This window comes from Myotis nattereri, assembly GCF_964212035.1.
Source record: "Myotis nattereri genome assembly, chromosome: X".
Taxonomy (NCBI): Eukaryota; Metazoa; Chordata; class Mammalia; order Chiroptera; family Vespertilionidae; genus Myotis; species Myotis nattereri.
In genome coordinates this window covers 26,177,475-26,297,389 of record NC_138078.1, presented here as the reverse complement: position 1 = coordinate 26,297,389, position 119,915 = coordinate 26,177,475, and the positions used below count along the sequence as shown (strand labels likewise).

The 119,915-nt window shown below is 45.9% G+C and overlaps 8 protein-coding genes and 4 pseudogenes across 12 annotated transcripts; 4 read left to right on the top strand and 8 right to left on the bottom strand.

Moving 5' to 3' along the window:
- Positions 1-14,722: 14,722 nt before the first annotated feature.
- On the bottom strand, positions 14,723-15,271 carry LOC308511574 (ferritin heavy chain-like; the record flags this gene model as incomplete). The annotated part of the gene is made up of 1 exon (XM_081081584.1): positions 14,723-15,271. One exon carries the CDS (start codon positions 15,269-15,271, stop codon positions 14,723-14,725), a length of 549 nt encoding a protein of 182 aa, XP_080937710.1.
- Positions 15,272-21,260: 5,989 nt separating this feature from the next.
- Positions 21,261-23,396, top strand: LOC308511573 (tryptophan--tRNA ligase, cytoplasmic-like; annotated as a pseudogene). The gene is made up of 2 exons: positions 21,261-21,296; positions 22,155-23,396. The product of its transcript is annotated as a tryptophan--tRNA ligase, cytoplasmic-like (transcript).
- Positions 23,397-25,536: 2,140 nt separating this feature from the next.
- Positions 25,537-27,138, bottom strand: LOC308511572 (protein FAM47E-like; the record flags this gene model as incomplete). The annotated part of the gene is made up of 2 exons (XM_081081583.1): positions 25,537-26,399; positions 26,487-27,138. The coding sequence occupies 2 exons, from the start codon at positions 27,136-27,138 to the stop codon at positions 25,537-25,539; spliced, it is 1,515 nt and encodes a 504-aa protein (XP_080937709.1).
- Positions 27,139-42,518: 15,380 nt separating this feature from the next.
- On the bottom strand, positions 42,519-43,067 carry LOC308511571 (ferritin heavy chain-like; the record flags this gene model as incomplete). The annotated part of the gene is made up of 1 exon (XM_081081582.1): positions 42,519-43,067. The coding sequence occupies one exon, from the start codon at positions 43,065-43,067 to the stop codon at positions 42,519-42,521; it is 549 nt and encodes a 182-aa protein (XP_080937708.1).
- Positions 43,068-49,052: 5,985 nt separating this feature from the next.
- Positions 49,053-51,189, top strand: LOC308511570 (tryptophan--tRNA ligase, cytoplasmic-like; annotated as a pseudogene). The gene is made up of 2 exons: positions 49,053-49,088; positions 49,948-51,189. The product of its transcript is annotated as a tryptophan--tRNA ligase, cytoplasmic-like (transcript).
- Positions 51,190-53,329: 2,140 nt separating this feature from the next.
- LOC308511569 (protein FAM47E-like) lies at positions 53,330-54,931 on the bottom strand (the record flags this gene model as incomplete). Its single annotated transcript, XM_081081581.1, has 2 exons — positions 53,330-54,144; positions 54,280-54,931. 2 exons carry the CDS (start codon positions 54,929-54,931, stop codon positions 53,330-53,332), a joined length of 1,467 nt encoding a protein of 488 aa, XP_080937707.1.
- A 15,409-nt stretch (positions 54,932-70,340) lies between these two features.
- LOC308511568 (ferritin heavy chain-like) lies at positions 70,341-70,889 on the bottom strand (the record flags this gene model as incomplete). Its single annotated transcript, XM_081081580.1, has 1 exon — positions 70,341-70,889. The coding sequence occupies one exon, from the start codon at positions 70,887-70,889 to the stop codon at positions 70,341-70,343; it is 549 nt and encodes a 182-aa protein (XP_080937706.1).
- A 5,999-nt stretch (positions 70,890-76,888) lies between these two features.
- LOC308511567 (tryptophan--tRNA ligase, cytoplasmic-like) lies at positions 76,889-79,025 on the top strand (annotated as a pseudogene). Its single transcript has 2 exons — positions 76,889-76,924; positions 77,784-79,025. The product of its transcript is annotated as a tryptophan--tRNA ligase, cytoplasmic-like (transcript).
- A 2,140-nt stretch (positions 79,026-81,165) lies between these two features.
- Positions 81,166-82,767, bottom strand: LOC308511565 (protein FAM47E-like; the record flags this gene model as incomplete). The annotated part of the gene is made up of 2 exons (XM_081081579.1): positions 81,166-82,028; positions 82,116-82,767. 2 exons carry the CDS (start codon positions 82,765-82,767, stop codon positions 81,166-81,168), a joined length of 1,515 nt encoding a protein of 504 aa, XP_080937705.1.
- A 15,442-nt stretch (positions 82,768-98,209) lies between these two features.
- Positions 98,210-98,758, bottom strand: LOC308511564 (ferritin heavy chain-like; the record flags this gene model as incomplete). The annotated part of the gene is made up of 1 exon (XM_081081578.1): positions 98,210-98,758. One exon carries the CDS (start codon positions 98,756-98,758, stop codon positions 98,210-98,212), a length of 549 nt encoding a protein of 182 aa, XP_080937704.1.
- Positions 98,759-104,741: 5,983 nt separating this feature from the next.
- Positions 104,742-106,877, top strand: LOC308511563 (tryptophan--tRNA ligase, cytoplasmic-like; annotated as a pseudogene). The gene is made up of 2 exons: positions 104,742-104,777; positions 105,636-106,877. The product of its transcript is annotated as a tryptophan--tRNA ligase, cytoplasmic-like (transcript).
- A 2,141-nt stretch (positions 106,878-109,018) lies between these two features.
- Positions 109,019-110,620, bottom strand: LOC308511562 (protein FAM47E-like; the record flags this gene model as incomplete). The annotated part of the gene is made up of 2 exons (XM_081081577.1): positions 109,019-109,881; positions 109,969-110,620. 2 exons carry the CDS (start codon positions 110,618-110,620, stop codon positions 109,019-109,021), a joined length of 1,515 nt encoding a protein of 504 aa, XP_080937703.1.
- Positions 110,621-119,915: the final 9,295 nt, after the last annotated feature.

Here is a 119,915-nt window from a genome sequence, read left to right as displayed (position 1 = left end):
TTTTTAAGATTTGATTTAAATAACCAGAGCAGTTCCCTGTGATAGTACATGGCTAAATACTGTTAGACCATGTGGTATGGTTAATTAACTGTTCCTCACTACTGAAGCAAGACCCTTCCATGTAAATTATTCAATGCCTGTGCATCTAGAGATCTTCTAGTCTGGCTGACAGTAAAGGTCACTATTGCAGGCCCTGTGTGAGTATCAGTTATCAAGAATCCTTTCCAGTGGTTTCTTTCCTGGCTTCTAATATTCACACACGAGCTGATCAGTAATCCCCTGAATCATTCTTGTGGGGTGCAAGATTCTAGAGTTCCGTCTCTTTCTCTCATTTTGCTCTCTGGTTGTCTGCCTTGAGATCTCTACCCACCTTGTTCTCTGTGGTGTCTTAGCTCCATCTCCTTTACATAGCGTGACCTCTCTGAGCTGTGGCCTAGAAACAGAAGGAATGTGGAGCCATCATAGGAGTCACCTCATTTATTTCCTATCTGTGAGGCATCTGTCCCTGCTTCCTGATGTCCAGTGTCTTTCATAATTTTATCTTATTTTCTTTCATTATTTTTTCACGTGCTCCAGGGCATAAATCTGATACCTGTTACTCTACTTTGGCCAGAAGAGAAAATATGATCAACTTTTTTTGTTTCGTCTCCATCAATTTGTGAGTCTGCCTTTGCAAAGGTCTACCACGGCTTCCGAACTATCATGGGGAGAAAGCCCGCCCGAGGGCCATGAGTGTTCACATCTTCAGGAGATGGACAGCCCTTTGTGAAGTCGGGCTGTCCATCTCCTGGTACCGTCAATTCTTGCTATTCTCCATGATTAGAAATTGTAGATCACACCGACATTATTGAAACAAATGCCTCTTTTAAAATCCATACCAACCTATTTTACTTTTTTCCCTAATTCTCAGGATAACCATCTACTTCAACTTCCAAAAAATAAATAATAAACTTCTTAGCATATAACATTAGGTGTTTTACAATTTCAATGCAGCATGGATTTTTCTTGGTCATAGCCAATGATACACTAATACACAAATTGCAGATTAGATGTAATTCTTCAACCAAGGCAGCAACTTGAATCTTGTCCTCAAATACATTTTTTATTCATTTAGTTATTCAGCACACATTGGTTCAGTTCTCCTTTTGTATGAGGCAGTGTGTCCAATATTCAAACTCTTGCAATTAAAGATACAAACACTATATTTTCCCTATAATCAATTTCCCATCAATTTTTGCCATCTGATTATTTTAAAGATTTTCTTCAGACATCACCTTTGAAGTACATTCTTTCTGAGTAAGTGTTAAGTGAAGCAGGCTGAAATTGCAAATCAATGAAATAGCATTAAATATATTAATACAGCTAAGATGACTTAAGATGGTTGGTATAAATTAAAATATGAAGCTAAGGAATAGAAAATCAGTGACCACGATTCAGTGGGAACTCAATCTATTCTAGAAATCGTTGCTTGTAAATTAGTATTATTATTAATATCATTATTAATATTAATATTATTGTTTCCTGCAGTATGAAGCACAGGGAGAATATCTCCGTTTAGGGATACGAACGAAGTGACATTTTCATAGGAAAAATGACAAGTAGCCTGAAGGTAATGCCCAGTATATTCAAAGCCCTTTAAAAGTTCACTATTAATCCCAGCAACAACACAGCGCAGGTAACTAAGTATTACGCAGCCAGCTCTGGGCAGTGAACCTCCACTGGACAGAGAGGCCCTATAACCTCAGAGGCCAACCCCAGAACGCTGCTACCCAGAGGCTGACCCACAAACTGACTCTTTGCTAAACACAAAATAAGGCAGTCTGGGAAACAAATGCGGCTTGCTTTAAAATAAGGACTGTGGTTTACAACACAGAGGAACAGTGTATCGCAGGGAAACTCAACACTCTCCTGAATACCAGGCAGGTCTAAGGCGAGCCACACTGAAGAATAGAAGAACCGAAGGACCTTCACTACTGCCATTTTTTTTTTCTTTTTTCACCTTTTAACTAAGAAACCAATTTTTTTTCTTTTTTTTTCTTTTTCTTTTCTTCTTTTTTTTTTCTTCTTTTTTCCATCACCTGATTTTACCCTTTTAATTACTACCTTCTTATTTTTAACCAGTATTATTACTGCTACCATTTTACCATTTTTTTTTAAAGTGCCATTTTATTTTCTCTTTATTTTATTTTGGGATTAGTGTTCTCCATTCTATTTTCATCGTTATATTATTGGTTGTTTCTAGTTTGCATTCATCTCCAGGGAGCTGTTGCTGGAATTTGTTGGGATTAATAGCTGTTCTATAGGAGTATTCTCCTCATATAAAAAAGTCTCTTCCCCTCTTCCACTTCATTCTCTCTTTTCACTCTTTCTTTTCTTTCTTCTTTTCTTTTCTTTTCTCGCTTTTATTTTCCCCCCTTCATTTTCCCAATTTCATTTTTGCACTCCTTTTTTTGGTCCCTACTTTTCTTTTCTTTTTTCTCTTTTATCTTTTTCTCTTCCTTCTTCCTTATCCCCTAATTCTCTTAATTCAGGTGGTCACCTTTATTTGGGGTTATGAATGTCGTGAATATATTTGTGTATAGTGCCTGGTACGTGGTGCCTTGTTGTGTTGTATTTTGTGCCTTTAAAACAACGCAGCAGATCCAAGCAACAGCAACCTCCTGAGCACCACACCCTCTGCTGAGGAACAGCAGCTGTACGTGAAACCTCGCCCCACCAGCCAGAAGAGCCACCACAGCTGTGAACAGCACCCACCAGAGGAGCTGCTGCCAACTGAAGAGCAGCTGCTACCGCAACCTCCCGAAGAGCAACCACAGACCAAGGAGTCACTGCCACCAAGGGAGCAACCACTGAACGACTCAACGTCTAGATATGTCAGTGAGATCAAACATGGGCAGACAAAGAAACCCCCAAAGGAGAGAGAAGGAGGACTCTCCAGAAAAGCAGCTAAGTAATACAGAGGCATGCAACATGACAGAAAAAGAATTCAGAATAAGGGTCCTAGAGTGCATAAACCGGATGGAGGAAAAAATCGACAACTTCTGCAAGAAGCTAGAAGAAACAGATGAACAAATCAACAACTTAAGTAAGACCCAAGAAGAAATGAAGAGTGATATAGCTGCAATGACAAACTCCATTGAAAGTATCAACAGTAGACTAGGAGAAGCGGAGGACCGAATTAGTGAATTAGAAGACAAGGAAGCAAAACACACCCAAAATGTACTGCAATTGGAGAAAAAAATTAAAAGACAGGAGGAGAGTCTAAGCGAGCTTTGGGACAACATGAAACGAAACAACATACGAATAATAGGGGTACCAGAACAACAGAAGGATGAACAAGGATTAGAAAACCTATTAGAAGAAATAATATCAGAAAACAACTTCCCTGAGGTGGGGAAGAAAAAAGTCACACAAGCCCAGAGAGTCCCAAACAAGGTGAACCCGAAAAGACCCACACCAAGACACATCATAATTACCATGGCAAACGTTCAGGACAAAGAGAGAATCTTACAGGCTGCAAGAGAGAGACGGAAAGTTACATACAAGGGATCTCCCATTAGATTGTCAAATGATTTCTCAACAGAAACACATCAGGCCAGAAAAGAATGGACAGAAATGTACAAAGTGATGCAAAGCAAAGGACTGAATCCAAGAATACTCTATCCAGCAAGGCTATCATTCAAACTTGAAGGGGAAATAAGAAGCTTCACAGACAAAAAAAAGGCTAAGGGAGTTTATCACCACCAAGCCAGCAATGCAAGGAATGCTAAAGGGACTGGTATAAAAATAAGAAATAAAAAGCTCAGAAAGAAAACAGCCACACAAAAACAGAAATGGCTACAAACAAGTACCTTTCAATAATAACTTTAAACGTAAACGGACTAAATGCTCCAAACAAAAGACATCAAGTGGCTGAATGGATAAAAAAACATGACCCATACATCTGCTGTCTACAAGAAACCCACCTCATTAGAAGGGACTCACACAGACTGAAAGTGAAAGGATGGAAAAATATCTTTCAGGCAAATGGAAAGGAAAAGAAAGCTGGGGTAGCAATACTTATATCGGACAAAATAGACTTCAAAGTGAAGGCCATAACAAGAGATAAGGAAGGCCACTTCATAATACTAAAGGGATCAATACAACAAGAAGATATAACTCTGGTAAACATATATGCACCCAATGCAGGAGCACCCAAATTCATAAAAAAAAACTCCTGGAAGATATCAAAGGAGAGATCGACAACAATACAATCATAGTAGGGGACTTTAATACACCACTGACAACACTGGATAAGCCCTCTAGACAAACAATCAGCAAAGATACAGCAATCCTAAATGACTCACTAGATCAGATGGACTTAATAGACATCTTCAGAACACTTCACCCCAAAGACAGGGAATATACATTCTACTCAAATGCTCATAAGCCATATTCAAAAATAGACCATATATTGGGTCACAAGCAAAGTATCCCCAAATTCAAGAAGATTGAAATTATAAAAAGCGTCTTCGCAGATCACGATGGCATAATATTAGAAATAAACTGCAATAAAAACAACCCAAAATACTCAAACACCTGGAAGCTGAATAGCATGCTATTAAATATTGATTGGGTTACCAATGAAATCAAAGAAGAAATTCAAAACATCCTGGAAACTAATGACAATGAAAACACAACAATCCAAAACCTATGGGACACAATGAAAGCAGTCCTGAGAGGGAAGTTTATAGCTCTACAGGCCTATCTCAAAAAAACAAGAAAAAATGGTAGTAAATCAGCTAACTCTACAACTCAAAGAATTAGAAAGCGAGCAACAAGAAAACCCCAGAGTGAGCAGAAGGAAGGAGATAATAAAGATTAGAGCAGAAATAAATGACATAGAGACCAAAAAAAAAACAATACAGAAAATCAATGAAACCAAGAGCTGGTTCTTTGAAAGGATAAACAAGATTGACAAACCTCTAGCCAGACTCACCAAGAAGCAAAGAGAGAGGACCCAAATAAACAAAATCAGAAACGATAGAGGCGAAATAACAACAGACCCCACAGAAATACAAATGATTGTTAAAAAATACTATGGACAGCTCTACTCCAACAAAGCAGACAACCTGGAGGAAATGGACAAATTCCTAGAAAAATACAACATTCCAAAACTCAATCAGGAAGAATCTAAAAATCTCAACAGGCCAATAACTATGGAAGAAATTGAAGCAGTCATCAAAAAGCTTCCAGCAAACAAAAGCCCAGGACCAGACGGCTTCACAGGGGAGTTTTACCAAACATTCAAGGAAGAACTAAAACCTATCCTCCTCAGACTACTACAAAAAATTCAAGAGGAAGGAACACTTCCAAGCTCATTCTATGAAGCCAGCATCACCCTAATACCAAAACCAGGTAAAGACAACACAATGAAAGAGAATTACAGGCCAATATCCCTCATGAACATAGATGCCAAAATCCTCAACAAAATCTTAGCACATCGGATCCAGCAGTACATCAGAAAGATCATACACCATGACCAAGTAGGATTTATCCCAGGGATGCAAGGATGGTACAATATCCGCAAATCAATAAACGTGATACATCACATAAACAAATTGAAAGAAAAAAAACCCACATGGTCATATCAATTGATGCAGAAAAAGCATTTGACAAAATTCAACACCCATTTTTGATAAAAACTCTCACCAAGGTGGGAGTAGATGGATCATACCTCAACATAATAAAAGCCGTATATGACAGGCCCACAGCCAACATCATACTCAATGGACAAAAACTAACACCATTTCCCCTAAGAACAGGAACAACACAGGGATGCCCCCTCTCACCACTCCTGTTCAACATAGTACTGGAAGTGTTAACCATTGCAATTCGGCAAGAAGAAGAAATAAAAGGCATCCAAATTGGAAAAGAGGAAGTAAAACTGTCCTTATTTGCAGACGACATGATATTATACATACAAAACCCTAGAGACTCCATCCAAAAGCTACTAGACTTAATACATGAATTTGGCAATGTAGCAGGATACAAAATTAACCCCAAGAAATCTGAGGCATTTCTATACACCAATAGTGAACTTTCAGAAAGAGAGATTATAAAAACAATCCCGTTTACCATCGCACCAAAAAAATTAAGCTACCTAGGAATAAACTTAACTAAAGAGGTAAAAGACCTCTACTCAGAAAACTACAGGACGTTGAAAAAAGATATAGAGGAAGACATAAACAGATGGAAGAACATACCGTGTTCATGGATTGGTAGAATCAACATCATTAAAATGTCCATACTACCCAAAGCAATCTATAAATTCAACGCACTTCCCCTTAAAATACCAACGGCATACTTCAGAGATCTAGAACGAACTCTCCAAAAATTCATCTGGAATAAAAAAAGACCCCGAATAGCTGCAGCAATCCTGAAAAAGACCAAAGTAGGTGGGATCTCAATACCAGATATCAAGTTGTATTACAAAGCCACTGTTCTCAAAACTGCCTGGTACTGGCACAAGAATAGGCATATAGATCAATGGAATAGAATAGAGAGCCCCGAAATCGGCCCGAACCAATATGCTCAATTAATATTTGACAAAGGAGGCAAGAACATACAATGGAGCCAAGATAGTCTCTTCAATAAATGGTGTTGGGAAAATTGGACAGATATATGCAAGAAAATGAAACTAGTCCACCAACTTACACCATACACAAAAATAAACTCAAAATGGATAAAGGACTTAAATGTACGACAGGAAACCATAAAAATTCTAGAAGAATCCAAAGGCAACAAAATCTCAGACCTATGCCGAAGCAATTTCTTCACTGATACAGCTCCTAGAGCACTTGAAACTAAAGAGAAAATGAACAAATGGGACTACATCAAAATAAAAAGCTTCTGCACAGCAAAAGAAACCATCAACCAAACAACGAGAAAACCCACTGTGTGGGAAAACATATTTGCCAATGTCATATCTGATAAGGGCTTAATCTCCAAAATTTATAGGGAACTCATCCAACTCAACAAAAGGAAGATAAACAATCCAATCAAAAAATGGGCAAAGGACCTAAATAGACACCTTTCAAAAGAGGACATTCAGAAAGCCAAGAGACATATGAAAACATGCTCAAAGTCACTAATCATCCGAGAGATGCAAATCAAAACAACAATGAGGTACCATCTCACACCTGTCAGACTGGCTATCATCAACAAATCAACAAACGACAAGTGCTGGAGAGGATGTGGAGAAAAAGGAACACTTGTGCACTGCTGGTGGGAATGCAGACTGGTGCAGCCACTATGGAAGACTGTATGGAGTTTCCTTAAAAAACTGAAAATGGAACTCCCATTTGACCCTGTGATCCCACTCCTAGGAATATATCCCAAGAAACCAGAAACACCAACCAGAAAGGATATATGCACCCCTATGTTCATAGCAGCACAATTCACCATAGCTAAGATCTGGAAACAGCCTAAGTGCCCATCAGTAGATGAATGGATTAGAAAACTGTGGTACATCTACACGATGGAATACTATGCTGCTCTAAAAAGAAGGAACTCTTACCATTTGCAACGTCATGGATGGAACTGGAGAGCATTATGCTAAGTGAAATAAGCCAGTCAATGAAGGAAAAATACCACATGATCTCACTCATTCATGGATAATAGAGACCATTATAAACTTTTGAACAATAATAGATACAGAGGCATAGCTGCCTCAAACAGATTGTCAAACTGCAGCGGGAAGGCCGGGGAGGGTTGGGGGGCAGGAGGTAGGGGGGTAAGAGATCAACTAATGGACTTGTATGCATGCATATAAGCATAACCAGTGGACATAAGACATTGGGGGATAGGGGAGGCTAGGGGACTGTCTAGGGCGGGGGGATAAAATGGACACATATGTAATACCCTTTGTAATACTTTAAGCAATAAATTAAAAAAAAAAGTTCACTATTGTCCCTATTTGTCATATGACATATACTTTTTCCAAAGAGGAGTGATAGATGTGCAACAGAAATTACATTTACCCCTTATTGAAATTATCAAGTGAATCCTAGCTGTTTTGGACCATTGGGTAGAAGTGATGGCGAACCTATGACACGCATGTCAGAGGTGACACGCGAACTCATTTTTTTGGTTGATTTTTTTGTTGTTGTTAAATGGCAGTTAATTATATAAAATAAATATCAAAAATATAAATCTTTGTTTTAGTATGGTTGCAAATGTAAAAAAAATTCTATATGTGACATGTCACCAGAGTTAAGTTAGGTTTTTTCAAAAGGCTGACACGCCAAGCTCAGAAGATTCGCCAAGAGCCTCACCCTGGGGACTGAAGTGTCCCAGGTAACATTTTGTTGAAGGTCACCTGCCCAGGTGGTGGGGGCAAGAAGGCTCAATCCCCGGTAGGGGCCTACAAGAGGCAACTGATCAATGATTCTCTCTCATCACTAATGTTTCTATCCCTCTTTCCCTCTCCCTATCTCTCTAAAAACTTGTGCACTTGGGGGTGAGGGTGAGGGGTGGGGCTAGACCCCTCAACCTGACCTGCACCCTCTGTCATGTTCGGGGACCCCGGCCACTCCTGGCCTAGGCACAGGCCTACAGGCTTGGGCGGCCTGGCTCCCGAGGCCCCATTTTGTCAAGAGAACAAAGTCAGCGTATGTTACAGCCCTCACAGAACCTAGTACACTGCATCTGTGCATACAACTGCCTCGTTCATGTGTCTGCTTCGCCCTACTGTATTACTAACATCTTGAGGACATAGCTCTGTCTTATCCTGCTTCATCTTCAGTGCCTGGCCTGCTGCTATGGACCTGAGAGGGTTTGTTGAGTGCGTGAATAATGAATGAGTGAATGAGTGAATGAATGAGCAAGTAAGTGAATGAACAAGCATCTAAGGGGCGGGAACTTCTGCCGCATTGCCATGGCAACGCGGCAGAAGTTCCAGCCTCACACACGGCTCCCTGAAGCCCACCCTGGAAAGTTCCCCCCTGTTCCCAGTGGCCTGGGACCCCTCTCCTGGCTGCATACTGAATTACTAACATCTTGAGGACATAGCTCTGTCTTATACTACTTCAACTTCTGTGCCTGGCCCGGTGCCATGGACCTGAGAGGGTTTGGTGAGTGAGTGAATGAGTGAGTGAATGGGTGAATGAATGAGCAAGTAAGTGAATGAGAAAGCAGCTACCTGTTGGGATAGTTGCACTCTGCTTTGGGCTGCCTGACGCAAACCCCGGGAAGTTCCCGCCCTGCTCCCAGCGGCCCCACTCCCCTCTGCCAGCTGCATAGTTTGCGCAGGGCAAAGGCAGCCCAGGTGTGCGTTTTGGCAGATACATGCATTAGCACCTGGCAGCCTCCGATCCCCATGGGAGGGCCGTTTGTGGGCGTGGCCATTGGCAGAGCAGTGCATGAGCAACTGTCAGCCAGGGATCCCTGCGGGAGGGCCGTTTGTGGGCGTGGCTGCTGGCTGATCTCTGTGGTCCCGCTGCCAGCCCTGGGTCTGTTCTCATAAGGGCCACTTGCTGCCCCGGTCGCAAATAGCAGGCCTGGATGGCAGCAAGGCAGGCAGGATGGCGCTGCCCCGCCCTGCCTGCCATATGCAAATTAGCCACCATCTTGGTTGGCAGTTAATTTGCATATCTCCTTGATTAGCCATGTCGGAGGTACGGTTAATTACCATGTTTGTCTACTATTAGATAGGAGATATATATACATATATATAAAATTAGCCAATGAAACATAATGAATGAGCCTCAGGAGTTCCAAATAATGTTTCTAGAGCTCTCTTCACTCTTAAATACAAGAGGTTACATTACTGTATGAACATCAGCATCTTCCAAGTATTCATCCTACTCTGGCTATGACAGTTAACATTAGTAAATATGGCTATTGAAAAAGAGCCTGCTGTAGTTGTTTACCATCTCCCAAGGCAAACATTTCTGAAGAGTGATTATTGATGTAGAGTACTTACCTTTCTAAATTGTCCCCTTTTTTTGCTTCTTAAATAGACAGCGTGTGAAGATTGTGTCTTACAGGTAGTTGTTACCATGACTTGGATCACTTATAATAAGCACATTTAAGATAATTCTGATACCTTGTAATGTGGCAACATTTTTCAACATCAGAATATTCCACTGACTTCCCCTTTTAGTTTTCATTTTTTTAAAAATCAAAATGACATTGTTTCTGGATCTATTTTTTCATGGATTTATTTTGTTCATTAGATTCCACATATGAGTGAGATCATGTGATACTTACCTTTCCCTGACTGGCTTATTTCATTTAGCATAATATTCTCCAGGTCAATCCATGCTGTTGCAAATACTTCTATCTTGCAAGTGCTTGATCTGTCCTCTAATTGTTTCCTTCTATAGTAGATATTTCATTTTAATTTTATAAATCTATTTTCTTCCCTTAAAATTCTGAGAATAGGAATTTGAATTTTTAGTAAAATTATCTTTTATTTCAATATTTTATCTGAGTTTTCCCCCACAATGACATAGTTTTGTGTGTTTATTGTGATCCTCTATTTTACCCTCCTCATACATCTGGCAAACCTTTTCCATTTATATTTATGAATAAAGGACTTACTTGATTCACCTCGGTAAGTAGCATGGATCTGATCTAGAATTGTGATGTCCATTTCACTACTAGGGTTTTGTTCAAAATGGGAGAGTGGAGTGTGTTAGTTATTCAGTTTCTTTCTCATTTGGGGATACATGGCATAGAGCTTATAGGTAGAATAGGAACACTTTCTGATGCCAAAATAAACACAATATTTCTCACATTAGAACAGTAGTTTGTTTTTTTGCTTGTAGGAAAATGTGTCCTATTGTTTCCCTTCTCTGCAGGTCTGTAATTGTCTTAAATTCATTCACTGTCTTGGAGTGTAGTTAGGGAGATTAAAAGGCTCAGATGCCAAAGATCTTTACTGTCCTATGTTAGGAGGGATGGGGTAGGGTTAGAGCTGAGCAAGTTAAAACAGATCTGCTCTTCACAGAGCAGCTATTTACTCTCACAATTGACCAAGGATCATCTGCAGTGTTGCAATTTCATTTACTCTGTTCTTAGAGTAAGGGGTCTCCATCTTGCTACCCAGATGTTAACAAATGTTAATATCTGCATATTTTAGTAAACCAAAAACTGTAGGTTAAATACAGGAATACTTTCTTTTAATCCATGCCCAATCCCATTCTATTCACCCTTTTACCAGAGGTAAGCACAGCTGTGATTTTAAGGATATATTTTATACATTTAGCATGAACATTCATCCACATTCAAAGGGTCGAAGACCATCCACCTATCTGCACCCTCATATGCATTGTTAATAAGGTGTAGGTTAATTTTCTGTTTTCCCAGGTGCCACGGAATACCTCCTCCTCCACCCAGGTTCACATGAAATAACTTCTCCTCCATGCTGGGACCCACGGAATACCTCCTACTCCATGCAGGATTCTATGGAATCCCTATTCCCACCTCCATAAGGGTCATATAGAATCCCTCCTCCCTCCATCAAGATCCTATGGAATCCCTCCTCCCTCCATCCAGGGTCCTATGGAATCCCTCCTCCCTCAATCCAGGGAACTATGGAATCCCTCCTCCCTCCCTCCCTACATCAGAATCCTATGGAATACCCATCTCTCTTTTCATCCAGGATCCTATGGAAGCCCTCCTCCCTCCATCAGGGTCTCATGGTATCCCTCCTCCCACCATCCAGGATCCTAAGGAATCCGTCCTCCCACCCTGAAACATGGTCCTAGGATATCCCTCCTCTCGGAAACCAGGGTCCTATGGAATCCCTCCTCCCTCTATCCAGGATCCTATGGAATCGCTCCTCTCTTCCTCCAAAAGGATCCTAGGGATCCTTTCTCCCTCCCTCCATCTGGGTCCTTGGAAATCCCTCCTAACTCCTCCATCGAGGGTCCTCTGGAATCCCTCCACCCTCCATCAGGGTCCTATGGAATCCCTCCTTACTCCTCCAGCAGGATCCTAAGGAATTCCTCCTCTCTCCATCCAGGGTCCTATGGAATCCTTCCTCCCTCCATCAGGGACCTGTGGAATCCTTCCTCTCTCCTCCATAAGGATATTATGGAATCCCTCCTCACTCCATCCATCTGGGTCCTATGGAATCCCCCCTCCCTCCATCAGGGTCCCATGGTATTCCTCCTCCCTCCATCCATGGTCCTATGGAATCCCTCCTCCCTCCCTCCTTCAGGGTCCTATGGAATCCCTCCTCCCTCCTCCAACAGGGCCGTATGGAAGCCCATCTTCCTACTCCATCAGGATCCTATGGAATCTCTACACCCTCCTTCCATAAGGATGCTATGGATTCCTTCCTCCCTCCATCAGGATCCTATTGAATCCCTCCTCCCTCCTCCATCAGGGCCCTATGGAATAACTCCTCCCTCCCCCATCAAGATCCTAAGGACTTCCTCCTACTTCCATCAGGGTCCTATGGAATCCCTCCTTCCTCCATCCAGGGTCCTATGGAATTCCTCTTCCTTCCTCAATCACGGTCCTATGGAATCCCTTCTCCCACCTCCATCTGGTTCCAATAGAATCCTCCCTCCTTCCATCAGGGTACTATGGAATTCCTCCTCCCTCGATTAGGGTCCTATGGAATCCCACCTCCCTCCTGTCATCAGGGTCCTATGGAATACCTCCTCCCTTCATCACAGTCCTATGGAATCCCTCCTCCCTCCATCCAGGATCTTATCGAATCCCTCCTCCCTCCTTCCAACTGGATCATACGGAATACTTTCTCCCTTGCTCCATCTGGGTCCTATGGACTCCCTCTCCTTCCTCCATCCAAGGTCCTATGGAATCCCTCCTCCCTCATTCATCAGGATCCTAAGGAATTCCTATTCTCTCTGTCCAGGGTCCTATGGAGTCCCTCCTCCCTCCATCAGGGTCGTATGGATTCCCTCCTCCCCCCATAAGTGTCTTATGCAATCCCTCTTCCCTCCTACATCAGGGCCCTATGGAATCCCTCCTACCTCCTTCCATCAGGATCCTATGGAATCCCTCCTCCTCCCTCCATCAGGATCCTATGGAATTCCTCCTCCTTCCATCAGGGCCCTATGGAATCCCTCCTCCTTCCTCCATCAGGATCCTTTGGAATCCCTCTTCCCTCCTCCATGACGGTCCCATGGAATCCCTCCTCCTTACATCCAGCGTCCTATGGGATCCCACCTCCCTACCTCCTATGGAATATCTCCCTCCCGTCATCGGTGCCCTATGGAATCCCTCCTCCCTCCATCAGGGTCGTACGGAATCCCTCCTCCCAACTCCATCCAGGCTTCCTATGAAATTCCTCCTCCCTCCTCCATCCTGGGTTCTCTGGAATTCCACCCACTCCATCAGGGTCCTATGGAATTCCTCCTTCCTCCTCCAGCAGGATCCTAAGGAATTCCTCCTCTCTCCATCCAAGGTCCTATGGAATCCCTCCTCCCTCCATCAGGGACCTATGGAATCCCTCATCTCTCCTCCAACAGGATCTTATGGAATCCCTCCTCACTCCATCCATTGGGTCCTATAGAACCCCTCCTCCTTCACTCCAGGGTCCTATGGAATTCCTCCTCTCTCCATCTAGGGTCATATGGAATTCCTCCTCTCTCCATCTAGGGTCCTATGGAATTCCTCCTCCTTCCATCCAGGGTCCTGTGGTATCCCTCCTCCCTCCATCAGGGTCCCATGATATTCCTCGTTCCTCCATCCATGGTCCCATGGAATCGCTCCTTCCTCATCTATCAAGAGTCCTATGGAATCCTTCCTCACTCCGTCCAGGATCCTAACAAATCCCTCCTCCCTCCCTCCAACTGTGTCCTATGGAATCCTTTTTCTGTCTCTCCATCTGGGTCCTTTGGACTCCATCCTACCTCCTCCATCCAGGATCCTATGAAATCCCTCCTCCCTGCATCAGGGTCCTATGGAATCCCTCCTCCCTCCATCAGGGTCCTATGGAATCACTCCTCCCTCCTCCATCAGGATCCTATGGAATCCCTCCTCCATCCATCAGGGTCCTGTGGAATCGCTCCTCCTTCCCTCCATCAGGGTCCTATGGAGTCCCTCCTCCCTCTATCCAGGGTCCTATGGAATCCCTCCTCCATCAATCAGGGTCCTGTGGAATCCCTCCTCCTTCCCTCCATCAGGGTCCTATGGAGTCCCTCCTCCCTCCATCCAGGGTCCTATGGAATCCCTCCTCCATCCATCAGGTTTCTATGGAATTCCTCCTTCCTCCTTCATCACGGTCCTATGGAATCCCTTCTTCCACCTCCATCAGGGTCCTATGGAATCCCCCCTCCCCCCTCCATCAGGGTCCTATGGAACCCCTCCTTCATTCAATAGGGTCCTATGGAATCCCTCCTCTCTCCTCCCTCAGGGTCCTATGGAATCCCTCCTCCCTCCATCAGGGTCCTATGGAATCCCTCCTCCCTCCATAAGGGTCCCTTAGAATCACTCCTCCCTCCTCCATCCAGGGTCCCGAGCTGCACCTAATTGAGTCCTTGATGGAGACTCCTGGATACATGTTTTAAAACTGACACGTGAGGGATTTGCTCACAGGAATCAGAGAAAGACCTTTATTTATTTAAGAACCAATGACTTTATTTGAAGAGACAGCGGACCTTGAACATGGAACTGAGGTGCCCGTTTTGCACGGGCAATGTGGCCATGGGCATCCGGGCACGGGGCAGGGAGGCCCCCTCGGCTCTCGGGAAGGCAGTCCCGGTCAGTGCTCCTCTCCGTCGCCCAGGGTGAGCTTGTGGAGCAGGTCCTCCTCCAGGCCGGACTCGGGGGCCTGCATCTGGCGCAGCTGGCTGATGTGGCCGCCCAGCTCCTGGAGGAAGGCCGCCTGTGGGTGCAGGCAGTGGCTCTCCAGGAACTCGCACAGGTGGGCGTCCTCCCGGTGGGTGGCCCGGCGGTGCAGGTGCCGCAGGCCCTGGTCCACTCTCTTCGCCAGGAGCAGGGCCTGCTCCAGGGCCATCAGGCTGCTGTCCCACTGGTGCTGCTGCGGCCGGGGGACGTCCTCCAGCAGGACCCGGCCCCCGCGCTGGCTCTGCAGCCACACCAGCCGCTCCGCCTGCTCCCTCTTCTTGAGGGCCCGCTTCCGGAAGTACTGGGAGCCCTGCTGCCAGGCCCGGTCGGGCCTCTGGAAGTAGCCGGCGATGGAGGTGTACACGGAGGCCGCGTAGAGCTCCAGGCCGATCTGCTGGTTGATGGCGGCCTCGCAGTCTGGATGGTAGCGCTGGCGCTCAGAGGAGGGCGGAGGAGTGGCCATGTCTGCAGGCGCAGGAGCGGGTTGGAGGTTGAGGCTGAGTGGATGAGGCCGGCGGGTCACAGGTGTAGGCGGCTGGGGTCTCCCTAGGTCCTGGGTGAGGGCAGGGCACCAGAGTCAGGCGTCTGCAGCGACAAGACACGTGGAAGGCTGCGGGCCGCTGGTGGTGGCGGTTGGCTCTGAGGGGACCCGAAGCAGTGACCGTTACTCAGGGGTCTGGGGAGGGGCGGGGGGCCCCTCACAGGGGGGCCTGAGGGGGCCCCGAGGAGGCGGGCAGCGCTGACCTTCTCCAGATTCCATGCCCGTCTCATGCTGGGCCCTGGCCTTCATGGCATTTTAAAGTGTGACCCATGAGGAGAAGTGCAACCGCTGCCAGGACATCAACTGAACTTGATTTCTCGGAGCAACTTGTGTGAATGTGGTCCCGATGTGGTTGTGTCCTTAACCGCCGCCCAGCCCTTTTGGGGAATCCTTATTGCCTCAGCATGAATCCCAAAGCTTCATCAGAATGATGTCAGCGTCTGCACCCACAGTACCCACAGCCTGTCCCCGGTCCTCGGCCTTGTGACACAAGCGACCTGCACTTCCTCCTGTTCACCATCAAGGCCCCCCTCTCTGCGGGCAGAGCCCGGCCTCCACAGCCTCACCGACTCTCCGCCTCCCATCTTCCCTCCTGTGAACTGGCCTTCCCGCCCTTTACTCTGTCTCCTCTCCATCTCTCAGCACAGCCCTGAAACACATTCTGCCCGCCCTGTCTGCCCCCAAGGGGGACAGTTCCCATGGTCTCAACGCAGACATCCTAAAGATTCCATCAAAATGCTATTAGAACTGGTAAATGAATTTAGTAAAGTTACAGGATAAAAACTTAGTGTTCAGAAATCCATAGCATGGTTATGTACCAATAGTGAAACATCAGAAAAGAAATTAAGAAAACATCCCATTTACAATTGCATCAAAAATACCTACCAGTAAATTTAACCAAAGAGGTAAAAACGTCTGAACTCTGAAAATAATAAGACAGTGAAGAACGCAATTGAAGAGGAAGCAAATAAATAAAAGCATATACTGTTTCTTATGGATAGGAACAATTAATGTAAAAAATGTCCATAGTACCAAAAGGATTATATAGATTCAACACAATCAATATCAAAATACCAGTGCCATTTACCATAGAACTGGAACAAATAATCCAAAAATTTTGACCCCAAATAGCCACAGCAATCTTGAGAAAGAAGAACAAAGTTGGAGGTATCATGCTACCATTGATAGAACTATTCTACAAGCCCCTAGTAATCAAAACAAAATGGTAATGGCAAAAGATGTCTAGCTCAATGAAACGGAATAACCCAGAAACAAACTTACACCTATACGGGCCATTAATCTATGGCAAAGGGGGGAAGAACATACAATGGAATAAGCACAGTCTAGTCCAGTGATGGCGAACCTTTTGAGCTCGGCATGTCAGCATTTTGAAAAACCCTAACTTAACTCTGGTGCCCTGTCACACATAGAAATTTTTTGATATTTGCAACTATGGTAAAACAAAGATTTATATTTTTGATATTTATTTTATATATTTAAATGCCATTTAACAAAGAAAAATCAACTAAAAAATGAGTTCACGTGTCATAGGTTCACCATCACTCTAGTCAATAAATGGTGCTGGGAAAACTGGACAAATACATGCAAAAATGATACTAGACCATTTTCTTACACTATATATCAGAATAAACTCAAAACTGATTAAAGAGTTAACTATAAGATGCAAACCCAGAAAACTCCTAGAAGAAAGATGGTCAGTAAACTTTTTGACATTGTTCTTAAATATATATATATATATATATATATATATATATATATATATATATATATATATATACTAGAGGCCCGGTGCACGAAATTCGTGGACTGGGGGATGGGGTTCCCTCAGCCAAGCCTGCCCCTCAGTCCAGGAGCCCTCAGTAGATGTCCTACTAATGGCCACAGTCTGGCAGCAGAGGCTCGGTGCAGGCGTCCCGTTTGTGTGTGTGTGTGTGTGTGTGTGTGTGTGTGTGTGTGTGTGTCTGCTGGGGGCCTGCCCCCAGCCACACCTGGGAGGTGCCCCTCTCTGTTGATCTCTCAGGCTCCTGGCCTCCACTGCATGTTGTACTCTCCCTTGAGCTGTGGCCAGGGTGAGGCGCCCTTTCCTGCTGTGGGATTGCCAGAGCAACCTAGGGACAGGCGCACACAGGGCATGGCTGCAGGCCGCCCTTTCCTGCTCTGGGATCACCACAGTGATCCCAAGCGCAGGCACACAGGGAGGCTGGCTGCAGGCCCCCCTTTCCTGCTCCTTGATCGCCGCTGCAATCCCAAGGGCAGGCGCACAGGGGGGCTGGCTAGAGGCCGCTCTTTCCTCCTCAGGAATCGCAGTGGTGACCCAGGTGCTGGCGCACACATGGCTGGCTGCAGGCCACCTGTTGTAACGTACCCCGCGAATCACAGAAGGACGCCTCAAGAAGTCGAATTAAAGAGTCACATTGATTGCAACCCGGGACTATGAGGGGCCATTCCCAAATCTCATAGCCCTAAGATGGTGGCAAAACCAGACTTATATAGGCAAAATCACAAAGGTATTGATTACATCCCAGGGTTTGGAATGTGGCACCTGGCTCCCAAAAAAGCAGATTACAGAAGCAGAATTAAGCATGTTAATTACAGTTTCGGGTCTCGGGGTCACTGAATTGACAGGTATACATTATCTAGAGCCCTTGGGTCTCCCGACCACTGAGTTGTCAGGACAGTTTAGAGTAATTGTGCTTTCCTGGTCTCGGGACCACTGAGTCAGCTGGAACGCACCACCTGTGGCCACTAAAACAATTTAGGGTAATTGTGCTGTCCTGTTTCCCAGCTACAGAAGAATGTGCTCTCTAAGACCAGTATGATAACAATCAATGGAATAGTCATTCAATCGATAAGGCATTCAATCGAATGGGATGACTTATACAATTTAGAAAATCAAAGTAACCTGTCCATTGTTAAACAAAGCAAATAGGTACCATACTTCACACCCTTTCCTGCTCCATGATCTCTGGGGCAATCCCATGGGCAGGGGCACAGGGGGGCTGGCTAGAGGCCCCCCTTTCCTGCTCCATGATCGCAGCTGCAGGCGCACACGGAGGTTGGCTGCAGGCCCCCCTTTCCTCCTGTGGGATCGCAGTGGCGACCCAGGGGCAGGGGCACACGTGGGCTGGCTGCAGGCCCCCCTTTCCTGCTCCGTGATCGCAGCTGCGATTCCACAGGCAGGCGCACAGGGGGGCTGCCTAGAGACAGCCCTTTCCTGCTTCATGATCCCTGCAGCGACCCAGGGGCAGGTGCACAGGGGGGCTGGCTAGAGGCCGCTCTTTCCTGCTCAGGGATCTCAGTGGTGACCCAGGTGCAGGCGCACACAGGGCTGGCTGCAGGCCGCCCTTTCCTGCTCTGTGATCACCATGGCGACCCAGGGGCAGGCGCACATGGGGGCTGGCTAGAGACCACTCTTCCCTGCTCCCTGATCGCTGCAGTGACCCAGGGGCAGGCGCACAAGGGGACTAGCTGCAGGCCCCCCTTTCCTGCTATGGGATCTCCAGTTCCCCATCCCTGGCAGGGGCGGCCAGGGAAGAGGCAGGCACCGGCCTCTTCGGTGCCCCGCTCTGGCTTCTCTGATCACCGGCAGGGGGGCGGGCAAAGATGGCCGGTTCTCCCATTCAGGGCCAGGGGCCGTGCCTCCCGGCTCTTGCCTGCTGCCTGTATTTCCAATCACCGTCCTTTCCCTATGGCCTCCCATCATTGCGCCTCTGTATGCAAATTAACCGCCATCTTTGTTGGCAGTTAACCGCCATCTTTGTTGGCAGTTAATTTGCATATCACCCTGTTTAGCCAATGGGAAGGGTAGCGGATGTATGCTAATTACCATGTTTCTCTTTTATTAGATAGGACTAGAGTCCTGGTGCATGAATTCATGCATGGGTGGGGTCCAGAAGCCTGCCCCGATCAGTCTAATTGGGGCTGGGCCAGCCCAGGGGAGGGAACGTGAGAGGTTGATTGGTCAGCACCACCCCTGATCAGGCCGATTGGCCAGCCACAGTGCATGTCATAGTGACTGGTCATGTTGGTCACTTGGTTTTTTTATCCTATCTAATAATAGACAAACATGGTAATTAACCGTACCTCCAACACACTTCCCATTGGCTAATCAGGGTGATATGCAAATTAACTGCCAACCAAGATGGCGGCCGGGAGCCAGGCAGCTGAAGCGAACAGGAGGCTTACTTGCTTCAGTGATGGAGGAAGCCAAGGTTCCCCGCCTGCCACTGCTGGCCTCTGAGCTGCACTCTAAGAAGCAATGCTGCAATTATAGAAGCTAAATAAACACCATGCTTTCAACCAGCCGGCCAAGCTGGATTTGCAACAGTGTTCCAATTATAGAAGCCAAACAAACCAGATACCTGAGTTCAGCAGCCGAGGTCTCAGAGCTGGAGCCGAGCCTCAGAGCTAAAGCTGGCTCTCAGCTGCAGTGACAGCCATAGAAGGTAAATAAATCCCAGAATAAAAAAAAAAAAAAAAGAAAGAAAAAAAGGAGAGGTTGGGAGCTTTAGTCACCAGACAGCCTGAAAACGGCCCTCAGCCACTCACCCAGACTGGCCAGGCACCCCAGGGGGGACACCCACCCTGTAGGTGGTGTGACTAACTGAAAACAGCCACCATCCCCTCATCCAGGCTGGCCAGGCACCCAAGCAGGACCCCCCCACCCTGATCCGGGACACCCTTCAGGGCAAAAGAAATGGCTCCCACCCATGCACCAGGCCTCTATAGTATATAGTGAAAGGGTAATATGCCTCCCATCAACGGGATTAGTGGAGCCGCCGGGCCTTCCAAACCCAGGATCAGCGGAGCCATAAAGCCTCCCGAACTTGAGAACAGCGGAGCTGTGAGGCCTCCCGAACCTGGGATCAGCGGAGCTGTGAGGCCTCCTAGCACCTGGATCAGCTGAGCAGCGAGACCTCACTGCCCTGGTGACAAGCAGAGCCGCAAGGCCTCCCAGGACTTTGATCAGTGGAGGCACGAGGCCTCCTGGCCCCTGAAGCAGTGTGAGAGGGGGCAACGCCCAAACCCCCAGATCGCCCTGTGGCTCTGTGTGTGACAGGGGGCGGGGCCACAACTCCCTATCCTCTCTGCTCTGTTCATGACAGGGGATGGCGCCCTAACCCCCTGATCGGCCCTGCTCTGTGCCTGATAGCGGGAAGCTCCCCAACCCCCTGATCTGCTCTGTACTGTGTGTGACAGGGGGTGGTGCCCCAACTCCCCTATTGGCCCTGCTCTGTGTGTGAGAGGGGGCAGCGCCCCAACCCCCTTATCGGCCCTGCTCTGTGCATGAGAGGGGGTGAATCCGCAACCTCCCCATTGACCCTGCCTTGATTGTGACAGGGGGTGGCACCTCCACCACCCAATCGGCCCTACCCTGATCGTGACTGAGGGTGGCGCCCCAACTCCCCAATCAGCCCTACTCTGAGCCTGACCAGGGGCTGCACCTAGGGATTGGGCCTGCCCTCTGCCAACCGGGAGCGGGCCTAAGCCAGCAGGTCATTATCTCCGAAGGGGTCCCAGACTGTGAGAGGTCACAAGTGGAGCTGAGGGACACGCCCCCCCGCCAGTGCACAAATTTTTGTGCACCAAGCCTCTAGTCTATACTAATAAAAGAGAAACATGGAAATTGGCATCACTCTGCTATGCCCACCAGCCAATCAGGATGAGTATGCAAATTAACCCAACAAAGATGGCGGTTAATTTGCATAAGCCAGTGGGAGAAAGATCAATATCATATGATCTCAGTCATATGTGAAAAATAACTAAGAACATAAAGTGATGAAAAAATAGACCTAGAGTCAAAGAGACATGGAACACACTAGGGAAAGAAGGAGAGGGTGGAGGGAGGAAGAATTCAACCACTGAACTCATGTGCGTATATGCATAACCCATGGACACAGACAATGGGATGGTGAAGGATTTGGGGGTAAGGTGCTGGGAGAGGTCACTAGGGTAAAAAAAGGGACATGTATAATACTTTCAGCAATAAAAAGAAAAGAAAAAGCCAGCTCTAACCGGTTTGGCTCAGTGGACTGAGCATTGGCCTGTAGATTGAAGGGTCCCATGTTTGATTCTGGTCAAGGGCACATGCCCAGGTTATGGGCTCAATCCCTAGTAGGGGGTGTGCAGGAGGCACATGATCAATAATTCTCATCATTGAAGTTTTCATCTCACTCCATCTCCTTTCCTCTCTGAAATGAATAAAAATATTTTTTTTTTAAAAAAGTCAAAGCTGTCTTTGGAAATTCAGGTCCCTGTGACCCCAGAACTGATCTTTCACAACATTGCCTTAGTGCACAATACCCGCAGGGCACTTGGAGTCTGCCTTTCTTCCCATGAGGACAAATGAAAACTCAGTTCTCATACTGAGACTAAGGATGTGAGATGGGGAGTGAGTGTGGAGGTTAAATGGAGGCCAGCTTGCAGTGTGGGGTGGCTAATGACCAGCTAATGATGCAATGACCGGCTAATAGTTTGAATTTAGAGTGGGTTTCATTGGTCTCTACACCTACCCTCCCCCAAATACACACACTCACAACCTAAACCTGATTGGACTGTCTCATGAGGAATTGGTCAAGAGGCTCAAGTGTTTGTGAGAAACTGGTTGATTTCTAAGAAATTCTTACTGCAAGTAGCTGCAGGGTGGGGTGAACAAGAAGAAAAGAGAAGAAAGGGGCTTAAAAAAGGAAACGGTAAGAGGGGGGAGACTATAAAAGAAGAGCCCAGCTGCACAGAGATCTCAGCTACTCCACGGGCCACCTCTTCAGTGTCCCCCGCAGCCCAGGATGAAATTGATTCTGCAGGGAAGAGGCTGTTATTGCTAAAAATGAGCTACAACGTGGCCACGGGGGAGAGCTACAAGGCCACTGCCTTCCAGAGACCCTTGCACCTGGGTTAGTGGTCCAGGTGCCATGGAAGCTGAAATGGATTTTGTGGACCCCTGAAATGAACAGAAGAACAGTGCAAAAGGCAGTGAGTATGACAAGCTCATTGTCTGTTGGGAAGCAATAACATTGACCAAGAGCTGATAAACAGAATAGAGAGAGCCAGGGGCCAGAGACTGCACCGCTTCCTGCACAGATGAACCTTCTTCTCAAACAGAGACGTGAACCAAGTCCTCGATGCCTATGAAAACAAGAAGCTGTTTCGCTGGTAAATGGGCAGGGGCCCCTCTTCCGAAGCCATGCATGTAGGCCACCACATCCCGTTCATTTTCACAAAGTGGCTGCGGGACATGTTGAATGTGCTCTTGCTCATCCGGATGGCAGATGAGTAGAAGTACCTGTGGAAGTCCTGACCCTGGACCAGGCCTATGGCTACTCCATGGAAAATGCCAAGGACATCATCACCTGTGGCTTTGACATCAACAAGCCCATCTTCTCTGACCTCGACTACATGGGGGTGAGCACAGACTTCTACAAGAATATGGTGAAGATCAGAAGCACGTGACCTTCAACCAAGTGAAAGGCATTTTTTGGCTTTGCAGACAGTGATTGCAAGGGGAAGATCAGCTTTCCTGCCATCCAGGCTGCTCCCTCCTTCAGTAACTCATTCCCACAGAACTTTGGGAGCGAGATGGACGTCCAAGGCCTCAGCCCCTGTGCCATCAACCAGGATCCTTACTTCAGGATGACAAGAGATGTCACACCCAGGATTTTCTATCCTAAACCACCCTGCTGCACTCGACCTTCTTCCCCTCCCTGCAGGGGACTCTGACCCAAAGGAGTGCCAGTGACCCCAACTGGTCCACTTCCTCACAGACACAGCCAAGCAGATCAAGTCCAAGGTCAACAAGTATGTGTTTTATGGACGGAGACACATCATGGAGGAGCACAGGCAGTTTGGGGGAAATGGCCACCTGGACGTGTCCTTCATGTACATGACCTTCTTGCTCGAGGATGAGGACAAGCTGGAGCAGATCAGGAAGGATTACAGCAGTGGAGCCATGCTCACCTGGGAGCTCAAGAAGGAGCTCATGCAGGTCCTGCAGCCCCTCCTGGCAGAGCACCAGTCCAGGTGCAAGTAGGCTATGGAAGAGATATTCAAAGAATTCTTGACACACACCCACACCCCTGCCCAGAGCTGTCCTATGACTTTCAATAATGCCCATTTTATATCTGCACAGAAGGAACCATAATTTATCCAGAGGCTCTGTCACGTGGCTTCCGGTTCCTGGTGTCTGTAACTCTGTGTGTCTGTCAGTACTGTTTCTCCCTGTGTCATCCTTTCCAAAGACACCCTGTGAGCTGCCTGCTCTGCCCCTAGGAGGACCTCCATTGGACAACATCCCACTCTACATACACCCTTAAAGCCTGATGGTTATACAGCCTTTGGTCTAGGTGTTCATTTCAGGAAGTTTAATGGGCACAGGCCTATTTCAGCCCATCCCCCCAAAATCAAACAGAAATGCTAGCTGTGCTTTTGACTGAGAGATCTCCCAGCTTGAAAGCTGCTTTTCACACTGAGTATTAGCCCCAGGTGGCCCCTTTTATTAAGTTGAGTCTGTGGGAGAAACTTTCCAGCTCACTTCCTGAAATCCATACCTCATGTGTTCTCCTGGAACCTCTGCCCTTCCCTGAGCCTCCCCATGCTGCTTCCAGGGACTGGCCCTAAGCAGACACTGTGCCCCCACCCTGTGGCAGCTGAGGGGAATGTGTGTTCTTTGTAGAAACCTTTGTCCTGACACTTGATTGGCTCGGAGGACTGCAAAGAGCAGTGCCTTGCTGGTGTCCTGGGCTGTAGAGAACAAACAGCAGCCCTAGGCACCAAAGAAAACATTCAGTCTTGTGCCCTGTGTAGTCTGGGAAAGCAGAAGAATATCCCAGGAAATCCCTTCATGGAGGTGAAGGGTCGACTCCTTAGCACAATACCCTAAATAAATTAATTTTGGTCCCATGGGTGGTGGGTGTATGGATAGAATATATATGTGACATACAATCCATGTTTCCTGGCCAACCTACCTTTGTGGACATCCCATTGAATTAATTAGCCATTTCAGTGGAAAGAAAGTTAGTCTGTCTTTATCATGTTCAGGCTGCTTTACCTCACATTTAACACCCACATTTTTGGAGTCATGGGAAATCTCTGTATGACAAGTCATCACATGGAGAGATATTACAAGAAACAGGGACTATCATAAATATGATGATATGCCTCAGGGATTTTTGACCCTAAGGATATTAAAAGTCATAGGCAGATTTGAAAAGTGTTCAGAAAGTTCTAACTAAATAGTTAATTTTATAAAAATATTTTACTTTATTCTATTCCATAGATGAGCATGTATTATCTTCTGTTCAGCTAAAGAGTGGAATAATTGATTTAATATATGTATGAATATATTTTCCTTCTAGATCAGGGGGACAGTAAATTTTACTGTAAAAAATCAGATAGGAAATATTTTAGGCTTGCAGGCCATATGATCTCTGTGATAATTCCTAAATTCTCATGTCGTAGTGCAAAGGTAGCCATGGACAATTAAAAAAAAATGCATAAAATTACTTCGGCTACGGGTTACAAGTTGTGCTTAACAAAATAATTGTCGTAATGCATTATAAATTGAGTATTATCGGAGCGATAGTTCTTTCATTATGCACGATTATCTTGGAATTCATCCCAAGTTGTAGCTGGCACAATTTTTAATATACTTTTACTGATTTTCAGAGAGGGAGAGGAAGAGAGAGAAACATCAATGATGACACAGAAACATTAATCGGCTGCTTCCAGCATGTACCCCCCGCCCCAACACACACACTGGGGATCGAGCCAGCAACACGGGCATGTGCCCTGAGCAGGAATCAAACTATGACCTCCTGATACATAGGTCTACACTCAACCACTGAGCCACATAGGCTGGGCAACAAGATCCTTTTTAAGTAATTCATTTATTTATGGTCATTTTTAATGAATAATTGAAATGAAAATATAATACTCCTAACACAACCAAAACCAAGAGGAGTATATATAAATATTTACTTCATAGTTGGTAAAATACATAACACATTGAAGCAGAAGCTAATTCAGAAAGTTTTATTAGAAATAGGTGTTAAAAATTTACAGATATTGTGGAATCAAATTGTCCATACACAGTGAGGCACTCATGGTGAATTCTGACTTATGTTAAAATGAGAGAGACACACTAGCCAAGTGAGCAGTAAATAGAAAATTGTCTAATCCTCTTCGTCCCCTGAATCCTCCTCTTTGGGTTTGGAGAGGAGTTTCATTACTCGGTGTATAGGAGTCTTCACAGACTCATAGTTCCATCCCTTCCTCATAAACATCTTCTCAATCACACCTGGCATCCTGTAGCCCTTGCTTACAATGAAATCTTTGAAGGCAATTGGTCCATAAAGTTCATCAATAATGTCTGGTTCAAGATGCCTTCCATCGGTCAAATGTTCCTTGTCAGGGACGGCTTTAGGGTCGGGAAAGGGCTGGTCATTGACCAGCTTTTTCCAGGATTTGGGGTCCAGGTACCATGCTCCATACCTTATCTTCTCCCGTTTGGGTTTATAAGGGTCTTGTTGTTTGCGGAGTTTCCTTTCCCAGTTACCTTCCTGCAGGGAGAATTTTCTCTGCTGTATGTCATCTAGCTGTTTGCAGGGCCTTATATTCAAAGGAAGCTGGCTTATTTTCTTTATTTTGACTGTATTATGGGTGAGTGGGACCTCTAACTCAACTTGAAACTGTTTCATGAGGTCCTCTTCATCAATGCCTATGTCTCCAAAATTATCATCGATCCATCTGCAGAATTCACGAATTCTTCTTCTTGATTTCTGGAGCCCAGGATCCTTGGGGATATCCATTGTGCATGCTGCATTTGTCTCTTCCTCAGGAAACAAACTGAATAAATATGACTGGAGACTCTCCTTGGCCGTTTCCACGTAGGCTTGGTCTTCAGGTTCCAGGTTGTCCTCCTCGGGAGGTTCCAGGTTGAGCTTCCAGGCAGATTTGGGGTGGACTGCCTGGGGAGGCTCCAGGTTCACTGCCTCGGGAGGTTCTAAGTTCACTGCCTGAGGAGGCTCCAGGTTCACTGCCTGGGGAGGCTCCAGGTTGACCTCCTCAGGATGTTCTTCACACAGGTGTGTGGGGGTCTTCTTTCTTTCCTTGGTGCCCTCACAATACGCCCACGTGTCCTCCATCTTCCTGTCAGGATCTAGCACTTCCAGGACCTTGAGCAGGAGGTCTGGAGGGAGAGCTTCCTCCAGATTCGGGCAGTTAACCAAGGAATGCTGGGTCAGGCTGGCTTCAATGTTCTCTACAAAGGCCTTCCGTGCTCGCTGGGCTGGCGAGAGCTTGGAACACAGGTCCGCTCCCGTGGGCGGCTGCCTGTGAATCTTTTTGGGCGGAGGGCGGGGAATTCTATGAGCAATCATGGGGAGAAAGCCTTCCCGAGGGCCACGAGTGATCACATCTTCAGCAGATGGACAGCCCGTTCTGAAGTCGTCCAGTCCCTCCTTCACAAATACCCACCGCCGGCTGTCCATGGAGGTGGGGCACTTCCCAAGCTTGTTGTTCTGCCTGGAGAGATAGCGGGAAGGCAACCTGTCCCTGTCCTTGAACCAGGGCTTACATTTCATGCCCAGGGGCACGGGCTCCAGCGGTCCTGGCCCTAGCAGCCACTTCTTGCTGGGCTCCGGCTTCTTGTCCAGCTTCGGCCCTGACTGCCACGGCTTGATCAGCCCTGACTCTATGAGCGCCTTCTTCCTCAGGTCCGACTTTAACAGCCACCCCTTGTGGGGCTCAGGTAAGGGCCACTGCTGGCACGCCATGGCGCCCTTGGCCCAGGGCGCCCAGTGGCTTCAGGGGTTTGTTGTCCCAGCGGCCCCGTTGCTAGGAGACCATTGCCTGGTGCTGACTCATGCTTATTCTTTCCCGAGGTGGGTCAGCACGTGCCCCTGCACAGCCTGCATTGTCCGGGGATGGCCGGCAAGGTTGCATTCTTGCTTGTGGTACAGAACTGTTCCCGTGTATGGGCACTCCTCCACAGGTCAGCTCCCCATTCATCTTTTGATGGACTTTTGGACTGATTCCAGTTTGAAGCTGTTTGGAAATCAAGGGGTCACGAATATTTCACGTGTTCACATCTTCATACAAGTACTTTCATTTCTCCTGGATAAATTATAGGTAACAATTGAAAGGAGGGAGCTTCTGAGAACCATGTTTTTTCTATGTACTCACAGCCGTCAGGTTTTGATATCTGCCCAAATATGGGTGAAGTGAGTGAGGCATTGGGTATACAACTTAAGATGGCACCCCAAATCCCCCTCAGAAATCAAGATCAATTATCTTTTAAGGTAACATTTCAACATAATCAGGAAAACAGTGCCATAGTAAAGCCTGAGGACAAAGGATAGGTCAGTGCCCTACTATGGATCCTGTCTTTACTTAAAACCCATGTGTTGTTCACCATCCATTTTCTTTTTACAAATAATATTTGCCCTTTTTAGATACTGTTGTGTTTCTTGGAAAGAGCTTGATTCTTTGGGATCCTTTTTAAGATTTGATTTAAATAACCAGAGCAGTTCCCTGTGATAGTACATGGCTAAATACTGTTAGACCATGTGGTATGGTTAATTAACTGTTCCTCACTACTGAAGCAAGACCCTTCCATGTAAATTATTCAATGCCTGTGCAGCTAGAGATCTTCTAGTCTGGCTGACAGTAAAGGTCACTATTGCAGGCCCTGTGTGAGTATCAGTTATCAAGAATCCTTTCCAGTGGTTTCTTTCCTGGCTTCTAATATTCACACACGAGCTGATCAGTAATCCCCTGAATCATTCTTGTGGGGTGCAAGATTCTAGAGTTCCGTCTCTTTCTCTCATTTTGCTCTCTGGTTGTCTGCCTTGAGATCTCTACCCACCTTGTTCTCTGTGGTGTCTTAGCTCCATCTCCTTTACATAGCGTGACCTCTCTGAGCTGTGGCCTAGAAACAGAAGGAATGTGGAGCCATCATAGGAGTCACCTCATTTATTTCCTATCTGTGAGGCATCTGTCCCTGCTTCCTGATGTCCAGTGTCTTTCATAATTTTATCTTATTTTCTTTCATTATTTTTTCACGTGCTCCAGGGCATAAATCTGATACCTGTTACTCTACTTTGGCCAGAAGAGAAAATATGATCAACTTTTTTTGTTTCGTCTCCATCAATTTGTGAGTCTGCCTTTGCAAAGGTCTACCACGGCTTCCGAACTATCATGGGGAGAAAGCCCGCCCGAGGGCCATGAGTGTTCACATCTTCAGGAGATGGACAGCCCTTTGTGAAGTCGGGCTGTCCATCTCCTGGTACCGTCAATTCTTGCTATTCTCCATGATTAGAAATTGTAGATCACACCGACATTATTGAAACAAATGCCTCTTTTAAAATCCATACCAACCTATTTTACTTTTTTCCCTAATTCTCAGGATAACCATCTACTTCAACTTCCAAAAAATAAATAATAAACTTCTTAGCATATAACATTAGGTGTTTTACAATTTCAATGCAGCATGGATTTTTCTTGGTCATAGCCAATGATACACTAATACACAAATTGCAGATTAGATGTAATTCTTCAACCAAGGCAGCAACTTGAATCTTGTCCTCAAATACATTTTTTATTCATTTAGTTATTCAGCACACATTGGTTCAGTTCTCCTTTTGTATGAGGCAGTGTGTCCAATATTCAAACTCTTGCAATTAAAGATACAAACACTATATTTTCCCTATAATCAATTTCCCATCAATTTTTGCCATCTGATTATTTTAAAGATTTTCTTCAGACATCACCTTTGAAGTACATTCTTTCTGAGTAAGTGTTAAGTGAAGCAGGCTGAAATTGCAAATCAATGAAATAGCATTAAATATATTAATACAGCTAAGATGAATTAAGATGGTTGGTATAAATTAAAATATGAAGCTAAGGAATAGAAAATCAGTGACCACGATTCAGTGGGAACTCAATCTATTCTAGAAATCGTTGCTTGTAAATTAGTATTATTATTAATATCATTATTAATATTAATATTATTGTTTCCTGCAGTATGAAGCACAGGGAGGATATCTCCGTTTAGGGATACGAACGAAGTGACATTTTCATAGGAAAAATGACAAGTAGCCTGAAGGTAATGCCCAGTATATTCAAAGCCCTTTAAAAGTTCACTATTAATCCCAGCAACAACACAGCGCAGGTAACTAAGTATTACGCAGCCAGCTCTGGGCAGTGAACCTCCACTGGACAGAGAGGCCCTATAACCTCAGAGGCCAACCCCAGAACGCTGCTACCCAGAGGCTGACCCACAAACTGACTCTTTGCTAAACACAAAATAAGGCAGTCTGGGAAACAAATGCGGCTTGCTTTAAAATAAGGACTGTGGTTTACAACACAGAGGAACAGTGTATCGCAGGGAAACTCAACACTCTCCTGAATACCAGGCAGGTCTAAGGCAAGCCACACTGAAGAATAGAAGAACCGAAGGACCTTCACTACTGCCATTTTTTTTTTCTTTTTTCACCTTTTAACTAAGAAACCAATTTTTTTTCTTTTTTTTTCTTTTTCTTTTCTTCTTTTTTTTTTCTTCTTTTTTCCATCACCTGATTTTACCCTTTTAATTACTACCTTCTTATTTTTAACCAGTATTATTACTGCTACCATTTTACCATTTTTTTTTAAAGTGCCATTTTATTTTCTCTTTATTTTATTTTGGGATTAGTGTTCTCCATTCTATTTTCATCGTTATATTATTGGTTGTTTCTAGTTTGCATTCATCTCCAGGGAGCTGTTGCTGGAATTTGTTGGGATTAATAGCTGTTCTATAGGAGTATTCTCCTCATATAAAAAAGTCTCTTCCCCTCTTCCACTTCATTCTCTCTTTTCACTCTTTCTTTTCTTTCTTCTTTTCTTTTCTTTTCTCGCTTTTATTTTCCCCCCTTCATTTTCCCAATTTCATTTTTGCACTCCTTTTTTTGGTCCCTACTTTTCTTTTCTTTTTTCTCTTTTATCTTTTTCTCTTCCTTCTTCCTTATCCCCTAATTCTCTTAATTCAGGTGGTCACCTTTATTTGGGGTTATGAATGTCGTGAATATATTTGTGTATAGTGCCTGGTACGTGGTGCCTTGTTGTGTTGTATTTTGTGCCTTTAAAACAACGCAGCAGATCCAAGCAACAGCAACCTCCTGAGCACCACACCCTCTGCTGAGGAACAGCAGCTGTACGTGAAACCTCGCCCCACCAGCCAGAAGAGCCACCACAGCTGTGAACAGCACCCACCAGAGGAGCTGCTGCCAACTGAAGAGCAGCTGCTACCGCAACCTCCCGAAGAGCAACCACAGACCAAGGAGTCACTGCCACCAAGGGAGCAACCACTGAACGACTCAACGTCTAGATATGTCAGTGAGATCAAACATGGGCAGACAAAGAAACCCCCAAAGGAGAGAGAAGGAGGACTCTCCAGAAAAGCAGCTAAGTAATACAGAGGCATGCAACATGACAGAAAAAGAATTCAGAATAAGGGTCCTAGAGTGCATAAACCGGATGGAGGAAAAAATCGACAACTTCTGCAAGAAGCTAGAAGAAACAGATGAAAAAATCAACAACTTAAGTAAGACCCAAGAAGAAATGAAGAGTGATATAGCTGCAATGAAAAACTCCATTGAAAGTATCAACAGTAGACTAGGAGAAGCGGAGGACCGAATTAGTGAATTAGAAGACAAGGAAGCAAAACACACCCAAAATGTACTGCAATTGGAGAAAAAAATTAAAAGACAGGAGGAGAGTCTAAGCGAGCTTTGGGACAACATGAAACGAAACAACATACGAATAATAGGGGTACCAGAACAACAGAAGGATGAACAAGGATTAGAAAACCTATTAGAAGAAATAATATCAGAAAACAACTTCCCTGAGGTGGGGAAGAAAAAAGTCACACAAGCCCAGAGAGTCCCAAACAAGGTGAACCCGAAAAGACCCACACCAAGACACATCATAATTACCATGGCAAACGTTCAGGACAAAGAGAGAATCTTACAGGCTGCAAGAGAGAGACGGAAAGTTACATACAAGGGATCTCCCATTAGATTGTCAAATGATTTCTCAACAGAAACACATCAGGCCAGAAAAGAATGGACAGAAATGTACAAAGTGATGCAAAGCAAAGGACTGAATCCAAGAATACTCTATCCAGCAAGGCTATCATTCAAACTTGAAGGGGAAATAAGAAGCTTCACAGACAAAAAAAAGGCTAAGGGAGTTTATCACCACCAAGCCAGCAATGCAAGGAATGCTAAAGGGACTGGTATAAAAATAAGAAATAAAAAGCTCAGAAAGAAAACAGCCACACAAAAACAGAAATGGCTACAAACAAGTACCTTTCAATAATAACTTTAAACGTAAACGGACTAAATGCTCCAAACAAAAGACATCGAGTGGCTGAATGGATAAAAAAACATGACCCATACATCTGCTGTCTACAAGAAACCCACCTCATTAGAAGGGACTCACACAGACTGAAAGTGAAAGGATGGAAAAATATCTTTCAGGCAAATGGAAAGGAAAAGAAAGCTGGGGTAGCAATACTTATATCGGACAAAATAGACTTCAAAGTGAAGGCCATAACAAGAGATAAGGAAGGCCACTTCATAATACTAAAGGGATCAATACAACAAGAAGATATAACTCTGGTAAACATATATGCACCCAATGCAGGAGCACCCAAATTCATAAAAAAAAACTCCTGGAAGATATCAAAGGAGAGATCGACAACAATACAATCATAGTAGGGGACTTTAATACACCACTGACAACACTGGATAAGCCCTCTAGACAAACAATCAGCAAAGATACAGCAATCCTAAATGACTCACTAGATCAGATGGACTTAATAGACATCTTCAGAACACTTCACCCCAAAGACAGGGAATATACATTCTACTCAAATGCTCATAAGCCATATTCAAAAATAGACCATATATTGGGTCACAAGCAAAGTATCCCCAAATTCAAGAAGATTGAAATTATAAAAAGCGTCTTCGCAGATCACGATGGCATAATATTAGAAATAAACTGCAATAAAAACAACCCAAAATACTCAAACACCTGGAAGCTGAATAGCATGCTATTAAATATTGATTGGGTTACCAATGAAATCAAAGAAGAAATTCAAAACATCCTGGAAACTAATGACAATGAAAACACAACAATCCAAAACCTATGGGACACAATGAAAGCAGTCCTGAGAGGGAAGTTTATAGCTCTACAGGCCTATCTCAAAAAAACAAGAAAAAATGGTAGTAAATCAGCTAACTCTACAACTCAAAGAATTAGAAAGCGAGCAACAAGAAAACCCCAGAGTGAGCAGAAGGAAGGAGATAATAAAGATTAGAGCAGAAATAAATGACATAGAGACCAAAAAAAAAACAATACAGAAAATCAATGAAACCAAGAGCTGGTTCTTTGAAAGGATAAACAAGATTGACAAACCTCTAGCCAGACTCACCAAGAAGCAAAGAGAGAGGACCCAAATAAACAAAATCAGAAACGATAGAGGCGAAATAACAACAGACCCCACAGAAATACAAATGATTGTTAAAAAATACTATGGACAGCTCTACTCCAACAAAGCAGACAACCTGGAGGAAATGGACAAATTCCTAGAAAAATACAACATTCCAAAACTCAATCAGGAAGAATCTAAAAATCTCAACAGGCCAATAACTATGGAAGAAATTGAAGCAGTCATCAAAAAGCTTCCAGCAAACAAAAGCCCAGGACCAGACGGCTTCACAGGGGAGTTTTACCAAACATTCAAGGAAGAACTAAAACCTATCCTCCTCAGACTACTACAAAAAATTCAAGAGGAAGGAACACTTCCAAGCTCATTCTATGAAGCCAGCATCACCCTAATACCAAAACCAGGTAAAGACAACACAATGAAGGAGAATTACAGGCCAATATCCCTCATGAACATAGATGCCAAAATCCTCAACAAAATCTTAGCACATCGGATCCAGCAGTACATCAGAAAGATCATACACCATGACCAAGTAGGATTTATCCCAGGGATGCAAGGATGGTACAATATCCGCAAATCAATAAACGTGATACATCACATAAACAAATTGAAAGAAAAAAAACCCACATGGTCATATCAATTGATGCAGAAAAAGCATTTGACAAAATTCAACACCCATTTTTGATAAAAACTCTCACCAAGGTGGGAGTAGATGGATCATACCTCAACATAATAAAAGCCATATATGACAGGCCCACAGCCAACATCATACTCAATGGACAAAAACTAACACCATTTCCCCTAAGAACAGGAACAACACAGGGATGCCCCCTCTCACCACTCCTGTTCAACATAGTACTGGAAGTGTTAACCATTGCAATTCGGCAAGAAGAAGAAATAAAAGGCATCCAAATTGGAAAAGAGGAAGTAAAACTGTCCTTATTTGCAGACGACATGATATTATACATACAAAACCCTAGAGACTCCATCCAAAAGCTACTAGACTTAATACATGAATTTGGCAATGTAGCAGGATACAAAATTAACCCCAAGAAATCTGAGGCATTTCTATACACCAATAGTGAACTTTCAGAAAGAGAGATTATAAAAACAATCCCGTTTACCATCGCACCAAAAAAATTAAGCTACCTAGGAATAAACTTAACTAAAGAGGTAAAAGACCTCTACTCAGAAAACTACAGGACGTTGAAAAAAGATATAGAGGAAGACATAAACAGATGGAAGAACATACCGTGTTCATGGATTGGTAGAATCAACATCATTAAAATGTCCATACTACCCAAAGCAATCTATAAATTCAACGCACTTCCCCTTAAAATACCAACGGCATACTTCAGAGATCTAGAACGAACTCTCCAAAAATTCATCTGGAATAAAAAAAGACCCCGAATAGCTGCAGCAATCCTGAAAAAGACCAAAGTAGGTGGGATCTCAATACCAGATATCAAGTTGTATTACAAAGCCACTGTTCTCAAAACTGCCTGGTACTGGCACAAGAATAGGCATATAGATCAATGGAATAGAATAGAGAGCCCCGAAATCGGCCCGAACCAATATGCTCAATTAATATTTGACAAAGGAGGCAAGAACATACAATGGAGCCAAGATAGTCTCTTCAATAAATGGTGTTGGGAAAATTGGACAGATATATGCAAGAAAATGAAACTAGTCCACCAACTTACACCATACACAAAAATAAACTCAAAATGGATAAAGGACTTAAATGTACGACAGGAAACCATAAAAATTCTAGAAGAATCCAAAGGCAACAAAATCTCAGACCTATGCCGAAGCAATTTCTTCACTGATACAGCTCCTAGAGCACTTGAAACTAAAGAGAAAATGAACAAATGGGACTACATCAAAATAAAAAGCTTCTGCACAGCAAAAGAAACCATCAACCAAACAACGAGAAAACCCACTGTGTGGGAAAACATATTTGCCAATGTCATATCTGATAAGGGCTTAATCTCCAAAATTTATAGGGAACTCATTCAACTCAACAAAAGGAAGATAAACAATCCAATCAAAAAATGGGCAAAGGACCTAAATAGACACCTTTCAAAAGAGGACATTCAGAAAGCCAAGAGACATATGAAAACATGCTCAAAGTCACTAATCATCCGAGAGATGCAAATCAAAACAACAATGAGGTACCATCTCACACCTGTCAGACTGGCTATCATCAACAAATCAACAAACGACAAGTGCTGGAGAGGATGTGGAGAAAAAGGAACACTTGTGCACTGCTGGTGGGAATGCAGACTGGTGCAGCCACTATGGAAGACTGTATGGAGTTTCCTTAAAAAACTGAAAATGGAACTCCCATTTGACCCTGTGATCCCACTCCTAGGAATATATCCCAAGAAACCAGAAACACCAACCAGAAAGGATATATGCACCCCTATGTTCATAGCAGCACAATTCACCATAGCTAAGATCTGGAAACAGCCTAAGTGCCCATCAGTAGATGAATGGATTAGAAAACTGTGGTACATCTACACGATGGAATACTATGCTGCTCTAAAAAGAAGGAACTCTTACCATTTGCAACGTCATGGATGGAACTGGAGAGCATTATGCTAAGTGAAATAAGCCAGTCAATGAAGGAAAAATACCACATGATCTCACTCATTCATGGATAATAGAGACCATTATAAACTTTTGAACAATAATAGATACAGAGGCATAGCTGCCTCAAACAGATTGTCAAACTGCAGCGGGAAGGCCGGGGAGGGTTGGGGGGCAGGAGGTAGGGGGGTAAGAGATCAACTAATGGACTTGTATGCATGCATATAAGCATAACCAGTGGACATAAGACATTGGGGGATAGGGGAGGCTAGGGGACTGTCTAGGGCGGGGGGATAAAATGGACACATATGTAATACCCTTTGTAATACTTTAAGCAATAAATTAAAAAAAAAAGTTCACTATTGTCCCTATTTGTCATATGACATATACTTTTTCCAAAGAGGAGTGATAGATGTGCAACAGAAATTACATTTACCCCTTATTGAAATTATCAAGTGAATCCTAGCTGTTTTGGACCATTGGGTAGAAGTGATGGCGAACCTATGACACGCATGTCAGAGGTGACACGCGAACTCATTTTTTTGGTTGATTTTTTTGTTGTTGTTAAATGGCAGTTAATTATATAAAATAAATATCAAAAATATAAATCTTTGTTTTAGTATGGTTGCAAATGTAAAAAAAATTCTATATGTGACATGTCACCAGAGTTAAGTTAGGTTTTTTCAAAAGGCTGACACGCCAAGCTCAGAAGATTCGCCAAGAGCCTCAGCCTGGGGACTGAAGTGTCCCAGGTAACATTTTGTTGAAGGTCACCTGCCCAGGTGGTGGGGGCAAGAAGGCTCAATCCCCGGTAGGGGCCTACAAGAGGCAACTGATCAATGATTCTCTCTCATCACTAATGTTTCTATCCCTCTTTCCCTCTCCCTATCTCTCTAAAAACTTGTGCACTTGGGGGTGAGGGTGAGGGGTGGGGCTAGACCCCTCAACCTGACCTGCACCCTCTGTCATGTTCGGGGACCCCGGCCACTCCTGGCCTAGGCACAGGCCTACAGGCTTGGGCGGCCTGGCTCCCGAGGCCCCATTTTGTCAAGAGAACAAAGTCAGCGTATGTTACAGCCCTCACAGAACCTAGTACACTGCATCTGTGCATACAACTGCCTCGTTCATGTGTCTGCTTCGCCCTACTGTATTACTAACATCTTGAGGACATAGCTCTGTCTTATCCTGCTTCATCTTCAGTGCCTGGCCTGCTGCTATGGACCTGAGAGGGTTTGTTGAGTGCGTGAATAATGAATGAGTGAATGAGTGAATGAATGAGCAAGTAAGTGAATGAACAAGCAGCTAAGGGGCGGGAACTTCTGCCGCATTGCCATGGCAACGCGGCAGAAGTTCCAGCCTCACACACGGCTCCCTGAAGCCCACCCTGGAAAGTTCCCCCCTGTTCCCAGTGGCCTGGGACCCCTCTCCTGGCTGCATACTGAATTACTAACATCTTGAGGACATAGCTCTGTCTTATACTACTTCAACTTCTGTGCCTGGCCCGGTGCCATGGACCTGAGAGGGTTTGGTGAGTGAGTGAATGAGTGAGTGAATGGGTGAATGAATGAGCAAGTAAGTGAATGAGAAAGCAGCTACCTGTTGGGATAGTTGCACTCTGCTTTGGGCTGCCTGACGCAAACCCCGGGAAGTTCCCGCCCTGCTCCCAGCGGCCCCACTCCCCTCTGCCAGCTGCATAGTTTGCGCAGGGCAAAGGCAGCCCAGGTGTGCGTTTTGGCAGATACATGCATTAGCACCTGGCAGCCTCCGATCCCCATGGGAGGGCCGTTTGTGGGCGTGGCCATTGGCAGAGCAGTGCATGAGCAACTGTCAGCCAGGGATCCCTGCGGGAGGGCCGTTTGTGGGCGTGGCTGCTGGCTGATCTCTGTGGTCCCGCTGCCAGCCCTGGGTCTGTTCTCATAAGGGCCACCTGCTGCCCCGGTCGCAAATAGCAGGCCTGGATGGCAGCAAGGCAGGCAGGATGGCGCTGCCCCGCCCTGCCTGCCATATGCAAATTAGCCACCATCTTGGTTGGCAGTTAATTTGCATATCTCCTTGATTAGCCATGTCGGAGGTACGGTTAATTACCATGTTTGTCTACTATTAGATAGGAGATATATATACATATATATAAAATTAGCCAATGAAACATAATGAATGAGCCTCAGGAGTTCCAAATAATGTTTCTAGAGCTCTCTTCACTCTTAAATACAAGAGGTTACATTACTGTATGAACATCAGCATCTTCCAAGTATTCATCCTACTCTGGCTATGACAGTTAACATTAGTAAATATGGCTATTGAAAAAGAGCCTGCTGTAGTTGTTTACCATCTCCCAAGGCAAACATTTCTGAAGAGTGATTATTGATGTAGAGTACTTACCTTTCTAAATTGTCCCCTTTTTTTGCTTCTTAAATAGACAGCGTGTGAAGATTGTGTCTTACAGGTAGTTGTTACCATGACTTGGATCACTTATAATAAGCACATTTAAGATAATTCTGATACCTTGTAATGTGGCAACATTTTTCAACATCAGAATATTCCACTGACTTCCCCTTTTAGTTTTCATTTTTTTAAAAATCAAAATGACATTGTTTCTGGATCTATTTTTTCATGGATTTATTTTGTTCATTAGATTCCACATATGAGTGAGATCATGTGATACTTACCTTTCCCTGACTGGCTTATTTCATTTAGCATAATATTCTCCAGGTCAATCCATGCTGTTGCAAATACTTCTATCTTGCAAGTGCTTGATCTGTCCTCTAATTGTTTCCTTCTATAGTAGATATTTCATTTTAATTTTATAAATCTATTTTCTTCCCTTAAAATTCTGAGAATAGGAATTTGAATTTTTAGTAAAATTATCTTTTATTTCAATATTTTATCTGAGTTTTCCCCCACAATGACATAGTTTTGTGTGTTTATTGTGATCCTCTATTTTACCCTCCTCATACATCTGGCAAACCTTTTCCATTTATATTTATGAATAAAGGACTTACTTGATTCACCTCGGTAAGTAGCATGGATCTGATCTAGAATTGTGATGTCCATTTCACTACTAGGGTTTTGTTCAAAATGGGAGAGTGGAGTGTGTTAGTTATTCAGTTTCTTTCTCATTTGGGGATACATGGCATAGAGCTTATAGGTAGAATAGGAACACTTTCTGATGCCAAAATAAACACAATATTTCTCACATTAGAACAGTAGTTTGTTTTTTTGCTTGTAGGAAAATGTGTCCTATTGTTTCCCTTCTCTGCAGGTCTGTAATTGTCTTAAATTCATTCACTGTCTTGGAGTGTAGTTAGGGAGATTAAAAGGCTCAGATGCCAAAGATCTTTACTGTCCTATGTTAGGAGGGATGGGGTAGGGTTAGAGCTGAGCAAGTTAAAACAGATCTGCTCTTCACAGAGCAGCTATTTACTCTCACAATTGACCAAGGATCATCTGCAGTGTTGCAATTTCATTTACTCTGTTCTTAGAGTAAGGGGTCTCCATCTTGCTACCCAGATGTTAACAAATGTTAATATCTGCATATTTTAGTAAACCAAAAACTGTAGGTTAAATACAGGAATACTTTCTTTTAATCCATGCCCAATCCCATTCTATTCACCCTTTTACCAGAGGTAAGCACAGCTGTGATTTTAAGGATATATTTTATACATTTAGCATGAACATTCATCCACATTCAAAGGGTCGAAGACCATCCACCTATCTGCACCCTCATATGCATTGTTAATAAGGTGTAGGTTAATTTTCTGTTTTCCCAGGTGCCACGGAATACCTCCTCCTCCACCCAGGTTCACATGAAATAACTTCTCCTCCATGCTGGGACCCACGGAATACCTCCTACTCCATGCAGGATTCTATGGAATCCCTATTCCCACCTCCATAAGGGTCATATAGAATCCCTCCTCCCTCCATCAAGATCCTATGGAATCCCTCCTCCCTCCATCCAGGGTCCTATGGAATCCCTCCTCCCTCAATCCAGGGAACTATGGAATCCCTCCTCCCTCCCTCCCTACATCAGAATCCTATGGAATACCCATCTCTCTTTTCATCCAGGATCCTATGGAAGCCCTCCTCCCTCCATCAGGGTCTCATGGTATCCCTCCTCCCACCATCCAGGATCCTAAGGAATCCGTCCTCCCACCCTGAAACATGGTCCTAGGATATCCCTCCTCTCGGAAACCAGGGTCCTATGGAATCCCTCCTCCCTCTATCCAGGATCCTATGGAATCGCTCCTCTCTTCCTCCAAAAGGATCCTAGGGATCCTTTCTCCCTCCCTCCATCTGGGTCCTTGGAAATCCCTCCTAACTCCTCCATCGAGGGTCCTCTGGAATCCCTCCACCCTCCATCAGGGTCCTATGGAATCCCTCCTTACTCCTCCAGCAGGATCCTAAGGAATTCCTCCTCTCTCCATCCAGGGTCCTATGGAATCCTTCCTCCCTCCATCAGGGACCTGTGGAATCCTTCCTCTCTCCTCCATAAGGATATTATGGAATCCCTCCTCACTCCATCCATCTGGGTCCTATGGAATCCCCCCTCCCTCCATCAGGGTCCCATGGTATTCCTCCTCCCTCCATCCATGGTCCTATGGAATCCCTCCTCCCTCCCTCCTTCAGGGTCCTATGGAATCCCTCCTCCCTCCTCCAACAGGGCCGTATGGAAGCCCATCTTCCTACTCCATCAGGATCCTATGGAATCTCTACACCCTCCTTCCATAAGGATGCTATGGATTCCTTCCTCCCTCCATCAGGATCCTATTGAATCCCTCCTCCCTCCTCCATCAGGGCCCTATGGAATAACTCCTCCCTCCCCCATCAAGATCCTAAGGACTTCCTCCTACTTCCATCAGGGTCCTATGGAATCCCTCCTTCCTCCATCCAGGGTCCTATGGAATTCCTCTTCCTTCCTCAATCACGGTCCTATGGAATCCCTTCTCCCACCTCCATCTGGTTCCAATAGAATCCTCCCTCCTTCCATCAGGGTACTATGGAATTCCTCCTCCCTCGATTAGGGTCCTATGGAATCCCACCTCCCTCCTGTCATCAGGGTCCTATGGAATACCTCCTCCCTTCATCACAGTCCTATGGAATCCCTCCTCCCTCCATCCAGGATCTTATCGAATCCCTCCTCCCTCCTTCCAACTGGATCATACGGAATACTTTCTCCCTTGCTCCATCTGGGTCCTATGGACTCCCTCTCCTTCCTCCATCCAAGGTCCTATGGAATCCCTCCTCCCTCATTCATCAGGATCCTAAGGAATTCCTATTCTCTCTGTCCAGGGTCCTATGGAGTCCCTCCTCCCTCCATCAGGGTCGTATGGATTCCCTCCTCCCCCCATAAGTGTCTTATGCAATCCCTCTTCCCTCCTACATCAGGGCCCTATGGAATCCCTCCTACCTCCTTCCATCAGGATCCTATGGAATCCCTCCTCCTCCCTCCATCAGGATCCTATGGAATTCCTCCTCCTTCCATCAGGGCCCTATGGAATCCCTCCTCCTTCCTCCATCAGGATCCTTTGGAATCCCTCTTCCCTCCTCCATGACGGTCCCATGGAATCCCTCCTCCTTACATCCAGCGTCCTATGGGATCCCACCTCCCTACCTCCTATGGAATATCTCCCTCCCGTCATCGGTGCCCTATGGAATCCCTCCTCCCTCCATCAGGGTCGTACGGAATCCCTCCTCCCAACTCCATCCAGGCTTCCTATGAAATTCCTCCTCCCTCCTCCATCCTGGGTTCTCTGGAATTCCACCCACTCCATCAGGGTCCTATGGAATTCCTCCTTCCTCCTCCAGCAGGATCCTAAGGAATTCCTCCTCTCTCCATCCAAGGTCCTATGGAATCCCTCCTCCCTCCATCAGGGACCTATGGAATCCCTCATCTCTCCTCCAACAGGATCTTATGGAATCCCTCCTCACTCCATCCATTGGGTCCTATAGAACCCCTCCTCCTTCACTCCAGGGTCCTATGGAATTCCTCCTCTCTCCATCTAGGGTCCTATGGAATTCCTCCTCCTTCCATCCAGGGTCCTGTGGTATCCCTCCTCCCTCCATCAGGGTCCCATGATATTCCTCGTTCCTCCATCCATGGTCCCATGGAATCGCTCCTTCCTCATCTATCAAGAGTCCTATGGAATCCTTCCTCACTCCGTCCAGGATCCTAACAAATCCCTCCTCCCTCCCTCCAACTGTGTCCTATGGAATCCTTTTTCTGTCTCTCCATCTGGGTCCTTTGGACTCCATCCTACCTCCTCCATCCAGGATCCTATGAAATCCCTCCTCCCTGCATCAGGGTCCTATGGAATCCCTCCTCCCTCCATCAGGGTCCTATGGAATCACTCCTCCCTCCTCCATCAGGATCCTATGGAATCCCTCCTCCATCCATCAGGGTCCTGTGGAATCGCTCCTCCTTCCCTCCATCAGGGTCCTATGGAGTCCCTCCTCCCTCTATCCAGGGTCCTATGGAATCCCTCCTCCATCAATCAGGGTCCTGTGGAATCCCTCCTCCTTCCCTCCATCAGGGTCCTATGGAGTCCCTCCTCCCTCCATCCAGGGTCCTATGGAATCCCTCCTCCATCCATCAGGTTTCTATGGAATTCCTCCTTCCTCCTTCATCACGGTCCTATGGAATCCCTTCTTCCACCTCCATCAGGGTCCTATGGAATCCCCCCTCCCCCCTCCATCAGGGTCCTATGGAACCCCTCCTTCATTCAATAGGGTCCTATGGAATCCCTCCTCTCTCCTCCCTCAGGGTCCTATGGAATCCCTCCTCCCTCCATAAGGGTCCCTTAGAATCACTCCTCCCTCCTCCATCCAGGGTCCCGAGCTGCACCTAATTGAGTCCTTGATGGAGACTCCTGGATACATGTTTTAAAACTGACACGTGAGGGATTTGCTCACAGGAATCAGAGAAAGACCTTTATTTATTTAAGAACCAATGACTTTATTTGAAGAGACAGCGGACCTTGAACATGGAACTGAGGTGCCCGTTTTGCACGGGCAATGTGGCCATGGGCATCCGGGCACGGGGCAGGGAGGCCCCCTCGGCTCTCGGGAAGGCAGTCCCGGTCAGTGCTCCTCTCCGTCGCCCAGGGTGAGCTTGTGGAGCAGGTCCTCCTCCAGGCCGGACTCGGGGGCCTGCATCTGGCGCAGCTGGCTGATGTGGCCGCCCAGCTCCTGGAGGAAGGCCGCCTGTGGGTGCAGGCAGTGGCTCTCCAGGAACTCGCACAGGTGGGCGTCCTCCCGGTGGGTGGCCCGGCGGTGCAGGTGCCGCAGGCCCTGGTCCACTCTCTTCGCCAGGAGCAGGGCCTGCTCCAGGGCCATCAGGCTGCTGTCCCACTGGTGCTGCTGCGGCCCGGGGACGTCCTCCAGCAGGACCCGGCCCCCGCGCTGGCTCTGCAGCCACACCAGCCGCTCCGCCTGCTCCCTCTTCTTGAGGGCCCGCTTCCGGAAGTACTGGGAGCCCTGCTGCCAGGCCCGGTCGGGCCTCTGGAAGTAGCCGGCGATGGAGGTGTACACGGAGGCCGCGTAGAGCTCCAGGCCGATCTGCTGGTTGATGGCGGCCTCGCAGTCTGGATGGTAGCGCTGGCGCTCAGAGGAGGGCGGAGGAGTGGCCATGTCTGCAGGCGCAGGAGCGGGTTGGAGGTTGAGGCTGAGTGGATGAGGCCGGCGGGTCACAGGTGTAGGCGGCTGGGGTCTCCCTAGGTCCTGGGTGAGGGCAGGGCACCAGAGTCAGGCGTCTGCAGCGACAAGACACGTGGAAGGCTGCGGGCCGCTGGTGGTGGCGGTTGGCTCTGAGGGGACCCGAAGCAGTGACCGTTACTCAGGGGTCTGGGGAGGGGCGGGGGGCCCCTCACAGGGGGGCCTGAGGGGGCCCCGAGGAGGCGGGCAGCGCTGACCTTCTCCAGATTCCATGCCCGTCTCATGCTGGGCCCTGGCCTTCATGGCATTTTAAAGTGTGACCCATGAGGAGAAGTGCAACCGCTGCCAGGACATCAACTGAACTTGATTTCTCGGAGCAACTTGTGTGAATGTGGTCCCGATGTGGTTGTGTCCTTAACCGCCGCCCAGCCCTTTTGGGGAATCCTTATTGCCTCAGCATGAATCCCAACGCTTCATCAGAATGATGTCAGCGTCTGCACCCACAGTACCCACAGCCTGTCCCCGGTCCTCGGCCTTGTGACACAAGCGACCTGCACTTCCTCCTGTTCACCATCAAGGCCCCCCTCTCTGCGGGCAGAGCCCGGCCTCCACAGCCTCACCGACTCTCCGCCTCCCATCTTCCCTCCTGTGAACTGGCCTTCCCGCCCTTTACTCTGTCTCCTCTCCATCTCTCAGCACAGCCCTGAAACACATTCTGCCCGCCCTGTCTGCCCCCAAGGGGGACAGTTCCCATGGTCTCAACGCAGACATCCTAAAGATTCCATCAAAATGCTATTAGAACTGGTAAATGAATTTAGTAAAGTTACAGGATAAAAACTTAGTGTTCAGAAATCCATAGCATGGTTATGTACCAATAGTGAAACATCAGAAAAGAAATTAAGAAAACATCCCATTTACAATTGCATCAAAAATACCTACCAGTAAATTTAACCAAAGAGGTAAAAACGTCTGAACTCTGAAAATAATAAGACAGTGAAGAACGCAATTGAAGAGGAAGCAAATAAATAAAAGCATATACTGTTTCTTATGGATAGGAACAATTAATGTAAAAAATGTCCATAGTACCAAAAGGATTATATAGATTCAACACAATCAATATCAAAATACCAGTGCCATTTACCATAGAACTGGAACAAATAATCCAAAAATTTTGACCCCAAATAGCCACAGCAATCTTGAGAAAGAAGAACAAAGTTGGAGGTATCATGCTACCATTGATAGAACTATTCTACAAGCCCCTAGTAATCAAAACAAAATGGTAATGGCAAAAGATGTCTAGCTCAATGAAACGGAATAACCCAGAAACAAACTCACACCTATACGGGCCATTAATCTATGGCAAAGGGGGGAAGAACATACAATGGAATAAGCACAGTCTAGTCCAGTGATGGCGAACCTTTTGAGCTCGGCATGTCAGCATTTTGAAAAACCCTAACTTAACTCTGGTGCCCTGTCACACATAGAAATTTTTTGATATTTGCAACTATGGTAAAACAAAGATTTATATTTTTGATATTTATTTTATATATTTAAATGCCATTTAACAAAGAAAAATCAACTAAAAAATGAGTTCACGTGTCATAGGTTCACCATCACTCTAGTCAATAAATGGTGCTGGGAAAACTGGACAAATACATGCAAAAATGATACTAGACCATTTTCTTACACTATATATCAGAATAAACTCAAAACTGATTAAAGAGTTAACTATAAGATGCAAACCCAGAAAACTCCTAGAAGAAAGATGGTCAGTAAACTTTTTGACATTGTTCTTAAATATATATATATATATATATATATATATATATATATATATATATATATATACTAGAGGCCCGGTGCACGAAATTCGTGGACTGGGGGATGGGGTTCCCTCAGCCAAGCCTGCCCCTCAGTCCAGGAGCCCTCAGTAGATGTCCTACTAATGGCCACAGTCTGGCAGCAGAGGCTCGGTGCAGGCGTCCCGTTTGTGTGTGTGTGTGTGTGTGTGTGTGTGTGTGTGTGTGTGTGTGTCTGCTGGGGGCCTGCCCCCAGCCACACCTGGGAGGTGCCCCTCTCTGTTGATCTCTCAGGCTCCTGGCCTCCACTGCATGTTGTACTCTCCCTTGAGCTGTGGCCAGGGTGAGGCGCCCTTTCCTGCTGTGGGATTGCCAGAGCAACCTAGGGACAGGCGCACACAGGGCATGGCTGCAGGCCGCCCTTTCCTGCTCTGGGATCACCACAGTGATCCCAAGCGCAGGCACACAGGGAGGCTGGCTGCAGGCCCCCCTTTCCTGCTCCTTGATCGCCGCTGCAATCCCAAGGGCAGGCGCACAGGGGGGCTGGCTAGAGGCCGCTCTTTCCTCCTCAGGAATCGCAGTGGTGACCCAGGTGCTGGCGCACACATGGCTGGCTGCAGGCCACCTGTTGTAACGTACCCCGCGAATCACAGAAGGACGCCTCAAGAAGTCGAATTAAAGAGTCACATTGATTGCAACCCGGGACTATGAGGGGCCATTCCCAAATCTCATAGCCCTAAGATGGTGGCAAAACCAGACTTATATAGGCAAAATCACAAAGGTATTGATTACATCCCAGGGTTTGGAATGTGGCACCTGGCTCCCAAAAAAGCAGATTACAGAAGCAGAATTAAGCATGTTAATTACAGTTTCGGGTCTCGGGGTCACTGAATTGACAGGTATACATTATCTAGAGCCCTTGGGTCTCCCGACCACTGAGTTGTCAGGACAGTTTAGAGTAATTGTGCTTTCCTGGTCTCGGGACCACTGAGTCAGCTGGAACGCACCACCTGTGGCCACTAAAACAATTTAGGGTAATTGTGCTGTCCTGTTTCCCAGCTACAGAAGAATGTGCTCTCTAAGACCAGTATGATAACAATCAATGGAATAGTCATTCAATCGATAAGGCATTCAATCGAATGGGATGACTTATACAATTTAGAAAATCAAAGTAACCTGTCCATTGTTAAACAAAGCAAATAGGTACCATACTTCACACCCTTTCCTGCTCCATGATCTCTGGGGCAATCCCATGGGCAGGGGCACAGGGGGGCTGGCTAGAGGCCCCCCTTTCCTGCTCCATGATCGCAGCTGCAGGCGCACACGGAGGTTGGCTGCAGGCCCCCCTTTCCTCCTGTGGGATCGCAGTGGCGACCCAGGGGCAGGGGCACACGTGGGCTGGCTGCAGGCCCCCCTTTCCTGCTCCGTGATCGCAGCTGCGATTCCACAGGCAGGCGCACAGGGGGGCTGCCTAGAGACAGCCCTTTCCTGCTTCATGATCCCTGCAGCGACCCAGGGGCAGGTGCACAGGGGGGCTGGCTAGAGGCCGCTCTTTCCTGCTCAGGGATCTCAGTGGTGACCCAGGTGCAGGCGCACACAGGGCTGGCTGCAGGCCGCCCTTTCCTGCTCTGTGATCACCATGGCGACCCAGGGGCAGGCGCACATGGGGGCTGGCTAGAGACCACTCTTCCCTGCTCCCTGATCGCTGCAGTGACCCAGGGGCAGGCGCACAGGGGGACTAGCTGCAGGCCCCCCTTTCCTGCTATGGGATCTCCGGTTCCCCATCCCTGGCAGGGGCGGCCAGGGAAGAGGCAGGCACCGGCCTCTTCGGTGCCCCGCTCTGGCTTCTCTGATCACCGGCAGGGGGGCGGGCAAAGATGGCCGGTTCTCCCATTCAGGGCCAGGGGCCGTGCCTCCCGGCTCTTGCCTGCTCCCTGTATTTCCAATCACCGTCCTTTCCCTATGGCCTCCCATCATTGCGCCTCTGTATGCAAATTAACCGCCATCTTTGTTGGCAGTTAACCGCCATCTTTGTTGGCAGTTAATTTGCATATCACCCTGTTTAGCCAATGGGAAGGGTAGCGGATGTATGCTAATTACCATGTTTCTCTTTTATTAGATAGGACTAGAGTCCTGGTGCATGAATTCATGCATGGGTGGGGTCCAGAAGCCTGCCCCGATCAGTCTAATTGGGGCTGGGCCAGCCCAGGGGAGGGAACGTGAGAGGTTGATTGGTCAGCACCACCCCTGATCAGGCCGATTGGCCAGCCACAGTGCATGTCATAGTGACTGGTCATGTTGGTCACTTGGTTTTTTTATCCTTTCTAATAATAGACAAACATGGTAATTAACCGTACCTCCAACACACTTCCCATTGGCTAATCAGGGTGATATGCAAATTAACTGCCAACCAAGATGGCGGCCGGGAGCCAGGCAGCTGAAGCGAACAGGAGGCTTACTTGCTTCAGTGATGGAGGAAGCCAAGGTTCCCCGCCTGCCACTGCTGGCCTCTGAGCTGCACTCTAAGAAGCAATGCTGCAATTATAGAAGCTAAATAAACACCATGCTTTCAACCAGCCGGCCAAGCTGGATTTGCAACAGTGTTCCAATTATAGAAGCCAAACAAACCAGATACCTGAGTTCAGCAGCCGAGGTCTCAGAGCTGGAGCCGAGCCTCAGAGCTAAAGCTGGCTCTCAGCTGCAGTGACAGCCATAGAAGGTAAATAAATCCCAGAATAAAAAAAAAAAAAAGAAAGAAAAAAAGGAGAGGTTGGGAGCTTTAGTCACCAGACAGCCTGAAAACGGCCCTCAGCCACTCACCCAGACTGGCCAGGCACCCCAGGGGGGACACCCACCCTGTAGGTGGTGTGACTAACTGAAAACAGCCACCATCCCCTCATCCAGGCTGGCCAGGCACCCAAGCAGGACCCCCCCACCCTGATCCGGGACACCCTTCAGGGCAAAAGAAATGGCTCCCACCCATGCACCAGGCCTCTATAGTATATAGTGAAAGGGTAATATGCCTCCCATCAACGGGATTAGTGGAGCCGCCGGGCCTTCCAAACCCAGGATCAGCGGAGCCATAAAGCCTCCCGAACTTGAGAACAGCGGAGCTGTGAGGCCTCCCGAACCTGGGATCAGCGGAGCTGTGAGGCCTCCTAGCACCTGGATCAGCTGAGCAGCGAGACCTCACTGCCCTGGTGACAAGCAGAGCCGCAAGGCCTCCCAGGACTTTGATCAGTGGAGGCACGAGGCCTCCTGGCCCCTGAAGCAGTGTGAGAGGGGGCAACGCCCAAACCCCCAGATCGCCCTGTGGCTCTGTGTGTGACAGGGGGCGGGGCCACAACTCCCTATCCTCTCTGCTCTGTTCATGACAGGGGATGGCGCCCTAACCCCCTGATCGGCCCTGCTCTGTGCCTGATAGCGGGAAGCTCCCCAACCCCCTGATCTGCTCTGTACTGTGTGTGACAGGGGGTGGTGCCCCAACTCCCCTATTGGCCCTGCTCTGTGTGTGAGAGGGGGCAGCGCCCCAACCCCCTTATCGGCCCTGCTCTGTGCATGAGAGGGGGTGAATCCGCAACCTCCCCATTGACCCTGCCTTGATTGTGACAGGGGGTGGCACCTCCACCACCCAATCGGCCCTACCCTGATCGTGACTGAGGGTGGCGCCCCAACTCCCCAATCAGCCCTACTCTGAGCCTGACCAGGGGCTGCACCTAGGGATTGGGCCTGCCCTCTGCCAACCGGGAGCGGGCCTAAGCCAGCAGGTCATTATCTCCGAAGGGGTCCCAGACTGTGAGAGGTCACAAGTGGAGCTGAGGGACACGCCCCCCCGCCAGTGCACAAATTTTTGTGCACCAAGCCTCTAGTCTATACTAATAAAAGAGAAACATGGAAATTGGCATCACTCTGCTATGCCCACCAGCCAATCAGGATGAGTATGCAAATTAACCCAACAAAGATGGCGGTTAATTTGCATAAGCCAGTGGGAGAAAGATCAATATCATATGATCTCAGTCATATGTGAAAAATAACTAAGAACATAAAGTGATGAAAAAATAGACCTAGAGTCAAAGAGACATGGAACACACTAGGGAAAGAAGGAGAGGGTGGAGGGAGGAAGAATTCAACCACTGAACTCATGTGCGTATATGCATAACCCATGGACACAGACAATGGGATGGTGAAGGATTTGGGGGTAAGGTGCTGGGAGAGGTCACTAGGGTAAAAAAAGGGACATGTATAATACTTTCAGCAATAAAAAGAAAAGTAAAAAGCCAGCTCTAACCGGTTTGGCTCAGTGGACTGAGCATTGGCCTGTAGATTGAAGGGTCCCATGTTTGATTCTGGTCAAGGGCACATGCCCAGGTTATGGGCTCAATCCCTAGTAGGGGGTGTGCAGGAGGCACATGATCAATAATTCTCATCATTGAAGTTTTCATCTCACTCCATCTCCTTTCCTCTCTGAAATGAATAAAAATATTTTTTTTTTTAAAAAGTCAAAGCTGTCTTTGGAAATTCAGGTCCCTGTGACCCCAGAACTGATCTTTCACAACATTGCCTTAGTGCACAATACCCGCAGGGCACTTGGAGTCTGCCTTTCTTCCCATGAGGACAAATGAAAACTCAGTTCTCATACTGAGACTAAGGATGTGAGATGGGGAGTGAGTGTGGAGGTTAAATGGAGGCCAGCTTGCAGTGTGGGGTGGCTAATGACCAGCTAATGATGCAATGACCGGCTAATAGTTTGAATTTAGAGTGGGTTTCATTGGTCTCTACACCTACCCTCCCCCAAATACACACACTCACAACCTAAACCTGATTGGACTGTCTCATGAGGAATTGGTCAAGAGGCTCAAGTGTTTGTGAGAAACTGGTTGATTTCTAAGAAATTCTTACTGCAAGTAGCTGCAGGGTGGGGTGAACAAGAAGAAAAGAGAAGAAAGGGGCTTAAAAAAGGAAACGGTAAGAGGGGGGAGACTATAAAAGAAGAGCCCAGCTGCACAGAGATCTCAGCTACTCCACGGGCCACCTCTTCAGTGTCCCCCGCAGCCCAGGATGAAATTGATTCTGCAGGGAAGAGGCTGTTATTGCTAAAAATGAGCTACAACGTGGCCACGGGGGAGAGCTACAAGGCCACTGCCTTCCAGAGACCCTTGCACCTGGGTTAGTGGTCCAGGTGCCATGGAAGCTGAAATGGATTTTGTGGACCCCTGAAATGAACAGAAGAACAGTGCAAAAGGCAGTGAGTATGACAAGCTCATTGTCTGTTGGGAAGCAATAACATTGACCAAGAGCTGATAAACAGAATAGAGAGAGCCAGGGGCCAGAGACTGCACCGCTTCCTGCACAGATGAACCTTCTTCTCAAACAGAGACGTGAACCAAGTCCTCGATGCCTATGAAAACAAGAAGCTGTTTCGCTGGTAAATGGGCAGGGGCCCCTCTTCCGAAGCCATGCATGTAGGCCACCACATCCCGTTCATTTTCACAAAGTGGCTGCGGGACATGTTGAATGTGCTCTTGCTCATCCGGATGGCAGATGAGTAGAAGTACCTGTGGAAGTCCTGACCCTGGACCAGGCCTATGGCTACTCCATGGAAAATGCCAAGGACATCATCACCTGTGGCTTTGACATCAACAAGCCCATCTTCTCTGACCTCGACTACATGGGGGTGAGCACAGACTTCTACAAGAATATGGTGAAGATCAGAAGCACGTGACCTTCAACCAAGTGAAAGGCATTTTTTGGCTTTGCAGACAGTGATTGCAAGGGGAAGATCAGCTTTCCTGCCATCCAGGCTGCTCCCTCCTTCAGTAACTCATTCCCACAGAACTTTGGGAGCAAGATGGACGTCCAAGGCCTCAGCCCCTGTGCCATCAACCAGGATCCTTACTTCAGGATGACAAGAGATGTCACACCCAGGATTTTCTATCCTAAACCACCCTGCTGCACTCGACCTTCTTCCCCTCCCTGCAGGGGACTCTGACCCAAAGGAGTGCCAGTGACCCCAACTGGTCCACTTCCTCACAGACACAGCCAAGCAGATCAAGTCCAAGGTCAACAAGTATGTGTTTTATGGACGGAGACACATCATGGAGGAGCACAGGCAGTTTGGGGGAAATGGCCACCTGGACGTGTCCTTCATGTACATGACCTTCTTGCTCGAGGATGAGGACAAGCTGGAGCAGATCAGGAAGGATTACAGCAGTGGAGCCATGCTCACCTGGGAGCTCAAGAAGGAGCTCATGCAGGTCCTGCAGCCCCTCCTGGCAGAGCACCAGTCCAGGTGCAAGTAGGCTATGGAAGAGATATTCAAAGAATTCTTGACACACACCCCCACCCCTGCCCAGAGCTGTCCTATGACTTTCAATAATGCCCATTTTATATCTGCACAGAAGGAACCATAATTTATCCAGAGGCTCTGTCACGTGGCTTCCGGTTCCTGGTGTCTGTAACTCTGTGTGTCTGTCAGTACTGTTTCTCCCTGTGTCATCCTTTCCAAAGACACCCTGTGAGCTGCCTGCTCTGCCCCTAGGAGGACCTCCATTGGACAACATCCCACTCTACATACACCCTTAAAGCCTGATGGTTATACAGCCTTTGGTCTAGGTGTTCATTTCAGGAAGTTTAATGGGCACAGGCCTATTTCAGCCCATCCCCCCAAAATCAAACAGAAATGCTAGCTGTGCTTTTGACTGAGAGATCTCCCAGCTTGAAAGCTGCTTTTCACACTGAGTATTAGCCCCAGGTGGCCCCTTTTATTAAGTTGAGTCTGTGGGAGAAACTTTCCAGCTCACTTCCTGAAATCCATACCTCATGTGTTCTCCTGGAACCTCTGCCCTTCCCTGAGCCTCCCCATGCTGCTTCCAGGGACTGGTCCTAAGCAGACACTGTGCCCCCACCCTGTGGCAGCTGAGGGGAATGTGTGTTCTTTGTAGAAACCTTTGTCCTGACACTTGATTGGCTCGGAGGACTGCAAAGAGCAGTGCCTTGCTGGTGTCCTGGGCTGTAGAGAACAAACAGCAGCCCTAGGCACCAAAGAAAACATTCAGTCTTGTGCCCTGTGTAGTCTGGGAAAGCAGAAGAATATCCCAGGAAATCCCTTCATGGAGGTGAAGGGTCGACTCCTTAGCACAATACCCTAAATAAATTAATTTTGGTCCCATGGGTGGTGGGTGTAGGGATAGAATATATATGTGACATACAATCCATGTTTCCTGGCCAACCTACCTTTGTGGACATCCCATTGAATTAATTAGCCATTTCAGTGGAAAGAAAGTTAGTCTGTCTTTATCATGTTCAGGCTGCTTTACCTCACATTTAACACCCACATTTTTGGAGTCATGGGAAATCTCTGTATGACAAGTCATCACATGGAGAGATATTACAAGAAACAGGGACTATCATAAATATGATGATATGCCTCAGGGATTTTTGACCCTAAGGATATTAAAAATCATAGGCAGATTTGAAAAGTGTTCAGAAAGTTCTAACTAAATAGTTAATTTTATAAAAATATTTTACTTTATTCTATTCCATAGATGAGCATGTATTATCTTCTGTTCAGCTAAAGAGTGGAATAATTGATTTAATATATGTATGAATATATTTTCCTTCTAGATCAGGGGGACAGTAAATTTTACTGTAAAAAATCAGATAGGAAATATTTTAGGCTTGCAGGCCATATGATCTCTGTGATAATTCCTAAATTCTCATGTCGTAGTGCAAAGGTAGCCATGGACAATTAAAAAAAAATGCATAAAATTACTTCGGCTACGGGTTACAAGTTGTGCTTAACAAAATAATTGTCGTAATGCATTATAAATTGAGTATTATCGGAGCGATAGTTCTTTCATTATGCACGATTATCTTGGAATTCATCCCAAGTTGTAGCTGGCACAATTTTTAATATACTTTTACTGATTTTCAGAGAGGGAGAGGAAGAGAGAGAAACATCAATGATGACACAGAAACATTAATCGGCTGCTTCCAGCATGTACCCCCCGCCCCAACACACACACTGGGGATCGAGCCAGCAACACGGGCATGTGCCCTGAGCAGGAATCAAACTATGACCTCCTGATACATAGGTCTACACTCAACCACTGAGCCACATAGGCTGGGCAACAAGATCCTTTTTAAGTAATTCATTTATTTATGGTCATTTTTAATGAATAATTGAAATGAAAATATAATACTCCTAACACAACCAAAACCAAGAGGAGTATATATAAATATTTACTTCATAGTTGGTAAAATACATAACACATTGAAGCAGAAGCTAATTCAGAAAGTTTTATTAGAAATAGGTGTTAAAAATTTACAGATATTGTGGAATCAAATTGTCCATACACAGTGAGGCACTCATGGTGAATTCTGACTTATGTTAAAATGAGAGAGACACACTAGCCAAGTGAGCAGTAAATAGAAAATTGTCTAATCCTCTTCGTCCCCTGAATCCTCCTCTTTGGGTTTGGAGAGGAGTTTCATTACTCGGTGTATAGGAGTCTTCACAGACTCATAGTTCCATCCCTTCCTCATAAACATCTTCTCAATCACACCTGGCATCCTGTAGCCCTTGCTTACAATGAAATCTTTGAAGGCAATTGGTCCATAAAGTTCATCAATAATGTCTGGTTCAAGATGCCTTCCATCGGTCAAATGTTCCTTGTCAGGGACGGCTTTAGGGTCGGGAAAGGGCTGGTCATTGACCAGCTTTTTCCAGGATTTGGGGTCCAGGTACCATGCTCCATACCTTATCTTCTCCCGTTTGGGTTTATAAGGGTCTTGTTGTTTGCGGAGTTTCCTTTCCCAGTTACCTTCCTGCATGGAGAATTTTCTCTGCTGTATGTCATCTAGCTGTTTGCAGGGCCTTATATTCAAAGGAAGCTGGCTTATTTTCTTTATTTTGACTGTATTATGGGTGAGTGGGACCTCTAACTCAACTTGAAACTGTTTCATGAGGTCCTCTTCATCAATGCCTATGTCTCCAAAATTATCATCGATCCATCTGCAGAATTCACGAATTCTTCTTCTTGATTTCTGGAGCCCAGGATCCTTGGGGATATCCATTGTGCATGCTGCATTTGTCTCTTCCTCAGGAAACAAACTGAATAAATATGACTGGAGACTCTCCTTGGCCGTTTCCACGTAGGCTTGGTCTTCAGGTTCCAGGTTGTCCTCCTCGGGAGGTTCCAGGTTGAGCTTCCAGGCAGATTTGGGGTGGACTGCCTGGGGAGGCTCCAGGTTCACTGCCTCGGGAGGTTTTAAGTTCACTGCCTGAGGAGGCTCCAGGTTCACTGCCTGGGGAGGCTCCAGGTTGACCTCCTCAGGATGTTCTTCACACAGGTGTGTGGGGGTCTTCTTTCTTTCCTTGGTGCCCTCACAATACGCCCACGTGTCCTCCATCTTCCTGTCAGGATCTAGCACTTCCAGGACCTTGAGCAGGAGGTCTGGAGGGAGAGCTTCCTCCAGATTCGGGCAGTTAACCAAGGAATGCTGGGTCAGGCTGGCTTCAATGTTCTCTACAAAGGCCTTCCGTGCTCGCTGGGCTGGCGAGAGCTTGGAACACAGGTCCGCTCCCGTGGGCGGCTGCCTGTGAATCTTTTTGGGCGGAGGGCGGGGAATTCTATGAGCAATCATGGGGAGAAAGCCTTCCCGAGGGCCACGAGTGATCACATCTTCAGCAGATGGACAGCCCGTTCTGAAGTCGTCCAGTCCCTCCTTCACAAATACCCACCGCCGGCTGTCCATGGAGGTGGGGCACTTCCCAAGCTTGTTGTTCTGCCTGGAGAGATAGCGGGAAGGCAACCTGTCCCTGTCCTTGAACCAGGGCTTACATTTCATGCCCAGGGGCACGGGCTCCAGCGGTCCTGGCCCTAGCAGCCACTTCTTGCTGGGCTCCGGCTTCTTGTCCAGCTTCGGCCCTGACTGCCACGGCTTGATCAGCCCTGACTCTATGAGCGCCTTCTTCCTCAGGTCCGACTTTAACAGCCACCCCTTGTGGGGCTCAGGTAAGGGCCACTGCTGGCACGCCATGGCGCCCTTGGCCCAGGGCGCCCAGTGGCTTCAGGGGTTTGTTGTCCCAGCGGCCCCGTTGCTAGGAGACCATTGCCTGGTGCTGACTCATGCTTATTCTTTCCCGAGGTGGGTCAGCACGTGCCCCTGCACAGCCTGCATTGTCCGGGGATGGCCGGCAAGGTTGCATTCTTGCTTGTGGTACAGAACTGTTCCCGTGTATGGGCACTCCTCCACAGGTCAGCTCCCCATTCATCTTTTGATGGACTTTTGGACTGATTCCAGTTTGAAGCTGTTTGGAAATCAAGGGGTCACGAATATTTCACGTGTTCACATCTTCATACAAGTACTTTCATTTCTCCTGGATAAATTATAGGTAACAATTGAAAGGAGGGAGCTTCTGAGAACCATGTTTTTTCTATGTACTCACAGCCGTCAGGTTTTGATATCTGCCCAAATATGGGTGAAGTGAGTGAGGCATTGGGTATACAACTTAAGATGGCACCCCAAATCCCCCTCAGAAATCAAGATCAATTATCTTTTAAGGTAACATTTCAACATAATCAGGAAAACAGTGCCATAGTAAAGCCTGAGGACAAAGGATAGGTCAGTGCCCTACTATGGATCCTGTCTTTACTTAAAACCCATGTGTTGTTCACCATCCATTTTCTTTTTACAAATAATATTTGCCCTTTTTAGATACTGTTGTGTTTCTTGGAAAGAGCTTGATTCTTTGGGATCCTTTTTAAGATTTGATTTAAATAACCAGAGCAGTTCCCTGTGATAGTACATGGCTAAATACTGTTAGACCATGTGGTATGGTTAATTAACTGTTCCTCACTACTGAAGCAAGACCCTTCCATGTAAATTATTCAATGCCTGTGCAGCTAGAGATCTTCTAGTCTGGCTGACAGTAAAGGTCACTATTGCAGGCCCTGTGTGAGTATCAGTTATCAAGAATCCTTTCCAGTGGTTTCTTTCCTGGCTTCTAATATTCACACACGAGCTGATCAGTAATCCCCTGAATCATTCTTGTGGGGTGCAAGATTCTAGAGTTCCGTCTCTTTCTCTCATTTTGCTCTCTGGTTGTCTGCCTTGAGATCTCTACCCACCTTGTTCTCTGTGGTGTCTTAGCTCCATCTCCTTTACATAGCGTGACCTCTCTGAGCTGTGGCCTAGAAACAGAAGGAATGTGGAGCCATCATAGGAGTCACCTCATTTATTTCCTATCTGTGAGGCATCTGTCCCTGCTTCCTGATGTCCAGTGTCTTTCATAATTTTATCTTATTTTCTTTCATTATTTTTTCACGTGCTCCAGGGCATAAATCTGATACCTGTTACTCTACTTTGGCCAGAAGAGAAAATATGATCAACTTTTTTTGTTTCGTCTCCATCAATTTGTGAGTCTGCCTTTGCAAAGGTCTACCACGGCTTCCGAACTATCATGGGGAGAAAGCCCGCCCGAGGGCCATGAGTGTTCACATCTTCAGGAGATGGACAGCCCTTTGTGAAGTCGGGCTGTCCATCTCCTGGTACCGTCAATTCTTGCTATTCTCCATGATTAGAAATTGTAGATCACACCGACATTATTGAAACAAATGCCTCTTTTAAAATCCATACCAACCTATTTTACTTTTTTCCCTAATTCTCAGGATAACCATCTACTTCAACTTCCAAAAAATAAATAATAAACTTCTTAGCATATAACATTAGGTGTTTTACAATTTCAATGCAGCATGGATTTTTCTTGGTCATAGCCAATGATACACTAATACACAAATTGCAGATTAGATGTAATTCTTCAACCAAGGCAGCAACTTGAATCTTGTCCTCAAATACATTTTTTATTCATTTAGTTATTCAGCACACATTGGTTCAGTTCTCCTTTTGTATGAGGCAGTGTGTCCAATATTCAAACTCTTGCAATTAAAGATACAAACACTATATTTTCCCTATAATCAATTTCCCATCAATTTTTGCCATCTGATTATTTTAAAGATTTTCTTCAGACATCACCTTTGAAGTACATTCTTTCTGAGTAAGTGTTAAGTGAAGCAGGCTGAAATTGCAAATCAATGAAATAGCATTAAATATATTAATACAGCTAAGATGACTTAAGATGGTTGGTATAAATTAAAATATGAAGCTAAGGAATAGAAAATCAGTGACCACGATTCAGTGGGAACTCAATCTATTCTAGAAATCGTTGCTTGTAAATTAGTATTATTATTAATATCATTATTAATATTAATATTATTGTTTCCTGCAGTATGAAGCACAGGGAGAATATCTCCGTTTAAGGATACGAACGAAGTGACATTTTCATAGGAAAAATGACAAGTAGCCTGAAGGTAATGCCCAGTATATTCAAAGCCCTTTAAAAGTTCACTATTAATCCCAGCAACAACACAGCGCAGGTAACTAAGTATTACGCAGCCAGCTCTGGGCAGTGAACTTCCACTGGACAGAGAGGCCCTATAACCTCAGAGGCCAACCCCAGAACGCTGCTACCCAGAGGCTGACCCACAAACTGACTCTTTGCTAAACACAAAATAAGGCAGTCTGGGAAACAAATGCGGCTTGCTTTAAAATAAGGACTGTGGTTTACAACACAGAGGAACAGTGTATTGCAGGGAAACTCAACACTCTCCTGAATACCTGGCAGGTCTAAGGCGAGCCACACTGAAGAATAGAAGAACCGAAGGACCTTCACTACTGCCATTTTTTTTTTCTTTTTTCACCTTTTAACTAAGAAACCATTTTTTTTTCTTTTTTTTCTTTTTCTTTTCTTCTTTTTTTTTCTTCTTTTTTCCATCACCTGATTTTACCCTTTTAATTACTACCTTCTTATTTTTAACCAGTATTATTACTGCTACCATTTTACCATTTTTTTTTAAAGTGCCATTTTATTTTCTCTTTATTTTATTTTGGGATTAGTGTTCTCCATTCTATTTTCATCGTTATATTATTGGTTGTTTCTAGTTTGCATTCATCTCCAGGGAGCTGTTGCTGGAATTTGTTGGGATTAATGGCTGTTCTATAGGAGTATTCTCCTCATATAAAAAAGTCTCTTCCCCTCTTCCACTTCATTCTCTCTTTTCACTCTTTTTTTTCTTACTTCTTTTCTTTTCTTTTCTCGCTTTTATTTTCCCCCCTTCATTTTCCCAATTTCATTTTTGCACTCCTTTTTTTGGTCCCTACTTTTCTTTTCTTTTTTCTCTTTTATCTTTTTCTCTTCCTTCTTCCTTATCCCCTAATTCTCTTAATTCAGGTGGTCACCTTTATTTGGGGTTATGAATGTCGTGAATATATTTGTGTATAGTGCCTGGTACGTGGTGCCTTGTTGTGTTGTATTTTGTGCCTTTAAATCAACGCAGCAGATCCAAGCAACAGCAACCTCCTGAGCACCACACCCTCTGCTGAGGAACAGCAGCTGTACGTGAAACCTCGCCCCACCAGCCAGAAGAGCCACCACAGCTGTGAACAGCACCCACCAGAGGAGCTGCTGCCAACTGAAGAGCAGCTGCTACCGCAACCGCCCGAAGAGCAACCACAGACCAAGGAGTCACTGCCACCAAGGGAGCAACCACTGAACGACTCAACGTCTAGATATGTCAGTGAGATCAAACATGGGCAGACAAAGAAACCCCCAAAGGAGAGAGAAGGAGGACTCTCCAGAAAAGCAGCTAAGTAATACAGAGGCATGCAACATGACAGAAAAAGAATTCAGAATAAGGGTCCTAGAGTGCATAAACCGGATGGAGGAAAAAATCGACAACTTCTGCAAGAAGCTAGAAGAAACAGATGAAAAAATCAACAACTTAAGTAAGACCCAAGAAGAAATGAAGAGTGATATAGCTGCAATGAAAAACTCCATTGAAAGTATCAACAGTAGACTAGGAGAAGCGGAGGACCGAATTAGTGAATTAGAAGACAAGGAAGCAAAACACACCCAAAATGTACTGCAATTGGAGAAAAAAATTAAAAGACAGGAGGAGAGTCTAAGCGAGCTTTGGGACAACATGAAACGAAACAACATACGAATAATAGGGGTACCAGAACAACAGAAGGATGAACAAGGATTAGAAAACCTATTAGAAGAAATAATATCAGAAAACAACTTCCCTGAGGTGGGGAAGAAAAAAGTCACACAAGCCCAGAGAGTCCCAAACAAGGTGAACCCGAAAAGACCCACACCAAGACACATCATAATTACCATGGCAAACGTTCAGGACAAAGAGAGAATCTTACAGGCTGCAAGAGAGAGACGGAAAGTTACATACATGGGATCTCCCATTAGATTGTCAAATGATTTCTCAACAGAAACACATCAGGCCAGAAAAGAATGGACAGAAATGTACAAAGTGATGCAAAGCAAAGGACTGAATCCAAGAATACTCTATCCAGCAAGGCTATCATTCAAACTTGAAGGGGAAATAAGAAGCTTCACAGACAAAAAAAAGGCTAAGGGAGTTTATCACCACCAAGCCAGCAATGCAAGGAATGCTAAAGGGACTGGTATAAAAATAAGAAATAAAAAGCTCAGAAAGAAAACAGCCACACAAAAACAGAAATGGCTACAAACAAGTACCTTTCAATAATAACTTTAAACGTAAACGGACTAAATGCTCCAAACAAAAGACATCGAGTGGCTGAATGGATAAAAAAACATGACCCATACATCTGCTGTCTACAAGAAACCCACCTCATTAGAAGGGACTCACACAGACTGAAAGTGAAAGGATGGAAAAATATCTTTCAGGCAAATGGAAAGGAAAAGAAAGCTGGGGTAGCAATACTTATATCGGACAAAATAGACTTCAAAGTGAAGGCCATAACAAGAGATAAGGAAGGCCACTTCATAATACTAAAGGGATCAATACAACAAGAAGATATAACTCTGGTAAACATATATGCACCCAATGCAGGAGCACCCAAATTCATAAAAAAAAACTCCTGGAAGATATCAAAGGAGAGATCGACAACAATACAATCATAGTAGGGGACTTTAATACACCACTGACAACACTGGATAAGCCCTCTAGACAAACAATCAGCAAAGATACAGCAATCCTAAATGACTCACTAGATCAGATGGACTTAATAGACATCTTCAGAACACTTCACCCCAAAGACAGGGAATATACATTCTACTCAAATGCTCATAAGCCATATTCAAAAATAGACCATATATTGGGTCACAAGCAAAGTATCCCCAAATTCAAGAAGATTGAAATTATAAAAAGCGTCTTCGCAGATCACGATGGCATAATATTAGAAATAAACTGCAATAAAAACAACCCAAAATACTCAAACACCTGGAAGCTGAATAGCATGCTATTAAATATTGATTGGGTTACCAATGAAATCAAAGAAGAAATTCAAAACATCCTGGAAACTAATGACAATGAAAACACAACAATCCAAAACCTATGGGACACAATGAAAGCAGTCCTGAGAGGGAAGTTTATAGCTCTACAGGCCTATCTCAAAAAAACAAGAAAAAATGGTAGTAAATCAGCTAACTCTACAACTCAAAGAATTAGAAAGCGAGCAACAAGAAAACCCCAGAGTGAGCAGAAGGAAGGAGATAATAAAGATTAGAGCAGAAATAAATGACATAGAGACCAAAAAAAAAACAATACAGAAAATCAATGAAACCAAGAGCTGGTTCTTTGAAAGGATAAACAAGATTGACAAACCTCTAGCCAGACTCACCAAGAAGCAAAGAGAGAGGACCCAAATAAACAAAATCAGAAACGATAGAGGCGAAATAACAACAGACCCCACAGAAATACAAATGATTGTTAAAAAATACTATGGACAGCTCTACTCCAACAAAGCAGACAACCTGGAGGAAATGGACAAATTCCTAGAAAAATACAACATTCCAAAACTCAATCAGGAAGAATCTAAAAATCTCAACAGGCCAATAACTATGGAAGAAATTGAAGCAGTCATCAAAAAGCTTCCAGCAAACAAAAGCCCAGGACCAGACGGCTTCACAGGGGAGTTTTACCAAACATTCAAGGAAGAACTAAAACCTATCCTCCTCAGACTACTACAAAAAATTCAAGAGGAAGGAACACTTCCAAGCTCATTCTATGAAGCCAGCATCACCCTAATACCAAAACCAGGTAAAGACAACACAATGAAGGAGAATTACAGGCCAATATCCCTCATGAACATAGATGCCAAAATCCTCAACAAAATCTTAGCACATCGGATCCAGCAGTACATCAGAAAGATCATACACCATGACCAAGTAGGATTTATCCCAGGGATGCAAGGATGGTACAATATCCGCAAATCAATAAACGTGATACATCACATAAACAAATTGAAAGAAAAAAAACCCACATGGTCATATCAATTGATGCAGAAAAAGCATTTGACAAAATTCAACACCCATTTTTGATAAAAACTCTCACCAAGGTGGGAGTAGATGGATCATACCTCAACATAATAAAAGCCATATATGACAGGCCCACAGCCAACATCATACTCAATGGACAAAAACTAACACCATTTCCCCTAAGAACAGGAACAACACAGGGATGCCCCCTCTCACCACTCCTGTTCAACATAGTACTGGAAGTGTTAACCATTGCAATTCGGCAAGAAGAAGAAATAAAAGGCATCCAAATTGGAAAAGAGGAAGTAAAACTGTCCTTATTTGCAGACGACATGATATTATACATACAAAACCCTAGAGACTCCATCCAAAAGCTACTAGACTTAATACATGAATTTGGCAATGTAGCAGGATACAAAATTAACCCCAAGAAATCTGAGGCATTTCTATACACCAATAGTGAACTTTCAGAAAGAGAGATTATAAAAACAATCCCGTTTACCATCGCACCAAAAAAATTAAGCTACCTAGGAATAAACTTAACTAAAGAGGTAAAAGACCTCTACTCAGAAAACTACAGGACGTTGAAAAAAGATATAGAGGAAGACATAAACAGATGGAAGAACATACCGTGTTCATGGATTGGTAGAATCAACATCATTAAAATGTCCATACTACCCAAAGCAATCTATAAATTCAACGCACTTCCCCTTAAAATACCAACGGCATACTTCAGAGATCTAGAACGAACTCTCCAAAAATTCATCTGGAATAAAAAAAGACCCCGAATAGCTGCAGCAATCCTGAAAAAGACCAAAGTAGGTGGGATCTCAATACCAGATATCAAGTTGTATTACAAAGCCACTGTTCTCAAAACTGCCTGGTACTGGCACAAGAATAGGCATATAGATCAATGGAATAGAATAGAGAGCCCCGAAATCGGCCCGAACCAATATGCTCAATTAATATTTGACAAAGGAGGCAAGAACATACAATGGAGCCAAGATAGTCTCTTCAATAAATGGTGTTGGGAAAATTGGACAGATATATGCAAGAAAATGAAACTAGTCCACCAACTTACACCATACACAAAAATAAACTCAAAATGGATAAAGGACTTAAATGTACGACAGGAAACCATAAAAATTCTAGAAGAATCCAAAGGCAACAAAATCTCAGACCTATGCCGAAGCAATTTCTTCACTGATACAGCTCCTAGAGCACTTGAAACTAAAGAGAAAATGAACAAATGGGACTACATCAAAATAAAAAGCTTCTGCACAGCAAAAGAAACCATCAACCAAACAACGAGAAAACCCACTGTGTGGGAAAACATATTTGCCAATGTCATATCTGATAAGGGCTTAATCTCCAAAATTTATAGGGAACTCATCCAACTCAACAAAAGGAAGATAAACAATCCAATCAAAAAATGGGCAAAGGACCTAAATAGACACCTTTCAAAAGAGGACATTCAGAAAGCCAAGAGACATATGAAAACATGCTCAAAGTCACTAATCATCCGAGAGATGCAAATCAAAACAACAATGAGGTACCATCTCACACCTGTCAGACTGGCTATCATCAACAAATCAACAAACGACAAGTGCTGGAGAGGATGTGGAGAAAAAGGAACACTTGTGCACTGCTGGTGGGAATGCAGACTGGTGCAGCCACTATGGAAGACTGTATGGAGTTTCCTTAAAAAACTGAAAATGGAACTCCCATTTGACCCTGTGATCCCACTCCTAGGAATATATCCCAAGAAACCAGAAACACCAACCAGAAAGGATATATGCACCCCTATGTTCATAGCAGCACAATTCACCATAGCTAAGATCTGGAAACAGCCTAAGTGCCCATCAGTAGATGAATGGATTAGAAAACTGTGGTACATCTACACGATGGAATACTATGCTGCTCTAAAAAGAAGGAACTCTTACCATTTGCAACGTCATGGATGGAACTGGAGAGCATTATGCTAAGTGAAATAAGCCAGTCAATGAAGGAAAAATACCACATGATCTCACTCATTCATGGATAATAGAGACCATTATAAACTTTTGAACAATAATAGATACAGAGGCATAGCTGCCTCAAACAGATTGTCAAACTGCAGCGGGAAGGCCGGGGAGGGTTGGGGGGCAGGAGGTAGGGGGGTAAGAGATCAACTAATGGACTTGTATGCATGCATATAAGCATAACCAGTGGACATAAGACATTGGGGGATAGGGGAGGCTAGGGGACTGTCTAGGGCGGGGGGATAAAATGGACACATATGTAATACCCTTTGTAATACTTTAAGCAATAAATTAAAAAAAAAAGTTCACTATTGTCCCTATTTGTCATATGACATATACTTTTTCCAAAGAGGAGTGATAGATGTGCAACAGAAATTACATTTACCCCTTATTGAAATTATCAAGTGAATCCTAGCTGTTTTGGACCATTGGGTAGAAGTGATGGCGAACCTATGACACGCATGTCAGAGGTGACACGCGAACTCATTTTTTTGGTTGATTTTTTTGTTGTTGTTAAATGGCAGTTAATTATATAAAATAAATATCAAAAATATAAATCTTTGTTTTAGTATGGTTGCAAATGTAAAAAAAATTCTATATGTGACATGTCACCAGAGTTAAGTTAGGTTTTTTCAAAAGGCTGACACGCCAAGCTCAGAAGATTCGCCAAGAGCCTCACCCTGGGGACTGAAGTGTCCCAGGTAACATTTTGTTGAAGGTCACCTGCCCAGGTGGTGGGGGCAAGAAGGCTCAATCCCCGGTAGGGGCCTACAAGAGGCAACTGATCAATGATTCTCTCTCATCACTAATGTTTCTATCCCTCTTTCCCTCTCCCTATCTCTCTAAAAACTTGTGCACTTGGGGGTGAGGGTGAGGGGTGGGGCTAGACCCCTCAACCTGACCTGCACCCTCTGTCATGTTCGGGGACCCCGGCCACTCCTGGCCTAGGCACAGGCCTACAGGCTTGGGCGGCCTGGCTCCCGAGGCCCCATTTTGTCAAGAGAACAAAGTCAGCGTATGTTACAGCCCTCACAGAACCTAGTACACTGCATCTGTGCATACAACTGCCTCGTTCATGTGTCTGCTTCGCCCTACTGTATTACTAACATCTTGAGGACATAGCTCTGTCTTATCCTGCTTCATCTTCAGTGCCTGGCCTGCTGCTATGGACCTGAGAGGGTTTGTTGAGTGCGTGAATAATGAATGAGTGAATGAGTGAATGAATGAGCAAGTAAGTGAATGAACAAGCAGCTAAGGGGCGGGAACTTCTGCCGCATTGCCATGGCAACGCGGCAGAAGTTCCAGCCTCACACACGGCTCCCTGAAGCCCACCCTGGAAAGTTCCCCCCTGTTCCCAGTGGCCTGGGACCCCTCTCCTGGCTGCATACTGAATTACTAACATCTTGAGGACATAGCTCTGTCTTATACTACTTCAACTTCTGTGCCTGGCCCGGTGCCATGGACCTGAGAGGGTTTGGTGAGTGAGTGAATGAGTGAGTGAATGGGTGAATGAATGAGCAAGTAAGTGAATGAGAAAGCAGCTACCTGTTGGGATAGTTGCACTCTGCTTTGGGCTGCCTGATGCAAACCCCGGGAAGTTCCCGCCCTGCTCCCAGCGGCCCCACTCCCCTCTGCCAGCTGCATAGTTTGCGCAGGGCAAAGGCAGCCCAGGTGTGCGTTTTGGCAGATACATGCATTAGCACCTGGCAGCCTCCGATCCCCATGGGAGGGCCGTTTGTGGGCGTGGCCATTGGCAGAGCAGTGCATGAGCAACTGTCAGCCAGGGATCCCTGCGGGAGGGCCGTTTGTGGGCGTGGCTGCTGGCTGATCTCTGTGGTCCCGCTGCCAGCCCTGGGTCTGTTCTCATAAGGGCCACCTGCTGTCCCGGTCGCAAATAGCAGGCCTGGATGGCAGCAAGGCAGGCAGGATGGCGCTGCCCCGCCCTGCCTGCCATATGCAAATTAGCCACCATCTTGGTTGGCAGTTAATTTGCATATCTCCTTGATTAGCCATGTCGGAGGTACGGTTAATTACCATGTTTGTCTACTATTAGATAGGAGATATATATACATATATATAAAATTAGCCAATGAAACATAATGAATGAGCCTCAGGAGTTCCAAATAATGTTTCTAGAGCTCTCTTCACTCTTAAATACAAGAGGTTACATTACTGTATGAACATCAGCATCTTCCAAGTATTCATCCTACTCTGGCTATGACAGTTAACATTAGTAAATATGGCTATTGAAAAAGAGCCTGCTGTAGTTGTTTACCATCTCCCAAGGCAAACATTTCTGAAGAGTGATTATTGATGTAGAGTACTTACCTTTCTAAATTGTCCCCTTTTTTTGCTTCTTAAATAGACAGCGTGTGAAGATTGTGTCTTACAGGTAGTTGTTACCATGACTTGGATCACTTATAATAAGCACATTTAAGATAATTCTGATACCTTGTAATGTGGCAACATTTTTCAACATCAGAATATTCCACTGACTTCCCCTTTTAGTTTTCATTTTTTTAAAAATCAAAATGACATTGTTTCTGGATCTATTTTTTCATGGATTTATTTTGTTCATTAGATTCCACATATGAGTGAGATCATGTGATACTTACCTTTCCCTGACTGGCTTATTTCATTTAGCATAATATTCTCCAGGTCAATCCATGCTGTTGCAAATACTTCTATCTTGCAAGTGCTTGATCTGTCCTCTAATTGTTTCCTTCTATAGTAGATATTTCATTTTAATTTTATAAATCTATTTTCTTCCCTTAAAATTCTGAGAATAGGAATTTGAATTTTTAGTAAAATTATCTTTTATTTCAATATTTTATCTGAGTTTTCCCCCACAATGACATAGTTTTGTGTGTTTATTGTGATCCTCTATTTTACCCTCCTCATACATCTGGCAAACCTTTTCCATTTATATTTATGAATAAAGGACTTACTTGATTCACCTCGGTAAGTAGCATGGATCTGATCTAGAATTGTGATGTCCATTTCACTACTAGGGTTTTGTTCAAAATGGGAGAGTGGAGTGTGTTAGTTATTCAGTTTCTTTCTCATTTGGGGATACATGGCATAGAGCTTATAGGTAGAATAGGAACACTTTCTGATGCCAAAATAAACACAATATTTCTCACATTAGAACAGTAGTTTGTTTTTTTGCTTGTAGGAAAATGTGTCCTATTGTTTCCCTTCTCTGCAGGTCTGTAATTGTCTTAAATTCATTCACTGTCTTGGAGTGTAGTTAGGGAGATTAAAAGGCTCAGATGCCAAAGATCTTTACTGTCCTATGTTAGGAGGGATGGGGTAGGGTTAGAGCTGAGCAAGTTAAAACAGATCTGCTCTTCACAGAGCAGCTATTTACTCTCACAATTGACCAAGGATCATCTGCAGTGTTGCAATTTCATTTACTCTGTTCTTAGAGTAAGGGGTCTCCATCTTGCTACCCAGATGTTAACAAATGTTAATATCTGCATATTTTAGTAAACCAAAAACTGTAGGTTAAATACAGGAATACTTTCTTTTAATCCATGCCCAATCCCATTCTATTCACCCTTTTACCAGAGGTAAGCACAGCTGTGATTTTAAGGATATATTTTATACATTTAGCATGAACATTCATCCACATTCAAAGGGTCGAAGACCATCCACCTATCTGCACCCTCATATGCATTGTTAATAAGGTGTAGGTTAATTTTCTGTTTTCCCAGGTGCCACGGAATACCTCCTCCTCCACCCAGGTTCACATGAAATAACTTCTCCTCCATGCTGGGACCCACGGAATACCTCCTACTCCATGCAGGATTCTATGGAATCCCTATTCCCACCTCCATAAGGGTCATATAGAATCCCTCCTCCCTCCATCAAGATCCTATGGAATCCCTCCTCCCTCCATCCAGGGTCCTATGGAATCCCTCCTCCCTCAATCCAGGGAACTATGGAATCCCTCCTCCCTCCCTCCCTACATCAGAATCCTATGGAATACCCATCTCTCTTTTCATCCAGGATCCTATGGAAGCCCTCCTCCCTCCATCAGGGTCTCATGGTATCCCTCCTCCCACCATCCAGGATCCTAAGGAATCCGTCCTCCCACCCTGAAACATGGTCCTAGGATATCCCTCCTCTCGGAAACCAGGGTCCTATGGAATCCCTCCTCCCTCTATCCAGGATCCTATGGAATCGCTCCTCTCTTCCTCCAAAAGGATCCTAGGGATCCTTTCTCCCTCCCTCCATCTGGGTCCTTGGAAATCCCTCCTAACTCCTCCATCGAGGGTCCTCTGGAATCCCTCCACCCTCCATCAGGGTCCTATGGAATCCCTCCTTACTGCTCCAGCAGGATCCTAAGGAATCCCTCCTCTCTCCATCCAGGGTCCTATGGAATCCTTCCTCCCTCCATCAGGGACCTGTGGAATCCTTCCTCTCTCCTCCATAAGGATATTATGGAATCCCTCCTCACTCCATCCATCTGGGTCCTATGGAATCCCCCCTCCCTCCATCAGGGTCCCATGGTATTCCTCCTCCCTCCATCCATGGTCCTATGGAATCCCTCCTCCCTCCCTCCTTCAGGGTCCTATGGAATCCCTCCTCCCTCCTCCAACAGGGCCGTATGGAAGCCCATCTTCCTACTCCATCAGGATCCTATGGAATCTCTACACCCTCCTTCCATAAGGATGCTATGGATTCCTTCCTCCCTCCATCAGGATCCTATTGAATCCCTCCTCCCTCCTCCATCAGGGCCCTATGGAATAACTCCTCCCTCCCCCATCAAGATCCTAAGGACTTCCTCCTACTTCCATCAGGGTCCTATGGAATCCCTCCTTCCTCCATCCAGGGTCCTATGGAATTCCTCTTCCTTCCTCAATCACGGTCCTATGGAATCCCTTCTCCCACCTCCATCTGGTTCCAATAGAATCCTCCCTCCTTCCATCAGGGTACTATGGAATTCCTCCTCCCTCGATTAGGGTCCTATGGAATCCCACCTCCCTCCTGTCATCAGGGTCCTATGGAATACCTCCTCCCTTCATCACAGTCCTATGGAATCCCTCCTCCCTCCATCCAGGATCTTATCGAATCCCTCCTCCCTCCTTCCAACTGGATCATACGGAATACTTTCTCCCTTGCTCCATCTGGGTCCTATGGACTCCCTCTCCTTCCTCCATCCAAGGTCCTATGGAATCCCTCCTCCCTCATTCATCAGGATCCTAAGGAATTCCTATTCTCTCTGTCCAGGGTCCTATGGAGTCCCTCCTCCCTCCATCAGGGTCGTATGGATTCCCTCCTCCCCCCATAAGTGTCTTATGCAATCCCTCTTCCCTCCTACATCAGGGCCCTATGGAATCCCTCCTACCTCCTTCCATCAGGATCCTATGGAATCCCTCCTCCTCCCTCCATCAGGATCCTATGGAATTCCTCCTCCTTCCATCAGGGCCCTATGGAATCCCTCCTCCTTCCTCCATCAGGATCCTTTGGAATCCCTCTTCCCTCCTCCATGACGGTCCCATGGAATCCCTCCTCCTTACATCCAGCGTCCTATGGGATCCCACCTCCCTACCTCCTATGGAATATCTCCCTCCCGTCATCGGTGCCCTATGGAATCCCTCCTCCCTCCATCAGGGTCGTACGGAATCCCTCCTCCCAACTCCATCCAGGCTTCCTATGAAATTCCTCCTCCCTCCTCCATCCTGGGTTCTCTGGAATTCCACCCACTCCATCAGGGTCCTATGGAATTCCTCCTTCCTCCTCCAGCAGGATCCTAAGGAATTCCTCCTCTCTCCATCCAAGGTCCTATGGAATCCCTCCTCCCTCCATCAGGGACCTATGGAATCCCTCATCTCTCCTCCAACAGGATCTTATGGAATCCCTCCTCACTCCATCCATTGGGTCCTATAGAACCCCTCCTCCTTCACTCCAGGGTCCTATGGAATTCCTCCTCTCTCCATCTAGGGTCCTATGGAATTCCTCCTCCTTCCATCCAGGGTCCTGTGGTATCCCTCCTCCCTCCATCAGGGTCCCATGATATTCCTCGTTCCTCCATCCATGGTCCCATGGAATCGCTCCTTCCTCATCTATCAAGAGTCCTATGGAATCCTTCCTCACTCCGTCCAGGATCCTAACAAATCCCTCCTCCCTCCCTCCAACTGTGTCCTATGGAATCCTTTTTCTGTCTCTCCATCTGGGTCCTTTGGACTCCATCCTACCTCCTCCATCCAGGATCCTATGAAATCCCTCCTCCCTGCATCAGGGTCCTATGGAATCCCTCCTCCCTCCATCAGGGTCCTATGGAATCACTCCTCCCTCCTCCATCAGGATCCTATGGAATCCCTCCTCCATCCATCAGGGTCCTGTGGAATCGCTCCTCCTTCCCTCCATCAGGGTCCTATGGAGTCCCTCCTCCCTCTATCCAGGGTCCTATGGAATCCCTCCTCCATCAATCAGGGTCCTGTGGAATCCCTCCTCCTTCCCTCCATCAGGGTCCTATGGAGTCCCTCCTCCCTCCATCCAGGGTCCTATGGAATCCCTCCTCCATCCATCAGGTTTCTATGGAATTCCTCCTTCCTCCTTCATCACGGTCCTATGGAATCCCTTCTTCCACCTCCATCAGGGTCCTATGGAATCCCCCCTCCCCCCTCCATCAGGGTCCTATGGAACCCCTCCTTCATTCAATAGGGTCCTATGGAATCCCTCCTCTCTCCTCCCTCAGGGTCCTATGGAATCCCTCCTCCCTCCATCAGGGTCCTATGGAATCCCTCCTCCCTCCATAAGGGTCCCTTAGAATCACTCCTCCCTCCTCCATCCAGGGTCCCGAGCTGCACCTAATTGAGTCCTTGATGGAGACTCCTGGATACATGTTTTAAAACTGACACGTGAGGGATTTGCTCACAGGAATCAGAGAAAGACCTTTATTTATTTAAGAACCAATGACTTTATTTGAAGAGACAGCGGACCTTGAACATGGAACTGAGGTGCCCGTTTGGCACGGGCAATGTGGCCATGGGCATCCGGGCACGGGGCAGGGAGGCCCCCTCGGCTCTCGGGAAGGCAGTCCCGGTCAGTGCTCCTCTCCGTCGCCCAGGGTGAGCTTGTGGAGCAGGTCCTCCTCCAGGCCGGACTCGGGGGCCTGCATCTGGCGCAGCTGGCTGATGTGGCCGCCCAGCTCCTGGAGGAAGGCCGCCTGTGGGTGCAGGCAGTGGCTCTCCAGGAACTCGCACAGGTGGGCGTCCTCCCGGTGGGTGGCCCGGCGGTGCAGGTGCCGCAGGCCCTGGTCCACTCTCTTCGCCAGGAGCAGGGCCTGCTCCAGGGCCATCAGGCTGCTGTCCCACTGGTGCTGCTGCGGCCGGGGGACGTCCTCCAGCAGGACCCGGCCCCCGCGCTGGCTCTGCAGCCACACCAGCCGGTCCGCCTGCTCCCTCTTCTTGAGGGCCCGCTTCCGGAAGTACTGGGAGCCCTGCTGCCAGGCCCGGTCGGGCCTCTGGAAGTAGCCGGCGATGGAGGTGTACACGGAGGCCGCGTAGAGCTCCAGGCCGATCTGCTGGTTGATGGCGGCCTCGCAGTCTGGATGGTAGCGCTGGCGCTCAGAGGAGGGCGGAGGAGTGGCCATGTCTGCAGGCGCAGGAGCGGGTTGGAGGTTGAGGCTGAGTGGATGAGGCCGGCGGGTCACAGGTGTAGGCGGCTGGGGTCTCCCTAGGTCCTGGGTGAGGGCAGGGCACCAGAGTCAGGCGTCTGCAGCGACAAGACACGTGGAAGGCTGCGGGCCGCTGGTGGTGGCGGTTGGCTCTGAGGGGACCCGAAGCAGTGACCGTTACTCAGGGGTCTGGGGAGGGGCGGGGGGCCCCTCACAGGGGGGCCTGAGGGGGCCCCGAGGAGGCGGGCAGCGCTGACCTTCTCCAGATTCCATGCCCGTCTCATGCTGGGCCCTGGCCTTCATGGCATTTTAAAGTGTGACCCATGAGGAGAAGTGCAACCGCTGCCAGGACATCAACTGAACTTGATTTCTCGGAGCAACTTGTGTGAATGTGGTCCCGATGTGGTTGTGTCCTTAACCGCCGCCCAGCCCTTTTGGGGAATCCTTATTGCCTCAGCATGAATCCCAAAGCTTCATCAGAATGATGTCAGCGTCTGCACCCACAGTACCCACAGCCTGTCCCCGGTCCTCGGCCTTGTGACACAAGCGACCTGCACTTCCTCCTGTTCACCATCAAGGCCCCCCTCTCTGCGGGCAGAGCCCGGCCTCCACAGCCTCACCGACTCTCCGCCTCCCATCTTCCCTCCTGTGAACTGGCCTTCCCGCCCTTTACTCTGTCTCCTCTCCATCTCTCAGCACAGCCCTGAAACACATTCTGCCCGCCCTGTCTGCCCCCAAGGGGGACAGTTCCCATGGTCTCAACGCAGACATCCTAAAGATTCCATCAAAATGCTATTAGAACTGGTAAATGAATTTAGTAAAGTTACAGGATAAAAACTTAGTGTTCAGAAATCCATAGCATGGTTATGTACCAATAGTGAAACATCAGAAAAGAAATTAAGAAAACATCCCATTTACAATTGCATCAAAAATACCTACCAGTAAATTTAACCAAAGAGGTAAAAACGTCTGAACTCTGAAAATAATAAGACAGTGAAGAACGCAATTGAAGAGGAAGCAAATAAATAAAAGCATATACTGTTTCTTATGGATAGGAACAATTAATGTAAAAAATGTCCATAGTACCAAAAGGATTATATAGATTCAACACAATCAATATCAAAATACCAGTGCCATTTACCATAGAACTGGAACAAATAATCCAAAAATTTTGACCCCAAATAGCCACAGCAATCTTGAGAAAGAAGAACAAAGTTGGAGGTATCATGCTACCATTGATAGAACTATTCTACAAGCCCCTAGTAATCAAAACAAAATGGTAATGGCAAAAGATGTCTAGCTCAATGAAACGGAATAACCCAGAAACAAACTCACACCTATACGGGCCATTAATCTATGGCAAAGGGGGGAAGAACATACAATGGAATAAGCACAGTCTAGTCCAGTGATGGCGAACCTTTTGAGCTCGGCATGTCAGCATTTTGAAAAACCCTAACTTAACTCTGGTGCCCTGTCACACATAGAAATTTTTTGATATTTGCAACTATGGTAAAACAAAGATTTATATTTTTGATATTTATTTTATATATTTAAATGCCATTTAACAAAGAAAAATCAACTAAAAAATGAGTTCACGTGTCATAGGTTCACCATCACTCTAGTCAATAAATGGTGCTGGGAAAACTGGACAAATACATGCAAAAATGATACTAGACCATTTTCTTACACTATATATCAGAATAAACTCAAAACTGATTAAAGAGTTAACTATAAGATGCAAACCCAGAAAACTCCTAGAAGAAAGATGGTCAGTAAACTTTTTGACATTGTTCTTAAATATATATATATATATATATATATATATATATATATATATATATATATATATATATATATATATACTAGAGGCCCGGTGCACGAAATTCGTGGACTGGGGGATGGGGTTCCCTCAGCCAAGCCTGCCCCTCAGTCCAGGAGCCCTCAGTAGATGTCCTACTAATGGCCACAGTCTGGCAGCAGAGGCTCGGTGCAGGCGTCCCGTTTGTGTGTGTGTGTGTGTGTGTGTGTGTGTGTGTGTGTGTGTGTCTGCTGGGGGCCTGCCCCCAGCCACACCTGGGAGGTGCCCCTCTCTGTTGATCTCTCAGGCTCCTGGCCTCCACTGCATGTTGTACTCTCCCTTGAGCTGTGGCCAGGGTGAGGCGCCCTTTCCTGCTGTGGGATTGCCAGAGCAACCTAGGGACAGGCGCACACAGGGCATGGCTGCAGGCCGCCCTTTCCTGCTCTGGGATCACCACAGTGATCCCAAGCGCAGGCACACAGGGAGGCTGGCTGCAGGCCCCCCTTTCCTGCTCCTTGATCGCCGCTGCAATCCCAAGGGCAGGCGCACAGGGGGGCTGGCTAGAGGCCGCTCTTTCCTCCTCAGGAATCGCAGTGGTGACCCAGGTGCTGGCGCACACATGGCTGGCTGCAGGCCACCTGTTGTAACGTACCCCGCGAATCACAGAAGGACGCCTCAAGAAGTCGAATTAAAGAGTCACATTGATTGCAACCCGGGACTATGAGGGGCCATTCCCAAATCTCATAGCCCTAAGATGGTGGCAAAACCAGACTTATATAGGCAAAATCACAAAGGTATTGATTACATCCCAGGGTTTGGAATGTGGCACCTGGCTCCCAAAAAAGCAGATTACAGAAGCAGAATTAAGCATGTTAATTACAGTTTCGGGTCTCGGGGTCACTGAATTGACAGGTATACATTATCTAGAGCCCTTGGGTCTCCCGACCACTGAGTTGTCAGGACAGTTTAGAGTAATTGTGCTTTCCTGGTCTCGGGACCACTGAGTCAGCTGGAACGCACCACCTGTGGCCACTAAAACAATTTAGGGTAATTGTGCTGTCCTGTTTCCCAGCTACAGAAGAATGTGCTCTCTAAGACCAGTATGATAACAATCAATGGAATAGTCATTCAATCGATAAGGCATTCAATCGAATGGGATGACTTATACAATTTAGAAAATCAAAGTAACCTGTCCATTGTTAAACAAAGCAAATAGGTACCATACTTCACACCCTTTCCTGCTCCATGATCTCTGGGGCAATCCCATGGGCAGGGGCACAGGGGGGCTGGCTAGAGGCCCCCCTTTCCTGCTCCATGATCGCAGCTGCAGGCGCACACGGAGGTTGGCTGCAGGCCCCCCTTTCCTCCTGTGGGATCGCAGTGGCGACCCAGGGGCAGGGGCACACGTGGGCTGGCTGCAGGCCCCCCTTTCCTGCTCCGTGATCGCAGCTGCGATTCCACAGGCAGGCGCACAGGGGGGCTGCCTAGAGACAGCCCTTTCCTGCTTCATGATCCCTGCAGCGACCCAGGGGCAGGTGCACAGGGGGGCTGGCTAGAGGCCGCTCTTTCCTGCTCAGGGATCTCAGTGGTGACCCAGGTGCAGGCGCACACAGGGCTGGCTGCAGGCCGCCCTTTCCTGCTCTGTGATCACCATGGCGACCCAGGGGCAGGCGCACATGGGGGCTGGCTAGAGACCACTCTTCCCTGCTCCCTGATCGCTGCAGTGACCCAGGGGCAGGCGCACAGGGGGACTAGCTGCAGGCCCCCCTTTCCTGCTATGGGATCTCCGGTTCCCCATCCCTGGCAGGGGCGACCAGGGAAGAGGCAGGCACCGGCCTCTTCGGTGCCCCGCTCTGGCTTCTCTGATCACCGGCAGGGGGGCGGGCACAGATGGCCGGTTCTCCCATTCAGGGCCAGGGGCCGTGCCTCCCGGCTCTTGCCTGCTGCCTGTATTTCCAATCACCGTCCTTTCCCTATGGCCTCCCATCATTGCGCCTCTGTATGCAAATTAACCGCCATCTTTGTTGGCAGTTAACCGCCATCTTTGTTGGCAGTTAATTTGCATATCACCCTGTTTAGCCAATGGGAAGGGTAGCGGATGTATGCTAATTACCATGTTTCTCTTTTATTAGATAGGACTAGAGTCCTGGTGCATGAATTCATGCATGGGTGGGGTCCAGAAGCCTGCCCCGATCAGTCTAATTGGGGCTGGGCCAGCCCAGGGGAGGGAACGTGAGAGGTTGATTGGTCAGCACCACCCCTGATCAGGCCGGTTGGCCAGCCACACTGCATGTCATAGTGACTGGTCATGTTGGTCACTTGGTTTTTTTATCCTATCTAATAATAGACAAACATGGTAATTAACCGTACCTCCAACACACTTCCCATTGGCTAATCAGGGTGATATGCAAATTAACTGCCAACCAAGATGGCGGCCGGGAGCCAGGCAGCTGAAGCGAACAGGAGGCTTACTTGCTTCAGTGATGGAGGAAGCCAAGGTTCCCCGCCTGCCACTGCTGGCCTCTGAGCTGCACTCTAAGAAGCAATGCTGCAATTATAGAAGCTAAATAAACACCATGCTTTCAACCAGCCGGCCAAGCTGGATTTGCAACAGTGTTCCAATTATAGAAGCCAAACTAACCAGATACCTGAGTTCAGCAGCCGAGGTCTCAGAGCTGGAGCCGAGCCTCAGAGCTAAAGCTGGCTCTCAGCTGCAGTGACAGCCATAGAAGGTAAATAAATCCCAGAATAAAAAAAAAAAAAAAAGAAAGAAAAAAAGGAGAGGTTGGGAGCTTTAGTCACCAGACAGCCTGAAAACGGCCCTCAGCCACTCACCCAGACTGGCCAGGCACCCCAGGGGGGACACCCACCCTGTAGGTGGTGTGACTAACTGAAAACAGCCACCATCCCCTCATCCAGGCTGGCCAGGCACCCAAGCAGGACCCCCCCACCCTGATCCGGGACACCCTTCAGGGCAAAAGAAATGGCTCCCACCCATGCACCAGGCCTCTATAGTATATAGTGAAAGGGTAATATGCCTCCCATCAACGGGATTAGTGGAGCCGCCGGGCCTTCCAAACCCAGGATCAGCGGAGCCATAAAGCCTCCCGAACTTGAGAACAGCGGAGCTGTGAGGCCTCCCGAACCTGGGATCAGCGGAGCTGTGAGGCCTCCTAGCACCTGGATCAGCTGAGCAGCGAGACCTCACTGCCCTGGTGACAAGCAGAGCCGCAAGGCCTCCCAGGACTTTGATCAGTGGAGGCACGAGGCCTCCTGGCCCCTGAAGCAGTGTGAGAGGGGGCAACGCCCAAACCCCCAGATCGCCCTGTGGCTCTGTGTGTGACAGGGGGCGGGGCCACAACTCCCTATCCTCTCTGCTCTGTTCATGACAGGGGATGGCGCCCTAACCCCCTGATCGGCCCTGCTCTGTGCCTGATAGCGGGAAGCTCCCCAACCCCCTGATCTGCTCTGTACTGTGTGTGACAGGGGGTGGTGCCCCAACTCCCCTATTGGCCCTGCTCTGTGTGTGAGAGGGGGCAGCGCCCCAACCCCCTTATCGGCCCTGCTCTGTGCATGAGAGGGGGTGAATCCGCAACCTCCCCATTGACCCTGCCTTGATTGTGACAGGGGGTGGCACCTCCACCACCCAATCGGCCCTACCCTGATCGTGACTGAGGGTGGCGCCCCAACTCCCCAATCAGCCCTACTCTGAGCCTGACCAGGGGCTGCACCTAGGGATTGGGCCTGCCCTCTGCCAACCGGGAGCGGGCCTAAGCCAGCAGGTCATTATCTCCGAAGGGGTCCCAGACTGTGAGAGGTCACAAGTGGAGCTGAGGGACACGCCCCCCCGCCAGTGCACAAATTTTTGTGCACCAAGCCTCTAGTCTATACTAATAAAAGAGAAACATGGAAATTGGCATCACTCTGCTATGCCCACCAGCCAATCAGGATGAGTATGCAAATTAACCCAACAAAGATGGCGGTTAATTTGCATAAGCCAGTGGGAGAAAGATCAATATCATATGATCTCAGTCATATGTGAAAAATAACTAAGAACATAAAGTGATGAAAAAATAGACCTAGAGTCAAAGAGACATGGAACACACTAGGGAAAGAAGGAGAGGGTGGAGGGAGGAAGAATTCAACCACTGAACTCATGTGCGTATATGCATAACCCATGGACACAGACAATGGGATGGTGAAGGATTTGGGGGTAAGGTGCTGGGAGAGGTCACTAGGGTAAAAAAAGGGACATGTATAATACTTTCAGCAATAAAAAGAAAAGTAAAAAGCCAGCTCTAACCGGTTTGGCTCAGTGGACTGAGCATTGGCCTGTAGATTGAAGGGTCCCATGTTTGATTCTGGTCAAGGGCACATGCCCAGGTTATGGGCTCAATCCCTAGTAGGGGGTGTGCAGGAGGCACATGATCAATAATTCTCATCATTGAAGTTTTCATCTCACTCCATCTCCTTTCCTCTCTGAAATGAATAAAAATATTTTTTTTTTTAAAAAGTCAAAGCTGTCTTTGGAAATTCAGGTCCCTGTGACCCCAGAACTGATCTTTCACAACATTGCCTTAGTGCACAATACCCGCAGGGCACTTGGAGTCTGCCTTTCTTCCCATGAGGACAAATGAAAACTCAGTTCTCATACTGAGACTAAGGATGTGAGATGGGGAGTGAGTGTGGAGGTTAAATGGAGGCCAGCTTGCAGTGTGGGGTGGCTAATGACCAGCTAATGATGCAATGACCGGCTAATAGTTTGAATTTAGAGTGGGTTTCATTGGTCTCTACACCTACCCTCCCCCAAATACACACACTCACAACCTAAACCTGATTGGACTGTCTCATGAGGAATTGGTCAAGAGGCTCAAGTGTTTGTGAGAAACTGGTTGATTTCTAAGAAATTCTTACTGCAAGTAGCTGCAGGGTGGGGTGAACAAGAAGAAAAGAGAAGAAAGGGGCTTAAAAAAGGAAACGGTAAGAGGGGGGAGACTATAAAAGAAGAGCCCAGCTGCACAGAGATCTCAGCTACTCCACGGGCCACCTCTTCAGTGTCCCCCGCAGCCCAGGATGAAATTGATTCTGCAGGGAAGAGGCTGTTATTGCTAAAAATGAGCTACAACGTGGCCACGGGGGAGAGCTACAAGGCCACTGCCTTCCAGAGACCCTTGCACCTGGGTTAGTGGTCCAGGTGCCATGGAAGCTGAAATGGATTTTGTGGACCCCTGAAATGAACAGAAGAACAGTGCAAAAGGCAGTGAGTATGACAAGCTCATTGTCTGTTGGGAAGCAATAACATTGACCAAGAGCTGATAAACAGAATAGAGAGAGCCAGGGGCCAGAGACTGCACCGCTTCCTGCACAGATGAACCTTCTTCTCAAACAGAGACGTGAACCAAGTCCTCGATGCCTATGAAAACAAGAAGCTGTTTCGCTGGTAAATGGGCAGGGGCCCCTCTTCCGAAGCCATGCATGTAGGCCACCACATCCCGTTCATTTTCACAAAGTGGCTGCGGGACATGTTGAATGTGCTCTTGCTCATCCGGATGGCAGATGAGTAGAAGTACCTGTGGAAGTCCTGACCCTGGACCAGGCCTATGGCTACTCCATGGAAAATGCCAAGGACATCATCACCTGTGGCTTTGACATCAACAAGCCCATCTTCTCTGACCTCGACTACATGGGGGTGAGCACAGACTTCTACAAGAATATGGTGAAGATCAGAAGCACGTGACCTTCAACCAAGTGAAAGGCATTTTTTGGCTTTGCAGACAGTGATTGCAAGGGGAAGATCAGCTTTCCTGCCATCCAGGCTGCTCCCTCCTTCAGTAACTCATTCCCACAGAACTTTGGGAGCAAGATGGACGTCCAAGGCCTCAGCCCCTGTGCCATCAACCAGGATCCTTACTTCAGGATGACAAGAGATGTCACACCCAGGATTTTCTATCCTAAACCACCCTGCTGCACTCGACCTTCTTCCCCTCCCTGCAGGGGACTCTGACCCAAAGGAGTGCCAGTGACCCCAACTGGTCCACTTCCTCACAGACACAGCCAAGCAGATCAAGTCCAAGGTCAACAAGTATGTGTTTTATGGACGGAGACACATCATGGAGGAGCACAGGCAGTTTGGGGGAAATGGCCACCTGGACGTGTCCTTCATGTACATGACCTTCTTGCTCGAGGATGAGGACAAGCTGGAGCAGATCAGGAAGGATTACAGCAGTGGAGCCATGCTCACCTGGGAGCTCAAGAAGGAGCTCATGCAGGTCCTGCAGCCCCTCCTGGCAGAGCACCAGTCCAGGTGCAAGTAGGCTATGGAAGAGATATTCAAAGAATTCTTGACACACACCCCCACCCCTGCCCAGAGCTGTCCTATGACTTTCAATAATGCCCATTTTATATCTGCACAGAAGGAACCATAATTTATCCAGAGGCTCTGTCACGTGGCTTCCGGTTCCTGGTGTCTGTAACTCTGTGTGTCTGTCAGTACTGTTTCTCCCTGTGTCATCCTTTCCAAAGACACCCTGTGAGCTGCCTGCTCTGCCCCTAGGAGGACCTCCATTGGACAACATCCCACTCTACATACACCCTTAAAGCCTGATGGTTATACAGCCTTTGGTCTAGGTGTTCATTTCAGGAAGTTTAATGGGCACAGGCCTATTTCAGCCCATCCCCCCAAAATCAAACAGAAATGCTAGCTGTGCTTTTGACTGAGAGATCTCCCAGCTTGAAAGCTGCTTTTCACACTGAGTATTAGCCCCAGGTGGCCCCTTTTATTAAGTTGAGTCTGTGGGAGAAACTTTCCAGCTCACTTCCTGAAATCCATACCTCATGTGTTCTCCTGGAACCTCTGCCCTTCCCTGAGCCTCCCCATGCTGCTTCCAGGGACTGGTCCTAAGCAGACACTGTGCCCCCACCCTGTGGCAGCTGAGGGGAATGTGTGTTCTTTGTAGAAACCTTTGTCCTGACACTTGATTGGCTCGGAGGACTGCAAAGAGCAGTGCCTTGCTGGTGTCCTGGGCTGTAGAGAACAAACAGCAGCCCTAGGCACCAAAGAAAACATTCAGTCTTGTGCCCTGTGTAGTCTGGGAAAGCAGAAGAATATCCCAGGAAATCCCTTCATGGAGGTGAAGGGTCGACTCCTTAGCACAATACCCTAAATAAATTAATTTTGGTCCCATGGGTGGTGGGTGTATGGATAGAATATATATGTGACATACAATCCATGTTTCCTGGCCAACCTACCTTTGTGGACATCCCATTGAATTAATTAGCCATTTCAGTGGAAAGAAAGTTAGTCTGTCTTTATCATGTTCAGGCTGCTTTACCTCACATTTAACACCCACATTTTTGGAGTCATGGGAAATCTCTGTATGACAAGTCATCACATGGAGAGATATTACAAGAAACAGGGACTATCATAAATATGATGATATGCCTCAGGGATTTTTGACCCTAAGGATATTAAAAGTCATAGGCAGATTTGAAAAGTGTTCAGAAAGTTCTAACTAAATAGTTAATTTTATAAAAATATTTTACTTTATTCTATTCCATAGATGAGCATGTATTATCTTCTGTTCAGCTAAAGAGTGGAATAATTGATTTAATATATGTATGAATATATTTTCCTTCTAGATCAGGGGGACAGTAAATTTTACTGTAAAAAATCAGATAGGAAATATTTTAGGCTTGCAGGCCATATGATCTCTGTGATAATTCCTAAATTCTCATGTCGTAGTGCAAAGGTAGCCATGGACAATTAAAAAAAAATGCATAAAATTACTTCGGCTACGGGTTACAAGTTGTGCTTAACAAAATAATTGTCGTAATGCATTATAAATTGAGTATTATCGGAGCGATAGTTCTTTCATTATGCACGATTATCTTGGAATTCATCCCAAGTTGTAGCTGGCACAATTTTTAATATACTTTTACTGATTTTCAGAGAGGGAGAGGAAGAGAGAGAAACATCAATGATGACACAGAAACATTAATCGGCTGCTTCCAGCATGTACCCCCCGCCCCAACACACACACTGGGGATCGAGCCAGCAACACGGGCATGTGCCCTGAGCAGGAATCAAACTATGACCTCCTGATACATAGGTCTACACTCAACCACTGAGCCACATAGGCTGGGCAACAAGATCCTTTTTAAGTAATTCATTTATTTATGGTCATTTTTAATGAATAATTGAAATGAAAATATAATACTCCTAACACAACCAAAACCAAGAGGAGTATATATAAATATTTACTTCATAGTTGGTAAAATACATAACACATTGAAGCAGAAGCTAATTCAGAAAGTTTTATTAGAAATAGGTGTTAAAAATTTACAGATATTGTGGAATCAAATTGTCCATACACAGTGAGGCACTCATGGTGAATTCTGACTTATGTTAAAATGAGAGAGACACACTAGCCAAGTGAGCAGTAAATAGAAAATTGTCTAATCCTCTTCGTCCCCTGAATCCTCCTCTTTGGGTTTGGAGAGGAGTTTCATTACTCGGTGTATAGGAGTCTTCACAGACTCATAGTTCCATCCCTTCCTCATAAACATCTTCTCAATCACACCTGGCATCCTGTAGCCCTTGCTTACAATGAAATCTTTGAAGGCAATTGGTCCATAAAGTTCATCAATAATGTCTGGTTCAAGATGCCTTCCATCGGTCAAATGTTCCTTGTCAGGGACGGCTTTAGGGTCGGGAAAGGGCTGGTCATTGACCAGCTTTTTCCAGGATTTGGGGTCCAGGTACCATGCTCCATACCTTATCTTCTCCCGTTTGGGTTTATAAGGGTCTTGTTGTTTGCGGAGTTTCCTTTCCCAGTTACCTTCCTGCATGGAGAATTTTCTCTGCTGTATGTCATCTAGCTGTTTGCAGGGCCTTATATTCAAAGGAAGCTGGCTTATTTTCTTTATTTTGACTGTATTATGGGTGAGTGGGACCTCTAACTCAACTTGAAACTGTTTCATGAGGTCCTCTTCATCAATGCCTATGTCTCCAAAATTATCATCGATCCATCTGCAGAATTCACGAATTCTTCTTCTTGATTTCTGGAGCCCAGGATCCTTGGGGATATCCATTGTGCATGCTGCATTTGTCTCTTCCTCAGGAAACAAACTGAATAAATATGACTGGAGACTCTCCTTGGCCGTTTCCACGTAGGCTTGGTCTTCAGGTTCCAGGTTGTCCTCCTCGGGAGGTTCCAGGTTGAGCTTCCAGGCAGATTTGGGGTGGACTGCCTGGGGAGGCTCCAGGTTCACTGCCTCGGGAGGTTCTAAGTTCACTGCCTGAGGAGGCTCCAGGTTCACTGCCTGGGGAGGCTCCAGGTTGACCTCCTCAGGATGTTCTTCACACAGGTGTGTGGGGGTCTTCTTTCTTTCCTTGGTGCCCTCACAATACGCCCACGTGTCCTCCATCTTCCTGTCAGGATCTAGCACTTCCAGGACCTTGAGCAGGAGGTCTGGAGGGAGAGCTTCCTCCAGATTCGGGCAGTTAACCAAGGAATGCTGGGTCAGGCTGGCTTCAATGTTCTCTACAAAGGCCTTCCGTGCTCGCTGGGCTGGCGAGAGCTTGGAACACAGGTCCGCTCCCGTGGGCGGCTGCCTGTGAATCTTTTTGGGCGGAGGGCGGGGAATTCTATGAGCAGTCATGGGGAGAAAGCCTTCCCGAGGGCCACGAGTGATCACATCTTCAGCAGATGGACAGCCCGTTCTGAAGTCGTCCAGTCCCTCCTTCACAAATACCCACCGCCGGCTGTCCATGGAGGTGGGGCACTTCCCAAGCTTGTTGTTCTGCCTGGAGAGATAGCGGGAAGGCAACCTGTCCCTGTCCTTGAACCAGGGCTTACATTTCATGCCCAGGGGCACGGGCTCCAGCGGTCCTGGCCCTAGCAGCCACTTCTTGCTGGGCTCCGGCTTCTTGTCCAGCTTCGGCCCTGACTGCCACGGCTTGATCAGCCCTGACTCTATGAGCGCCTTCTTCCTCAGGTCCGACTTTAACAGCCACCCCTTGTGGGGCTCAGGTAAGGGCCACTGCTGGCACGCCATGGCGCCCTTGGCCCAGGGCGCCCAGTGGCTTCAGGGGTTTGTTGTCCCAGCGGCCCCGTTGCTAGGAGACCATTGCCTGGTGCTGACTCATGCTTATTCTTTCCCGAGGTGGGTCAGCACGTGCCCCTGCACAGCCTGCATTGTCCGGGGATGGCCGGCAAGGTTGCATTCTTGCTTGTGGTACAGAACTGTTCCCGTGTATGGGCACTCCTCCACAGGTCAGCTCCCCATTCATCTTTTGATGGACTTTTGGACTGATTCCAGTTTGAAGCTGTTTGGAAATCAAGGGGTCACGAATATTTCACGTGTTCACATCTTCATACAAGTACTTTCATTTCTCCTGGATAAATTATAGGTAACAATTGAAAGGAGGGAGCTTCTGAGAACCATGTTTTTTCTATGTACTCACAGCCGTCAGGTTTTGATATCTGCCCAAATATGGGTGAAGTGAGTGAGGCATTGGGTATACAACTTAAGATGGCACCCCAAATCCCCCTCAGAAATCAAGATCAATTATCTTTTAAGGTAACATTTCAACATAATCAGGAAAACAGTGCCATAGTAAAGCCTGAGGACAAAGGATAGGTCAGTGCCCTACTATGGATCCTGTCTTTACTTAAAACCCATGTGTTGTTCACCATCCATTTTCTTTTTACAAATAATATTTGCCCTTTTTAGATACTGTTGTGTTTCTTGGAAAGAGCTTGATTCTTTGGGATCCTTTTTAAGATTTGATTTAAATAACCAGAGCAGTTCCCTGTGATAGTACATGGCTAAATACTGTTAGACCATGTGGTATGGTTAATTAACTGTTCCTCACTACTGAAGCAAGACCCTTCCATGTAAATTATTCAATGCCTGTGCATCTAGAGATCTTCTAGTCTGGCTGACAGTAAAGGTCACTATTGCAGGCCCTGTGTGAGTATCAGTTATCAAGAATCCTTTCCAGTGGTTTCTTTCCTGGCTTCTAATATTCACACACGAGCTGATCAGTAATCCCCTGAATCATTCTTGTGGGGTGCAAGATTCTAGAGTTCCGTCTCTTTCTCTCATTTTGCTCTCTGGTTGTCTGCCTTGAGATCTCTACCCACCTTGTTCTCTGTGGTGTCTTAGCTCCATCTCCTTTACATAGCGTGACCTCTCTGAGCTGTGGCCTAGAAACAGAAGGAATGTGGAGCCATCATAGGAGTCACCTCATTTATTTCCTATCTGTGAGGCATCTGTCCCTGCTTCCTGATGTCCAGTGTCTTTCATAATTTTATCTTATTTTCTTTCATTATTTTTTCACGTGCTCCAGGGCATAAATCTGATACCTGTTACTCTACTTTGGCCAGAAGAGAAAATATGATCAACTTTTTTTGTTTCGTCTCCATCAATTTGTGAGTCTGCCTTTGCAAAGGTCTACCACGGCTTCCGAACTATCATGGGGAGAAAGCCCGCCCGAGGGCCATGAGTGTTCACATCTTCAGGAGATGGACAGCCCTTTGTGAAGTCGGGCTGTCCATCTCCTGGTACCGTCAATTCTTGCTATTCTCCATGATTAGAAATTGTAGATCACACCGACATTATTGAAACAAATGCCTCTTTTAAAATCCATACCAACCTATTTTACTTTTTTCCCTAATTCTCAGGATAACCATCTACTTCAACTTCCAAAAAATAAATAATAAACTTCTTAGCATATAACATTAGGTGTTTTACAATTTCAATGCAGCATGGATTTTTCTTGGTCATAGCCAATGATACACTAATACACAAATTGCAGATTAGATGTAATTCTTCAACCAAGGCAGCAACTTGAATCTTGTCCTCAAATACATTTTTTATTCATTTAGTTATTCAGCACACATTGGTTCAGTTCTCCTTTTGTATGAGGCAGTGTGTCCAATATTCAAACTCTTGCAATTAAAGATACAAACACTATATTTTCCCTATAATCAATTTCCCATCAATTTTTGCCATCTGATTATTTTAAAGATTTTCTTCAGACATCACCTTTGAAGTACATTCTTTCTGAGTAAGTGTTAAGTGAAGCAGGCTGAAATTGCAAATCAATGAAATAGCATTAAATATATTAATACAGCTAAGATGAATTAAGATGGTTGGTATAAATTAAAATATGAAGCTAAGGAATAGAAAATCAGTGACCACGATTCAGTGGGAACTCAATCTATTCTAGAAATCGTTGCTTGTAAATTAGTATTATTATTAATATCATTATTAATATTAATATTATTGTTTCCTGCAGTATGAAGCACAGGGAGAATATCTCCGTTTAGGGATACGAACGAAGTGACATTTTCATAGGAAAAATGACAAGTAGCCTGAAGGTAATGCCCAGTATATTCAAAGCCCTTTAAAAGTTCACTATTAATCCCAGCAACAACACAGCGCAGGTAACTAAGTATTACGCAGCCAGCTCTGGGCAGTGAACCTCCACTGGACAGAGAGGCCCTATAACCTCAGAGGCCAACCCCAGAACGCTGCTACCCAGAGGCTGACCCACAAACTGACTCTTTGCTAAACACAAAATAAGGCAGTCTGGGAAACAAATGCGGCTTGCTTTAAAATAAGGACTGTGGTTTACAACACAGAGGAACAGTGTATCGCAGGGAAACTCAACACTCTCCTGAATACCAGGCAGGTCTAAGGCAAGCCACACTGAAGAATAGAAGAACCGAAGGACCTTCACTACTGCCATTTTTTTTTTCTTTTTTCACCTTTTAACTAAGAAACCAATTTTTTTTCTTTTTTTTTCTTTTTCTTTTCTTCTTTTTTTTTTCTTCTTTTTTCCATCACCTGATTTTACCCTTTTAATTACTACCTTCTTATTTTTAACCAGTATTATTACTGCTACCATTTTACCATTTTTTTTTTAAAGTGCCATTTTATTTTCTCTTTATTTTATTTTGGGATTAGTGTTCTCCATTCTATTTTCATCGTTATATTATTGGTTGTTTCTAGTTTGCATTCATCTCCAGGGAGCTGTTGCTGGAATTTGTTGGGATTAATAGCTGTTCTATAGGAGTATTCTCCTCATATAAAAAAGTCTCTTCCCCTCTTCCACTTCATTCTCTCTTTTCACTCTTTCTTTTCTTTCTTCTTTTCTTTTCTTTTCTCGCTTTTATTTTCCCCCCTTCATTTTCCCAATTTCATTTTTGCACTCCTTTTTTTGGTCCCTACTTTTCTTTTCTTTTTTCTCTTTTATCTTTTTCTCTTCCTTCTTCCTTATCCCCTAATTCTCTTAATTCAGGTGGTCACCTTTATTTGGGGTTATGAATGTCGTGAATATATTTGTGTATAGTGCCTGGTACGTGGTGCCTTGTTGTGTTGTATTTTGTGCCTTTAAAACAACGCAGCAGATCCAAGCAACAGCAACCTCCTGAGCACCACACCCTCTGCTGAGGAACAGCAGCTGTACGTGAAACCTCGCCCCACCAGCCAGAAGAGCCACCACAGCTGTGAACAGCACCCACCAGAGGAGCTGCTGCCAACTGAAGAGCAGCTGCTACCGCAACCTCCCGAAGAGCAACCACAGACCAAGGAGTCACTGCCACCAAGGGAGCAACCACTGAACGACTCAACGTCTAGATATGTCAGTGAGATCAAACATGGGCAGACAAAGAAACCCCCAAAGGAGAGAGAAGGAGGACTCTCCAGAAAAGCAGCTAAGTAATACAGAGGCATGCAACATGACAGAAAAAGAATTCAGAATAAAGGTCCTAGAGTGCATAAACCGGATGGAGGAAAAAATCGACAACTTCTACAAGAAGCTAGAAGAAACAGATGAAAAAATCAACAACTTAAGTAAGACCCAAGAAGAAATGAAGAGTGATATAGCTGCAATGAAAAACTCCATTGAAAGTATCAACAGTAGACTAGGAGAAGCGGAGGACCGAATTAGTGAATTAGAAGACAAGGAAGCAAAACACACCCAAAATGTACTGCAATTGGAGAAAAAAATTAAAAGACAGGAGGAGAGTCTAAGCGAGCTTTGGGACAACATGAAACGAAACAACATACGAATAATAGGGGTACCAGAACAACAGAAGGATGAACAAGGATTAGAAAACCTATTAGAAGAAATAATATCAGAAAACTTCCCTGAGGTGGGGAAGAAAAAAGTCACACAAGCCCAGAGAGTCCCAAACAAGGTGAACCCGAAAAGACCCACACCAAGACACATCATAATTACCATGGCAAACGTTCAGGACAAAGAGAGAATCTTACAGGCTGCAAGAGAGAGACGGAAAGTTACATACAAGGGATCTCCCATTAGATTGTCAAATGATTTCTCAACAGAAACACATCAGGCCAGAAAAGAATGGACAGAAATGTACAAAGTGATGCAAAGCAAAGGACTGAATCCAAGAATACTCTATCCAGCAAGGCTATCATTCAAACTTGAAGGGGAAATAAGAAGCTTCACAGACAAAAAAAAGGCTAAGGGAGTTTATCACCACCAAGCCAGCAATGCAAGGAATGCTAAAGGGACTGGTATAAAAATAAGAAATAAAAAGCTCAGAAAGAAAACAGCCACACAAAAACAGAAATGGCTACAAACAAGTACCTTTCAATAATAACTTTAAACGTAAACGGACTAAATGCTCCAAACAAAAGACATCGAGTGGCTGAATGGATAAAAAAACATGACCCATACATCTGCTGTCTACAAGAAACCCACCTCATTAGAAGGGACTCACACAGACTGAAAGTGAAAGGATGGAAAAATATCTTTCAGGCAAATGGAAAGGAAAAGAAAGCTGGGGTAGCAATACTTATATCGGACAAAATAGACTTCAAAGTGAAGGCCATAACAAGAGATAAGGAAGGCCACTTCATAATACTAAAGGGATCAATACAACAAGAAGATATAACTCTGGTAAACATATATGCACCCAATGCAGGAGCACCCAAATTCATAAAAAAAAAACTCCTGGAAGATATCAAAGGAGAGATCGACAACAATACAATCATAGTAGGGGACTTTAATACACCACTGACAACACTGGATAAGCCCTCTAGACAAACAATCAGCAAAGATACAGCAATCCTAAATGACTCACTAGATCAGATGGACTTAATAGACATCTTCAGAACACTTCACCCCAAAGACAGGGAATATACATTCTACTCAAATGCTCATAAGCCATATTCAAAAATAGACCATATATTGGGTCACAAGCAACGTATCCCCAAATTCAAGAAGATTGAAATTATAAAAAGCGTCTTCGCAGATCACGATGGCATAATATTAGAAATAAACTGCAATAAAAACAACCCAAAATACTCAAACACCTGGAAGCTGAATAGCATGCTATTAAATATTGATTGGGTTACCAATGAAATCAAAGAAGAAATTCAAAACATCCTGGAAACTAATGACAATGAAAACACAACAATCCAAAACCTATGGGACACAATGAAAGCAGTCCTGAGAGGGAAGTTTATAGCTCTACAGGCCTATCTCAAAAAAACAAGAAAAAATGGTAGTAAATCAGCTAACTCTACAACTCAAAGAATTAGAAAGCGAGCAACAAGAAAACCCCAGAGTGAGCAGAAGGAAGGAGATAATAAAGATTAGAGCAGAAATAAATGACATAGAGACCAAAAAAAAAACAATACAGAAAATCAATGAAACCAAGAGCTGGTTCTTTGAAAGGATAAACAAGATTGACAAACCTCTAGCCAGACTCACCAAGAAGCAAAGAGAGAGGACCCAAATAAACAAAATCAGAAACGATAGAGGCGAAATAACAACAGACCCCACAGAAATACAAATGATTGTTAAAAAATACTATGGACAGCTCTACTCCAACAAAGCAGACAACCTGGAGGAAATGGACAAATTCCTAGAAAAATACAACATTCCAAAACTCAATCAGGAAGAATCTAAAAATCTCAACAGGCCAATAACTATGGAAGAAATTGAAGCAGTCATCAAAAAGCTTCCAGCAAACAAAAGCCCAGGACCAGACGGCTTCACAGGGGAGTTTTATCAAACATTCAAGGAAGAACTAAAACCTATCCTCCTCAGACTACTACAAAAAATTCAAGAGGAAGGAACACTTCCAAGCTCATTCTATGAAGCCAGCATCACCCTAATACCAAAACCAGGTAAAGACAACACAATGAAGGAGAATTACAGGCCAATATCCCTCATGAACATAGATGCCAAAATCCTCAACAAAATCTTAGCACATCGGATCCAGCAGTACATCAGAAAGATCATACACCATGACCAAGTAGGATTTATCCCAGGGATGCAAGGATGGTACAATATCCGCAAATCAATAAACGTGATACATCACATAAACAAATTGAAAGAAAAAAAACCCACATGGTCATATCAATTGATGCAGAAAAAGCATTTGACAAAATTCAACACCCATTTTTGATAAAAACTCTCACCAAGGTGGGAGTAGATGGATCATACCTCAACATAATAAAAGCCATATATGACAGGCCCACAGCCAACATCATACTCAATGGACAAAAACTAACACCATTTCCCCTAAGAACAGGAACAACACAGGGATGCCCCCTCTCACCACTCCTGTTCAACATAGTACTGGAAGTGTTAACCATTGCAATTCGGCAAGAAGAAGAAATAAAAGGCATCCAAATTGGAAAAGAGGAAGTAAAACTGTCCTTATTTGCAGACGACATGATATTATACATACAAAACCCTAGAGACTCCATCCAAAAGCTACTAGACTTAATACATGAATTTGGCAATGTAGCAGGATACAAAATTAACCCCAAGAAATCTGAGGCATTTCTATACACCAATAGTGAACTTTCAGAAAGAGAGATTATAAAAACAATCCCGTTTACCATCGCACCAAAAAAATTAAGCTACCTAGGAATAAACTTAACTAAAGAGGTAAAAGACCTCTACTCAGAAAACTACAGGACGTTGAAAAAAGATATAGAGGAAGACATAAACAGATGGAAGAACATACCGTGTTCATGGATTGGTAGAATCAACATCATTAAAATGTCCATACTACCCAAAGCAATCTATAAATTCAACGCACTTCCCCTTAAAATACCAACGGCATACTTCAGAGATCTAGAACGAACTCTCCAAAAATTCATCTGGAATAAAAAAAGACCCCGAATAGCTGCAGCAATCCTGAAAAAGACCAAAGTAGGTGGGATCTCAATACCAGATATCAAGTTGTATTACAAAGCCACTGTTCTCAAAACTGCCTGGTACTGGCACAAGAATAGGCATATAGATCAATGGAATAGAATAGAGAGCCCCGAAATCGGCCCGAACCAATATGCTCAATTAATATTTGACAAAGGAGGCAAGAACATACAATGGAGCCAAGATAGTCTCTTCAATAAATGGTGTTGGGAAAATTGGACAGATATATGCAAGAAAATGAAACTAGTCCACCAACTTACACCATACACAAAAATAAACTCAAAATGGATAAAGGACTTAAATGTACGACAGGAAACCATAAAAATTCTAGAAGAATCCAAAGGCAACAAAATCTCAGACCTATGCCGAAGCAATTTCTTCACTGATACAGCTCCTAGAGCACTTGAAACTAAAGAGAAAATGAACAAATGGGACTACATCAAAATAAAAAGCTTCTGCACAGCAAAAGAAACCATCAACCAAACAACGAGAAAACCCACTGTGTGGGAAAACATATTTGCCAATGTCATATCTGATAAGGGCTTAATCTCCAAAATTTATAGGGAACTCATCCAACTCAACAAAAGGAAGATAAACAATCCAATCAAAAAATGGGCAAAGGACCTAAATAGACACCTTTCAAAAGAGGACATTCAGAAAGCCAAGAGACATATGAAAACATGCTCAAAGTCACTAATCATCCGAGAGATGCAAATCAAAACAACAATGAGGTACCATCTCACACCTGTCAGACTGGCTATCATCAACAAATCAACAAACGACAAGTGCTGGAGAGGATGTGGAGAAAAAGGAACACTTGTGCACTGCTGGTGGGAATGCAGACTGGTGCAGCCACTATGGAAGACTGTATGGAGTTTCCTTAAAAAACTGAAAATGGAACTCCCATTTGACCCTGTGATCCCACTCCTAGGAATATATCCCAAGAAACCAGAAACACCAACCAGAAAGGATATATGCACCCCTATGTTCATAGCAGCACAATTCACCATAGCTAAGATCTGGAAACAGCCTAAGTGCCCATCAGTAGATGAATGGATTAGAAAACTGTGGTACATCTACACGATGGAATACTATGCTGCTCTAAAAAGAAGGAACTCTTACCATTTGCAACGTCATGGATGGAACTGGAGAGCATTATGCTAAGTGAAATAAGCCAGTCAATGAAGGAAAAATACCACATGATCTCACTCATTCATGGATAATAGAGACCATTATAAACTTTTGAACAATAATAGATACAGAGGCATAGCTGCCTCAAACAGATTGTCAAACTGCAGCGGGAAGGCCGGGGAGGGTTGGGGGGCAGGAGGTAGGGGGGTAAGAGATCAACTAATGGACTTGTATGCATGCATATAAGCATAACCAGTGGACATAAGACATTGGGGGATAGGGGAGGCTAGGGGACTGTCTAGGGCGGGGGGATAAAATGGACACATATGTAATACCCTTTGTAATACTTTAAGCAATAAATTAAAAAAAAAAGTTCACTATTGTCCCTATTTGTCATATGACATATACTTTTTCCAAAGAGGAGTGATAGATGTGCAACAGAAATTACATTTACCCCTTATTGAAATTATCAAGTGAATCCTAGCTGTTTTGGACCATTGGGTAGAAGTGATGGCGAACCTATGACACGCATGTCAGAGGTGACACGCGAACTCATTTTTTTGGTTGATTTTTTTGTTGTTGTTAAATGGCAGTTAATTATATAAAATAAATATCAAAAATATAAATCTTTGTTTTAGTATGGTTGCAAATGTAAAAAAAATTCTATATGTGACATGTCACCAGAGTTAAGTTAGGTTTTTTCAAAAGGCTGACACGCCAAGCTCAGAAGATTCGCCAAGAGCCTCACCCTGGGGACTGAAGTGTCCCAGGTAACATTTTGTTGAAGGTCACCTGCCCAGGTGGTGGGGGCAAGAAGGCTCAATCCCCGGTAGGGGCCTACAAGAGGCAACTGATCAATGATTCTCTCTCATCACTAATGTTTCTATCCCTCTTTCCCTCTCCCTATCTCTCTAAAAACTTGTGCACTTGGGGGTGAGGGTGAGGGGTGGGGCTAGACCCCTCAACCTGACCTGCACCCTCTGTCATGTTCGGGGACCCCGGCCACTCCTGGCCTAGGCACAGGCCTACAGGCTTGGGCGGCCTGGCTCCCGAGGCCCCATTTTGTCAAGAGAACAAAGTCAGCGTATGTTACAGCCCTCACAGAACCTAGTACACTGCATCTGTGCATACAACTGCCTCGTTCATGTGTCTGCTTCGCCCTACTGTATTACTAACATCTTGAGGACATAGCTCTGTCTTATCCTGCTTCATCTTCAGTGCCTGGCCTGCTGCTATGGACCTGAGAGGGTTTGTTGAGTGCGTGAATAATGAATGAGTGAATGAGTGAATGAATGAGCAAGTAAGTGAATGAACAAGCAGCTAAGGGGCGGGAACTTCTGCCGCATTGCCATGGCAACGCGGCAGAAGTTCCAGCCTCACACACGGCTCCCTGAAGCCCACCCTGGAAAGTTCCCCCCTGTTCCCAGTGGCCTGGGACCCCTCTCCTCGCTGCATACTGAATTACTAACATCTTGAGGACATAGCTCTGTCTTATACTACTTCAACTTCTGTGCCTGGCCCGGTGCCATGGACCTGAGAGGGTTTGGTGAGTGAGTGAATGAGTGAGTGAATGGGTGAATGAATGAGCAAGTAAGTGAATGAGAAAGCAGCTACCTGTTGGGATAGTTGCACTCTGCTTTGGGCTGCCTGATGCAAACCCCGGGAAGTTCCCGCCCTGCTCCCAGCGGCCCCACTCCCCTCTGCCAGCTGCATAGTTTGCGCAGGGCAAAGGCAGCCCAGGTGTGCGTTTTGGCAGATACATGCATTAGCACCTGGCAGCCTCCGATCCCCATGGGAGGGCCGTTTGTGGGCGTGGCCATTGGCAGAGCAGTGCATGAGCAACTGTCAGCCAGGGATCCCTGCGGGAGGGCCGTTTGTGGGCGTGGCTGCTGGCTGATCTCTGTGGTCCCGCTGCCAGCCCTGGGTCTGTTCTCATAAGGGCCACCTGCTGTCCCGGTCGCAAATAGCAGGCCTGGATGGCAGCAAGGCAGGCAGGATGGCGCTGCCCCGCCCTGCCTGCCATATGCAAATTAGCCACCATCTTGGTTGGCAGTTAATTTGCATATCTCCTTGATTAGCCATGTCGGAGGTACGGTTAATTACCATGTTTGTCTACTATTAGATAGGAGATATATATACATATATATAAAATTAGCCAATGAAACATAATGAATGAGCCTCAGGAGTTCCAAATAATGTTTCTAGAGCTCTCTTCACTCTTAAATACAAGAGGTTACATTACTGTATGAACATCAGCATCTTCCAAGTATTCATCCTACTCTGGCTATGACAGTTAACATTAGTAAATATGGCTATTGAAAAAGAGCCTGCTGTAGTTGTTTACCATCTCCCAAGGCAAACATTTCTGAAGAGTGATTATTGATGTAGAGTACTTACCTTTCTAAATTGTCCCCTTTTTTTGCTTCTTAAATAGACAGCGTGTGAAGATTGTGTCTTACAGGTAGTTGTTACCATGACTTGGATCACTTATAATAAGCACATTTAAGATAATTCTGATACCTTGTAATGTGGCAACATTTTTCAACATCAGAATATTCCACTGACTTCCCCTTTTAGTTTTCATTTTTTTAAAAATCAAAATGACATTGTTTCTGGATCTATTTTTTCATGGATTTATTTTGTTCATTAGATTCCACATATGAGTGAGATCATGTGATACTTACCTTTCCCTGACTGGCTTATTTCATTTAGCATAATATTCTCCAGGTCAATCCATGCTGTTGCAAATACTTCTATCTTGCAAGTGCTTGATCTGTCCTCTAATTGTTTCCTTCTATAGTAGATATTTCATTTTAATTTTATAAATCTATTTTCTTCCCTTAAAATTCTGAGAATAGGAATTTGAATTTTTAGTAAAATTATCTTTTATTTCAATATTTTATCTGAGTTTTCCCCCACAATGACATAGTTTTGTGTGTTTATTGTGATCCTCTATTTTACCCTCCTCATACATCTGGCAAACCTTTTCCATTTATATTTATGAATAAAGGACTTACTTGATTCACCTCGGTAAGTAGCATGGATCTGATCTAGAATTGTGATGTCCATTTCACTACTAGGGTTTTGTTCAAAATGGGAGAGTGGAGTGTGTTAGTTATTCAGTTTCTTTCTCATTTGGGGATACATGGCATAGAGCTTATAGGTAGAATAGGAACACTTTCTGATGCCAAAATAAACACAATATTTCTCACATTAGAACAGTAGTTTGTTTTTTTGCTTGTAGGAAAATGTGTCCTATTGTTTCCCTTCTCTGCAGGTCTGTAATTGTCTTAAATTCATTCACTGTCTTGGAGTGTAGTTAGGGAGATTAAAAGGCTCAGATGCCAAAGATCTTTACTGTCCTATGTAAGGAGGGATGGGGTAGGGTTAGAGCTGAGCAAGTTAAAACAGATCTGCTCTTCACAGAGCAGCTATTTACTCTCACAATTGACCAAGGATCATCTGCAGTGTTGCAATTTCATTTACTCTGTTCTTAGAGTAAGGGGTCTCCATCTTGCTACCCAGATGTTAACAAATGTTAATATCTGCATATTTTAGTAAACCAAAAACTGTAGGTTAAATACAGGAATACTTTCTTTTAATCCATGCCCAATCCCATTCTATTCACCCTTTTACCAGAGGTAAGCACAGCTGTGATTTTAAGGATATATTTTATACATTTAGCATGAACATTCATCCACATTCAAAGGGTCGAAGACCATCCACCTATCTGCACCCTCATATGCATTGTTAATAAGGTGTAGGTTAATTTTCTGTTTTCCCAGGTGCCACGGAATACCTCCTCCTCCACCCAGGTTCACATGAAATAACTTCTCCTCCATGCTGGGACCCACGGAATACCTCCTACTCCATGCAGGATTCTATGGAATCCCTATTCCCACCTCCATAAGGGTCATATAGAATCCCTCCTCCCTCCATCAAGATCCTATGGAATCCCTCCTCCCTCCATCCAGGGTCCTATGGAATCCCTCCTCCCTCAATCCAGGGAACTATGGAATCCCTCCTCCCTCCCTCCCTACATCAGAATCCTATGGAATACCCATCTCTCTTTTCATCCAGGATCCTATGGAAGCCCTCCTCCCTCCATCAGGGTCTCATGGTATCCCTCCTCCCACCATCCAGGATCCTAAGGAATCCGTCCTCCCACCCTGAAACATGGTCCTAGGATATCCCTCCTCTCGGAAACCAGGGTCCTATGGAATCCCTCCTCCCTCTATCCAGGATCCTATGGAATCGCTCCTCTCTTCCTCCAAAAGGATCCTAGGGATCCTTTCTCCCTCCCTCCATCTGGGTCCTTGGAAATCCCTCCTAACTCCTCCATCGAGGGTCCTCTGGAATCCCTCCACCCTCCATCAGGGTCCTATGGAATCCCTCCTTACTGCTCCAGCAGGATCCTAAGGAATCCCTCCTCTCTCCATCCAGGGTCCTATGGAATCCTTCCTCCCTCCATCAGGGACCTGTGGAATCCTTCCTCTCTCCTCCATAAGGATATTATGGAATCCCTCCTCACTCCATCCATCTGGGTCCTATGGAATCCCCCCTCCCTCCATCAGGGTCCCATGGTATTCCTCCTCCCTCCATCCATGGTCCTATGGAATCCCTCCTCCCTCCCTCCTTCAGGGTCCTATGGAATCCCTCCTCCCTCCTCCAACAGGGCCGTATGGAAGCCCATCTTCCTACTCCATCAGGATCCTATGGAATCTCTACACCCTCCTTCCATAAGGATGCTATGGATTCCTTCCTCCCTCCATCAGGATCCTATTGAATCCCTCCTCCCTCCTCCATCAGGGCCCTATGGAATAACTCCTCCCTCCCCCATCAAGATCCTAAGGACTTCCTCCTACTTCCATCAGGGTCCTATGGAATCCCTCCTTCCTCCATCCAGGGTCCTATGGAATTCCTCTTCCTTCCTCAATCACGGTCCTATGGAATCCCTTCTCCCACCTCCATCTGGTTCCAATAGAATCCTCCCTCCTTCCATCAGGGTACTATGGAATTCCTCCTCCCTCGATTAGGGTCCTATGGAATCCCACCTCCCTCCTGTCATCAGGGTCCTATGGAATACCTCCTCCCTTCATCACAGTCCTATGGAATCCCTCCTCCCTCCATCCAGGATCTTATCGAATCCCTCCTCCCTCCTTCCAACTGGATCATACGGAATACTTTCTCCCTTGCTCCATCTGGGTCCTATGGACTCCCTCTCCTTCCTCCATCCAAGGTCCTATGGAATCCCTCCTCCCTCATTCATCAGGATCCTAAGGAATTCCTATTCTCTCTGTCCAGGGTCCTATGGAGTCCCTCCTCCCTCCATCAGGGTCGTATGGATTCCCTCCTCCCCCCATAAGTGTCTTATGCAATCCCTCTTCCCTCCTACATCAGGGCCCTATGGAATCCCTCCTACCTCCTTCCATCAGGATCCTATGGAATCCCTCCTCCTCCCTCCATCAGGATCCTATGGAATTCCTCCTCCTTCCATCAGGGCCCTATGGAATCCCTCCTCCTTCCTCCATCAGGATCCTTTGGAATCCCTCTTCCCTCCTCCATGACTGTCCCATGGAATCCCTCCTCCTTACATCCAGTGTCCTATGGGATCCCACCTCCCTACCTCCTATGGAATATCTCCCTCCCGTCATCGGTGCCCTATGGAATCCCTCCTCCCTCCATCAGGGTCGTACGGAATCCCTCCTCCCAACTCCATCCAGGCTTCCTATGAAATTCCTCCTCCCTCCTCCATCCTGGGTTCTCTGGAATTCCACCCACTCCATCAGGGTCCTATGGAATTCCTCCTTCCTCCTCCAGCAGGATCCTAAGGAATTCCTCCTCTCTCCATCCAAGGTCCTATGGAATCCCTCCTCCCTCCATCAGGGACCTATGGAATCCCTCATCTCTCCTCCAACAGGATCTTATGGAATCCCTCCTCACTCCATCCATTGGGTCCTATAGAACCCCTCCTCCTTCACTCCAGGGTCCTATGGAATTCCTCCTCTCTCCATCTAGGGTCATATGGAATTCCTCCTCTCTCCATCTAGGGTCCTATGGAATTCCTCCTCCTTCCATCCAGGGTCCTGTGGTATCCCTCCTCCCTCCATCAGGGTCCCATGATATTCCTCGTTCCTCCATCCATGGTCCCATGGAATCGCTCCTTCCTCATCTATCAAGAGTCCTATGGAATCCTTCCTCACTCCGTCCAGGATCCTAACAAATCCCTCCTCCCTCCCTCCAACTGTGTCCTATGGAATCCTTTTTCTGTCTCTCCATCTGGGTCCTTTGGACTCCATCCTACCTCCTCCATCCAGGATCCTATGAAATCCCTCCTCCCTGCATCAGGGTCCTATGGAATCCCTCCTCCCTCCATCAGGGTCCTATGGAATCACTCCTCCCTCCTCCATCAGGATCCTATGGAATCCCTCCTCCATCCATCAGGGTCCTGTGGAATCGCTCCTCCTTCCCTCCATCAGGGTACTATGGAGTCCCTCCTCCCTCTATCCAGGGTCCTATGGAATCCCTCCTCCATCAATCAGGGTCCTGTGGAATCCCTCCTCCTTCCCTCCATCAGGGTCCTATGGAGTCCCTCCTCCCTCCATCCAGGGTCCTATGGAATCCCTCCTCCATCCATCAGGTTTCTATGGAATTCCTCCTTCCTCCTTCATCACGGTCCTATGGAATCCCTTCTTCCACCTCCATCAGGGTCCTATGGAATCCCCCCTCCCCCCTCCATCAGGGTCCTATGGAACCCCTCCTTCATTCAATAGGGTCCTATGGAATCCCTCCTCTCTCCTCCCTCAGGGTCCTATGGAATCCCTCCTCCCTCCATCAGGGTCCTATGGAATCCCTCCTCCCTCCATAAGGGTCCCTTAGAATCACTCCTCCCTCCTCCATCCAGGGTCCCGAGCTGCACCTAATTGAGTCCTTGATGGAGACTCCTGGATACATGTTTTAAAACTGACACGTGAGGGATTTGCTCACAGGAATCAGAGAAAGACCTTTATTTATTTAAGAACCAATGACTTTATTTGAAGAGACAGCGGACCTTGAACATGGAACTGAGGTGCCCGTTTTGCACGGGCAATGTGGCCATGGGCATCCGGGCACGGGGCAGGGAGGCCCCCTCGGCTCTCGGGAAGGCAGTCCCGGTCAGTGCTCCTCTCCGTCGCCCAGGGTGAGCTTGTGGAGCAGGTCCTCCTCCAGGCCGGACTCGGGGGCCTGCATCTGGCGCAGCTGGCTGATGTGGCCGCCCAGCTCCTGGAGGAAGGCCGCCTGTGGGTGCAGGCAGTGGCTCTCCAGGAACTCGCACAGGTGGGCGTCCTCCCGGTGGGTGGCCCGGCGGTGCAGGTGCCGCAGGCCCTGGTCCACTCTCTTCGCCAGGAGCAGGGCCTGCTCCAGGGCCATCAGGCTGCTGTCCCACTGGTGCTGCTGCGGCCGGGGGACGTCCTCCAGCAGGACCCGGCCCCCGCGCTGGCTCTGCAGCCACACCAGCCGCTCCGCCTGCTCCCTCTTCTTGAGGGCCCGCTTCCGGAAGTACTGGGAGCCCTGCTGCCAGGCCCGGTCGGGCCTCTGGAAGTAGCCGGCGATGGAGGTGTACACGGAGGCCGCGTAGAGCTCCAGGCCGATCTGCTGGTTGATGGCGGCCTCGCAGTCTGGATGGTAGCGCTGGCGCTCAGAGGAGGGCGGAGGAGTGGCCATGTCTGCAGGCGCAGGAGCGGGTTGGAGGTTGAGGCTGAGTGGATGAGGCCGGCGGGTCACAGGTGTAGGCGGCTGGGGTCTCCCTAGGTCCTGGGTGAGGGCAGGGCACCAGAGTCAGGCGTCTGCAGCGACAAGACACGTGGAAGGCTGCGGGCCGCTGGTGGTGGCGGTTGGCTCTGAGGGGACCCGAAGCAGTGACCGTTACTCAGGGGTCTGGGGAGGGGCGGGGGGCCCCTCACAGGGGGGCCTGAGGGGGCCCCGAGGAGGCGGGCAGCGCTGACCTTCTCCAGATTCCATGCCCGTCTCATGCTGGGCCCTGGCCTTCATGGCATTTTAAAGTGTGACCCATGAGGAGAAGTGCAACCGCTGCCAGGACATCAACTGAACTTGATTTCTCGGAGCAACTTGTGTGAATGTGGTCCCCATGTGGTTGTGTCCTTAACCGCCGCCCAGCCCTTTTGGGGAATCCTTATTGCCTCAGCATGAATCCCAAAGCTTCATCAGAATGATGTCAGCGTCTGCACCCACAGTACCCACAGCCTGTCCCCGGTCCTCGGCCTTGTGACACAAGCGACCTGCACTTCCTCCTGTTCACCATCAAGGCCCCCCTCTCTGCGGGCAGAGCCCGGCCTCCACAGCCTCACCGACTCTCCGCCTCCCATCTTCCCTCCTGTGAACTGGCCTTCCCGCCCTTTACTCTGTCTCCTCTCCATCTCTCAGCACAGCCCTGAAACACATTCTGCCCGCCCTGTCTGCCCCCAAGGGGGACAGTTCCCATGGTCTCAACGCAGACATCCTAAAGATTCCATCAAAATGCTATTAGAACTGGTAAATGAATTTAGTAAAGTTACAGGATAAAAACTTAGTGTTCAGAAATCCATAGCATGGTTATGTACCAATCATGAAACATCAGAAAAGAAATTAAGAAAACATCCCATTTACAATTGCATCAAAAATACCTACCAGCAAATTTAACCAAAGAGGTAAAAACGTCTGAACTCTGAAAATAATAAGACAGTGAAGAACGCAATTGAAGAGGAAGCAAATAAATAAAAGCATATACTGTTTCTTATGGATAGGAACAATTAATGTAAAAAATGTCCATAGTACCAAAAGGATTATATAGATTCAACACAATCAATATCAAAATACCAGTGCCATTTACCATAGAACTGGAACAAATAATCCAAAAATTTTGACCCCAAATAGCCACAGCAATCTTGAGAAAGAAGAACAAAGTTGGAGGTATCATGCTACCATTGATAGAACTATTCTACAAGCCCCTAGTAATCAAAACAAAATGGTAATGGCAAAAGATGTCTAGCTCAATGAAACGGAATAACCCAGAAACAAACTCACACCTATACGGGCCATTAATCTATGGCAAAGGGGGGAAGAACATACAATGGAATAAGCACAGTCTAGTCCAGTGATGGCGAACCTTTTGAGCTCGGCATGTCAGCATTTTGAAAAACCCTAACTTAACTCTGGTGCCCTGTCACACATAGAAATTTTTTGATATTTGCAACTATGGTAAAACAAAGATTTATATTTTTGATATTTATTTTATATATTTAAATGCCATTTAACAAAGAAAAATCAACTAAAAAATGAGTTCACGTGTCATAGGTTCACCATCACTCTAGTCAATAAATGGTGCTGGGAAAACTGGACAAATACATGCAAAAATGATACTAGACCATTTTCTTACACTATATATCAGAATAAACTCAAAACTGATTAAAGAGTTAACTATAAGATGCAAACCCAGAAAACTCCTAGAAGAAAGATGGTCAGTAAACTTTTTGACATTGTTCTTAAATATATATATATATATATATATATATATATATATATATATATATATACTAGAGGCCCGGTGCACGAAATTCGTGGACTGGGGGATGGGGTTCCCTCAGCCAAGCCTGCCCCTCAGTCCAGGAGCCCTCAGTAGATGTCCTACTAATGGCCACAGTCTGGCAGCAGAGGCTCGGTGCAGGCGTCCCGTTTGTGTGTGTGTGTGTGTGTGTGTGTGTGTGTGTGTGTGTGTGTGTCTGCTGGGGGCCTGCCCCCAGCCACACCTGGGAGGTGCCCCTCTCTGTTGATCTCTCAGGCTCCTGGCCTCCACTGCATGTTGTACTCTCCCTTGAGCTGTGGCCAGGGTGAGGCGCCCTTTCCTGCTGTGGGATTGCCAGAGCAACCTAGGGACAGGCACACACAGGGCATGGCTGCAGGCCGCCCTTTCCTGCTCTGGGATCACCACAGTGATCCCAAGCGCAGGCACACAGGGAGGCTGGCTGCAGGCCCCCCTTTCCTGCTCCTTGATCGCCGCTGCAATCCCAAGGGCAGGCGCACAGGGGGGCTGGCTAGAGGCCGCTCTTTCCTCCTCAGGAATCGCAGTGGTGACCCAGGTGCTGGCGCACACATGGCTGGCTGCAGGCCACCTGTTGTAACGTACCCCGCGAATCACAGAAGGACGCCTCAAGAAGTCGAATTAAAGAGTCACATTGATTGCAACCCGGGACTATGAGGGGCCATTCCCAAATCTCATAGCCCTAAGATGGTGGCAAAACCAGACTTATATAGGCAAAATCACAAAGGTATTGATTACATCCCAGGGTTTGGAATGTGGCACCTGGCTCCCAAAAAAGCAGATTACAGAAGCAGAATTAAGCATGTTAATTACAGTTTCGGGTCTCGGGGTCACTGAATTGACAGGTATACATTATCTAGAGCCCTTGGGTCTCCCGACCACTGAGTTGTCAGGACAGTTTAGAGTAATTGTGCTTTCCTGGTCTCGGGACCACTGAGTCAGCTGGAACGCACCACCTGTGGCCACTAAAACAATTTAGGGTAATTGTGCTGTCCTGTTTCCCAGCTACAGAAGAATGTGCTCTCTAAGACCAGTATGATAACAATCAATGGAATAGTCATTCAATCGATAAGGCATTCAATCGAATGGGATGACTTATACAATTTAGAAAATCAAAGTAACCTGTCCATTGTTAAACAAAGCAAATAGGTACCATACTTCACACCCTTTCCTGCTCCATGATCTCTGGGGCAATCCCATGGGCAGGGGCACAGGGGGGCTGGCTAGAGGCCCCCCTTTCCTGCTCCATGATCGCAGCTGCAGGCGCACACGGAGGTTGGCTGCAGGCCCCCCTTTCCTCCTGTGGGATCGCAGTGGCGACCCAGGGGCAGGGGCACACGTGGGCTGGCTGCAGGCCCCCCTTTCCTGCTCCGTGATCGCAGCTGCGATTCCACAGGCAGGCGCACAGGGGGGCTGCCTAGAGACAGCCCTTTCCTGCTTCATGATCCCTGCAGCGACCCAGGGGCAGGTGCACAGGGGGGCTGGCTAGAGGCCGCTCTTTCCTGCTCAGGGATCTCAGTGGTGACCCAGGTGCAGGCGCACACAGGGCTGGCTGCAGGCCGCCCTTTCCTGCTCTGTGATCACCATGGCGACCCAGGGGCAGGCGCACATGGGGGCTGGCTAGAGACCACTCTTCCCTGCTCCCTGATCGCTGCAGTGACCCAGGGGCAGGCGCACAGGGGGACTAGCTGCAGGCCCCCCTTTCCTGCTATGGGATCTCCGGTTCCCCATCCCTGGCAGGGGCGGCCAGGGAAGAGGCAGGCACCGGCCTCTTCGGTGCCCCGCTCTGGCTTCTCTGATCACCGGCAGGGGGGCGGGCAAAGATGGCCGGTTCTCCCATTCAGGGCCAGGGGCCGTGCCTCCCGGCTCTTGCCTGCTGCCTGTATTTCCAATCACCGTCCTTTCCCTATGGCCTCCCATCATTGCGCCTCTGTATGCAAATTAACCGCCATCTTTGTTGGCAGTTAACCGCCATCTTTGTTGGCAGTTAATTTGCATATCACCCTGTTTAGCCAATGGGAAGGGTAGCGGATGTATGCTAATTACCATGTTTCTCTTTTATTAGATAGGACTAGAGTCCTGGTGCATGAATTCATGCATGGGTGGGGTCCAGAAGCCTGCCCCGATCAGTCTAATTGGGGCTGGGCCAGCCCAGGGGAGGGAACGTGAGAGGTTGATTGGTCAGCACCACCCCTGATCAGGCCGATTGGCCAGCCACAGTGCATGTCATAGTGACTGGTCATGTTGGTCACTTGGTTTTTTTATCCTATCTAATAATAGACAAACATGGTAATTAACCGTACCTCCAACACACTTCCCATTGGCTAATCAGGGTGATATGCAAATTAACTGCCAACCAAGATGGCGGCCGGGAGCCAGGCAGCTGAAGCGAACAGGAGGCTTACTTGATTCAGTGATGGAGGAAGCCAAGGTTCCCCGCCTGCCACTGCTGGCCTCTGAGCTGCACTCTAAGAAGCAATGCTGCAATTATAGAAGCTAAATAAACACCATGCTTTCAACCAGCCGGCCAAGCTGGATTTGCAACAGTGTTCCAATTATAGAAGCCAAACAAACCAGATACCTGAGTTCAGCAGCCGAGGTCTCAGAGCTGGAGCCGAGCCTCAGAGCTAAAGCTGGCTCTCAGCTGCAGTGACAGCCATAGAAGGTAAATAAATCCCAGAATAAAAAAAAAAAAAAAAGAAAGAAAAAAAGGAGAGGTTGGGAGCTTTAGTCACCAGACAGCCTGAAAACGGCCCTCAGCCACTCACCCAGACTGGCCAGGCACCCCAGGGGGGACACCCACCCTGTAGGTGGTGTGACTAACTGAAAACAGCCACCATCCCCTCATCCAGGCTGGCCAGGCACCCAAGCAGGACCCCCCCACCCTGATCCGGGACACCCTTCAGGGCAAAAGAAATGGCTCCCACCCATGCACCAGGCCTCTATAGTATATAGTGAAAGGGTAATATGCCTCCCATCAACGGGATTAGTGGAGCCGCCGGGCCTTCCAAACCCAGGATCAGCGGAGCCATAAAGCCTCCCGAACTTGAGAACAGCGGAGCTGTGAGGCCTCCCGAACCTGGGATCAGCGGAGCTGTGAGGCCTCCTAGCACCTGGATCAGCTGAGCAGCGAGACCTCACTGCCCTGGTGACAAGCAGAGCCGCAAGGCCTCCCAGGACTTTGATCAGTGGAGGCACGAGGCCTCCTGGCCCCTGAAGCAGTGTGAGAGGGGGCAACGCCCAAACCCCCAGATCGCCCTGTGGCTCTGTGTGTGACAGGGGGCGGGGCCACAACTCCCTATCCTCTCTGCTCTGTTCATGACAGGGGATGGCGCCCTAACCCCCTGATCGGCCCTGCTCTGTGCCTGATAGCGGGAAGCTCCCCAACCCCCTGATCTGCTCTGTACTGTGTGTGACAGGGGGTGGTGCCCCAACTCCCCTATTGGCCCTGCTCTGTGTGTGAGAGGGGGCAGCGCCCCAACCCCCTTATCGGCCCTGCTCTGTGCATGAGAGGGGGTGAATCCGCAACCTCCCCATTGACCCTGCCTTGATTGTGACAGGGGGTGGCACCTCCACCACCCAATCGGCCCTACCCTGATCGTGACTGAGGGTGGCGCCCCAACTCCCCAATCAGCCCTACTCTGAGCCTGACCAGGGGCTGCACCTAGGGATTGGGCCTGCCCTCTGCCAACCGGGAGCGGGCCTAAGCCAGCAGGTCATTATCTCCGAAGGGGTCCCAGACTGTGAGAGGTCACAAGTGGAGCTGAGGGACACGCCCCCCCGCCAGTGCACAAATTTTTGTGCACCAAGCCTCTAGTCTATACTAATAAAAGAGAAACATGGAAATTGGCATCACTCTGCTATGCCCACCAGCCAATCAGGATGAGTATGCAAATTAACCCAACAAAGATGGCGGTTAATTTGCATAAGCCAGTGGGAGAAAGATCAATATCATATGATCTCAGTCATATGTGAAAAATAACTAAGAACATAAAGTGATGAAAAAATAGACCTAGAGTCAAAGAGACATGGAACACACTAGGGAAAGAAGGAGAGGGTGGAGGGAGGAAGAATTCAACCACTGAACTCATGTGCGTATATGCATAACCCATGGACACAGACAATGGGATGGTGAAGGATTTGGGGGTAAGGTGCTGGGAGAGGTCACTAGGGTAAAAAAAGGGACATGTATAATACTTTCAGCAATAAAAAGAAAAGAAAAAGCCAGCTCTAACCGGTTTGGCTCAGTGGACTGAGCATTGGCCTGTAGATTGAAGGGTCCCATGTTTGATTCTGGTCAAGGGCACATGCCCAGGTTATGGGCTCAATCCCTAGTAGGGGGTGTGCAGGAGGCACATGATCAATAATTCTCATCATTGAAGTTTTCATCTCACTCCATCTCCTTTCCTCTCTGAAATGAATAAAAATATTTTTTTTTTAAAAAAGTCAAAGCTGTCTTTGGAAATTCAGGTCCCTGTGACCCCAGAACTGATCTTTCACAACATTGCCTTAGTGCACAATACCCGCAGGGCACTTGGAGTCTGCCTTTCTTCCCATGAGGACAAATGAAAACTCAGTTCTCATACTGAGACTAAGGATGTGAGATGGGGAGTGAGTGTGGAGGTTAAATGGAGGCCAGCTTGCAGTGTGGGGTGGCTAATGACCAGCTAATGATGCAATGACCGGCTAATAGTTTGAATTTAGAGTGGGTTTCATTGGTCTCTACACCTACCCTCCCCCAAATACACACACTCACAACCTAAACCTGATTGGACTGTCTCATGAGGAATTGGTCAAGAGGCTCAAGTGTTTGTGAGAAACTGGTTGATTTCTAAGAAATTCTTACTGCAAGTAGCTGCAGGGTGGGGTGAACAAGAAGAAAAGAGAAGAAAGGGGCTTAAAAAAGGAAACGGTAAGAGGGGGGAGACTATAAAAGAAGAGCCCAGCTGCACAGAGATCTCAGCTACTCCACGGGCCACCTCTTCAGTGTCCCCCGCAGCCCAGGATGAAATTGATTCTGCAGGGAAGAGGCTGTTATTGCTAAAAATGAGCTACAACGTGGCCACGGGGGAGAGCTACAAGGCCACTGCCTTCCAGAGACCCTTGCACCTGGGTTAGTGGTCCAGGTGCCATGGAAGCTGAAATGGATTTTGTGGACCCCTGAAATGAACAGAAGAACAGTGCAAAAGGCAGTGAGTATGACAAGCTCATTGTCTGTTGGGAAGCAATAACATTGACCAAGAGCTGATAAACAGAATAGAGAGAGCCAGGGGCCAGAGACTGCACCGCTTCCTGCACAGATGAACCTTCTTCTCAAACAGAGACGTGAACCAAGTCCTCGATGCCTATGAAAACAAGAAGCTGTTTCGCTGGTAAATGGGCAGGGGCCCCTCTTCCGAAGCCATGCATGTAGGCCACCACATCCCGTTCATTTTCACAAAGTGGCTGCGGGACATGTTGAATGTGCTCTTGCTCATCCGGATGGCAGATGAGTAGAAGTACCTGTGGAAGTCCTGACCCTGGACCAGGCCTATGGCTACTCCATGAAAAATGCCAAGGACATCATCACCTGTGGCTTTGACATCAACAAGCCCATCTTCTCTGACCTCGACTACATGGGGGTGAGCACAGACTTCTACAAGAATATGGTGAAGATCAGAAGCACGTGACCTTCAACCAAGTGAAAGGCATTTTTTGGCTTTGCAGACAGTGATTGCAAGGGGAAGATCAGCTTTCCTGCCATCCAGGCTGCTCCCTCCTTCAGTAACTCATTCCCACAGAACTTTGGGAGCGAGATGGACGTCCAAGGCCTCAGCCCCTGTGCCATCAACCAGGATCCTTACTTCAGGATGACAAGAGATGTCACACCCAGGATTTTCTATCCTAAACCACCCTGCTGCACTCGACCTTCTTCCCCTCCCTGCAGGGGACTCTGACCCAAAGGAGTGCCAGTGACCCCAACTGGTCCACTTCCTCACAGACACAGCCAAGCAGATCAAGTCCAAGGTCAACAAGTATGTGTTTTATGGACGGAGACACATCATGGAGGAGCACAGGCAGTTTGGGGGAAATGGCCACCTGGACGTGTCCTTCATGTACATGACCTTCTTGCTGGAGGATGAGGACAAGCTGGAGCAGATCAGGAAGGATTACAGCAGTGGAGCCATGCTCACCTGGGAGCTCAAGAAGGAGCTCATGCAGGTCCTGCAGCCCCTCCTGGCAGAGCACCAGTCCAGGTGCAAGTAGGCTATGGAAGAGATATTCAAAGAATTCTTGACACACACCCCCACCCCTGCCCAGAGCTGTCCTATGACTTTCAATAATGCCCATTTTATATCTGCACAGAAGGAACCATAATTTATCCAGAGGCTCTGTCACGTGGCTTCCGGTTCCTGGTGTCTGTAACTCTGTGTGTCTGTCAGTACTGTTTCTCCCTGTGTCATCCTTTCCAAAGACACCCTGTGAGCTGCCTGCTCTGCCCCTAGGAGGACCTCCATTGGACAACATCCCACTCTACATACACCCTTAAAGCCTGATGGTTATACAGCCTTTGGTCTAGGTGTTCATTTCAGGAAGTTTAATGGGCACAGGCCTATTTCAGCCCATCCCCCCAAAATCAAACAGAAATGCTAGCTGTGCTTTTGACTGAGAGATCTCCCAGCTTGAAAGCTGCTTTTCACACTGAGTATTAGCCCCAGGTGGCCCCTTTTATTAAGTTGAGTCTGTGGGAGAAACTTTCCAGCTCACTTCCTGAAATCCATACCTCATGTGTTCTCCTGGAACCTCTGCCCTTCCCTGAGCCTCCCCATGCTGCTTCCAGGGACTGGCCCTAAGCAGACACTGTGCCCCCACCCTGTGGCAGCTGAGGGGAATGTGTGTTCTTTGTAGAAACCTTTGTCCTGACACTTGATTGGCTCGGAGGACTGCAAAGAGCAGTGCCTTGCTGGTGTCCTGGGCTGTAGAGAACAAACAGCAGCCCTAGGCACCAAAGAAAACATTCAGTCTTGTGCCCTGTGTAGTCTGGGAAAGCAGAAGAATATCCCAGGAAATCCCTTCATGGAGGTGAAGGGTCGACTCCTTAGCACAATACCCTAAATAAATTAATTTTGGTCCCATGGGTGGTGGGTGTATGGATAGAATATATATGTGACATACAATCCATGTTTCCTGGCCAACCTACCTTTGTGGACATCCCATTGAATTAATTAGCCATTTCAGTGGAAAGAAAGTTAGTCTGTCTTTATCATGTTCAGGCTGCTTTACCTCACATTTAACACCCACATTTTTGGAGTCATGGGAAATCTCTGTATGACAAGTCATCACATGGAGAGATATTACAAGAAACAGGGACTATCATAAATATGATGATATGCCTCAGGGATTTTTGACCCTAAGGATATTAAAAGTCATAGGCAGATTTGAAAAGTGTTCAGAAAGTTCTAACTAAATAGTTAATTTTATAAAAATATTTTACTTTATTCTATTCCATAGATGAGCATGTATTATCTTCTGTTCAGCTAAAGAGTGGAATAATTGATTTAATATATGTATGAATATATTTTCCTTCTAGATCAGGGGGACAGTAAATTTTACTGTAAAAAATCAGATAGGAAATATTTTAGGCTTGCAGGCCATATGATCTCTGTGATAATTCCTAAATTCTCATGTCGTAGTGCAAAGGTAGCCATGGACAATTAAAAAAAAAATGCATAAAATTACTTCGGCTACGGGTTACAAGTTGTGCTTAACAAAATAATTGTCGTAATGCATTATAAATTGAGTATTATCGGAGCGATAGTTCTTTCATTATGCACGATTATCTTGGAATTCATCCCAAGTTGTAGCTGGCACAATTTTTAATATACTTTTACTGATTTTCAGAGAGGGAGAGGAAGAGAGAGAAACATCAATGATGACACAGAAACATTAATCGGCTGCTTCCAGCATGTACCCCCCGCCCCAACACACACACTGGGGATCGAGCCAGCAACACGGGCATGTGCCCTGAGCAGGAATCAAACTATGACCTCCTGATACATAGGTCTACACTCAACCACTGAGCCACATAGGCTGGGCAACAAGATCCTTTTTAAGTAATTCATTTATTTATGGTCATTTTTAATGAATAATTGAAATGAAAATATAATACTCCTAACACAACCAAAACCAAGAGGAGTATATATAAATATTTACTTCATAGTTGGTAAAATACATAACACATTGAAGCAGAAGCTAATTCAGAAAGTTTTATTAGAAATAGGTGTTAAAAATTTACAGATATTGTGGAATCAAATTGTCCATACACAGTGAGGCACTCATGGTGAATTCTGACTTATGTTAAAATGAGAGAGACACACTATCCAAGTGAGCAGTAAATAGAAAATTGTCTAATCCTCTTCGTCCCCTGAATCCTCCTCTTTGGGTTTGGAGAGGAGTTTCATTACTCGGTGTATAGGAGTCTTCACAGACTCATAGTTCCATCCCTTCCTCATAAACATCTTCTCAATCACACCTGGCATCCTGTAGCCCTTGCTTACAATGAAATCTTTGAAGGCAATTGGTCCATAAAGTTCATCAATAATGTCTGGTTCAAGATGCCTTCCATCGGTCAAATGTTCCTTGTCAGGGACGGCTTTAGGGTCGGGAAAGGGCTGGTCATTGACCAGCTTTTTCCAGGATTTGGGGTCCAGGTACCATGCTCCATACCTTATCTTCTCCCGTTTGGGTTTATAAGGGTCTTGTTGTTTGCGGAGTTTCCTTTCCCAGTTACCTTCCTGCATGGAGAATTTTCTCTGCTGTATGTCATCTAGCTGTTTGCAGGGCCTTATATTCAAAGGAAGCTGGCTTATTTTCTTTATTTTGACTGTATTATGGGTGAGTGGGACCTCTAACTCAACTTGAAACTGTTTCATGAGGTCCTCTTCATCAATGCCTATGTCTCCAAAATTATCATCGATCCATCTGCAGAATTCACGAATTCTTCTTCTTGATTTCTGGAGCCCAGGATCCTTGGGGATATCCATTGTGCATGCTGCATTTGTCTCTTCCTCAGGAAACAAACTGAATAAATATGACTGGAGACTCTCCTTGGCCGTTTCCACGTAGGCTTGGTCTTCAGGTTCCAGGTTGTCCTCCTCGGGAGGTTCCAGGTTGAGCTTCCAGGCAGATTTGGGGTGGACTGCCTGGGGAGGCTCCAGGTTCACTGCCTCGGGAGGTTCTAAGTTCACTGCCTGAGGAGGCTCCAGGTTCACTGCCTGGGGAGGCTCCAGGTTGACCTCCTCAGGATGTTCTTCACACAGGTGTGTGGGGGTCTTCTTTCTTTCCTTGGTGCCCTCACAATACGCCCACGTGTCCTCCATCTTCCTGTCAGGATCTAGCACTTCCAGGACCTTGAGCAGGAGGTCTGGAGGGAGAGCTTCCTCCAGATTCGGGCAGTTAACCAAGGAATGCTGGGTCAGGCTGGCTTCAATGTTCTCTACAAAGGCCTTCCGTGCTCGCTGGGCTGGCGAGAGCTTGGAACACAGGTCCGCTCCCGTGGGCGGCTGCCTGTGAATCTTTTTGGGCGGAGGGCGGGGAATTCTATGAGCAATCATGGGGAGAAAGCCTTCCCGAGGGCCACGAGTGATCACATCTTCAGCAGATGGACAGCCCGTTCTGAAGTCGTCCAGTCCCTCCTTCACAAATACCCACCGCCGGCTGTCCATGGAGGTGGGGCACTTCCCAAGCTTGTTGTTCTGCCTGGAGAGATAGCGGGAAGGCAACCTGTCCCTGTCCTTGAACCAGGGCTTACATTTCATGCCCAGGGGCACGGGCTCCAGCGGTCCTGGCCCTAGCAGCCACTTCTTGCTGGGCTCCGGCTTCTTGTCCAGCTTCGGCCCTGACTGCCACGGCTTGATCAGCCCTGACTCTATGAGCGCCTTCTTCCTCAGGTCCGACTTTAACAGCCACCCCTTGTGGGGCTCAGGTAAGGGCCACTGCTGGCACGCCATGGCGCCCTTGGCCCAGGGCGCCCAGTGGCTTCAGGGGTTTGTTGTCCCAGCGGCCCCGTTGCTAGGAGACCATTGCCTGGTGCTGACTCATGCTTATTCTTTCCCGAGGTGGGTCAGCACGTGCCCCTGCACAGCCTGCATTGTCCGGGGATGGCCGGCAAGGTTGCATTCTTGCTTGTGGTACAGAACTGTTCCCGTGTATGGGCACTCCTCCACAGGTCAGCTCCCCATTCATCTTTTGATGGACTTTTGGACTGATTCCAGTTTGAAGCTGTTTGGAAATCAAGGGGTCACGAATATTTCACGTGTTCACATCTTCATACAAGTACTTTCATTTCTCCTGGATAAATTATAGGTAACAATTGAAAGGAGGGAGCTTCTGAGAACCATGTTTTTTCTATGTACTCACAGCCGTCAGGTTTTGATATCTGCCCAAATATGGGTGAAGTGAGTGAGGCATTGGGTATACAACTTAAGATGGCACCCCAAATCCCCCTCAGAAATCAAGATCAATTATCTTTTAAGGTAACATTTCAACATAATCAGGAAAACAGTGCCATAGTAAAGCCTGAGGACAAAGGATAGGTCAGTGCCCTACTATGGATCCTGTCTTTACTTAAAACCCATGTGTTGTTCACCATCCATTTTCTTTTTACAAATAATATTTGCCCTTTTTAGATACTGTTGTGTTTCTTGGAAAGAGCTTGATTCTTTGGGATCCTTTTTAAGATTTGATTTAAATAACCAGAGCAGTTCCCTGTGATAGTACATGGCTAAATACTGTTAGACCATGTGGTATGGTTAATTAACTGTTCCTCACTACTGAAGCAAGACCCTTCCATGTAAATTATTCAATGCCTGTGCAGCTAGAGATCTTCTAGTCTGGCTGACAGTAAAGGTCACTATTGCAGGCCCTGTGTGAGTATCAGTTATCAAGAATCCTTTCCAGTGGTTTCTTTCCTGGCTTCTAATATTCACACACGAGCTGATCAGTAATCCCCTGAATCATTCTTGTGGGGTGCAAGATTCTAGAGTTCCGTCTCTTTCTCTCATTTTGCTCTCTGGTTGTCTGCCTTGAGATCTCTACCCACCTTGTTCTCTGTGGTGTCTTAGCTCCATCTCCTTTACATAGCGTGACCTCTCTGAGCTGTGGCCTAGAAACAGAAGGAATGTGGAGCCATCATAGGAGTCACCTCATTTATTTCCTATCTGTGAGGCATCTGTCCCTGCTTCCTGATGTCCAGTGTCTTTCATAATTTTATCTTATTTTCTTTCATTATTTTTTCACGTGCTCCAGGGCATAAATCTGATACCTGTTACTCTACTTTGGCCAGAAGAGAAAATATGATCAACTTTTTTTGTTTCGTCTCCATCAATTTGTGAGTCTGCCTTTGCAAAGGTCTACCACGGCTTCCGAACTATCATGGGGAGAAAGCCCGCCCGAGGGCCATGAGTGTTCACATCTTCAGGAGATGGACAGCCCTTTGTGAAGTCGGGCTGTCCATCTCCTGGTACCGTCAATTCTTGCTATTCTCCATGATTAGAAATTGTAGATCACACCGACATTATTGAAACAAATGCCTCTTTTAAAATCCATACCAACCTATTTTACTTTTTTCCCTAATTCTCAGGATAACCATCTACTTCAACTTCCAAAAAATAAATAATAAACTTCTTAGCATATAACATTAGGTGTTTTACAATTTCAATGCAGCATGGATTTTTCTTGGTCATAGCCAATGATACACTAATACACAAATTGCAGATTAGATGTAATTCTTCAACCAAGGCAGCAACTTGAATCTTGTCCTCAAATACATTTTTTATTCATTTAGTTATTCAGCACACATTGGTTCAGTTCTCCTTTTGTATGAGGCAGTGTGTCCAATATTCAAACTCTTGCAATTAAAGATACAAACACTATATTTTCCCTATAATCAATTTCCCATCAATTTTTGCCATCTGATTATTTTAAAGATTTTCTTCAGACATCACCTTTGAAGTACATTCTTTCTGAGTAAGTGTTAAGTGAAGCAGGCTGAAATTGCAAATCAATGAAATAGCATTAAATATATTAATACAGCTAAGATGACTTAAGATGGTTGGTATAAATTAAAATATGAAGCTAAGGAATAGAAAATCAGTGACCACGATTCAGTGGGAACTCAATCTATTCTAGAAATCGTTGCTTGTAAATTAGTATTATTATTAATATCATTATTAATATTAATATTATTGTTTCCTGCAGTATGAAGCACAGGGAGAATATCTCCGTTTAAGGATACGAACGAAGTGACATTTTCATAGGAAAAATGACAAGTAGCCTGAAGGTAATGCCCAGTATATTCAAAGCCCTTTAAAAGTTCACTATTAATCCCAGCAACAACACAGCGCAGGTAACTAAGTATTACGCAGCCAGCTCTGGGCAGTGAACTTCCACTGGACAGAGAGGCCCTATAACCTCAGAGGCCAACCCCAGAACGCTGCTACCCAGAGGCTGACCCACAAACTGACTCTTTGCTAAACACAAAATAAGGCAGTCTGGGAAACAAATGCGGCTTGCTTTAAAATAAGGACTGTGGTTTACAACACAGAGGAACAGTGTATCGCAGGGAAACTCAACACTCTCCTGAATACCTGGCAGGTCTAAGGCGAGCCACACTGAAGAATAGAAGAACCGAAGGACCTTCACTACTGCCATTTTTTTTTTCTTTTTTCACCTTTTAACTAAGAAACCATTTTTTTTTCTTTTTTTTCTTTTTCTTTTCTTCTTTTTTTTTCTTCTTTTTTCCATCACCTGATTTTACCCTTTTAATTACTACCTTCTTATTTTTAACCAGTATTATTACTGCTACCATTTTACCATTTTTTTTTAAAGTGCCATTTTATTTTCTCTTTATTTTATTTTGGGATTAGTGTTCTCCATTCTATTTTCATCGTTATATTATTGGTTGTTTCTAGTTTGCATTCATCTCCAGGGAGCTGTTGCTGGAATTTGTTGGGATTAATGGCTGTTCTATAGGAGTATTCTCCTCATATAAAAAAGTCTCTTCCCCTCTTCCACTTCATTCTCTCTTTTCACTCTTTTTTTTCTTACTTCTTTTCTTTTCTTTTCTCGCTTTTATTTTCCCCCCTTCATTTTCCCAATTTCATTTTTGCACTCCTTTTTTTGGTCCCTACTTTTCTTTTCTTTTTTCTCTTTTATCTTTTTCTCTTCCTTCTTCCTTATCCCGTAATTCTCTTAATTCAGGTGGTCACCTTTATTTGGGGTTATGAATGTCGTGAATATATTTGTGTATAGTGCCTGGTACGTGGTGCCTTGTTGTGTTGTATTTTGTGCCTTTAAATCAACGCAGCAGATCCAAGCAACAGCAACCTCCTGAGCACCACACCCTCTGCTGAGGAACAGCAGCTGTACGTGAAACCTCGCCCCACCAGCCAGAAGAGCCACCACAGCTGTGAACAGCACCCACCAGAGGAGCTGCTGCCAACTGAAGAGCAGCTGCTACCGCAACCGCCCGAAGAGCAACCACAGACCAAGGAGTCACTGCCACCAAGGGAGCAACCACTGAACGACTCAACGTCTAGATATGTCAGTGAGATCAAACATGGGCAGACAAAGAAACCCCCAAAGGAGAGAGAAGGAGGACTCTCCAGAAAAGCAGCTAAGTAATACAGAGGCATGCAACATGACAGAAAAAGAATTCAGAATAAGGGTCCTAGAGTGCATAAACCGGATGGGGGAAAAAATCGACAACTTCTGCAAGAAGCTAGAAGAAACAGATGAAAAAATCAACAACTTAAGTAAGACCCAAGAAGAAATGAAGAGTGATATAGCTGCAATGAAAAACTCCATTGAAAGTATCAACAGTAGACTAGGAGAAGCGGAGGACCGAATTAGTGAATTAGAAGACAAGGAAGCAAAACACACCCAAAATATACTGCAATTGGAGAAAAAAATTAAAAGACAGGAGGAGAGTCTAAGCGAGCTTTGGGACAACATGAAACGAAACAACATACGAATAATAGGGGTACCAGAACAACAGAAGGATGAACAAGGATTAGAAAACCTATTAGAAGAAATAATATCAGAAAACTTCCCTGAGGTGGGGAAGAAAAAAGTCACACAAGCCCAGAGAGTCCCAAACAAGGTGAACCCGAAAAGACCCACACCAAGACACATCATAATTACCATGCCAAATGTTCAGGACAAAGAGAGAATCTTACAGGCTGCAAGAGAGAGACGGAAAGTTACATACATGGGATCTCCCATTAGATTGTCAAATGATTTCTCAACAGAAACACATCAGGCCAGAAAAGAATGGACAGAAATGTACAAAGTGATGCAAAGCAAAGGACTGAATCCAAGAATACTCTATCCAGCAAGGCTATCATTCAAACTTGAAGGGGAAATAAGAAGCTTCACAGACAAAAAAAAGGCTAAGGGAGTTTATCACCACCAAGCCAGCAATGCAAGGAATGCTAAAGGGACTGGTATAAAAATAAGAAATAAAAAGCTCAGAAAGAAAACAGCCACACAAAAACAGAAATGGCTACAAACAAGTACCTTTCAATAATAACTTTAAACGTAAACGGACTAAATGCTCCAAACAAAAGACATCGAGTGGCTGAATGGATAAAAAAACATGACCCATACATCTGCTGTCTACAAGAAACCCACCTCATTAGAAGGGACTCACACAGACTGAAAGTGAAAGGATGGAAAAATATCTTTCAGGCAAATGGAAAGGAAAAGAAAGCTGGGGTAGCAATACTTATATCGGACAAAATAGACTTCAAAGTGAAGGCCATAACAAGAGATAAGGAAGGCCACTTCATAATACTAAAGGGATCAATACAACAAGAAGATATAACTCTGGTAAACATATATGCACCCAATGCAGGAGCACCCAAATTCATAAAAAAAAAACTCCTGGAAGATATCAAAGGAGAGATCGACAACAATACAATCATAGTAGGGGACTTTAATACACCACTGACAACACTGGATAAGCCCTCTAGACAAACAATCAGCAAAGATACAGCAATCCTAAATGACTCACTAGATCAGATGGACTTAATAGACATCTTCAGAACACTTCACCCCAAAGACAGGGAATATACATTCTACTCAAATGCTCATAAGCCATATTCAAAAATAGACCATATATTGGGTCACAAGCAAAGTATCCCCAAATTCAAGAAGATTGAAATTATAAAAAGCATCTTCGCAGACCACGATGGCATAATATTAGAAATAAACTACAATAAAAACAACCCAAAATACTCAAACACCTGGAAGCTGAATAGCATGCTATTAAATATTGATTGGGTTACCAATGAAATCAAAGAAGAAATTCAAAACATCCTGGAAACTAATGACAATGAAAACACAACAATCCAAAACCTATGGGACACAATGAAAGCAGTCCTGAGAGGGAAGTTTATAGCTCTACAGGCCTATCTCAAAAAACAAGAAAAAATGGTAGTAAATCAGCTAACTCTACAACTCAAAGTATTAGAAAGCGAGCAACAAGAAAACCCCAGAGTGAGCAGAAGGAAGGAGATAATAAAGATTAGAGCAGAAATAAATGACATAGAGACCAAAAAAACAATACAGAAAATCAATGAAACCAAGAGCTGGTTCTTTGAAAGGATAAACAAGATTGACAAACCTCTAGCCAGACTCACCAAGAAGCAAAGAGAGAGGACCCAAATAAACAAAATCAGAAATGAAAGAGGCGAAATAACAACAGACCCCACAGAAATACAAATGATTGTTAAAAAATACTATGGACAGCTCTACTCCAACAAAGTAGACAACCTGGAGGAAATGGACAAATTCCTAGAAAAATACAACATTCCAAAACTCAATCAGGAAGAATCTAAAAATCTCAACAGGCCAATAACTATGGAAGAAATTGAAGCAGTCATCAAAAAGCTTCCAGCAAACAAAAGCCCAGGACCAGACGGCTTCACAGGGGAGTTTTACCAAACATTCAAGGAAGAACTAAAACTTATCCTCCTCAGACTACTACAAAAAATTCAAGAGGAAGGAACACTTCCAAGCTCATTCTATGAAGCCAGCATCACCCTAATACCAAAACCAGGTAAAGACAACACAATGAAGGAGAATTACAGGCCAATATCCCTCATGAACATAGATGCCAAAATCCTCAACAAAATCTTAGCAAATCGGATCCAGCAGTACATCAGAAAGATCATACACCATGACCAAGTAGGATTTATCCCAGGGATGCAAGGATGGTACAATATCCGCAAATCAATAAACGTGATACATCACATAAACAAATTGAAAGAAAAAAAACCCACATGGTCATATCAATTGATGCAGAAAAAGCATTTGACAAAATTCAACACCCATTTTTGATAAAAACTCTCACCAAGGTGGGAGTAGATGGATCATACCTCAACATAATAAAAGCCGTATATGACAGGACCACAGCCAACATCATACTCAATGGACAAAAACTAACACCATTTCCCCTAAGAACAGGAACAACACAGGGATGCCCCCTCTCACCACTCCTGTTCAACATAGTACTGGAAGTGTTAACCATTGCAATTCGGCAAGAAGAAGAAATAAAAGGCATCCAAATTGGAAAAGAGGAAGTAAAACTGTCCTTATTTGCAGACGACATGATATTATACATACAAAACCCTAGAGACTCCATCCAAAAGCTACTAGAATTAATACATGAATTTGGCAATGTAGCAGGATACAAAATTAACCCCAAGAAATCTGAGGCATTTCTATACACCAATAGTGAACTTTCAGAAAGAGAGATTATAAAAACAATCCCGTTTACCATCGCACCAAAAAAATTAAGCTACCTAGGAATAAACTTAACTAAAGAGGTAAAAGACCTCTACTCAGAAAAATACAGGACGTTGAAAAAAGATATAGAGGAAGACATAAACAGATGGAAGAACATACTGTGTTCATGGATTGGTAGAATCAACATCATTAAAATGTCCATACTACCCAAAGCAATCTATAAATTCAACGCACTTCCCCTTAAAATACCAACGGCATACTTCAGAGATCTAGAACGAACTCTCCAAAAATTCATCTGGAATAAAAAAAGACCCCGAATAGCTGCAGCAATCCTGAAAAAGACCAAAGTAGGTGGGATCTCAATACCAGATATCAAGTTGTATTACAAAGCCACTGTTCTCAAAACTGCCTGGTACTGGCACAAGAATAGGCATATCGATCAATGGAATAGAATAGAGAGCCCCGAAATCGGCCCGAACCAATATGCTCAATTAATATTTGACAAAGGAGGCAAGAACATACAATGGAGCCAAGATAGTCTCTTCAATAAATGGTGTTGGGAAAATTGGACAGATATATGCAAGAAAATGAAACTAGTCCACCAACTTACACCATTCACAAAAATAAACTCAAAATGGATGAAGGACTTAAATGTACGACAGGAAACCATAAAAATTCTAGAAGAATCCAAAGGCAACAAAATCTCAGACCTATGCCGAAGCAATTTCTTCACTGATACAGCTCCTAGAGCACTTGAAACTAAAGAGAAAATGAACAAATGGGACTACATCAAAATAAAAAGCTTCTGCACAGCAAAAGAAACCATCAACCAAACAACGAGAAAACCCACTGTGTGGGAAAACATATTTGCCAATGTCATATCTGATAAGGGCTTAATCTCCAAAATTTATAGGGAACTCATCCAACTCAACAAAAGGAAGATAAACAATCCAATCAAAAAATGGGCAAAGGACCTAAATAGACACCTTTCAAAAGAGGACATTCAGAAAGCCAAGAGACATATGAAAACATGCTCAAAGTCACTAATCATCCGAGAGATGCAAATCAAAACAACAATGAGGTACCATCTCACACCTGTCAGACTGGCTATCATCAACAAATCAACAAACGACAAGTGCTGGAGAGGATGTGGAGAAAAAGGAACACTTGTGCACTGCTGGTGGGAATGCAGACTGGTGCAGCCACTATGGAAGACTGTATGGAGTTTCCTTAAAAAACTGAAAATGGAACTCCCATTTGACCCTGTGATCCCACTCCTAGGAATATATCCCAAGAAACCAGAAACACCAACCAGAAAGGATATATGCACCCCTATGTTCATAGCAGCACAATTCACCATAGCTAAGATCTGGAAACAGCCTAAGTGCCCATCAGTAGATGAATGGATTAGAAAACTGTGGTACATCTACACGATGGAATACTATGCTGCTCTAAAAAGGAAGGAACTCTTACCATTTGCAACGTCATGGATGGAACTGGAGAGCATTATGCTAAGTGAAATAAGCCAGTCAATGAAGGAAAAATACCACATGATCTCACTCATTCATGGATAATAGAGACCATTATAAACTTTTGAACAATAATAGATACAGAGGCATAGCTGCCTCAAACAGATTGTCAAACTGCAGCGGGGAGGCCGGGGAGGGTTGGGGGGCAGGAGGTAGGGGGGTAAGAGATCAACTAATGGACTTGTATGCATGCATATAAGCATAACCAGTGGACATAAGACATTGGGGGATAGGGGAGGCTAGGGGACTGTCTAGGGCGGGGGGATAAAATGGACACATATGTAATACCCTTTGTAATACTTTAAGCAATAAATTAAAAAAAAAGTTCACTATTGTCCCTATTTGTCATATGACATATACTTTTTCCAAAGAGGAGTGATAGATGTGCAACAGAAATTACATTTACCCCTTATTGAAATTATCAAGTGAATCCTAGCTGTTTTGGACCATTGGGTAGAAGTGATGGTGAACCTATGACACGCATGTCAGAGGTGACACGAGAACTCATTTTTTTGGTTGATTTTTTTGTTGTTGTTAAATGGCAGTTAATTATATAAAATAAATATCAAAAATATAAATCTTTGTTTTAGTATGGTTGCAAATGTAAAAAAAAAATTCTATATGTGACATGTCACCAGAGTTAAGTTACGTTTTTTTCAAAAGGCTGACACGCCAAGCTCAGAAGATTCGCCAAGAGCCTCACCCTGGGGACTGAAGTGTCCCAGGTAACATTTTGTTGAAGGTCACCTGCCCAGGTGGTGGGGGCAAGAAGGCTCAATCCCCGGTAGGGGCCTACAAGAGGCAACTGATCAATGATTCTCTCTCATCACTAATGTTTCTATCCCTCTTTCCCTCTCCCTATCTCTCTAAAAACTTGTGCACTTGGGGGTGAGGGTGAGGGGTGGGGCTAGACCCCTCAACCTGACCTGCACCCTCTGTCATGTTCGGGGACCCCGGCCACTCCTGG